Genomic DNA, 144,179 nt, shown 5'->3' with positions numbered 1-144,179 from the left:
GGTTTTCGCCAGTGACCCCCGCAAGAGGGTGTGGATTTCGCTGCTCCTATCCCGCAGGTCGCGGTTCCCTGCATGAATGCTGGCAGAGTAGATGGTGGAGCTTGAAACAGTGAGTTGGTAACGGCCAGTCAGAGAGACACTGGAAACAAGAGCTGGAGAGTCCTTAGTTCAGTGATAGTACAAGTAGGAGCAATACTAAAATATAATAGCTGAGATGTAGATGACATGTCAGGACAACTGCAAATGGATGCTGATACAGTGACGGTTGAAAAAGGGTAATAACGGAGTAGAACTAGCTGATTCGTAGTTGGTAACTCAGAGCAACAGCAGGTGAATCACTGGTACAGCAACAGTTCCAATAGAGGTGACGATGAAATAGAACTAGCTGATCCGCAAGTGGTAACTCAGAGCAACAGCAGGTGAATTACTGGTACAGCAACAATTCCAATAGAAGTGATGATGAAGTAGAACTAGCTGATTCCACAAGTGGTAACTCAGAGCAACAGCCGATGAATTACTGGTACAGCGGCAGTTCAATACAGGCAGTAATGTAGTGAAACGTAGCTGATCCGTAGATGGTAACTCGATGGTATCCGCTAATCATAGTGGTTGCTAGCCAGGGTCCGTGATAGGGAAAACTCTCTCTGCCTGCATACAGCTACATAGACATAACGCCAAGCTACTCACAGCGCGTCTTTCCACCTAGCAGTTATACACCTTAGCATTTAATGCGCTACTTATTTTGTCTCATAGACTCATTGGGACGTTGTTAACCCATGACAACGTATATACTGCAGCACTTAATATGTTATGATATTAATGACACTTAGTGCTGGTACAACTATCAATGTCTTATTGTTATACCCCTTCAAGCAGAGAGACTTTAAGTGAAATTATGTCAATATATTAGTACATTATTTCCTGTATAACAGGCTTATCTAATGAAGGAGTACACAATCATTATTATAAGATTACCCCTTAAAAGGCCAGTACTGCCCCTGACAGGTTACAGCTTGTAGGAATTTGAGGATTTATACAAAGGTTCATTTCACCTTCATCTGATAATTATATTAACAGCAATACAGCAGCAATTATTGCTTTTTAACTGTATTGTTATTATTGGTTTCTCTATCCATTTGCATTTTTTAACAATTTCGCTAATTATGTGGATTCTCAATAAAGATTGTAGTTATATACATTTTTTGTTGTATTTTAATCAATACTAATAAAGATATATTTTATAATTCTTTATAAACTCTTTATCGCATTAACCCTTTGAGTGCCACATAGCGCATACTCTCCCTTCTTTCCTTTTTTTGTTGTTGACACATTACTCTCTGTTACACTCTGATGTTCTTTTATGCATTCTCTTAATGTCTCCATTAATTGGTGAACTAATGTAAGTTTTTTGGTTTAACAAATTCTTGCTCTCTATGTCTGCTACAATCAAACTGCTTTTGTGCTCTTTTTTTCAGTTTCTTTCACTATTTCTCTTTCTTAACAATGCTTCTGTCAGGTCTTCTGCTAAAATAGCCCTTATCTAAAGAGAACTTGCCTGTTTTTGTCATCAGAACTTCTCTCTAATCACCCTGAAATTGCTGTTTAATATCACAGCTCTTTTCCCAAGTGACACAGTCACCTCGCTGCTAAAGACACAAATATTGTTATGTAAAAAAAAATGCCACTTAATCCATATGTGGGATTTATATTGCTGAGATCTGGGTTACAGCTGTGAGGCCTCTGTGTACTTAGCTACAAGCTCAGTTAGCAGGTCAGTGCTTTCCTTTGCATTATAATCCATGTAACCTGATTGTCTTAACAACCTACTACTGCTGATAGGGATTTGCTTGCATCTGCAGACTTTTACCAGGTTCAGCCCTATATAAACAGCATCCTGGAAACAAGCAATAGCCAGTGTATTGCTCCAGCTTCTCTTTCTCTTGAACTCCTGAATCCTTACTATTTGGACTGTTTCACGGTGTATACACTATTTGACTGTGGTTTATAAACCAGCCCTTTGTTGCATTTCAATGTTGTTTGAAGCAAAGATTTTAGTGTAGTGTTACTTGTAAACATGAGGACCTGTGGCGGTTGATTGCAAGCTTAAATGATTTGATCACAATATAAACTAATACCTCATACTTTTTTCTTACTAGATTCATACAGAGTGAGTCAGAAATCATATATTAAGTATGTTTTACAACCATTTTATGGTGGTGCAATTCCTTATAGAATTATATATGATTCTTAATATTTTTGTCCATCATTGGTCAGACCATATTGAACATATTATTCTACTCATTAAATGCCTCGACCTCCTGGCATGGAATGAAAAGCACAAAATCAAAATACTTTAGCAATACGTTTATTATAATTTTGGATGATTTCGAATAAATTTATTATAAATTTGGATGATTTATATATTTCAATATGAATGAGAAAAAATAATCAACATTTTTATTAACAAGTACTGTTAGCTTATATGAACTGTAACTATTTTGCATGATATGAGCTTTATGCAAGATTTCATAAATTCTTGAGGGCTATGGAAGTTGGGAATATCTAAGGTAGACTGTCAGCTGATGAGAAGCCTATGAGGGAATCATCCAGCCAATGGGCACTAATCACACATTCTAAATATTCCCTTTGATAGCAGTAAGGACAATCAAATGCTTATAATCTATGAGATCACTCTCTACTTATCTTTCAAGTACTTTACAAGAAAGAATTACAAATCGTTCATCAGTGAGGGTCTTTCTTATAAAACTTTCATCACAGGTAAACACATGTAGCATTTCTTTACCAGCTTTGTAATATGTGCCATTTAAGCACCCACTTAGAAAAAAGTACCCCCCAGGTTTAATCAGCTTTGCCATTTTTCTCAGGTTTTGGATGTAATCATTTTGGCTGTCACAAATCGCATCCAGCAGCCATGCTGTGAGTAGGCAGTCGGCTTGTGGTAACACCACCGGATCTGTGAGATTTTCTTTATTGAGGTCAAATTTCACAATGCGTTTAATTGAATTATTTAACTTTTCTTCTTTTTCTTGTTTTTGATCCCTAAGTAAAGAACATTATATATTACAGTATGAATAAGTGTTTTATTTTTTTTAACCTCATCCACAAAAAATGTCTTACAATGTACATTCACTTTACTTGTAGCTCCCATTTGCTGAGTTATTATTTAAGTAACATTTTGTTATAGTTTCCCTTTAACTCATCCTCTATGATTTTTTTTGTTTATAACAATGTTTTACCTGATTCCTTGCAGCTGAGTCACAATCTTCGATACATGACCCCAACTAAACGCTCCTGTACGGGTGTTCAGCCATTTGTTGAGTTCCACAATGCAGGTGTCATATAATTTTAGTATAGTAATCTCTTTGAAAAAATCAGAGACTGCATAGAGTTGATGAATGATGGATCCAAGACTGATGTCAATCAAAGTTTGTCCTTTAATATTAGCTGCAGAGAAAGAATCACATAGGAAAAAATGAAATTTATTATAGAATTAAAGTGAGTTAAGGATAGGGGAAGATAATTTGTGTCCCAGCAGTGGTCACATATTGAAACCAATTGCATGATGGATGTTTTCTGGCAATCATTAAGTAAATCACTATTGATATCGATGAAAGGTTTACTCTAACAATCTCTAAAATTTATCTGTTCACACTTTACATAGCTGTGGAACAATGAGGTTATCTCTGCACACTAAATAAGGTTCTCATCTTAGAACCATGCAATATATCTGAGGATAAAATTTATCGTGAATACAAACCTGCTGCCAATGCAATGTGCAACTGCTCCATAATAAATACCAATGATTCCTCTTCAAACACACTGTTTTCCTCAAAATAACTGTGAAGAAACGAGTGTGATAACCCTGTAACCATCCTGTTTCTCACATAATGTGGATTATAGCAAATACTTTTATAGCCCTTGCTTTTGTTCCCCAGCTCAACAGACTACAACTGCATTGTCTAATTACATGTGGAAAAGGGGACATTGTAGCTCATCGTGACGATAATGTTTATTGTATATTGATAATGTGGCAGTGAGGTTATTATTCATTGTCCTTAAAGTGAAGCCAGGGGGGTTATGGGTAGGGATCACGTTGCAAGATGCTGGAGTGGGAAAACTAATTAGTGTCCATTGTTCTCCCCAGACTATTCGAGACAGGCCATCTAGCAGGGTAGGTTCTGTGGAAGGACAACTCATCTTCAATCCCTTCTCCAACCCCCCTTAGTCCAGCACTGACCAATGGTTAAGAAGGATAGACCCAGGGGTTTGCCAAGGAAGGGGAAATGAATGTGGAAATTAGACCCTAGATATAAGAAGCCACTCCATGGGGGGAGGTGGTGGTCATTCTGGGATTTCATTCATTGAAAGTGCAAGATCTGGTTTTGAGTTGTCGCTCTCTACTATATGCAGCTGAGAGTGATCCATGGGTCATCAAGTCAGGACATCCAGGTGAATATAGCTCTTTAAGCTAGTGGGGTAACAAACAGATGATATGGTAAACCTGCCTGGCATTTATTTACTGTGTTTGCATAATAATCTAGTAATTGTTTTTATTACAATAAATGTATTGCTTTACTTTCTAACTGCGTTTGCCTGAGTGACTATACGAATCCTAGATGGTACTGGGTAGACTTCCCTGGCATAGTGCGGCACCCGTGGGTGGCCAGCCAGTGTGTAGTGGGTAGCATTGGGCCAGAAGACCCGGTATCTTCACATTCACATTTAGGGAAGTCCCTGGAATCCATGCTGTGCAGATGATAGAACTTGAGAGGTTTGGGATCCATTCTCTTGTGTTCTGTCACACAGGATGAGCCTCTGAACTGTAACTCCAGCCCTAAAGTAACATGTCTGGCTGTTCTGTTTATATTCATCATGCTCCTCTTTACATTAACTCTCATTAGAATAGTCACAAACACAGCTGACTATAAATTCATCAGTATGTGCTAAAATGTTATCGCACAATGATTAATGATGTTTAAATATTTGACCTACTCAGGTGATACTGTCATGATGCTACAAGCTATGAATCTTTAGTATTTAACTTTTTTTTATAATGTTAATACCAATGTACCAATGGCTCATCTCCAAACACACTTTTATCCTCAAAGTAACATTTAAGGAAGTCCCTGGAATCCATCCCATGCAGATGATAGAACTTGAGAGGTCTGGGATCCATTCTCTTGTCTTCTGTCACACAGCATGAGCCTGTCAACCAGTTTTCCGAAATGTCCCATAATGTATTTTTTATCAAATCGTTGATGGACCACAAATAAAACAGGTAATGTCCATGGAGTTCCAAAACAGATCTTCCCATAAGGCAAAGAGAGAACACGTATAGTTTGTTTTATAGTCATGGATTCCACCATATGAGTATGATCCCATTCTGGAACTTGTGTTTGTTATGCTAATTGCATGTAATTTTCCAAGACTCATGTTATAGCACCCTATGTCTGTAGATCTTGCATTGAAACTGTAATATGATCATGTCCAATGGTCAGGTCATGTTGAATGTTTGGTTTCATATATCTGTATATACAGTGGTTGAAGTAAATATAGAAGTAGCGGTATGGAAAATGTAAGTGAAAGGAATATGATAGTTTTTCAATGACGGCAGTAGCAGAAGTGGTAATATGGTATTATACCATATACCAGCCCACTTCAATCACTGTGTATATGGTATAAATGTATTGTATTATGAAAGTGTCCAGTGGTCAGGTTATTTTGAGTTGCTGAATTGTTTGTATGGAGTGTAATAGAACTGTATTATAATCACGTCCGGTGGTCAGGTCAGGAAGTATAGAGTTCTTTGCCTGTAGAGTGTAATATTATCATTATCACTTATTTATATAGCACCAGTCATATTACGCATTGCTGTACAGAGAATATGTAATCATTCACACCTGTTGGATCCTCTTCAGTCAGGTTTTCGCTCTCAACACTCCACAGAGACTGCACTGATCAATGTTGTCAATGATTTGATCACAGCAAAATATAATAACCATTACTCTCTTCTAATTCTCATGGATCTCTCTGCTGCATTTGACACTGTTGACCACTCTCTCCTCATACAAACACTACAATCCCTAGGTCTTGAAGGCACTGTCCTATCCTGGTTCTCATCCTACCTATCTAATCACTCTTTCAGTGTTAATTTCTCTGGATCCACCTCTGCTCCACTTACTTTATCAGTTGGAGTACCACAAGGCTCATTCCTAGGTCTCTGCTATTCTCTATCTACACCACTTCTCTTGGAAAACTAATAAGCTCCTTTGGATTTCAGTATCATCTCTATGCGGATGATACACAAATTTATCTATCCTCTCCTGATCTTTCACCATCTGTGTTGTCTCGCGTTACTGACTGTCTTTCTGCCATTTCATCTTGGATGTCTTCTCGCCAACTCAAACTCAATCTTTCAAAAAACTGAATTAATAATATTCCCACCCAAAAACAGAAGCTTCCTGCCTGACATTTCAATTTCTGTTGATAACATGACCATAAATCCCACCCCGCAAGCTCGTTGCCTAGGTGTAATCCTTGATTCACAACTGTCATTTATCCCCCACATCAACTCTATATCTAAATCATGTTACATACACCAAAAGAACATTTCCAGAATACGCACATTTCTGACACAAGACACCGCAAAAACATTAATTCATGCACTCATCATCTCCCGCATCGACTATTTCAATTCCCTCCTTACTGATCTTCCCAAAGTCAGACTTGAACCCCTACAATCTATTTTGCATGCAGCGGCTAGATTGATTTTCCTTACTAACCATTTTTCCTCTGCTGAGCCACTCTGTCAGTCTCTACATTGGCTGCCTGTATTTCAACGAATCCAATATAAAATTATTCTACTAACATACAACGACATACATTTCCTCACTGGTCTCTAAATATCTCCCCACTCGACACCTTCGTTCTGCACAAGATCTACGTCTCTCCTCCACTCTCATCACATCCTCCCATTCTGGGTTACAGGATTTTTTCCGGGCTGCACCCACGTTGTGGAATTCGCTCCCTCGCACAGTAAGACTTTCCTCTAGTCTTCAAACCTTCAAGCGTTCACTGAAAACCCACCTCTTCAGACAAGGTTATAATATTCCTCAGCCACCATCTTAATTTCCCTAGATTACCCTATTACCATCCTCTACACAGCTAACGCAAGACAACAACCCTCTGACCAACGCTGCAACAAACCCCCCCCACTCAATACTTTTACCTTTGCGTTCTAGCTGGTCCATTGTGCAATATGATGTAGCACATGCCCTTGTGTTTCTAACTCCCATTGTCCTATAGATTGTAAGCTTGCGAGCAGAGTTCTCTTACCTCTCTGTCTGTATGTATTACCCAGTATTGTTTTATCAATGTTTGTTCCCAATTGTAAAGCGCTACGGAATTTGCTGGCGCTATATAAATAAATGTTTATGATGATGATGATCAGTCCCTGTCTTATTGGAAATTATGTTTTAAAACCCTACCCAACACACACACGCACTAGGGTCCATTTTGTCAGCAGTCAATTAACCTACCATTATGCTTTTGGACTGTGGGAGGAAACCGGAGCACCTGGAGGAAACTCACACAACCTTGGGGGGAACATACAAACTGCACACAGTGCTCTAATCAGAATCGAGCTCATGACTGAAGCTTTGTGAAAGGATTGCATTGTGATCCTGTCAGGAAGTCATGCTGGGGTTTGTAGTGTCATTTGGCTGTATAGAGTCTAATACATTTGCATTATGATCTTGTCAAGTAGTCAAGTCATGTTGGGTTTGCATAGTATTATATATCTGTATAGTGTATGCGAGCTAATGTTACAATATTTTATTCACAATCTCTATTTTTTTCAGTCAAATGATTTTTCTTTTAAACTCTACAAGTCTCACTGATAAAGATTGAATGAAATACTCTATTTCTTCTAACATCAGAATTTGATGGAATATATTTTTCTGTGTACTCTCTGTTACACACTGATGTTACTTTATGCATTCTCTTAATGTCTCCATTAATTGGTGAGCTAATGTAAGTTTTTTGGTTTAACAATTACTTGCTCTCTTTGTCTGCTACAATCAGACTGCTTTTGTGCTCTTCTTTCCGTTTCTTTCACCATTTCTCTTTCTTAACAATGCTTCTGTCTGGCCCCCTGCTAAAATAGCCCTTATCTCAGGAGAACTTGCCTTTATTTGTCATTAGAACTTCTCTCTGATCACCCTGAAACTGTTAAGGATGACAGCTATTTTCCCAAGTGACGCAAACACTTCGTTGTTAAAGACACAAAGATTCTTATGTCCGAAAAAATGATACTTAATCCCTAAGTGGGATTCATATTGCTAAGCTCTGAGTTACCGCAGTGAGGCCTCTGTGCACTGAGCTACAGGCTCAGTTAGCAGCTTACTTCTTTTGTTTGCATTTCTATCCTTGTTACCTGATTGTCTTAACAAACTTCCACTGCTGGTAATGATTTGCTAGCACCTACAGACTTTTACCAGGTTCAGCCCTATATAAACTGCATCCTGGAATCAAGCAATTGCCACTGTGTTGATCCAGCTTCTCTTTCTCTTTAACTCCTGAAACCTTACTATTTGGACTGTTTCACTGTGTATATGTTATTTGACTGTGGTTTATAAACCAGCCCTTTGTTGCATTTCAATGTTGTTTGAAGCATAGATTTTAGATAGTGTTACTTGTTACCATGAGGACCTGTGGCGGTGGGTTGCAAGCTTAACTATTTTGATAACAATATAAAGTAATACCTCCTACTTTTATTTTACTAGATATATACAGAGTGAGTCAGAAATCATATATTAAGTATGTTCTAGAACCATTTTATGGTGGTGCAATTCCGTATAGAATTATATATGCTTCTTAATATTTTTGTCCATTATTGGTCAGACCATATTGTATATATTATTCTACTCATTAAATGCCCCCAACTCCTGGCATGAAATGAAAAACTCAAAATCAAAATACTTTAGCAATATATTTATTTGAATTTTGGATGATTTCAAATTCATTTATTATACGTTTGAATGATTTATATATTTCAATATGAATGAGAAAAAATAATCAACATTTATTGACAATTAATGTTATGTTATCCAAACTGTAACTATTTAGCACGATAAGAGCTTTATGCAAGAGTTAATAAATGCTTGAGGGCTATAGCTAAGGTAAACTGGCAGCTATTGAGAAGCTTTTGAGGGAATCATCCAGCCAATGGGCACTAATCACACATTCTAAACATTCCCTTTGACAGCAGTAAGGACAATCAATTGCTTATAATCTGTGAGACTACTCTCTACTTTACTTTCAAGTACTTTACAGGAAAGAATTACAAATCGTTCATCAGTGAGGGTCTTCCTTATAAAACTTTCATCACAGGTAAACATATGTAGCCTTTCTTTACCAGCTGTGTAATATGTGCCGTTTAAGCACCCAATTAGTATAAAGTACCCCCCAGGTTTAATCAGGTTTGCCATTTTTCTCAGGTTTTTGATGTAATCATTTTGGTTGTGACAAATCGCATCCAGCAACCATGCCGTGAGCAGGCAGTCGGCTTGTGGTAACACCACCGGATCTGTGAGATTTTCTTTATTGAGGTCAAATTTCACAATGCGTTTAATTGCAATTTTTACATTTTCTTCTTTCTCTTCTTCTTGATCCCTAAGTAAATAACATTATACAATACAGTATGTATAAGTGTTTTTTTTTTTTACCTCATCCACAAAATATGTCTTACAAAGTACATTCACTTTATTTGTAGCTCCCATTAACGGAGTAATTTGTTAAGTAAAATTTTGTTTTAGTTTCCTTTTAACTCATCCTCTATGATTTTCTATGTTTATAGCAATATTTTACCTGATTCCTTGCAGCTGAGTCACAACCTTCGATGCATGACCCCAACTAAAAGCTCCTGTACGGGTGTTCAGCCATTTGTTGAGCTCCAAAATGCAGGTCTCATTTAACTTTAGTATAGTAATCTCTTTGAAAAACTCAGAGACTGTATAGAGTTGATGAATGATGGATCCAACACTCATGTCAATCAAAGTTTGTCCTTTAATATTAGCTGCAGAGAAAGGATCACATAAGAAAAAATGCAATTTATTAAAGATTTAAAATGAGTTAATTTATTATTATTATTAATTTTTTATTTATAGGGCGCCACTAGGTATCCGTAGCGCCGTACAGGGACAGACAGAAACAAGATACAGGGTGAGACAGCACGGTACAGTTAACAAGAAGCACAGTAACTCAGAAGCTCAATGTACAGCTAGATGAGAGGTGAGAGCCCCCAGCGGGGTAGAAGGGCAGGAGGACCTCACGGAAGAGACAAGGAGCTGGAGAGCAGAGTTAAGGTGGTGGAGAACAGAGGGAAAGGAGGCCCTGCTTGAAGGAGCGTACAATCTAAGGGGAGGGTAGGACGGACAGGGACGCAAAGGTAGGAGGATAGAATGGGGAGAACGGAGGCTGAGACGGAGAGGGGGGAGAGGAGAAAGAAAAGGAGGGAGGTAAGAGGGGGACAGGAGGGAGGGCAAGAGTAGGAGGGGGTAGGCGGAGACTGGGAGGAGGACAATTAGGTGGGGGACTGGAGGGCTTTAAGGAAAAGGTGGGTTTTTAAGGCCCGTTTGAAGCTGGACAAGTTGGGGGAAGTTCTGATGGAGCGGGGGAGCTGGTTCCAGTGGAGGGGGGCAGCACGGAAGAAGTCTTGGATGCGAGCATGGGAGGAGGTAACCAGGGGGGATTAGAGGTGGCGGTCATTAGCCGAACGCAGAGGGCGGGATGGAGCGTGAATGGAGATAAGGTTGGAGATGTAGGGAGCAGTGGAGTTGGAGAGGGCCTTGAAAGTAAGAGTGAGGAGCTTGAACATGATTATGTAGGGGATGGGGAGCCAGTGGAGGGATTGGTAGAGGGGGGAAACAGAAGAGGAGCGGCAAGATGGAGTTAAGGACAGGGGAAGATAATGTGTGTCCCAGCAGTGGTCACATATTGAACCGATTGCATGATGGATGTTTTCTGGCAATCATTAAGCAAATCACTATTGATATCGATGAAAGGTTTAGTCTAACAACCTCTATAATCTATATTTTCACATTGCACATAGCTGTGGAACAATGAGGTTATCCCTGCACGCTAAATAAAGTACTCATCTTAGAACCATGCAATATATCTGTGGGTAAAATCTATCCTGAATACAAACCTGCTGCCAATGCAATGTGCAACTGCTCCATAATAAATACCAATACTTCCTCTTCAAACACACCGTTTTCCTCAAAATAACATTTAAGGAAGTCTCTGGAATCCATCCCGTGCAGATGATAGAACTTGAGAGGTTTGGGATCCATTCTCTTGTCTTCTGTCACACAGGATGAGCCTCCAATCTTTAACTCCAGCCCTATAATAACATGTCTGGCTGTTCTGTTTATATTCACCATGCTCCTATTTACATTAACTCTCATTAGGATGGTCACAAACGCAGCTGACTAAAAATTCATCATTATGTGCTAAAATCTTGATTAATGATGATGATTAATGATGTTTAAATATTTGACCTACTCAGGTGATACTGTCATGATGCTACAAGCTATGAGTCTTTACTATTTATCTACTTTTTTTTACAATGTTAATATCAATGTACCAATGGCTCATCTCCAAATACACTTTTATCCTCAAAGTAACATTTAAGGAAGTCCCTGGAATCCATCCCATGCAGATGATAGAACTTCAAAGGTCTGAGATCCATTCTCTTGTCTTCTGTCACATAGCATGAGCCTGTCAACCTGTTTTTCTAAATGTCCCTTAATGTATTTTTTATCAAATTGATGATGGACCACAAATTAAACAGGTAACGTCCATGGTGTTCCAAAACAGATGTCTCTTCCCATAAGGCAAAGGGAGAACACGTATAATTTGTTTTACAGTCATGGATTTCACCATATGAGTATGATTCCTTCCTGTAACCTGTGTTTGTTATGCTATTTGCATGTAATTTCCCAAGACTCATGTTATAGCACCCTATGTCTGTAGATCATGCATTTAAACTGTAATATGATCATGTCCAATGGTCAGGTTATGCTGGATGTTTGGCTTAATATATCTGTATATACAGTGGATGACGTAAATATAGAAGTAGCGGTATGGAAAATGTAAGTGTAAGGAATATGATAGTTTTTCAATGAAGACATTAGGAGAAGTGGTGATATGGTATTATACCATATACCAGCCCACTTCAATCACTGTGTATATGGTATAAATGTATTGTATTATGAATGTGTCCACTGGTCAGGTTATTTTGAGTTGCTGAATTGTTTGTATGGAGTGTAATAGAACTGTAATCACGTCCAGTGGTCAGGTCAGGAAGTGTAGAGTTCTTTGCCTGTAGAGTATAATATTATCATTATCACTTATTTATATAGCACCAGTCATATTACACAGCACTGTACAGGGAATCTGTAATCATTCCCATCAGTCCCTGTCTTATTGGAGATTATGTTCTAAATCCCTACCCAACACACACACACACTAGGATCCACTTTGTCAGCAGTCAGTTAATCTACCATTATGCTTTTGGACTGTGGGAGGAAACCGGAGCACCTGGAGGAAACTCACACAACCTTCGGGGAAACATACAAATTCCAAACAGGGCACCAATCAGAATCGAGCTCATGACTGAGTCAGCACGGCTAGCCACTGTTCTGACCAGCATTGTGTCCAGTGGCCAGGTAGTTTTAGGTTGGTGTGTGTTCTTTTTTCGACACACCGGGCGATTGGGCTGCACACCTGATCCCGGACGCTCTTACCTGGTCCCGTAGTCAGATCCCTCCGTCCTGGCCGCCGCCATCTTCATGGGCTGACACAATCTATTTATTCTCACTGTTCCCTTCATATTGGGTAATATATTTTGGCTCAAAAATGTAAAAGGCACCTCCTCCTGAGGTTTAATGCCTGTTGTTTTAGTTACCTCTCAGGTGCTAGACGTGGCCCCATTTTCTCCTACTGTGTTTTCTCCCTTCTGGTGGACTGAATTCCATTTCTACCTGATATTTCAGTGGAAACCTATTGTACCCATAGCTGACATTCTACAGAGAATTCTTCACCATTCCAATGGTAACCTGCAGGCGCAGATTGCATACTTCACAGTGTACTTGCCGCCATTCCAGTGGTAACCTGTTGTTCGCAGAACTGATTCTCTACAGAGTATTTCACTGCCATTCCTTTAGTGGGAACCTGCTAACCTTTACTTCTCCTCTCCTCGTGTTGTCCGCCATTGCTGACCATCTCTGCACATTCCACTAAGGTTTTGCCTAATATTCTTAGTAGGGGCCGCGACCTACAGGACAGAGGCAGCAAGGACTGAATCACTTTGCGGCAGCCCCTGGTGAAAACCGTCTCCCTGTTAGACTCTGCACCTTACTTGAGTAGTGCTAATCTAGGCAAACCAAAGGATTCATTACCAAACCGTGACATATTTGTCTGTGTGTATAGTGTAATAGAATGGTATTATGAACATGTCTAGTGGTCAGGTCAGGTTGGAGGTGTAGTGTGCTACATCTGTAGATGGTTTAATAGAATAGTACTATAATATTGTCCAGAGCCAGAAAATGTTAAGGGTTGTACTGTAGAATGTCTGTTTAAAGGCTAATAACATTTTATTGTGATCATATCCGGTGTCATGAATCCGAATGATATTTAGTGGATCCCTTGTATCTGCCAAAGGGTAGAACTCATTCAGGGGCACGGAGTCTAACGAGTAGGAGGTTTTCGCCAGTGACCCCCGCAAGAGGGTGTGGATTTCGCTGCTCCTATCCCGCAGGTCGCGGTTCCCTGCATGAATGCTGGCAGAGTAGATGGTGGAGCTTGAAACAGTGAGTTGGTAACGGCCAGTCAGAGAGACACTGGAAACAAGAGCTGGAGAGTCCTTAGTTCAGTGATAGTACAAGTAGGAGCAATACTAAAATATAATAGCTGAGATGTAGATGACATGTCAGGACAACTGCAAATGGATGCTGATACAGTGACGGTTGAAAAAGGGTAATAACGGAGTAGAACTAGCTGATTCGTAGTTGGTAACTCAGAGCAACAGCAGGTGAATCACTGGTACAGCAACAGTTCCAATAGAGGTGACGATGAAATAGAACTAGCTGATCCGCAAGTGGTAACTCAGAGCAACAGCAGGTGAATTACTGGTACAGCAACAATTCCAATAGAAGTGATGATGAAGTAGAACTAGCTGATTCCACAAGTGGTAACTCAGAGCAACAGCCGATGAATTACTGGTACAGCGGCAGTTCAATACAGGCAGTAATGTAGTGAAACGTAGCTGATCCGTAGATGGTAACTCGATGGTATCCGCTAATCATAGCGGTTGCTAGCCAGGGTCCGTGATAGGGAAAACTCTCTCTGCCTGCATACAGCTACATAGACATAACGCCAAGCTACTCACAGCGCGTCTTTCCACCTAGCAGTTATACACCTTAGCATTTAATGCGCTACTTATTTTGTCTCATAGACTCATTGGGACGTTGTTAACCCATGACAACGTATATACTGCAGCACTTAATATGTTATGATATTAATGACACTTAGTGCTGGTACAACTATCAATGTCTTATTGTTATACCCCTTCAAGCAGAGAGACTTTAAGTGAAATTATGTCAATATATTAGTACATTATTTCCTGTATAACAGGCTTATCTAATGAAGGAGTACACAATCATTATTATAAGATTACCCCTTAAAAGGCCAGTACTGCCCCTGACAGGTTACAGCTTGTAGGAATTTGAGGATTTATACAAAGGTTCATTTCACCTTCATCTGATAATTATATTAACAGCAATACAGCAGCAATTATTGCTTTTTAACTGTATTGTTATTATTGGTTTCTCTATCCATTTGCATTTTTTAACAATTTCGCTAATTATGTGGATTCTCAATAAAGATTGTAGTTATATACATTTTTTGTTGTATTTTAATCAATACTAATAAAGATATATTTTATAATTCTTTATAAACTCTTTATCGCATTAACCCTTTGAGTGCCACATAGCGCATACTCTCCCTTCTTTCCTTTTTTTGTTGTTGACACATTACTCTCTGTTACACTCTGATGTTCTTTTATGCATTCTCTTAATGTCTCCATTAATTGGTGAACTAATGTAAGTTTTTTGGTTTAACAAATTCTTGCTCTCTATGTCTGCTACAATCAAACTGCTTTTGTGCTCTTTTTTTTCAGTTTCTTTCACTATTTCTCTTTCTTAACAATGCTTCTGTCAGGTCTTCTGCTAAAATAGCCCTTATCTAAGGAGAACTTGCCTGTTTTTGTCATCAGAACTTCTCTCTAATCACCCTGAAACTGCTGTTTAATATCACAGCTCTTTTCCCAAGTGACACAAATATTCTTATGTAAAAAAAAATGCCACTTAATCCATATGTGGGATTTATATTGCTGAGATCTGGGTTACAGCTGTGAGGCCTCTGTGCACTTAGCTACAAGCTCAGTTAGCAGGTAAGTGCATTCCTTTGCATTTCTATCCATGTAACCTGATTGTCTTAGCAACCTACTACTGCTGATAGGGATTTGCTTGCATCTGCAGACTTTTACCAGGTTCAGCCCTATATAAACAGCATCCTGGAAACAAGCAATAGCCAGTGTATTGCTCCAGCTTCTCTTTCTCTTGAACTCCTGAACCCTTACTATTTGGACTGTTTCACAGTGTATACACTATTTGACTGTGGTTTATAAACCAGCCCTTTGTCGCATTTCAATGTGTTTTGAAGCAAAGATTTTAGTGTAGTGTTACTTGTAAACATGAGGACCTGTGGCGGTTGATTGCAAGCTTTAATGATTTGATCACAATATAAACTAATACCTCATACTTTTTTCTTACTAGATTCATACAGAGTGAGTCAGAAATCATATATTAAGTATGTTCTACAACCATTTTATGGTGGTGCAATTCCTTATAGAATTATATATGATTCTTAATATTTTTGTCCATCATTGGTCAGACCATATTGAACATATTATTCTACTCTTTAAATGCCTCGACCTCCTGGCATGGAATGAAAAGCACAAAATCAAAATACTTTAGCAATACGTTTATTATAATTTTGGATGATTTCGAATAAATTTATTATAATTTTGGATGATTTATATATTTCAATATGAATGAGAAAAAATAATCAACATTTTTATTAACAAGTACTGTTAGCTTATATGAACTGTAACTATTTTGCATGATATGAGCTTTATGCAAGATTTCATAAATTCTTGAGGGCTATGGAAGTTGGGAATATCTAAGGTAGACTGTCAGCTGATGAGAAGCCTATGAGGGAATCATCCAGCCAATGGGCACTAATCACACATTCTAAATATTCCCTTTGATAGCAGTAAGGACAATCAATTGCTTATAATCTTTGAGATCACTCTCTACTTATCTTTCAAGTACTTTACAGGAAAGAATTACAAATCGTTCATCAGTGAGGGTCTTTCTTATAAAACTTTCATCACAGGTAAACACATGTAGTCTTTCTTTACCAGCTCTGTAATATGTGCCATTTAAGCACCCACTTAGAAAAAAGTACCCCCCAGGTTTAATCAGCTTTGCCATTTTTCTCAGGTTTTGGATGTAATCATTTTGGCTGTCACAAATCGCATCCAGGAACCATGCTGTGAGCAGGCAGTCGGCTTGTGGTAACACCACCGGATCTGTGAGATTTTCTTTATTGAGGTCAAATTTCACAATGCGTTTAATTGAATTTTTTAACTTTTCTTCTTTTTCTTGTTTTTGATCCCTAAGTAAAGAACATTATATATTACAGTATGAATAAGTGTTTTATTTTTTTTAACCTCATCCACAAAAAATGTCTTACAATGTACATTCACTTTACTTGTAGCTCCCATTTGCTGAGTTATTATTTAAGTAACATTTTGTTATAGTTTCCCTTTAACTCATCCTCTATGATTTTCTATGTTTATAACAATGTTTTACCTGATTCCCTTCAGCTGAGTCACAATCTTCGATACATGACCCCAACTAAACGCTCCTGTACGGGTGTTCAGCCATTTGTTGAGTTCCACAATGCAGGTGTCATTTAGTTTTAGTATAGTAATCTCTTTGAAAAAATCAGAGACTGCATAGAGTTGATGAATGATGGATCCAAGACTGATGTCAATCAAAGTTTGTCCTTTAATATTAGCTGCAGAGAAAGAATCACATAGGAAAAAATGAAATTTATTATAGAATTAAAGTGAGTTAAGGACAGGGAAAGATAATGTGTGTCCCAGCAGTGGTCACATATTGAAACCAATTGCATGATGGATGTTTTCTGGCAATCATTAAGCAAATCACTATTGATATCGATGAAAGGTTTACTCTAACAATCTCTAAAATTTATCTGTTCACATTGCACATAGCTGTGGAACAATGAGGTTATCCCTGCACACTAAATAAGGTACTCATCTTAGAACCATGCAATATATCTGAGGATAAAATCTATCCTGAATACAAACCTTCTGCCAATGCAATGTGCAACTGCTCCATAATAAATACCAATGATTCCTCTTTTAACACAGTTTTCCCCAAAATAACTTTCGAAACGAGTGTGATAACCCTGTAACCATCCTGTTTCTCACATAATGTAGATTATAGCAAATACTTTTATAGCCCTTGCTTTTCTTCCCCAGCTCAACAGACTACAACTGCATTGTCTAATTACATGGGGAAAAGGGGACATTGTAGCTCATCTTATAGATAATGTTTACTGTATATTGATGATGTTGCAGTGAGGTTATTATTCATTGTCCTTAAAGTGAAGCCAGGGGGGTTATGGGTAGGGATCACGTTGCAAGATGCTGGAGTGGGAAAACTAATTAGTGTCCATTGTTCTCACCAGACTATTCGAGACAGGGTAGGTTCTGTGGAAGGACAACTCATCTTCAATCCCTTCTCCAACCCCCCCTTGTTCAGCACTGACCAATGGTTAAGAAGAATAGACCCAGGGGTTTGCCAAGGAAGTGGAAATGAATGTGGAAATTAGACCCTAGATATAAGAAGCCACTCCATGGGGGGAGGTGGTGGTCATTCTGGGATTTCATTCATTGAAAGTGCAAGATCTGGTTTTGAGTTGTCGCTCTCTACTAGATGCAGCTGAGAGTGATCCATGGGTCATCAAGTCAGGACATCCAGGTGAGTATAGCTCCTTAAGCTAGTGGGGTAACAAACAAATGATATGGTAAACCTGCCTGGCATTTATTTACTGTGTGTGCATAGTAATCTAGTAATTGTTTATATTACAATAAATGTATTGCTTTACTTTCTAACTGCATTTGCCTGAGTGACTATACGAATAGACGGTACTGGGTAGACTTCCCTGGCATAGTGAGGCACCCGTGGGTGGCCAGCCAGTGTGTAGTGGGTAGCATTGGGCCAGAAGACCCGGTATCTTCACAATCACATTTAGGGAAGTCCCTGGAATCCATGCTGTGCAGATGATAGAACTTGAGAGGTTTGGGATCCATTCTCTTGTCTTCTGTCACACAGGATGAGCCTCTGAACTGTAACTCCAGCCCTAAAGTAACATGTCTGGCTGTTCTGTTTATATTCATCATGCTCCTCTTTACATTAACTCTCATAAGAATAGTCACAAACACAGCTGACTATAAATTCATCAGTATTTACTAAAATGTTATCGCACAATGATTAATGATGTTTAAATATTTAACCTACTCAGATGATACTCTCATGATGCTACAAGCTATGAATCTTTAGTATTTAACTTTTTTTTATAATGTTAATACCAATGTAGCAATGGCTCATCTCCAAACACACTTTTATCCTCAAAGTAACATTTAAGGAAGTCCCTAGAATCCATCCCATGCAGATGATAGAACTTGAGAGGTCTGGGATCCATTCTCTTGTCCTCTGTCACACAGCATGAGCCTGTCAACCAGTTTTCCTAAATGTCCCTTAATGTATTTTTTATCAAATCATTGATGGACCACAAATAAAACAGGTAATGTCCATGGAGTTCCAAAACAGATCTTCCCATAAGGCAAAGAGAGAACACGTATAGTTTGCTTTATAGTCATGGATTCCACCATATGAGTATGATCCCATTCTGGAACTTGTGTTTGTTATGCTAATTGCATGTAATTTCCCAAGACTCATGTTATAGCACCCTATGTCTGTAGATCTTGCATTGAAACTGTAATATGATCATGTCCAATGGTCAGGTCATGTTGGATGTTTGGTTTCATATATCTGTATATACAGTGGTTGAAGTAAATATAGAAGTGGCAGTATGGAAAATGTAAGGGAAAGGAATATGATAGATTTTCAATGAAGACATTAGGAGAAGTGGTGATATGGTATTATACCATATACCAGCCCGCTTCAATCACTGTGTATATGGTATAAATATATTGTATTATGAATGTGTCCACTGGTTATTTTGAGTTGCTGAAGTGTTTGCATGGAGTGTAATAGAACTGTATCATAATCACGTCCGGTGGTCAGGTCAGGAAGTGTAGAGTCCTTTGCCTGTGACGTGTAATATAATACATTCCCCCTTTTTTCCCATGGGGTGTAGAGTAAGCGTGGATGGCCTTTCGCTGTTCCTCCATCCACTTAAGCATACAAAGGGTGGAATTCCACCTTGTTACCACCTCCTGCTTCAGTTGGTGACAGGGCAAATTGTATTATTGTGGTAGCAGCTGCAATCTCCTTCATGCTGTTGGAGAATGGCAGTAAAGTCCAGAAATTTTTCCAGCCTCAGACAGCATCTCCTGCACGTCCCCGTCATCATCCTCATCAGCAGCAGCTGATTATATAGCGCCAGTAATTGTGCTGCGCTGTACAGAGCAGATGAGAACTAAGCAGAAACCATTATAAGTTATGTTAGTTATGTAGATAGTTATAAGATATAGTTATAAGTTATGTTAGTTATGTAGATAGTTATAAGATATAGTTATAAGTTATGTTAGTTATGTAGATAGTTACAAGATATAGTTATAAGTTATGTTAGTTATGTAGATAGTTACAAGATATAGTTATAAGTTATGTTAGTTATGTAGATAGTTATAAGATATAGTTATAAGTTAGGTTAGTTATGTAGGTAGTTATAAGATATAGTTATAAGTTATGTTAGTTATGTAGATAGTTATAAGATATAGTTATAAGTTAGGTTAGTTATGTAGATAGTTATAAGATATAGTTATAAGTTATGTTAGTTATGTAGATAGTTATAAGATATAGTTATAAGTTAGGTTAGTTATGTAGGTAGTTATAAGATATAGTTATAAGTTATGTTAGTTATGTAGATAGTTATAAGATATAGTTATAAGTTAGGTTAGTTATGTAGATAGTTATAAGATATAGTTATAAGTTATGTTAGCTCACATCAGTCCCTAATCCATTAGGAGCTAACAGTCTAAAATCCTAACATAGACACACACACAAACGCAGCTAGTTAACCGACGAGTATGTTTTAGGACTGTGGAAGAACACCGCTAAGGCACCGTGCTGCAAGGTCTTGCATCGTCATGACTTACAAGAAGATGCCTCAAGTAAAGTTGCAGAACTAGCACTCATACAGAAAGGCCTGACTCTTTCCTTGCCACTGCGTGTGTAATGGTATGTTGGCAATTTAATTTTTTTCTGCAGTTAACTTTGCCTTGATTCCAGGTGTTTTTTTAATTTACCAAATAAAATAGTGTTTTTTTACATTTTGGTTTCCCTCACTTTAAAAACACTATGCACCTCAGTCTTTAACATAGGCTTTAGCAGATGACGTAGAGGCATTCCTGTCATCATGACTGGTGCCAGCAGCTGCTTGAGGCTCCTGGTTTGTTCTCGACTGATGTGAATCCATATCGATGGTACAGTACAATGTCACTACACTTTAAAGAACATTGCCAGGACTATTAATAATGCTATGGCACAATACAAGGTGAGTGGAGACTTTGAAAAATAAATTCAAAGCCGATTACTTCTGTTGAAACACTGAACACTAGCAACTATTTGGGGGTGAGCTATGGCACAATCTTTTGGGCAAAAGCATATGAAAATCATATTGTGACCTGTGAAGTGCTAAAAATTAACTGGAAATGACTGGAAATTAGTGTTATTGAGGTTAATAATAATGTAGGTCCAAAATAATAGATAAATTACGTGATTTTTGCCCAAAAAGTGGCATTTTGTTAAAAAAAAGCAAAACGAAGCCAAAGCCAAAAGACGCAAGGGCGGTTTTGGTACAACCAAAACCAAAACACGAAGGTAATCCAGATCCGATCCAAAACAAAAACCAAAACCAAAACACGGGGGTCAGTGAGCATCTCTAATTTCTTCTCACTGCTCCCTTCATATTGGATTATGTATTTTGGCTCCAAAATGCAAAAGGCACCTCCTCCTGATGTTTGGTGCCTGTTCTTTTAGTTACCTCTCAGGTGCTAGACGTGACTCCATTTCCTCCTACTGTGTTTTCTCCTTTCTGGTGGACTGCATTCCATTTCTAACTGATGTCTGCAGAGCTGACACTCTACAGAGTATTTCACTGCTATTCCTGTGATAACCTGTTGTCCGCAGAGCTGTCATTCTACAGAACAATTTATCGCCATTCTAGTGGTAACCCGCTGACTGCAGAACTGACACTCTACAGATTATTTCGGCGATATTCCTGTGGTAACCTCTTGTCTGCGGAGGTGACAATCTACAGAGAATTCATCTCCATTCCAGTGGTAACCTGTTGTCCGCGGAGCTGACACTGTACATATCAATTCAACGCCATTCCAGTGGTAACCTGCGGGTTGCAGAGTTCGTTACTCACAGTGTACTTGTCGCCATTCCAGTGGTAACCTGTTGTCTGCAGAACTGACGCTCTACAGAGTATTTCACCGCCATTTCTTCAGTGGAAACCTGCTAACCTCTACTTCTCCTCGTGTTGTCCGCCATTGCTGACCATCTCTGCACATTCCACTAAGGTTTCACCTGGTACTCTTAGTAGGGGCTGCAACCTGAGAGACAGACGCAGCAAAGACCAATCCACCTTGCTGAGGTCCATGGTGAAAACCGTCTCCCCGTTAGACTCCGCTCCTTACTTGAGTAGTGCTAATCTAGGCAACCCAAAGGATCCATTACCAAAGCGTGACACCATTGTCTGTGCGTATAGTGTAATAGAATGGTATTATGAATATGTCTAGTGGTCAGGTCAGGTTGGAGGTGTAGTGTGCTACGTCTGTAGATGGTTTCATAGAATAGTACTATAATATTGTCCAGAGACAGGTTAAGGGCTGTACTGTACAATTTCTGTATAAAGGCTAATAACATTTTATTGTGATCATATCCGGTGGTCATATCATGTTAGGATATGTAATCTCTTAGGTCATAATCGAATATAAAATAATGCATTATAATAATATTCAGTGGGCAAGTTTTGTTATATTGGTGTAGTGTACTGTAGTCAGAACTCGATGAGTATATGGAATGTCTAATGTTTTTTACGTAGTATGTAAGGATTGCATTGTGATCCTGTCAGGCAATCATGCTGGGGTTTGTAGTGTCATTTGGCTTTATAGAGTGTAATAGATTTGCATTATGATCTTGTCAAGTGGTCAGGTCATGTTGGGTTAGCATAGTATTATATATCTGTATAGAGTATAAGAGCTAATGTTACAATATTTCATTCACAATCTCTATGTTTTTCAGTCAGATGATTTTTCTTTTAAACTCTACAAGTCTCACTCATAAAGATTGAATGAAAGACTCTCTTTCTTCTAACATCAGAATTTGATGGAATATATTTTTCTGTGTACTCTCTGTTACACACTAATGTTACTTTATGCATTCTCTTAATGTCTCCATTAATTGGTGAACTAATGTAATTTTTTTGGTTTAACAATTACTTGCTCTCTTTGTCTGCTATAATAAGACTGCTTTTGTACTCTTCTTTCCGTTTCTTTCACCATATCTCTTTCTTAACAATACTTCTGTCTGGCCCCCTGCTAAAATAGCCCTTATCTCAGGAGAACTTGCCTGTTTTTGTCATTAGAACTTTTTTCTGATCACCCTGATACAGCTGTTTAGGATGACAGCTATTTTCCCAAGTGACACAATCACGGTGTTAAAGACACAAAAGTTCTTATGTCCGAAAAAATGCTACTTAATCCCTATGTGGGATTCGTATTGCTAAGCTCTGTGTTACCGCAGTGAGGCCTCTGTTTGCATTTCTATCCTTGTAACCTGATTGTCTTAACAACCTACTACTGCTGGTAATGATTTGCAAGCACCTGCAGACTTTTACCATGTTCAGTCCTATATAAACAGCATTCTGCAATCAAGCAATTGCCACTGTGTTGATCCAGCTTCTCTTTCTCTTGCACTCCTGAAACCTTACAATTTGGATTGTTTCACTGTGTATATGTTATTTGACTGTGGTTTATAAAACAGCCCTTTCTTGCATTTCAATGTTGTTTGAAGCATAGATTTTAGTTTAGTGTTACCTGTGGTGGTGGAATGCAAGCTTAACTATTTTGATAACAATATAAAGTAATACCTCCTACTTTTATTTTACTAGATATATACAGAGTGAGTCAGAAATTATATATTAAGTATGTTCTACAATCATTTTATGGTGGTGCAATTCTTTATAGAATTATATATGCTTCTTAATATTTTTGTCCATTATGGTCAGACCATATTAAATATATATTTCTACTCATTAAATGCCCCCAACTCCTGGCATGAAATGGAAAACTCAAAATCAAAATACTTTAGCAATATATTTATTTGAATTTTGGATGATTTCAAATTCATTTATTATAAGTTTGAATGATTTATATATTTCAATATGAATGAGAAAAAAATAATCAATATTTATTGACAATTAATGTTATGTTATCCAAACTGTAACTATTTAGCACGATACAAGCTTTATGCAAGATTAAATAAATGCTTGAGGGCTATAGCTAAGGTAAACTGGCAGCTATTGAGAAGCCTATGAGGGAATCATCCAGCCAATGGGCACTAATCACACATTCTAAACATTCCCTTTGACAGCAGTAAGGACAATCAATTGCTTATAATCTGTGAGACTATTCTCTACTTTACTTTCAAGTACTTTACAGGAAAGAATTACAAATCGTTCATCAGTGAGGGTCTTTCTTATAAAACTTTCATCACAGGTAAACATATGTAGCCTTTCTTTACCAGCTGTGTAATATGTGCCGTTTAAGCACCCAATTAGAATAAAGTACCCCCCAGGTTTAATCAGCTTTGTCATTTTTCTCAGGTTTTTGATGTAATCATTTTGGTTGTGACAAATCGCATCCAGGAACCATGCTGTGAGCAGGCAGTCGGCTTGTGGTAACACCACCGGATCTGTGAGATTTTCTTTATTGAGGTCAAATTTCACAATGCGTTTAATTGCAATTTTTACATTTTCTTCTTTTTCTTGTTCTTGATCCCTAAGTAAATAACATTATATAATACAGTATGTATTAGTGGGTTTTTTTCACCTCATTCACAAAATATGTCTCTCAAAGTACATTCACTTTACTTGTAGCTCCCATTAATGGAGTTATTATCTAAGTAACATTTTGTTATAGTTTCCCTTTAACTGATCGTCTATGATTTTCTATGTTTATAACAATATTTTACCTGATTCCTTGCAGCTGAGTCACAACCTTCGATGCATGACCCCAACTAAACGCTCCTGTACGTGTGTTCAGCCATTTGTTGAATTCCAAAATGCAGGTTTCGCTTAATTTTAGTATAGTAATCTCTTTGAAAAAATCAGAGACTGTATAGAGTTGATGAATGATGGATCCAAGACTGATGTCAATCAAAGTTTGTCCTTTAATATTAGCTGCAGAGAAAGAATCACATAAGAAAAAATGCAATTTATTGTAGAATTAAAGTGAGTTAAGGACAGGGGAAGATAATGTGTGTCCCAGCAGTGGTCACATATTGAAACCGATTGCATGATGGATGTTTTCTGGCAATCATTAAGCAAATTGCTATTGATATCGATGAAAGATTAAGTCTAACAATCTCTATAATCTATCTGTTCACATTGCACATAGCTGTGGAACAATGAGGTTATCCCTGCACGCTAAATAAAGTACTCATCTTAGAACCATGCAATACATGTAAGGATAAAATCTATCCTGAATACAAACCTGCTGCCAATGCAATGTGTAACTCCTCCATAATAAATACCAATGCTTCCTTTTCATACGCACAGTTTTCCTCAAAATAACATTTAAGGAAGTCCCTGGAATCCATCCCGTGCAGATGATAGGACTTCAGAGGTTTGGGATCCATTCTCTTGTCTTCTGTCACACAGGATGAGCCTCTAATCTGTAAACTCCAGTTCTATAGTAACATGTCTGGCTGTTCTGTTTATATTCATCATTCTCCTATTTACATTAACTCTCATTAGAATAGTCACAAACGCAGCTGACTATAAAGTCATCAATATGTGCTAAAAGCTTATTACACAATGATTAATGATGTTTAAATATTTGACCTACTCAGGTGATACTGTCATGAGTTACAAGCTATGAGTCTTTAGTATTTATCTTCTTTTTATAATGTTAATACCAATGTACCAATGGCTCATCTCCAAACACACTTTTATCCTCAAATTAACATTTAAGAAAGTCCCTGGAATCCATCCCATGCAGATGATAGAGCTTGAGAGGTCTGGGATCCATTTTCTGGTGTTCTGTCACACAGCATGAGCCTGTCAACCAGTTTTCCTAAATGTCCCTTAATGTATTTTTTTTTATCAAATTGATGATGGACCACAAATAAAAGAGGTAATGTCCATGGTGTTCCAAAACAGATGTTTCTTACCACAAGGCAAAGAGAGAACACGTATAATTTGTTTTATCGTCATGGATTCCACCATATGAGTATGATATTATCCTATTGCATGTAATTTCCCAAGACTCATGTTATAACACCCTATGTCTGTAGATCTTGCATTTAAACTGTAATATGATCATGTCCAATGTCAGGTCATGTTGGATGTTTAGTTTAATATATCTGTATATACAGTGGTTGAAGTAAATATAGAAGTAGCGGTATGGAAAATGTAAGTGAAAGGAATATGATAGTTTTTCAATGAAGGCAGTAGGAGAAGTGGTGATATGGTATTATACCGTATACCAGCCCGCTTTAATCACTGTGCATATGGTATGAATGTATTGTATTATGAATGTGTCCACTGGTCAGGTTATTTTGAGTTGCTGACGTGTTTGTATGGAGTGTAATAGAACTGTATTATATTCACGTCCGGTGGTCAGGTCAGAAAGTGTAGAGTCCTTTGCCTGTAGAGTATAATATTATCATCATTTATTTATATAGCACCAGTCATATTACGCAGCACTCTACACGGAATATGTAATCATTCCCATCAGTCCCTGTCGTATTGGAGATTATGTTCTAAATCCCTTCCCAACACACACACACACACACACACTAGGGTCCATTTTGTCAGCACTCAGTTAACCTACCATTATGATTTTGTATTGTGGAAGGAAACCGGAGCAACCGGAGCAAACTCACACAACCTTGGAGGAAACATAGAAACTACACACAGATAGGGCTTCAATCAGCAATGCTAACCATTATACTGACCAGCATAGTGTCCAATGGCCAGGTAATTTTAGGTTGGTTTGTGCCCTTTTGTCACACGCCGGGCGTTCGGGCTGCACACCTGATCTCCAGCGCTCTTAACTGGTCCTGACGACTGCTCCTTCCATTCTGGCCTCCTGCAAACTTCATGCACAGACCAGATCTATTTTTTCTTACTGCTCCCTTCATATTGGATTATGTATTTTGGCTTAAAATGCAAAAGGCACCTCCTCCTGATGTTTGGTGCCTGTTCTTTAAGTTACCTCTCAGGTGCTAGACGTGGCTCCATTTTCTCCTACTGTGTTTTCTCCTATCTGTTAGACTGCGTTCCATTTCCACCTGTTTTCTGCAGAGCTGACACTCTACAGAGTATTTTGCCGCTATTCCAGTAGTAACCTGTTCTCCTCAGAGCTGACATTCTACAGAGAGTTCTTCGCCATACCAGTGGTAACCTGCTGACTGTAGAGCTGACACTCTACAGAGAATTTTGCGGCTATTCCAGTGTTAACCTGTTGTCCGCAGAGCTGACAACAGGTTAACATAATCTCTTGATTCTCTTTGAAAAATCAGAGACTGTATAGAGTTAATGAATGATGGATCCAAGACTGATGTCAATCAAAGTTTGTCCTTTAATATTAGCTGCAGAGAAAGAATCACATAGGAAACAAATGCAATATATTATAGAATTAAAGTGAGTTAAGGACAGGGGAAGATAATGTGTGTCCCTGCAGTTGTCACATATTGAAATCAATTGCATGATCAATGTTTCATGGAATTCATTAAGCAAATCACTATTGATATCGATGAAAGGTTTAGTCTAACAATCTCTAAAATCTATCTGTTCACATTGCACATAGCTGTGGAACAATGAGGTTATCCCTACATGATAAATAAGGTACTCATGTTAGAACCATGCGATATACCTGAGGATAAAATCTACCCTGAATACAAACCTGCTGCCAATGCAATGTGCAACTGCTCCATAATAAATATCAATGACTCATCTCCAAACACACTGTTTTCCTCAACATAACCGTGTGATAACCTTGTAACCATCCTGTTTCTCACATAATGTGGATTATAGCAAATACTTTTTATAGCCCTTTAGTTTCCCAGCTCAACAGACTACAACTGCATTGTCTAATTACATGTAGAAAAGTGGATAATGTAGCTCATTATAAATATATTGTTTATTGTATATTGATGATGTGGCAGTGAGGTTATTATTCATTGTCCTTAAAGTGAAGCCAGGGTGGCTTTGGGTAAGGATCAGGTTGCAAGATACTGGAGTGGGAAAACTAATTAGTGTCCATCGTTCTCACCATTCGAGGCCATCTAACAGGGTAGGTTCTGTGGAAGGACAGCTCATCTTTACTCCCCTCTCCAGCCCCCCTAGTCCAGCACTGACGAATGGTTAAGAAAAATAGACCTAGGGGTTTGGCCAGGGAGGGGAAAAGACTGTGAAAATTAGAGGTTAGATATAAGAAACTACTCCAGGGGGGGGGGGGGGGGAGGTGGTGGTCATTTCATTCATAGAAAGTGCAAGATCTGGTTTTAAATTGTCGTTCTCTACTAGAGCCTTCATATGCAGCTGAGAGATATGGGTCTTCAAGTCAGGACATCCAGGTTACTGTACCTCCTTAAGCTAGTGGGGTAAAGGACAGATGATATGGTAAACCTGCCTGGCATTTATTCAGTGTGTGTACATAATAATCTAGTGATTGTTTATATTACAATAAATGTATTGCTTTACTTTCTAACTGCATTTGCCTGAGTGATCATAACAATCCTAGAAGGTACTGGGTAGACTTCCCTGGCATAGTGAAGACCCGGTATCTTCACAATAACGTTAAAGAAGACCCTGGAATCCATGCTGTGCAGATGATAGAACTTGAGAGGTTTGGGATTCATTCTCTTGTGTTCTGTCACACAGGATGAGCCACTGATATGTAACTCCAGCCCTATAGTAACATGTCTGACTGTTCTTTTTATATTCATTATGCTCCTATTTACATTGACTCTCATTAGGATGGTCACAAACTCAGCTGACTATAAATTCATCAGTATGTGCTAGAATCTTATCACACAATGATTAATGATTTTTAAATATTTGACCTACTCAGATGATACTGTCATGATGCTACAAGCTATGAATCTTTAGTATATAATGTTAATACCAATGTACCAATGGCTCATCTCCAAACACACTTTTATCCTCAAAGTAACATTTAAGGAAGTCCCTGGAATCCCATGCAGATGATAGAACTTGAGAGGTCTGGGATCCATTCTCTTGTCTTCTGTCACACAGCATGAGCCTGTCAACCAGTTTTCCTAAATGTCCCTTAATGTATTTTTTATCAAATCGTTGATGGACCACAAATAAAACAGGTAATGTCCATGGTGTTCCAAAACAGATCTTCCCATAAGGCAAAGAGAGAACACGTATAGTTTGTTTTATAGTCATGGATTCCACCATATGAGTATGATCCCATTCTGGAACTTGTGTTTGTTATGCTAATTGCATGTAATTTCCCAAGACTCATGTTATAACACCCTAAGTCTGTAGATCTTGCATTGAAACTGTAATATGATCATGTCCAATGGTCAGGTCATGTTGGATGTTTGGTTTCATATATCTGTATATACAGTGGTTGAAGTAAATATAGAAGTAGCGGTATGGAAAATGTAAGTGAAAGGAATATGATAGTTTTTCAATGAAGGCAGCAGGAGAAGTGGTGATATGGTATTATACCGTATACCAGCCCACTTCAATCACTGTGTATATGGTATAAATGTATTGTATTATGAATGTGTCCACTGGTCAGGTTATTTTGAGTTGCTGACGTGTTTGTATGGAGTGTAATAGAACTGTATTATAATCACGTCCGATGGTCAGGTCAGGAAGTGTAGAGTCCTTTGCCTGTAGAGTATAATATTATCATTATCACTTATTTATATAGCACCAGTCATATTACGCAGCACTGTACAGGGAATATGTAATCATTCACACCTTTTGGATCCTCTTCAGTCAGGTTTTCGCTCTCAACACTCCACAGAGACTGCACTGACCAAGGTTGTCAATGATTTGATCACAGCAAAATATAATAACCATTACTCTCTTCTAATTCTCATGGATCTCTCTGCTGCATTTGACACTGTTGACCACTCTCTCCTCATACAAACACTACAATCCCTAGGTCTTGAAGGCACTGTCCTATCCTGGTTCTCATCCTACCTATCTAATCGCTCTTTCAGTGTTAATTTCTCTGGATCCACCTCTGCTCCGCTTACTTTATCAGTTGGAGTACCACAAGGCTCAGTCCTAGGTCCTCTGCTATTCTCTATCTACACCACTTCTCTTGGAAAACTAATAAGCTCCTGTGGATTTCAGTATCATCTCTATGTGGATGATACACAAATTTATCTATCCTCTCCTGATCTTTCACCATCTGTGTTGTCTCGCGTTACTGACTGTCTTTCTGCCATTTCATCTTGGATGTCTTCTCGCCAACTCAAACTCAATCTTTCAAAAACTGAATTAATAATATTCCCACCCAAAAACAGAAGCTTCCTGCCTGACATTTCAATTTCTGTTGATAACATGACCATAAATCCCACCCCGCAAGCTCGTTGCCTAGGTGTAATCCTTGATTCACAACTGTCATTTATCCCCCACATCAACTCTATATCTAAATCATGTTACATACACCTAAAGAACATTTCCAGAATACGCACATTTCTGACACAAGACACCGCAAAAACATTAATTCATGCACTCATCATCTCATTCCCTCCTTACTGATCTTCCCAAAGTCAGACTTGAACCCCTACAATCTATTTTGCATGCAGCGGCTAGATTGATTTTCCTTACTAACCATTTTTCCTCTGCTGAGCCACTCTGTCAGTCTCTACATTGGCTGCCTGTATTTCAATGAATCCAATATAAAATTCTTCTACTAACATACAACGACATACATTTCCTCACTGGTCTCGAAATATCTCCCCACTCGACACCTTCGTTCTGCACAAGATCTACGTCTCTCCTCCACTCTCATCACATCCTCCCATTCTGGGTTACAGGATTTTTTCCGGGCTGCACCCACATTGTGGAATTCGCTCCCTCGCACAGTAAGACTTTCCTCTAGTCTTCAAACCTTCAAGCGTTCACTGAAAACCCACCTCTTCAGACAAGGTTATGATATTCCTCAGCCACCATCTTAATTTCCCTAGATTACCCTATTACCATCCTCTACACAGCTAACGCAAGACAACAACCCTCTGACCAACGCTGCAACACACCCCCCCAATCAATACTTTTACCTTTGCGTTCTAGCTGGTCCATTGTGCAATATGATGTAGCACATGCCCTTGTGTTTCTAACTCCCATTGTCCTATAGATTGTAAGCTTGCGAGCAGGGTTCTCTTACCTCTCTGTCTGTATGTATTACCCAGTATTGTTTTATCAATGTTTGTTCCCAATTGTAAAGCGCTACGGAATTTGCTGGCGCTATATAAATAAATGTTGATGATGATGATGATCAGTCCCTTTCTTATTGGAGATTATGTTCTAAATCCCTACCCAACACACACACGCACTAGGGTCCATTTTGTCAGCAGTCAATTAACCTACCATTATGCTTTTGGACTGTGGGAGGAAACCGGAGCACCTGGAGGAAACTCACACAACCTTGGGGGGAACATACAAACTGCACACAGTGCTCTAATCAGAATCGAGCTCATGACTGAAGCTTTGTGAGTCAGCAAGGCTAACCACTGTGCTCACCAGCATTGTGTCCAGTGGCCAGGTAATTATAGGTTGGTTTGTACCCTTTGTCTCTGTGTATAGTGTAATAGAATGGTATTATGAACATGTCTAGTGGTCAGGTCAGGTTGGAGGTGCAGTGTGCTATGTCTGTAGATGGTTTAATAGAATAGTACTATAATATTGTCCAGAGACAGATAATGTTAAGGGCTGTACTGTACATTGTCTGATTAAAGTCTAATAACATTTTATTGGGATCATATCTGGTGGTCATATCATGTTAGGATATGTAATCTTTTAAGTCTTAATCGAATTTAAATTAATTGCACTATAATTATATTCAGTGGTTAGGTTTTGTTATATTGGTGTAGTGTACTGTAGTCCGATCATGATGAGTATATGGAATGTCTTATGTAGTTATGTAGCATGAAAGGATTGAATTACATTCCTGTCAGGCAGTCATGTTGGGGCTTGTAGTGTCATTTGGCTGTACAGAGTGTAATAGATTTGCATTATGATTTTGTCAAGTGGTCAGGTCATGTTGGGTTAGCATAGTGTTATATATCTGTATAGAGTATAAGAGCTAATGTTACTATAATTTATTCACAATCTCTATATTTTACAGTCAGATCATTTTTCTTTTAGTCTCTACAAGTCTCACTCATAAAGATTTAATTAAAGACTCTTTCTTCTAACATCAGAATTTGATGCTCTATGTTTTCCTGTGTACTCTCTGTTACACTCTGATGTTCCTGTATGCATTCTCTTAATGTCTCCATTAATTGTTGAACTAATGTAACTTTTTTTATTTAACAATTTCTTGCTCTCTTTGCTACAATGAGATTGCTTTTGTGCTCTTCTTTCAGTTTCTTTCACTATTTCTCTTTCTTAACAATGCTTCTGTCAGGTCCCCTGCTATATTAGCCGTTATCTCAGGAGAACTTGCCTGTTTTTGTAATCAGAACTTCTCTCTAATCACCCTGCTGTTTAGGATCACATCTATTTTCCCAAATGACACAATCACTAATGTTGTATTCGAATGGTATTGATTAAGGTGATGAACAGTCTTTGATGCAATATAGATGTTTATTCGGTACAAGTTACAGCGTGAATGTCATAAAGGTTTTGTAAGGTACAGAGTCTATTTTTAGTATACATATCTTTCATACCAAAAATGACATAATGATCTCCTTAAACCAATTAAGATCCTTCTTAATTACGTATAATGTTTATTTCAGCACTTTTGATAAAATTCCACGTTTTATTTAGATTTTGACCAGGTGTCACGCTATTTCTTTTTCTGGCTTTATTAGACTTATTATGCTGACATTTTCCTATTTATACCCCTTATCCTGTCTATACTCCTTATTCCTGAACTTCAGACCTCATCCTGCTATTCATTTTATGACATTGACCGCATAATTTATTGTTTCGTTTTTTTTTATCAGACTAGGTCACGTAGACCTTGCTAAGATAAGTAAATTATTTCTTTAAGTGCAAGTATTAAAACATAATATTTTCTGTGCTTGTTAGTATGTTAATACATATAATGAATACATTTTGTGATAATATTGTTTATTGTGAATTGTTATTTCCACATTTCGCTGCTAAAGACACAAAGATTATTATGTCTAAAAAAAATGCCACTTAACCCCTATGTGGGATGCGTACTGCTGATCTCTGGGTTACAACAGTGAGGCCTCTGTGCACTGAGCTACAGGCTCCGGTAGCAGCTTGCTGCTTTCCTTGGCATTTCTAACCATGCAACATGGTTGTCTTAACAACCTACTACTGCTGATAGTGATTTGCTAGCACCTGCAGATGTTTACCAGGTTCAGTCCTATGTAACCACATCCTGGAAACAAGCAAATGCCAGTGTATTGCTGCTCCACCTTCTCTTTCTCTTGAACTCCTGAAACCTTACTAACATAGTAACATAGTAACATAGTTGATGAGGTTGAAAAAAGACACCAGTCCATCAAGTTCAACCTATTTTGGATCTCCTGCGATCCTGCACTTATATTTGAAATTAATCCAGAGTAGGCAACCGCCCATCTGTTTCAATTTTGAAAATCCCCCCAGACTCAATATTGCAATCCAATTTTACCCTATATCCACTACTATCCTTTATTTTAAATTAACGGTCGTATCCCTGGATACACCTTTCCGCTAAAAATTTGTCTAACCCTTTCTTAAACATATCTATTGAATCTGCCATCACAACCTTCCCTGGCAATGAATTCCATATCTTGACTGCCCTTACTGTAAAGAACCCCTTCCTTTGCTGGTTGTGAAATTTCCTCTCCTCTAACCTTAGGGGATGACCACGTGTCCTGTGTATGGTCCTTGGGGTAAAAAGTTCCCATGAAAGCTCTCTGTATTGACCCCTAATGTATTTGTACATAGTAATCATATCTCCCCTTAGATGCCTCTTTTCTAAAGTAAACATGCCTAAACTGGCTAACCATTCCTCATAACTTAATGACTCCATACCCTTTATCAATTTTGTCGCCCTTCTCTGAACCCTTTCTAGTTCCAAATTATCTTTTGTATAGAGTGGTGCCCAGAACTGTACTGCATATTCAAGATGAGGTCTTACCAATGATTTATACAGTGGCAAAATTACACTGTCTTCCCTTGCATCTATGCCCCTTTTTATGCATGCCAATACTTTGTTTGCCCTTGCAGCTGCTGCTTGACATTGAGCACTATTGCTAAGTCTACTGTCTACGAGCACTCCCAAATCCTTTTCCATTATAGATTCTCCCAAATTAATTCCATTTAATTTATAGATTGCGTTCTTGTTTTTGATCCCTGAATGCATAACCTTACATTTATCTGTGTTAAACCTCATATTCCATTTAGCCGCCCAATCCTCCAGTTTATTTAAGTCCCTCTGTAGAGAAGCTACATCTTGCTCTGATTTTATTACCTTACAGAGTTTAGTGTCATCTGCAAAAATAGAAACTTTACTCTCTAAACCATCACCAAGGTCATTAATAAATATATTAAAAAGGAGTGGTCCCAGCACGGAACCTTGAGGTACTCCACTTAAGACCTTTGAAGAATTAGAAAATGTTCCATTTATCACAACTCTCTGTTCCCTATTCTCTAACCAGTTTTCGATCCAAGTACAAATTTTGATTTCTAGACCCAGTTCCCTTATTTTGTAAACCAACCTCTTGTGTGGCACTGTATCAAAGGCCTTTGCAAAATCTAAGTAGACCACATCTACTGTCCTGCCCTGGTCTAAGTTCCCACTAACTTCCTCGTAGAAACTAATTAGATTAGTTTGACATGACCTATCCCTCACAAATCCATGTTGATTCCCACTAATAATTTTATTGCGTACCAAGTAATCCTGAATACTGTCCCTTAAAATACCTTCCAGTAGTTTCCCCACTATTGATGTCAGGCTTACAGGTCTATAATTCTCTGGTTGTGATCTCGTCCCCTTTTTAAACAACGGCACCACATCTGCTTGTTCCACTATTTGGACTGTATCACTGTGAATATGCTATTTGACTGTGGTTTATAAACCAGCCCTTTATTGCATTTCAATGTTGTTTAAAGCAGATTTTAGTGTAGTGTTACTTGTATACATGAGAACCTGTGGCAGTGAGTTGCAAGCTTAAATGTTTTGATCAAAATATAAACTAATACCTCATACTTTTTTCTTATTAGATACATACATAGTGAGTCAGAAATCATATATATGTATATTCTACAACTATTTTAATAGGGTGCAATTCCTTATAGAATTATATATGCTTCATAATGTTTTTACCCATCATTGGTCAGACCATGTTGAATTTATTTTTCTACTCATTAAATGCCCCCATCTCCTGACATGGAGTGAAAACCAAAAAATCAAAATATTTTTGCAATGCATTTATTATAATTTTGAATGATTTGGAATTAATTTATTATACTTTTGGATGATTTATATATTTCAATATGAATGAGAAAAAAGATCATCAACATTTATTAACAATTAATGTTAGCTTATCCAATCTGTAACTATTTTGCATTAATAAGAGCTATATGCAAGATTTAATAAATGCTTGAGGGTTATGGATGCTGTGAATATCTACGGTAGACTGTCAGCTATTGAGAAGCTTTTGAGGGAATCATCCAGCCAATGGGCACTAATCACACATTCTAAACATTCCCTTTGACAGCAGTAAGGACCATTAATTGCTTATAATCTGTGAGATCGCTCTCTACTTTTCTTTCAAGTACTTTACAGGAAAGAATTACAAATCGTTCATCAGTGAGGGTCTTTCTTATAAAACTTTCATCACAGGTAAACATATTTAGTCTTTCTTTACCAGCAGTGTAATATGTGCCATTTAAGCATGCAATTAGAATAAAGTACCCCTCAGGTTTAATCAGCTTTGCCATTTTTCTCAGGTTTTTGATATAATCATTTTGGTTGTGACAAACCGCATCCAGCAACCATGCTGAGAGCAGGCAGTCGGCTTGTGGTAACACCACCGGATCTGTGAGATTTTCTTTCTTGAGGTCACATTTCACAATGCGTTTAATTGAATTCTTTACAGTTTCTTCTTTTTCTTGTTCTTGATCCCTAAGTAAATAACATTATATAATACAGTATGTATTAGTGATTTTTTTTCACCTCGTTCACAAAATTGTCTCGCAAAGTATATTCACTTTACTTGTAGCCTCAATTAACGGAGTTATTATTTAAGTGACATTTTGTTATTTTTTCCGTTTAGCTTGTCCTGTATAATTTTCTATGTTTACAACAATATTTTACCTGATTCCTTGCAGCTGAGTCACAACCTTCGATGCATGACCCCAGCTAAAAGCTCCTGTACGGGTGTTCAGCCATTTGTTGAGTTCCAAAATGCAGGTGTCATTTAATTTTAGTATAGTAATCTCTTTGAAAGAATCAGAGACTGTATAGAGTTGATGAATGATGGATCCAAGACTGATGTCAATCAAAGTTTGTCCTTTAATATTAGCTGCAGAGAAAGTTAAGGACAGGGAAAAATAATGTGTGTCACAGTAGTGGTCACATATTGAAACCAATTGCATGATGGATGTTTTCTGACAATCATTAAGCAAATCACTATTGATATTAATAAAAGGTTTAGTCTAACTCTCCCTAAAATTATCTGTTCATATTGTAAATAGCTATGGAACAATGAGGTTATCCCTGCACACTAAATAAGGTACTCATCTTAGAACCATGCAATATATCTGTGGGTAAAATCTATCTTGAATACAAACCTGCTGCCAATGCAATGTGCAACTGCTCCATAATAAATACCAATACTTCCTCTTCAAACACACCGTTTTCCTCAAAATAACATTTAAGGTAGCCCCTGGAATCCATCCCATGCAGGTGATAGGACTTGAGAGGTTTGGGATCCATTCTCTTGTCTTCTGTCACACAGGACGGGCCTCTGATCTGTAACTCCTGCCCTATAGTAACATGTCTGGCTGTTCTGTTTATATTTATCATGCTCCTATTTACATTAACCCTCATTAGAATAGTCACAAATGCAGCTGACTATATATTCATCAATATGTGCTAAAATTTTTATCACACAATGATTAATGATGTTTAAATATTTGACCTACTCAGGTGATACTGTCATGATGCTACAAGCTATGAATCTTTAGTATTTATCTTCTTTTTATAATGTTAAAACCAATGTACCAATGGCTCATCTCCAAACACACTTTTATCCTGAAATTAACATTTAAGAAAGTTCCTGGAATCCATCCCATGCAGATGATAGAACTTGAGAGGTCTGGGATCCATTCTCTGTTGTTCTGTCACACATCAGGAGCCTGTCAACCCGTTTTCCTAAATGTCCCTTAATGTATTTTTTATTAAATTGATTTTGGACCACAAATAGAACAGGTAGCATCCATGGTGTTCCAAAACAGATGTCTCTTCCCATAAGGCAAAGGGAGAGCACGTATAATTTGTTTTATAGTCATGGATTCCACTATATGAGTATGATCTCATCCTGGAACTTGTGTTTGTGATGCTATTTACATGTAATTTCCCAAGATTCATGTTATAGCACCCTATGGGCTAGATTTACTATCAGGCGTGTTTGTAAACCCGCCGACTTTCGGTGGGTTTGGCGTAGGGATGTGCACCGGCGACTTTTGGTGTCTCGTGTTTTGTGTTTTGGATTCGGATTTTCGCGATGTTTTGGGTTCGGATTGGTTTCGCAAAACACCTGCCGAAAGGTTTTGGGTCGGATTTAAGGTTTTGGATTCGTATTTTTTTTGAAAAAAGCATAAAAAGTTCAAAAATCAAGTTTTTGGGCTTATTTTCACTCCTACGTTATTATTAACCTCAATAACATTCATTAACAAGCATTTCCACTAATTTACAGTGTATTCTGAACACCTCACAATATAGTTATTAGTCCAAAACGTTGCAACGAGGTATCTTTCTGGACTGCGTAGTGGAGTGGTCCCCACAATATAATAAGAAAACCATCAACTGGTCTTAATCGCACCAAAAGATGTACCTGGACTGCGTAGAGGAGTGGTCACCACAATATAATTTAAAAACCCTGAACTTGTATGATTCGCACCAATAAATGTATCTGGACTGCGTAGAGGAGTGGATCACCACAATATAATAAGAAAACCATCAACTGGTCTTAAACGCACCAAAAAATGTACCTGGACTGCGTAGAGGAGTGGGTCACCACAATATAATTTAAAAACCCTGAACTTGTATGATTCGCACCAATAAATGTATCTGGACTGCGTAGAGGAGTGGGTCACCACAATATAATAAGAAAACCATCAACTGGTCTTAAACGCACCAAAAAATGTACCTGGACTGCGTAGAGGAGTGGGTCACCACAATATAATTTAAAAACCCTGAACTTGTATGATTCGCACCAATAAATGTATCTGGACTGCCTAGAGGAGTGGGTCACCACAATATAATAAGAAAACCATCAACTGGTCTTAAACGCACCAAAAAATGTAGCTGGACTGCGTAGAGGAGTGGGTCACCACAATATAATTTAAAAACCCTGAACTTGTATGATTCGCACCAATAAATGTATCTGGACTGCGTAGAGGAGTGGGTCACCACAATATAATAAGAAAACCATCAACTGGTCTTAAACGCACCAAAAAATGTAGCTGGACTGCGTAGAGGAGTGGGTCACCACAATATAATTTAAAAACCCTGAACTTGTATGATTCGCACCAATAAATGTATCTGGACTGCGTAGAGGAGTGGGTCACCACAATATAATAAGAAAACCATCAACTGGTCTTAATCGCACCAAAAAATGTACCTGGACTGCGTAGAGGAGTGGGTCACCACAATATAATTTAAAAACCCTGAACTTGTATGATTCGCACCAATAAATGTATCTGGACTGCGTAGAGGAGTGGGTCACCACAATATAATAAGAAAACCATCAACTGGTCTTAAACGCACCAAAAAATGTAGCTGGACTGCGTAGAGGAGTGGGTCACCACAATATAATTTAAAAACCCTGAACTTGTATGATTCGCACCAATAAATGTATCTGGACTGCGTAGAGGAGTGGTCACCACAATATAATTAATAAAAAACCCTCCACGGCTCTGAATTTCCCCAAAAAAAATTCTGGACTGTGTAGTGGGGTGGCCCCGGTACTAAATTTGTTACCGGGGCCACAATACCGCCTCCAAGTTCCAAGTGTAGTGTTTATAACATATTAACACTACACTAATTCTAGCACGTCAAACCCTCTTGTTTTAAATAATGACAGGGCATTTAACTTTTGATAACATTTTTTGAATTTGTTGACATTTTCTTTTACTTTTTGAACATGCCAAACGACTGTTGAATGGTCACATAATGCCCAAAAAATTGTTGCAAGATGGAATTGTCCTTGGGCCCTCCCACCCACCCTTATGTTGTTGAAATAGCACACTTTAACAAACCAATCATTTCAGCGACAGGGCCTACCAAACAACTGTGGCTGAAATGATTGGTTTGTTTGGGCCCCCACACCAAAAAAACAATTCATCTCTCCCTGTACAAACTAAACAGGCTCTACTGAGGAAAGATGTCATCCTCATCCTCAACCTCTGATTCCTCTCCCCCTACAGTGTGTACTTCCTCATCCTCACACATTATCAATTTGTCCCCGCTGGACTCCACAACCACAGGTCCCTCTGTACTATCTGGAGGGCAGTGCTGTACTTCATTGAGGAATTGATTATTCATTTTTATAAACATCATTTTTGCAACTTTGTGAGGAAGCAACCTCCTTCTCCGCTCACTGACCAGGTTCCCCGCTGCACTAAAAACTCTTTCCGAGTACACACTGGAGGGGGGACAACTTAGGTAAAATAGAGCCAGTTTGTACAGGGGCTTCCAAACTGCCTTTTTTTCCTGCCAGTAACAATATGGACTGTCTGAAATGTCTATTTGGATGGTGTCAGCAAAATAATCCTCCACCATTTTTTCAATTGTGACAGTATCCAATGCAGCGACAGTAGACATGTCTGCAATGGTTGGCAGGTCCTTCAGTCCGGACCAGATGTTATCAGCATCCCCGCAAGCGGCTCTTTTAGGAAAACTGAGCTTTTTCCTTGCAGCCATAGATGTGGAAGAAAATGAGGGTGGAGCTGTTGGCATGTCACGGTTCTCTTTGGAGGACAATCTCCTGACCAGCAGGTCTTTGCACCGCTGTAGACTTGTGTCCGCCGGAAACAGAGACACAACGTACGCTTTAAACCGAGGATCGAGCACGGTGGCCCGAATGTATTCCTCTGACTTTAAAAGAGTGACCACCCTCGGATCCTGGCAAAGCATACTAAGGGCTTCATCCACAAGAGCTACATGCTTTGTTGGATCGCAATGTTTTACCAGCTCCTCCCTCACTTTCTCCAGCTGCTTCTGCAACAGCCTGATCAGGGGAATGACCTGACTCAAGCTGGCAGTGTCGGAACTGACTTCTCGTGTGGCAAGTTCAAACGGCTGGAGAACCTTGCACAACACAGAAATCAGTCTCCACTGCGCTTGACTCAGGCGCATCCCCACTCCTTTGCCTATGTCGTAGGTGGCTGTGTAGGCCTGAATGGCCTTTTGCTGCTCCTCCATCCTCTGCAGCATATAGAGGGTGGAGTTCCAGCGCGTCACAACCTCTTGTTTGAGGTAATGGCAGGGCAGGTTCATGCTTTTTTGATGTTCCTTTAGTCTGCTCTAGGCACTGGCTGAATGCCGAAAGTGTCCAGCAATTTTGCGCACCACTGCAAGCATCTCCTGCACACCCCTGTCACTCTTGAGGTAATGCTGCACCACCAAATTAATGGCGTGTGCAAAACATGGGACGTGCTGGAAATTGCCCATATTTAATGCCCGCACAATGTTACTGGCATTGTCTGACACCACAAATCCCCATGAGAGTCTAAATGGGGTAAGCCAGTGGGAGATAATTTCCCTCAGTTTCTCTAATATGTTGTCAGCGTTGTGCCTTTTATTAAAGCCTGTAATACACAATGTTGCCTGCCTTTGCACGAGCAGCCATTTTGTAGATGCTGCTACTGATGCAGCTGTTGCTGTTGCTGCGGAAGGCGATGCATTTACCCAGTGGGCTGTCACAGTCATATAGTCCTTCGTTTGCCCACAACAACTTGTCACATGTCCGTGGTTAAGTGAACAGTGGGTACAACCGCATTTTTCAGAGCACTGAGGACACTTGATCCTACTTCTCTGTACATTTTTGGTATCGCCTGCCTAGTGAAGTGGAATCTCAACGGGATTTGGTACCGGGGACACAATACCTCCATCAACCCTCTAAATCCCACTCCACTGATGGCGGACACCGGGCGCACGTCTAACACCAACATTGCAGTTACAGCCACAGTTATACGCTTTGCAATAGGGTGACTACTATCATATTTTGTGGTCATGGCAAACGACTGTTGGACGGTCAATTGTTTTGTGAAAGACTTAGCGGTCTTACGACTTCCCCTCTGGGAAGATGACCGACTAACAGCAGCAACAGCAGCAGTGGCAGTAGTAGGCGTACCGCTGCAGGATTCCTCGGATGAATCCCGTATTGGAGAGGACTCAGTCTGGCTGCTGACTTGGGCTGCAGGACTCAATGGAGATTGTGGAGGAAGTTGACGAGGAGGGTGTTGCTGGTGTGTATCCAACTGGACCATGGGATTTAGGTGTCCCTGTACCGATGACGGTCCTAGCCCCAGTTCCTGAACTAACCACTGAACTATGAAGGTTATTCAGGTGACGTATAAGGGAGGATGTCCCTAGGTGGGCAAGATCCTTACCCCTGCTTATTTGAGCTTTACATAAGCTACATATGGCCATACTTTGGTTGTCCGGATTTGGATAAAAATATCTCCAGACCGAAGAGGTGCATTTTTTGGTCTTCTGACCAGGCATGACGATGGGCTTTTTCATCCCATGGATATCAGCTGTTTCCCCCCCTGGTGCCTCATTTACAATAACCACATCACCATCCTCATCATCAAGTTCCTCCACAGCGCCAGCTACATCATCAATAGCCTCCTCCCGAGCCACCTCTTCCCGTACAGTGATGGGAAGGTCAGGCTTGACAACCACCAACACCCTTGGACTCGCCTTGGGGATTTGTGATAATTTCTCTTTAGAAGGCAGAGTTGTTTGCTGTTTTGTTGCTGACAGCATAACTTTCTTCAATTTTTTGTAGGGGGGGGGAGGAGGAGGAGGGCTAAGATCCTTGGGTGAAGATGGACCACTAGTCATGAACACGGGCCAGGGCCTAAGCCGTTCCTTGCCACTACGTGTCCTAAATGGCATATTGCCAACTTTACGTTTCTCCTCAGATGATTTTAAGCTTCTCTTTTTGCTTTTTTTTTGAGAACTTGGGCTTTTTGGATTTTACATGCCCTGTACTAGGAGATTGGGCATCGGGCTTGGAAGACGACGTTGATGGCATTTCATCGTCTATGTCATGACTAGTGGCAGCAGCTTCAGCATTAGGAGGAAGTGGGTCTTGATCTTTCCCTACTTTATCCTCCAAATTTTTGCTCTCCATTATATGTAGCACAGGATACTGCAGAATGTGTGAACTTGGTAATATTGCAGTACCAATGTGCTTATACTGCAGGATTGGTTTGGCAAATTTTGTTGTAATTAAAAACATTTTTAATTAGTTTTTTGTATACTTTTTTTATTAACTTTTTTTTAATTTTTTAAACACTTGGGAATAATGGGGAAATAACTATGCCCTTAGAAGCACAGAACACAGGACACAGCACAACTGGACTGAACAGGACACAGCACAGGACCCAGCAGCACCACTGAACTCAAAATTAACAGAGCACAGCACACAGCACCACTGGACTGATACTGCAGAACAGAACACAGCACAGCACAGCACAGAACTGCACAGCACAGCACAGAACAGCACAGCACAGCACAGCACAGCACGAGATCTACCAGAACAGAGGACCACCTAACACACCCTCCCTCTACCCTGATCAATGCCCGAGTGAAGATGGCGGCGACTAGCGGAGAATTTATGGGTTCCGAGTATCGTGAGATCCGACAACGGGATTATGACTCGGAGCCTCTCTTTAAAGTTTTCATTTGGCGCCAATACCCGGATCTGTCTCGGATCCAACTCGGATCGGCAACGTTCGGGTGGGCTCGGATTCAGGAAATCCGAGTGCGCTCATCTCTAGTTTGGCGGCGGTTTAGCCATCGCCGGATTTACTAAGGCTAAACCCGCCGTCCAAACGGCCAGAAATTATGTTTCCAAACCCGCCTCTGTATAAAGTGCCATGACGGTTTCAACAATGTTCAACATACAAACAGCTGGATTTACTATTAGGGGGTTTATAAAGCCGCCGGAAAACCGCCATTCAATAGACCAAAATGAAAGCGCTGCTTGTGAGCGGCGAGATTGCTCAAACAGTGTGCTGTTTGAACTATTATGCCATTTTTAACATAAGAGAAAGAGCCATTTTGTGCAAAGTTTCCTCCTTTAGGATTGTATATGGGCAAACTGTCATGTAATTTGAGGGTACTTTTTTTCACCCAGTATTATTGCATCCTATTTACTGATGTAAAGGTTTTTTTTTTGGTTTTCCAGTTGCAACAAATCCTCAAAAATACTGTTGTTTTTTCAAAATCAGGATGCACAATATGTCATTACATAGTTAACCCTTACTTTAATGCTAATGCAATCCAAAAGTTACAAAATCAAAAAGGTGTTTCTGCCTGAATAAATCACAGTCAATGACAGTCTAGCGGGCAGCAGTTAATCAGGTGTGGGTTTTTTGGAGAATGGCTTTTGCGGCGAATGTGGTGCATTCTGGACAGTGTATGTTTGCAGCTTTTTACCTGATGGAGGCAGAAAGGCGCCTGGAGGAGGATGTACAACAGTTGTCATCTGTTCCGCGGACCCTGCGCAGACCGGCCACTCCGCGTGCATTTAAAGTGCGTTTGAATCTGGAATCTATGGCTGATGTGGACGTAGTACCAATGTTTGTACTCATATAAACCAGGTTCCTAGATAAATTTGGTGGGGTGCTTATGTATGCACCTGTAAAGGTGTCTGATATTATCCTGGCTTGCTGTCTGATACATAATCTAGCTTTACATCAACTTACCCCACCGATTATTGCAGTAGACAGTGAACAAGTAGGGGCCCGTGTCCCATTTGGTGATGTGCAGAGCATAGAGGGGGAGGCAGATTTGAGACCGTCTCATTACAAACTACTTTAAATGTAAGTGCATACTATAAAAAACATATTGTTTTTTTTTTTTATGTCAGTGCAATGGTTTTTTTTATGGAATTTTTAAATAAAATTGGACCCTTTAAACAGAGGATAGTGTGTACTCCGGATATTGTAATTGCGAAAATCCCTGGAAAGTGACAGTCAGAGGTCAATGTGTACGTGAAATAAGTGCATCATTTTAAAGTAAACAGTATCCTCTTGTTTAATGTGTAGAAAAGAAAGACTGATACCAATGAAATATAACTGCATTTATTGCATTACAACACAATAAAAGAAAAAGTATAACGCTTGCACATACATAACAAAACATTACCCAATAATACAATTTTTGCCCTAGCGCCAACTTTTCGCTGGCATATCACTATGTTTTGCCCCACTCTCTACCCTCCCTCGCCCACCCCTGGTGCGAGCACCTCTCCTTGGAGGAGTACTATGTGCCGATCTGCTTGGCGTACTAGCAGTACTGGTGGAGGCCGATGAAAAAGGTGTCGGCAAGCGGGCAATGAGTTCCTGCTGTAGTTGGCCTGCCAGCCGGATAACATTTGCATTCCCCTCGCGAACGGAGGAATGCAAGGCGTCCACAGCCCCAGTCATTTGGGCCAGCTGCACGTTGGTTTGCTCCAAAGCGTTTGCCAGCCGTTTTATTCCAGCAGGGATTTGGCTATTGGAGCGGTGTATCCGCCTCAACTGGGCCGCGATTTGGGACATGTGCCGAGTTTGGCTGTCCATAAACTGACACTGCTGTACCTGAAAATTGGGCCATTTCTCGCCCTGTATCCATCTGAGGAGCTGCAGCTTGTTGCTCGGATGACTGTTCCGCAGGGCCAGGTGCTTGTTCCTGGGGCGTAGACACAGGGACATCTACCATCTCTAAAGTGATGACTGTGTCTCCTTGTGGGTCATCAGTAGGTGACATCTGTGCAGACTGGCGCTGGCCTTGCAGAGATGCTGAGGTTCCTATGGTGAAATAACCAAGGTAAGTATATAGGAAATAACATGTTTGTAAATTGCATTCTGGTCAATGTACCCAAAAAAAAAACATTTAACAACTAAATGGCGGCTTTGAGCATTACATCCCGCCGTTACATCGCCGGCGGCTTCAAATTGAAGCTGAAATGCGCCCATTAGTAAATCCGGCTGTTTGCAATGCAAACCGGCCGGAAAACTGCCGCGATGCACGGCGGCTTCAAGCCGCCATTCATCACGCCTGTTAGTAAATCTAGCCCTATGTCTGTAGATCTTGCATTTAAACTGTAATAGGATAATTTCCAAATGTCAGGTGTTCTTGGATGTTTGGTTTCATATATCTGTATATACAGTGGTTGAAGTAAATATAAAAGTAGCGGTATGGAAAATGTAAGTGAATGGAATATGATAGATTTTCAATGAAGGCAGCAGGAGAAGTGGTGATATGGTATTATACCGTATACCAGCCCACTTCAATCATTGTGTATATGGTATAAATATATTGTATTATGAATGTGTCCACTGGTTATTTTGAGTTGCTGAAGTGTTTGCATGGAGTGTAATAGAACTGTATCATAATCACGTCCGGTGGTCAGGTCAGGAAGTGTAGAGTCCTTTGCCTGTGACGTGTAATATAATACATTCCCCCTTTTTTCCCATGGGGTGTAGAGTAAGCGTGGATGGCCTTTCGCTGTTCCTCCATCCACTTAAGCATACAAAGGGTGGAATTCCACCTTGTTACCACCTCCTGCTTCAGTTGGTGACAGGGCAAATTGTATTATTGTGGTAGCAGCTGCAATCTCCTTCATGCTGTAGGGCAGCACAGTGGCTTAGTGGTTAGCACTTCTGCCTCACAACACTGGGGTCATGAGTTCGATTCCCAACCATGGCCTTATCTGTGTGGAGTTTGTATATTCTCCCTGTGTTTGCGTGGGTTTCCTCCGGGTGCTCCGGTTTCCTCCCACACTCCAAAAACATACTGGTAGGTTAATTGGCTGCTATCAAAATTGACCCTAGTCTGTCTGTCTCCCTCTGTGTCTGTGTGAGTGTGTGTCTATATTACAGAATTTAGACTGTAAGCTCCAATGGGGCAGGGACTGATGTGAATGAGTTCTCTGTACAGCGCTGCGGAATTAGTGGCGCTATATAAATAAATGATGATGATGATGATGATGATGCTGTTGGAGAATGGCAGTAAAGTCCAGAAATTTTTCCAGCCTCAGACAGCATCTCCTGCACGTCCCCGTCATCATCCTCATCAGCAGCAGCTAATTATATAGCGCCAGTAATTGTGCTGCGCTGTACAGAGCAGATGAGAACTAAGCAGAAACCATTATAAGTTATGTTAGTTATGTAGGTAGTTATAAGATATAGTTATAAGTTATGTTAGTTCACATCAGTCCCTAACCCATTCAGAGCTTAGTCTAAAATCCTAACATAGACACACATACAAACCCAGCTAGTTAACCGACGAGTATGTTTTAGGACTGTGGAAGAACACCGCTAAGGCACCGTGCTGCAAGGTCTTGCATCGTCATAACTGAACTTACAAGAAGATGCCTCAAGGAAAGTTGCAGAACTAGCACTCATACAGAAAGGCCTGACTCTTTCCTTGCCACTGCGTGTGTAATGGTATGTTGGCAATTTAATTTTTTTCTGCAGTTAACTTTGCCTTGATTCCAGGTGTTTTTTTAATTTACCAAATAAAATAGTGTTTTTTTACATTTTGGTTTCCCTCACTTTAAAAACACTATGCACCTCAGTCTTTAACATAGGCTTTAGCAATTGGCGTAGAGGCATTCCTGTCATCATGACTGGTGCCAGCAGCTGCTTGGGGCTCCTGGTTTGTTCTCGACTGATGTGAATCCATATCGATGGTACAGTACAATGTCACTACACTTTAAAGAACATTGCCAGGCCTATTAATAATGCTATGGCACAATACAATGTGAGTGGAGACTTTGAAAAATAAATTCAAAGCCGATTACTTCTGTTGAAACACTGAACACTAGCAACTATTTGGGGGTGAGCTATGGCACAATCTTTTGGGCAAAAGCATATGAAAATCATATTGTGACCTGTGAAGTGCTAAAAATTAACTGGAAATGACTGGAAATTAGTGTTATTGAGGTTAATAATAATGTAGGTCCAAAATAATAGATAAATTACGTGATTTTTGCCCAAAAAGTGTTATTTTGTTAAAAAAAAAAGCAAAACGAAACCAAAGCCAAAAGACGCGAGGGCGGTTTTGGTGCAACCAAAACCAAAACACGAAGGTAATCCAGATCCGATCCAAAACAAAAACCAAAACCAAAACACGGGGGTCAGTGAACATCTCTAATTTCTTCTCACTGCTCCCTTCATATTGGATTATGTATTTTGGCTCCAAAATGCAAAAGGCACCTCCTCCTGATGTTTGGTGCCTGTTCTTTTAGTTACCTCTCAGGTGCTAGACGTGACTCCATTTCCTCCTATTGTGTTTTCTCCTTTCTGGTGGACTGCATTCCATTTCTAACTGATGTCTGCAGAGCTGACACTCTACAGAGTATTTCACTGCTATTCCTGTGATAACCTGTTGTCCGCAGAGCTGTCATTCTACAGAACAATTTATCGCCATTCTAGTGGTAACCTGCTGACTGCAGAACTGACATTCTACAGATTATTTCGGCGATATTCCTGTGGTAACCTGTTGTCTGCGGAGCTGACACTGTACAGATCAATTCAACGCCATTCCATTGGTAACCTGCAGGTTGCAGAGTTCGTTACTCACAGTGTACTTGTCGCCATTCCAGTGGTAACCTGTTGTCTGCAGAACTGATGCTCTACATTTCACCGCCATTTCTTCAGTGGAAACCTGTTAACCTCTACTTCTCCTCTCCTCGTGTTGTCCGCCATTGCTGACCATCTCTGCACATTCCACTAAGGTTTCACCTGGTACTCTTAGTAGGGGCTGCAACCTGAGAGACAGACGCAGCAAAGACCAATCCACCTTGCTGAGGTCCATGGTGAAAACCGTCTCCCCGTTAGACTCCGCTCCTTACTTGAGTAGTGCTAATCTAGGCAACCCAAAGGATCCATTACCAAAGCGTGACACCATTGTCTGTGCGTATAGTGTAATAGAATGGTATTATGAATATGTCTAGTGGTCAGGTCAGGTTGGAGGTGTAGTGTGCTATGTCTGTAGATGGTTTCATAGAATAGTACTATAATATTCAATACAAAATTCAGATACTCCGCGCAATCTATCCAATTGCAGCCTTTGAAATCACAGTGCACAATCCCCTCAACGTGCCTATACAAAATAGAATCTAAACAAAATTGTGAACAGAAATGGCGCTATTAGTAAACAATCCAGCTAATATTATAAATGGAATTCAATGTCCATATATTTTCAATTTCTGGTAATTTTCGTATCCTTGGTGTATCCACTCCTCTTTATTCAGTGTGCTCCTCTGTATTTACTCATCAAAGGAATATGTAAAACAAATATAAAACAAACATAGTGCAACCTGTTTTTGCCATATGATTATTAAAGGAATAATACTATCCTTTTAGGCCGTGTGTAGATATAATAATAAAAACACCTCGTGAAAAAGAAGTATTCCTAAAAAACCCCCTTAAGGGTGTACACTTACTAAAACAAATAATTTTTACAGTGGAAAAAGCACAACAGACATCATATTTCCTTGTATGCCCTTGTGATCTAATGATACAATGTAGACACCTCGTGTGAAGAAATGAAAAACAACTCTTCTTTTACCCCTTAAGGGTATACACTCACTAGAACCAAATGATAATCAGACATATCATGAAGTATCTAGATCTTCCTTTCTGATCCCGATATAAACCATCCGATTGTACTTGTCCGTTTATAAAAATAAAAGAAAAGAGCAATGCTCCTTAGTGTAAAATCCTCAGACACTTTATTATAAACACATAAAAACGAGGCCGTCATAAACAAATGACTCCTCACATGTAATCTTCCTTAAAACAAGCTCCTACAACGAGGATAGGTGGCCTCTTACCCCTTTCCGGAAATTAGTGAGCGTGATGTTATATCACTCAGCATGGAGTGTCCCGGGCGAAACCCCTGCAATAACCGACTTCCAGAGGAGTAGAGTCTTCACACTATATATTTATCCAGGATAAAGATTTCTGAATCGAAACGCGTTGGCAGTGAGTGACGTCAGACGCTCCAACGGGGATTCGGATAGTGTGAAGACTCTACTCAAGCTATGGTTGAAGGCTCAAGCTATGGTTGGCTTCATTAGAAAACAAATAAGGAAAGAAAAAAAACATTTCAGATCAAAAACATGAAGACACTAGACATGTAAAAACAAGTATAACTAGTGAGTATATAAGCACCAACTATGCTTAACAGTATTAACAAACAAGCTAACTGAACTATAGTGAGTAAGTTAGTCTCTACAAATTAACTACGAAGAACTCCTCTTAACCAAACTGTTGGATCCGAAAGTACATGCCCAAGTTGCCATAACATGAGGAATATAACCACATCGAATGCCAGGAAATCACAAGAATCTGAGTCCCAGTCTGGGGGGCTGACATATAGATAGTATCCCAGGAGGAAAGAAGCAATGAGATAACTCCATAATTACGAGACCGGATCCGATGCCGCTCGCCCCAAGTTTCCGCAACAGACCTTTACCTTTGATAGGATTCCCTATGTGGGTTGGCGACCACCTGCTCCTACAATTAGGTGAAAAGGGAAGACCCACTTATATTTATATCCATGTAACCGTAGAGTTCTTGTGACTTCCCTCAGTTCTCTACGCTTCAAGATTGTAGAAGGAGCCAGATCCTGAAAAATTTGATTCTTAGAATCTTCAAATAGGATAAAGGGAGAATTCCTGCTCGCTGTTACTATGCTATCCTTGGTTTTAAAAGACAGAAATTTAAGGACAACATCTCTAGGGGGATCGGTATCTTTAGGTCTAGGGCGCAGGGCCCTGTGGGCATGTTCAATAGGTATAACTTGGTCTGAGAGTTTGGAAACTAGAGCTTGAAATAGACAAACCAGATATGGTTCTAGCTGCTGATGGTTCACCGACTTTATGTTACGGATCCGAAGATTGTTCCGATGTTCTCTATTTCCAAGGTCCTCTGCTTTATCTTTAAAGAACATCAGCTCCCTATGAAGATATTCAATATCTTGCGTTGCTTCCTGCAATGTTTTAGAGTTTGAGTCCACTTTGTGTTCAATAGAGGCAGTACGTTTAGTCAGTTGTGCAATTTCGCCATAGAGATCCGCTGCCAATTTTTGAAATTCGACTGCAAATGAGTTCTGAAGAGAAACCATCATAGCGTGTTTGGTAGCCAAAGCATCTGCAGATTCAGATGGATTTACAGATGAGAATTGAGGAGATGGGGAGGAGAGGTGGTATGTGCGGGGGAATCTTGCCTTGTCATATGTTGAAAGATCCCCGTCTATGCCCCCCTCCTGCCTCTAGAACTGTTCTTATGCATAACGGATAATAGAACACCAAACTGGGTTTATTGGTGATCAGGGTGTTTCCGGAAAGGCCGGGCCGGATAGCATTATTTAAGCGGACATAATGGGAAGTGTACATTCCAAACTAGTAAATGGTGTTTAAGACTTGAATGACTATAATAGCACTTGCTTGTATTGAGCTCACAGCTGTTGAAGGAGTGTTACTGTTTAGCCACTAGATTGCGATGTAGACTCACAGACACAATACCAGATTTATGCAGCAGCTCTACACTCAATCCACTGGCAGTGAAGGCAGTAGAGAGGAAGCAGTCCCCTCACAGCCAGAAGAGAAGCCCACCAATGGCAGCGGTATCTTCCTCTATGGCCGGATCTCAACACCAGTTAATCCAGGACCCTTCTCCTGTAGTCCCCACAGGTAAGAGGCATCCACTAGAGAGCCACAAATTCAAGCCTCCAGTGGACCACAGTAGCCAAAAGTGCAGATCAGAGGGCATGGGTCCCGCTGCGCCCACCCGACCACTCCACACACACACAGCCGCTATCTTTGCCAAACGCTTGCCTTTAGGCTACAGGAGGTGAGGAGAGTGTGGAGAAGCCCAGCGCCTCAGGAAGCAAATAATAAGTCAGGGGTAGCTAGCGGAGAGTCCAGCCCGATGTCGATGTTTACAGGGAGGTAGCCACTGCACGCTCCAGAGTGGGAGAGAGGTCCAAACAGTTTATCAAGGCACAGGACACGCCAGGCCAAGGATTACACAGGCAGCAGGCCCAAACCACGACCGAGCGATGTAAACCAGCTCCGGATATAATTTAAACTCCCAAGAAAGCAGGAGAGTTCAGCACAGCTGATAAACGTGTCTGGGGGCCAAAAGTAGGGCTGCAAAACACCATTATCTACCAATAAATGCTCCATTGATGGAGAGCTGGGGAAAGACACGTTCCAGCCCGAATGGTAGCCAAGCCATGCCCCCCTTAATGTATTTTTTATCAAATCGATGATGGACCACAAATAGAACAGGTAATATCTATGGTGTTCCAAAACAGATGTCTCTTCCCAATAGGCAAAGAGAGAACACATATAATTTGTTTTATAGTCATGGATTCCATCATATGAGTATGATCCCATCCTGGAACTTGTTTTTGTAATGCTAATTGCATGTAATTGCCCAAGACTCATGTTATAACACCATATGTCTGTAAAACTTGTATTTAAATTGTAATATGATCAAATCCAATGTATTATAATCATGTCCGGTGGTCAGGTCAGGAAGTGTAGAGTCCTTTGCCTGTAGAGTGTAATATTATCATTATCATTTATTTATATAGCACCAGTCATATTACGCAGCACTGTGCACTGAATATGTAATCATTCACATCAGTCCCTATCTTATTGGAGATTGTGTTCTAAATCCCTACCCAACACACACACGCACTAGGGTCCATTTTGTCAGCAGTCAGTTAACCTACAATTATGGTTTTGGACTATGGGAGGAAAGCAGAGCACATTCAGGAAACTCACACAACCTTGGGGGGAACATAAAAACTCCATACACAGAGGGCCCCGGTTAGAATTGAACTCATGACTAAAGCTTTGTGAGTCAGCAAGGCTAACCACTGTGCTGACCAGCATTGTGTCCAGTGGCCAGGTATTTTAGGTTGGTTTGTGCCCTTTGTCTGTATGTATAGTGTAAAAGAATGGTATTATGAACATGTCTAGTGGTCAGGTCAGGTTGGAGGTGCAGTGTACTATGTCTGTAGATGGTTTAATAGAATAGTACTATATTATTGTCCAGAGACAGGTAATGTTAAGGGCTGTACTGTACAATGTCTGTATAAAGGCTAATAACATTTTATTGTGATCATATCCGGTGGTCATATCAGTTTAGGATATGTAATCTGTTATGTCTTAATCGAATATAAAATAATTGCATTATAATTATATTCAGTGGTCAGGTTTTGTTATATTGGTGTAGTGTACTGTAGTCAGATCATGATGAGTATATTGAATGTCTTATATAATTATGTAATATGAAAGGATTGAAATATAATCCTGTCAGGCAGTCATGCTGGGGTTTATAGTGTCATTTGGCTGTATAGAGTGTAAAAGTATTTGCATTATGTTCTTGTCAAGTGGTCAGGTCATGTTGGGTTAGCATAGTATTATATATCTGTATAGAGTATAAGAGCTAATGTTACAATATTTTATTAACAGTCTCTATGCTTTGCAATCAGATGATTTTTCTTTTAAACTCTACAAGTCTCAATGAGAAAGAATCAATTAAAGACTCTCTTTCTTCTATCATCAGAATTTGATGGGCTATGTTTTCCTGTGTACTCTCTGTTACACTCAAATGTTCCTTTATGCATTCTCTTAATGTCTCCATTAATTGGTGAACTAATGTAAGTTTTTTGATGTAATAATTTCTTGCTCACATTGTCTACTACAATCAAACTGCTTTTGCGCTCTTCTTTCAGTTTCTTTCACTATTTATCTTTCTTAATAATGCTTCTGTCAGCTGCCCTGCTAAAATAGCCTTTATCTCAGGAGAATTTGCCTGTTTTTGTCATCAGAAATTTTCTCTAATCACCCTGAAACCGCTGTTTAGGATCACATCTATTTTCCCAAGTGACACAATCACTTTGCTGCTAAAGACACAAAGATACTTATGTCCAAAGAAAATGCCACTTAACCCCTATGTGGGATTTCTACTGTTTAACTCTGAGTTACAATAGTGAGGCCACTGTGCATTGAGCTACAGGCTCAGTTAACAGCTTACTGCTTTCCTTTGCATTTCTACCCATGCAATCTGATTGTCTTAACAACCTACTACTGCTGGTAATGATTTGCTAGCACCTGAAGGCTTTTACCAGGTTCAGCCCTATATAAACAGCATCCTGGAAACAAGCAATTGTCACTGTGTTGATCCAGCTTCTTTTTCTCTTAAACTGCTGAAAGCTAACTGTTTGGACTGTTTCACTGTGTATACGCTATTTGACTGTGGTTTATAAACCAGAACTTTGTTGCATTTCAATGTTGTTTAAAGCATAGATATTAGTGTAGTGTTACTTGTATACATCAGGACCTGTGGCGGTGGCTTGCAAGTTTAAATTGATCACAATATAAACTAATACCTCCTACTTTTATTTTACTAGATACATACAGAGTGAGTCAGAAATCATATATTAAGTATGTTCTACAACCAATTTACGGTGGTGCTTTCCTTATAGATATATATATGCTTCTTAATATTTTTGTCCATCATTGGTCAGACCATATTGAATATATTATTCTACTCATTAAATGCCCCATCTCCTGGCATGGAATGAAAAACACAAAATCAAAATACTTTAGCAATGTATTTATTATAATTTTGGATGATTTCAAATAAATTTATTATAATTTTGAATGATTTATATTTTACAAGATGAATTAGAAAAAATAATAAACATATTTATTGACAAGTACTGTTATCATGCAAAACAGTTACAGTTTATATAAGCTAAGAGCTTTATGCAAGGTTTAATAAATGCTTGAGGGCTATATTTAAGGTAGACTGGCAGCTATTGAGAAGCTTTTGAGGGAATCATCCAGCCAATGGGCACTAATCACACATTCTAAACATTCCCTTTGACAGCAGTAAGGACAATCAATTGCTTATAATCTATGAGATCACTCTCTACTTTTCTTTTAAGTACTTTACAGGAAAGAATTACAAATCGTTCGTCAGTGAGGGTCTTCCTTATAAACATTTCATCACAGGTAAACATATGTAGCCTTTCTTTACCAGCAGTGTAATATGTGCCATTTAAGCACCCAATTAGAATAAAGTACCCCCCAGGTTTAATCAGCTTTGCCATTTTTCTCAGGTTTTTGATGTAATCATTTTGGTTGTGACAAATCGCATCCAGGAACCATGCTGTGAGCAGGCAGTCGGCTTGTGGTAACACCACCGGATCTGTGAGATTTTCTTTATTGAGGTCAAATTTCACAATGCGTTTAATTGCAATTTTTACATTTTCTTCTTTTTCTTCTTCTTGATCCCTAAGTAAATAACATTATACAATACAGTATGTATAAGTGTTTTTCTTTTTTACCTCATCCACAAACTATGTCTTACAAAGTACATTCACTTTACTTGTAGCTCCCATTAACGGAGTAATTTTTTAAGTAACATTTTGTTTTAGTTTCCTTTTAACTCATCCTCTATGATTTTCTATGTTTATAACAATATTTTACCTGATTCCCTGCAGCTGAGTCACAATCTTTGATGCATGACCCCAACTAAACGCTCCTGTACGGGTGTTCAGCCATTTGTTGAGTTCCAAAATGCAGGTGTCATTTAATTTTAGTATAGTAATCTCTTTGAAAAAATCAGAGACTGTATAGAGTTGATGAATGATGGATCCAAGACTGATGTCAATCAAAGTTTGTCCTTTAATATTAGCTGCAGAGAAAGAATCACATAAGAAAAAATACAATTTATTATAGAATTAAAGTGAGTTAAGGACAGGGGAAGATAATGTGTGTCGCAGCAGTGGTCACATATTGAAACTGATTGCATGATGGATGTTTTCTGGCAATCATTAAGCAAATCACTATTGATATCGATGAAAGGTTTAGTCTAACAATCTCTAAAATCTATCTGTTCACATTGCACATAGCTGTGGAACAATGAGGTTATCCCTGCACGCTAAATAAGGTTCTCATCTTAGAACCATGCAATATATCTGAGGATAAAATCTACCCTGAATACAAACCTTCTGCCAATGCAATGTGCAACTGCTCCATAATAAATACCAATGATTCCTCTTTAAACCCACTATTTTCTTCAAAATAACATTTAAGGAAGTCCCTGGAATCCATCCCATGCAGGTGATAGGACTTGAGAGGTTTGGGATCCATTCTCTTGTCTTCTGTCACACAGGATGAGCCTCTGATCTGTAACTCCTGCCCTATAGTAATATGTCTGGCTGTTCTGTTTATATTCATCATGCTCCTATTTACATTAACTCTCATTAGAATAGTCACAAACGCAGCTGACTATAAAGTCATCAATATGTTCTATAATCTTTTTGCACAATGATTAATGATGTTTAAATATTTGACCTACTCAGGTGATACTGTCATGAGTTACAAGCTATGAGTCTTTAGTATTTATCTTCTTTTTATAATGTTAATACCAATGTACCAATGGCTCATCTCCAAACACACTTTTATCCTCAAAGTAACATTTAAGGAAGTCCCTGGAATCCATCCCATGCAGATGATAGAACTTGAGAGGTCTGGGAACCAATCTCTGGTGTTCTGTCACAAAGCATGAGCCTGTCAACCAGTTTTCCCGTTAATTGTCCCTTTATGTATTTTTTTTTATCAAATCGATGATGGACCCCAAATAGAACAGGTAGCATCCATGATGTTCCAAAACAGATGTCTCTTCCCATAAGCAACGGGAGAACACGCATAATGTGTTATATAGACATGGATTCCACCATTTGAGTATGATCCCATTCTGGAACTTGTGTTTGTTATGCTAATTGCATGTAATTTCCCAAGACTCATGTTATAACACCCTATGTCTGTAGATGTTGCATTTAAACTGTAATATGATCATGTCCAATGTCAGGTCACATTGGATTAGTTTCATATATCTGTATATACAGTGGTTGAAGTAAATATAGAAGTAGCGGTATGGAAATTGTAAGTGAAAGGAATATGATAGTTTTTCAATGAAGGCAGTAGGAGAAGTGGTGATATGGTATTATACCATATACCAGCCCACTTCAATCACTGTGTATATGGTATAAATGTATTGTATTATGAATGTGTCCACTGGTCAGGTTATTTTGAGTTGCTGAAGTGTTAGTATGGAGTGTAATAGAACTGTAATATAATCACGTCCGGTGGTCAGGTCAGGAAGTGTAGAGTCCTTTGCCTGTAGAGTGTAATATTATCATTATCACTTATTTATATAGCACCAGTCATATTATGCAGCACTGTACAGGGAATATGTAATCATTCACATCAGTCCCTGTCTTATTGGAGATTATGTTCTAAATCGCTACCCAACACACACACGCACTAGGGTCCATTTTGCCAGCAGTCAGTTAACCTACCATTATGCTTTTGGACTGTGGGAGGAAACTAGAGCACCTGGAGGAAACTCACACAACCTTGGGGGCAGGGGCAAACGCAGGATTTGTAGAGAGGGGTTTCCACACCACGCCGACAGTGTGCGGGACCGGCGTGCTATAATTTTAGACAGTGCTTGGCTGCTCTCCAACACTTCCTATCCCCATAATATACATGGGCAATGCTATGTGCACTACTGTTAGGTGCACACAGCTCTCCCTTTTCAAGTAAAGCAGTGTGAAGCAGGGGCAGGATTCAGCCACCTAAATTATACAGTGCCTCAGTCTTGTAGGAGGGTTTCCAGGCACTAGGAAACCCCCCCCCCTCGGTTTGCCTATGGGGGGAACATACAAACTCCACACAGATAGAGCTCCAATCAGAATCGAGCTCATGATTGAAGCTTTGTGAGTCAGCAATGCTAACCACTGTGCTGACCAGCATTGTGTCCAATGACCAGGTAATTTTAGGTTGGTTTCTGCACTTTGTCTGTGTGTATAGTTTAATAGAATGGTGTTATGAATATGTCTTGTGCTCAGGTCAGGTTGGAGGTGTAGTGTGCTATGTCTGTAGATGGTTTAATAGAATAGTACTATAATATTGTCCAGAGACAGGTAATGTTATGGGTTGTACTGTACAATGTCTGTATAAAGGTTAATAACATTTTATTGTGATCTTTTCTGGTGGTCATATCATGTTAGGATATGTAATCTCTTATGTCTTAATCGAATATAAAATAATTGCATTTTAATTATATTCAGTGGTCAGGTTTTGTTATATTGGTGTAGTGTACTATGGTCCGATCATGATGAGCATATGGAATGTCTTATGTAATTATTTAGTATGAAAGGATTGTATTGTGATCCTGTCAGGCAGTCATGTTGGGGTTTGAAGTGTTATTTGGCTGTATAGAGTGCAATAGAGTTGCATTATCATGTTGTCAAGTTGTCAGGTCATGTTGGACTAGCATAGTATTATATATCTGTATAGAGCATGTCAGCTATTGTTCCAGTATTTTATTCACAATCTCTATGTTTTACAATCAGATGATTTTTCTTTAAAACTCTACAAGTCTCAGATTCAATGAAAGACTCTCTTTCTTCTAACATCCGAATTTGATGGGCTACGTTTTCCGGTGTACTCTCTGTTACACTCTGATGTTCCTTTATGCATTCTCTTAATGTCTCCATTCATTGGTGAACTAATGTAAGTTTTTTTATTTAACAATTTCTTGCTCTATTTGTCTGCTACAATCAGACTGTTTTTGTGCTCTTCTTTCAGTTTGTTTCACTATTTCTCTTTCTTAACAATGCTTCTGTCAGGTCCCCTGCTATAATATCCCTTATCTCAGGAGATCTTGCCTATTTTTGTCATGAGAACTTCTCTCTAATCACCCTGAACCCGCTGTTTGCTATCACAGCTATTTTCCACAGTGGCACGATCACTTCGCTGCTAAAGACACAAAGATTCTTAAGTCGCAAAAAAATGCCACTTAACCCGTATGTGGGAATCGAATTGCTGAGCTCTGGCTTACAGCAGTGAGGCCTTTGTGCACTGAGCTACAGGCTCAGTTAGGAGCTTGCTGCTTTCCTTTGCATTTCTATCCATGTAACCTGATTGTCTTAGCAACCTACTACTGCTGATAGGGATTTGCTAGCAACTGCAGACTTTTACCAGTTTCAGCCCTATATAAACAGCATTCTGGAAACAAGCAATTGAGAGAGTATTGCTCCAACTCCTCTTTCTCTTGAGCTCCTGAAACCTTACTATTTGGACTTTTTCACTGTGTATATGCTATTTGACTGTGGTTTATAAACCAGCCCTTTGTTGCATTTCAATTTGTTTGAAGCATAGATTTTAGTGCAGTGTTACTTGTAAACATGAGGACCTGTGGTAGCAGGTTGCAAGCTTAAATGTTTTGATCACAATATAACCTAATACTTTCTACTTTTATTTTACTACATACATACAGAGTGAATCAGAAATCATATTTTAAGTATGTTCTACAACCATTTTATGGTGATGCAATTCGTTATATAATTATAAATGCTTTTTATTATTTTTGTCCATCATTGGTCAGACCATATTGAATGTATTATGCTACTCATTAAATGCCCTCTACTCCTGGCATGGAATGAAAAACACAAAATCAAAATACTTTAGCAATATATTTATTAGGATTTTGGATGATTTCAAATTAATTTATTAGAATTTTGGATGATTTATTTTTTTCAAGATGAATTAGAAAAAACAATAAACATTTACTGTACTGTTAGCTTATATAAACTGCAACTATTTTGCATGATAAGAGGTTTATGCAAGATTTAATAAATGCTTGAGGGTTATATCTAGCTGGCAGATATTAAGATGGATTTGAGGGAATCATCCAGCCAATGGGCACTAAACACACATTATAAATATTCCCTTTGACAGCAGTAAGAAAAATTAATTGCTTATAATCTGTGAGATTACTCTCTACTTTTCTTTCAAGTACTTTACAGGAAAGAATTACAAATCGTTCATCAGTGAGGGTCTTTCTTATAAAACTTTCATCACAGGTAAACATATGTAGCCTTTCTTTACCAGCGGTGTAATATGTGCCATTTAAGCCCCCAATTAGGATAAAGTACCCCCCAGGTTTAATCAGCTTTGCCATTTTTCTCAGGTGTTTGATGTAATCATTTTGGTTGTGACAAATCGCATCCAGCAACCATGCCGTGAGTAGGCAGTCGGCTTGGGGTAACACCACCGGATCTGTGAGATTTTATTTACTGAGGGCAAATTTCACAATGCGTTTAATTCAATTCTTTAACTTTTCTTCTTTTTCTTGTTGTTGATCCCTAAGTAAATAACAATTTTTAATACAGTATGTATAAGTCTGTTTTTTTCAACTCATCCACAAAATATGTTTTTTCATGTAGCACACAAATATAAACTTTAAATGTCAGTGTACAAATAAGCTATCAAGTATTTGTGTGCTACATGAAAAAACAGTCAGTATTTAACTTATGTGCAAAACAGAAAACTAATTTGCACCCCTTGCATTGTAACATGGTTTTGTCCAGGAGACTAAAATAAGAAGTTTCTCAAGTTAAGATCCTTAATGAATCAGGCCCCTAGTGATTGTTTTATTACAATTAATGTATTGCTTTACTTTCTAACTGCATTTGCCTGAGTGACTAGAGTGTAAAAGATTTGCATCTTGTCAAGTAGTCAGGTTATGTTGGGTTAGCATAGGATTATATATCTGTATATAGTCGTATAATTGGATGAACGAAAGTATATTGGTTAATATTGTGTCACCGTGCAATTGCGATCAGTATGCCACGTGACACGTGGCATGGCGCGATCACATGGTAAAATACGCACGCACACACTCGCACTCTCACATTTAGTTATTTATATATTTCATATTTTGGTTCCATTCCACAGTGATTTGTGAGCAGATGGTATTTATTTTATATATATATATATATATATATATATATATATATATATATATATATATATATATATATATATGGTAGTATGTACACTTTAGTGATACTTAAGGTTCAGGTTACAGGTAACATGTCATGTTTAGTATCATTTTAATCCCCTATTCATCAGCAGTTGTCCGGTTCATTCACCGAAGGGATCGCACATTGCATACTCTAGTTAGCGATGCTAGGGAATAAATGTTTAAAATGTTACTGACTGTGAATTGTGAATAGACTAGCTTAAACTGGTTTCTGGGTGGGAGAATCATCTGGAATGTTGACCCTCACCCTTGGAGGGGGTTGTTTGAACTGGCCTATGACCTGATTACACTGGACCCTCCTGAAGTCTGGACCTATAGAAGCAAGCCACTTCATCTGTATTGTTTTCTCTGTAACACTGAGTGTATATATACAAGCTCCCTGGGACCAGCTAGGCCAGTCATTCTCTGACCACAGTATTCTGGAGTGAAGTACTGTTCTATCTGGATCCAGCAGAGTGCGCAGCGATCGTGGCGGTATGTATGTATCTTTGGTATCGGCTGTACTGTATTATAATTATGTGTTGAACTGCTAACTTTTGCATCTGCTAAAAAAATTATTTTGTGCTTTGGAAACACAAGAAAATCGCTTTGACAATGCTTATTGGAAACCGATAAAATTCCTTTAATAGAGTATAAAAGCTAATGTTACAATATTTTATTCACAATCTCTATGTTTTACAGTCAGATGATTTTTCTTTTAAACTGTACAAGTCTCACTGATAAAGATTCAATTAAAGACTCTCTTTCTTCTAACATCCGAATTTGATGGGCTATGATTTCCTGTGTACTTTCTGTTACACTCTGATGTTCCTTTATGCATTCTCTAAATGTCTTTATTAATTGGTGAACCAATGTAAGTTTTTTGATTTAACAATTTCTTACTCTCTTTGCTACAATCAGACTGCTTTTGTGCTCTTCTTTCAGTTTCATTCACTATTTCTCTTTCTTGACAATGCTTCTGTCAGGTCCCCTGTTAAAATAGCCATTATCTCAAGAGAACTTGCCTGTTTTTGTCATCAGAACTTCTCTCTAATCACCCTGAAACCGCTGTTTAGGATCAAAGCTATTTTCCCAAGTGACACAATCACTAATGTTGTATTCGAATGGTATTAATTAAGGCAATGAAAAGTCTTTGATGCAATATAGACATTTATTCAGTACAGGTTACAGCGTGACTGTCATAAAGGTGTCATAATCAGCTGAGATTTTATAAGCCTGTTCTTCGTGTTACCTCCTGGTGATTGAAGTGGCTTCCTGTTACTTTCCAGTTATTTACCTCCATTCTGGACTGCAGAGCTGACGCTCATCTTCGGACATCTCCACTACATTTGTCTTCAGAGCTGACGCTCATTCTCCTGAACTTTTACCACATAGTGGTCTGCAGAGCTGACGCTCACTCTACCAAACTCTCCGCCACATAGTGGTCTGCAGAGCGGACGCTCACTCTACGGAACTCTCCGCCACATAGTGGCCTGCAGAGCTGACGCTCATCTCCAGACATCTCCTCTACATTTGTCTTCAGAGCTGACGCTCAATCTCCTGAACTTTAACCACATAGTGGTCTGCAGAGCTGACGCTCACTCTACCAAACTCTCCGCCACATAGTGGCCTGCAGAGCTGACGATTACTCTACGCAAATCTCCGCCACATAGTGGCCTGTAGAGCTGACGCTCACTCTACGGAACTCTCCGCCACATAGTGGTCTGCAGAGCTGACGCTCATCTCCAGACATCTCCTCTACATTTGTCTTCAGAGCTGACGCTCATTCTCCTGAACTTTACACCACATAGTGGCTTACAGAGTTACACCGATCTGCATCATCTTCATTGCCATTACTTATTGTATTGATCATCCTTCCTATGGTACTACTGCCTGTAGTCTTCCCAGGGACTTTCGTACAGTGCTCTAGTACCGCACCCTGTTGGAGTAGTGCCACCCTGTTGGAGTAGTGCCAAACTGTTCGAATCTCCTGGTTTCGCTACATCTGCCGAGTCTCCTCGTAAGAACCGTGACAACAGCATCCTGGAAACATGCAATTGCCAGTGTATTACTCCGGTTTCTCTTTCTCTTGAGCTCCTGAAACCTTACTATTTGGACTGTTTCACTGTGAATATGCTATTTGACTGTAATTTATAAACCACTCCTTTATTGAATTTGTTGTTTGATGTTGTTTGAAGCATAGATTTTAGTGTAGTGTTACTTGTAAACATGAGAACCTGTGGCGGGGGGTTGCAAATTTAAATGTTTTGAAACAAGCAATTACCAATGTATTGCTTCAGCTTCTCTTTCGCTCCTGAGAACTTACTATTTGGACTGTTTCACTGTGAATACACTATATGACTTTGGTTTATAAACCAGACCTTTATTGCATTTCAATGTTGTTTGAAGCATATATTTTAGTGTAGTGTTACTTGTCAACATGAGAACCTGTGGCAGTGGGTTGCAAGCTTAAATGTTTTGATCAAAATATAAACTAATACCTCATACTTTTTTCTTACTAGATTCATACAGAGTGAGTCAGAAAACATATATAAGTATATTCTACAAGCATTTTATGGTGGTGCAATTCCTTATAGAATTATATATGCTTCTTAATATTTCTGTCCATTATTGGTCAGACCATATTGAATTTATTATTCTACTCATTAAATGACCCCAACTCCTGGCATGGAATGAAAACCACAAACTCAAAATACTTTAGCAATGCATTTATTATCATTTTGGATGATTTAGAATTAATTAATTATAATTTTGGATGATTTATTTATTTCAATATGAATGAGAAAAAATAATCAACATTTATTGACAATTAATGTTATCTTATCCAAACTGTAACTATTTTGCATGATAAGAGCTTTATGCAAGGTTTAATAAATGCTTGTGGGCTATGGATGTTGGGAATGTCTAAGGTAAACTGGCAGCTATTGAGATGCCTATGAGGAAATCATCCAGCCAATGGGCACTAATCACACATTCTAATCATTCCCTTTGACAGCAGTAAGGACAATTACTTGCTTATGATCTATGAGATCACTCTCTACTTTTCGCTCAAGTATTTTACAGGAAAGAATTACAAATCGTTCATCAGTGAGGGTCTTTGTTATAAAACTTTCATCACAGGTAAACATATGTAGCCTTTCTGTACCAGCTGTGTAATATGTGCCATGTAAGCACTCAATTAGTATAAAGTATCCCCCAGGTTTAAGCATCTTTGCCATTTTTCTCAGGTTTTTGATATAATCATTTTCATTGTGACAAATCGCATCCAGCAACCATGCTGTGAGCAGGCAGTCGGCTTGTGGTAACACCACTGGATCTGTGAGATTCTTTTTATTTAAGTTAAATTTCACAATGCGTTTAATTGAATTCTTTAACTTTTCTTCTTTTTCTTGCTCTTGACCCCTAAGTAAACAACATTAAATAATACTGTATGTATAAGTGTTTTTTTTTGTTTTTTTTTACCTTATTCACAAAATATGTCTTACAAAGTTATTATTTAAATAACATTTTACTATAGTTTCCCTTTAATTCATCCTCTATGATTTGCTATGTTTATAACAATATTTTACCTGATTCCTTGCAGCTGAGTCACAATCTTCGATGCATGACCCCAACTAAAAGCTCCTGTACGGGTGTTCAGCCATTTATTGAGTTCCAAAATGCAGGTGTCGTTTAATTTTAGTATAGTTATCTCGTTGAAAAATTCAGAGACTGTATAGAGTTGATGAATGATGGATCCAAGACTGATGTCAATCAAAGTTTGTCCTTTAACATTAGCTGCAGAGAAAGAATCACATAAGAAAGCATGCAATATATTAAAGAATTGAAGTGAGTTAAGGACGGGGAAGATAATGTGTGTCCCAGCAGTGGTCAGATATTGAAACCAATTTCATGATCAATGTTTCATGGCAATCATTAAGCACTATTGATATCGATGAAAGGTTTAGTCTAACAATCTGTAAAATCTATCTGTTCACATAGCTGTGGAAAAATGAGGTTATCCCTGCACGCTAAATAAAGTACTCATCTTAGAGCCATGCAATATATCTGAGGGTAAAATCTATGCTGAATACAAACCTGCTGCCAATGCAATGTGCAACTGCTCCATAATCATTACCAATGATTCCTCTGCAAACACATTGTTTTCCTCAAAATAACATTTAAGGAAGTCCCTGGAATCCATCCCATGCAGATGATAGGACTTGAGAGGTTTAGGATCCATTCTCTTGTCTTCTGTCACACAGGATAAGACTCTGATCTGTAACTCCTGCCCTATAGTAACATGTCTGGCTGTTCTGTTTATATTCATCATGCTCCTATTTACATTAACTCTCATTAGAATAATCACAAACGCAGCTGACTATTAATTCATCAATATGTGCTAAAATCTTGATTAATGATGATGATTAATGATGTTTAAATATTTGACCTACTCAGGTGATACTGTTATGACGCTACAAGCTATGAACCTTTAGTATTCAGCTTCTTTTTATAATGTTAATTCCAATGTACCAATGGCTCATCTCCAAACACACTTTTATCCTCAAAGTAACATTTAAGAAAGTCCCTGGAATCCATCCCATGCAGATGATAGAACTTGAGAGGTCTGGGATCCATTCTCTTGTCTTCTGTCACACATCAGGAGCCTGTCAACCAGTTTTCCTAAATGTCCCTTAATGTATTTTTTATCAAATCGATGATGGACCACAAATAGAATAGGTAACGTCCATGGTGTTCCAAATAGATGTTTCTTCCCATAAGGCAAAGGAAGAACACGTATAATTTGTTTTATAGTCATGAATTCCACCATATGAGTATGATCCCATCCTGGAACTATTGTTTGTTATGCTATTTGCATGTAATTTGCCAAGACTCATGTTATAACACCCTATGTTTGTAGATCATGCATATAAACTGTAATATGATCATGTCCAATGGTCAGGTCATGTTGGATGGTTGGTTTAATATATCTGTATATACACTGTTTGAAGTAAATATAGAAGTAGCGGTATGGAAAATGTAAGTGAAAGGAATATGATAGTTTTTCAATGAGGGCAGTAGGAGAATGGTGATATGGTATTATACAGTATACCAGCCCACTTCAATCACTGTGTATATGGTATAAATGTATTGTATTATGAATGTGTCCGCTTATTAGGTTATTTTGAGTTGCTGAAGTGTTAGTATGGAGTTTAATAGAACTGTATTGCAATCTAGTCCTGTGGTAAGGTCAGGAAGTGTAGAGTCCTTTGCCTGTAGAGTGTAATATTATCACAATCATTTTTTTATATAGCACCAATCATATTATGCAGCACTGTACAGGGAATATGTAATTATTTACATCAGTCCCTGTCTTATTGGAGATTATGTTTTAAATCCCTACCCAACACACACATGCACTGGGGTCCATTTTGCCAGCAGTCAGTTAACCTACCATTATGCTTTTGAACTGTGGGAGTGAACAGGAGCACCTGGAGGAAACTCACACAATCTTGGAGGGAACATACAAACGCCACACAGATAGTGCACCAATCAGAATCGAACTCATGACTGAAGCTTTGTCAGTCCGCAATGTTAAGCACTGTGCTGACCAACATTGTGTCCAGTGGCCAGGTAATTTTAGGTTGGTTTGTGCCCTTTTGTCACACGCCGGGCAATCGGGCTGCACACCTGATTCCCAGCGCTCTTACCTGGTCCCGTCGACAGCTCCCTCCGTCCTGTCCGCCACCATCTTCATGCGCAGACCCGATCTATTTATTCTCCCTGCTATCTTAATATTGGATAATGTATTTCGGCTCCAAAATGCAAAAGGCACCTCCTCCTGATGTTTGATGCCTGTTCTTTTAGTTACCTCTCAGGTTATAGACGTGGCTAAAGCTTCAATTAAAGACTCTCTTTCTTCTAACTTTAGAAGTTTATGGGCTATGTTTTCCTGTGTACTCTCTGTTACACTCTGATGTTCCTTTATGCATTCACTTATTGTTTTCATTAATTGGTGAACTAATGTAAGTTATTTGATTTAACAATTTCTTGCTCTCTTTGCTACAGTCAGACTGCTTTTGTGCTCTTCTTTCAGTTTATTTCACTATTTCTCTTTCTTGAGAATGCTTCTGTCAGGTCACCTGTTAAAATAGCCGTTATCTCAAGAGAACTTGCCTGTTTTTGTCATCAAAACTTCTCTCTAATCACCCTGAATCTGCTGTTTAGGATCATATCTATTTTCCCAAGTGGCACAATCACTAATGTTGTATTCGAATGGTATTGATAAGGGCAATTAACAGTCTTTGATGCAATATCGATGTTTATTCGGTACAGGTTACAGCGTGGATGTCATATAGGTGTCAGAATCAGCTGAGATTTTATAAGTTACAGAGTCTATTTTTAGTATACATATCTTTTGTACCCAAAATAACATATTGATCTCCTCAAGATCCTTTTTAATTACATATAATGTTTATTTCAGCACTTTTGATAAATTTCCACGTTTTATTTAAACATTGACGACGTGTCACGCTATTTCTTTATCTGGCTTTATCAGAATTATTATGCTGACATTTTTCTATTTCTACCCCTTTTTCTGTCTATACTCCTTTATTCCTGAACTATGGCCCTTATCCTGCTGTTGATTTTATGACATTGAAGGCGTAATTTAATATTTTGTTTTAATTAGACTAGGTCACGTAGACCTTGCTAAGATAAGTAAATTATTTCTTAAAGTGGAAGAATTAAAACATAATATTTTCTGTGCTTGTTAGTATGTTAATACGTATAATGAATACATTTTGTGATAATATGGATTATTGTGAATAATTATTTCCTTGCTTCGCTGCTAAAGACACAAAGATTCTTATGTCCAAAAAAAATGCACTTAACCCCTATGTGGGATTTGTACTGCTGAACTTACAACAGTGAGGTCTCTGTGCACTGAGCTATGGGCTCAGTTAGCAGCTTGCTGCTTTCCTTTGCATTTATATCCATGTAACATGATTGTCTTAACAACCTACTACTGTTGATAGTGATTTGCCAGCACCTGTAGACTTTTACCAGGGTCAGTCCTATATAAACAGCATCCTGGAAACATGCAATTTCCAGTGTATTACTCCGGTTTCTCTTTCTCTTGAGCTCCTGAAACCTTACTCTTTGGACTGTTTCACTGTGAATATGCTATTTGACTGTAGTTTATAAACCACTCCTTTATTGCATTTGTTGTTTGATGTTGTTTGAAGCATAGATTTTAGTGTAGTGTTACTTGTAAACATGAGAACCTGTGGCGGGGGGTTGCAAATTTAAATATTTTGATCACAATATAACCTAATGCCCTCTACTTTTATTTTACTAGATACATACAGAGTGAATCAGAATTCATATATTAAGTATGTTCTACAACCATTTTATGGTGGAGCAATTCCTTATAGAATTATATATGCTTCATAATGTTTTTATCCATCATTGGTCAGACAATATTGTATTCATTATTCTACTCATTAAATGCACCCAGCTCCTGGCATGGAATGAAAACCACAAAATCAAATTTACTTTAGCAACACATTTATTATAATTTTGAATGATGTAGAATCAATTGAATATAATTTTGGATGACTTATGTTTTTCAAGATGAATTATAAAAAATAATAAACAATTTTATTTTTATAAACATTTTTAAACATTTTTATTGACAAGTACTGTTAGCTTATATAAACTGTAACTATTTAGCATGATAAGAGCTTTATGCAAGATTTAATAAATGTTTGAGAGCTATATCTAATGTAGACTGACAGCTATTGAGAAGCTTTTGAGTGAATAATGAAGCCAATTAGCACTAATCACACATTCTAAACATTCCCTTTGACAGCAGTAAGGACAATTAATTGCTTATGATCTATGAGATTACTCTCTACTTTTCTTTCAAGTATTTTACAGGTAAGAATTACAAATCGTTCGTCAGTGAGGGTCTTCCTTATAAAACGTTCATCACAGGTAAACATATGTAGCTTTTCTTTACTAGCTGTGTAATATGTGCCATTTAAGCCCCCAATTAGAATAAAGTACCCCCCAGGTTTAATCAGCTTTGTCATTTTTCTCAGGTTTCTGATGTAATCATTTTGGCTGTGACAAACCGCATCCAGCAACCATGCTGTGAGCAGGCAGTCGGCTTGTGGTAACACCACCGGATCTGTGAGATTTTCTTTATTGAGGTCAAATTTCACAATGCGTTTAATTGAATTCTTTAACTTTTCATCTTTGTCTTGTTCTTAACCCCTAAGTAAATAACATTATAAAATACAGTATGTATAAGTGTTTTCTGTTGTTACCTCATCCACAAAAATGTCTCACAAAGTACATTCACTTTACTTGTAGCTCCCACAAACAGAGTTATTATCTAAATAACATTTTGTTATAGTTTCCCTTTAACTCATCCTCTATGATTTTCTATGTTTATAACAATATTTTACCTGATTCCATGCAGCTGAGTCACAATTTTCAATGCATGACCCCAACTAAAAGCTCCTGTACGGGTGTTCAGCCATTTGTTGAGTTTCAAAATGCAGGTCTCATTTAATTTTAGTATAGTAATCTCTTTAAAAAATCAGAGACTGTATAGAGTTGATGAATAATGGATCCAACACTGATGTCAATCAAAGTTTGTCCTTTAATATTAGCTGCAGAGAAAGAATCACATAAGAAAAAACGCAAAATATTATAGAATTAAAGTGAGTAAAGGACAAGGAAAGATAATGTGTCTCCAAGCAGAGGTCACATATTGAAACCTATTTCATGATGGATGTTTTATAGCAATCATTAAAGAAATCTATTGATATCGATGAAAGGTTTAATCTAACAATCCTAAAATCTATTTGCTCTTATTGCACATAGCTGTGGATCAATGAGGTTATCCCTGCACTCTAAATAAGGTACTCATCTTAGAACCATGCGATCTATCTAAGGATAAAATCTATCCTGAATACAAACCTGCTGCCAATGCAATGTGCAACTGCTCCATAATAAATACCAATCCTTCCTTTTCAAACACACCGTTTTCCTCAAAATAACATTTAAGGAAGTCCCTGGAATCCATCCCGTGGAGGTGATAGAACTTGAGAGGTTTGGGATCCATTCTCTTGTCTTCTGTCACACAGGATGAGCCTCTGATCTGTAACTCCAGCCCTCTAGTAACATGTCTGGCTGTTCTGTTTATATTCACCATGCTTCTATTTACATTAACTCTCATTTGGATGGTCACAAATGCAGCTGACTATAAATTCATCAATATGTGCTGAAATCTTATTGCACAATGATGTTTAAATATTTGACCTACTCAGGTGATACTGTCATGATGCTACAAGCTATGAATCTTTAGTATCTATCTTCTTTTTATAATGATAATAACAATGTACCAATGGCTCATCTCCAAACACACTTTTATCCTCAAATTAACATTTAAGGAATTTCCTGGAATCCATCCCATGCAGATGATAGAATTGAGAGGTCTGGGATTCCTTCTCTCATCTTCTGTCACACAGGATGAGCCTGTCATCCAGTTTTCCTAACTGTCCCTTAATGTATTTTTTTTATTAAAATCGATGATGGACCACAACTAAAACAGGTAATGTCCATGGTGTTCCAAAACAGTTTCTTGGTTCCAAATACAGCAATGAACCTGATGTGACCAAGATGTTTCCTCCCTTTAAGGCAAAGGGAGAACACGTGTAATTTGTTTTATAGTCATGGATTCCACCATATGAGTATGATTTCATACTGGAAATTGTAGTTGTCATGCTAATGGCAGGTGATTTCCAGAGACTCAAGTTATAACGCTCTATGTCTGCAGATCTTGCATTTAAAGTGTAGTATGATCATGTCCAATGGTCAGGACATGTTGGATGTTTAGTTTCATATATCTCTATATACAGTGGGCGAAGTGTAAATTATGAAGTGGCTATATGGAAAATATAAGTGACTGGAATATGATAGTTTTACAGTGAGGACAATAAGAGAAGCTGAATTATGGTGTAACACCGTATACCAGCCCACTTCGATCATTGAGTATAAATGTATTGTATTATGAATGTGTCCAGTTGTCAGGTTATTTAGAGTCGCTGAAGTATAAAGATTCATAGAATGGTATTATGAACATGTCTAGTGGTCAGGTGAGGCAGGAGGTGTAGTGTGCTACGTTTGTAGATGGTTTAATAGAATAGTACTATAATATTGGGCAGTAGACAGTTATTGTTAAGGAGCGTACTGTACACTGTCTGTTTAAAGGCTAATAACATTTTATTGTGATCATATTTAGTGGTCATATCATGTTGGGATGTGTAATCTCTTATGTCTTAACTGAATATAAAATATTTGCATTATAATTATATTCAGTGGTCAGGTTTTGTTATATTGGTGTAGTGTACTGTAGTCAGATTATGATGAGTATTTGGGATGTCTTATGTATATATGTAGTATGAAAGGATTGCATTATAATCCTGTCAGGCAGTCATGTTGGGGCTTGTAGTGTCATTTGGCTGTATAAAGTGTAATAGATTTGCATTATGTTCTTGTCAAGTGGTCAGGTCATATTTGGTTAGCATAGTATTATATATCTGTATAGAATATATGAGCTAATGTTACAATATTTTATTCACAATCTCTATGTTTTACAGTCAGATGATTTTTCTTTTAAACTTTTCAAGTCTCAAACAAAGATTAAATGAAAGACTATTTCTTCTAACATCAGAATTTGATGGTCTATGTTTTCCTGTGTACTCTCTGTTACACTCTGATGTTACTTTATGCATTCTCTTAATGTCTCCGTTAATTGGTGAACTGATGTTAGTTTTTTTGTTTAATAATTTCTTGCTCTCTTTGTCTGCTCCAATTAGACTGCTTTTGTGCTCTTCTTTCCGTTTCTTTCACTAGTTCTCTTTCTTATCAACGTTTCTGTCAGGTACCCTGCTAAAATAGTCCTTATCTCAGAAGGCTCTTTCCTGTTTTTATCATTAGAACATCCTGAAACAGCTGTTTAGGTTGACAGCTATTCTTTCAAGTGACACAATCGCTTCGCTGCTAAAGACACAAAGATTCTTATGTCCAAAAAATGCCACTTAACCTCTATGTGGGATACGTACTGCTGAGCTCTTGCTTACAGTAGTGATTACTCTGTGCACTGAGCTACAGGCTCAGTTAGCAGCTTGCTGCTTTCCTTTGCATCTCTATTGATGTAACCTGATTGTCTTAACGACATGCTACTGCTGGTAGTGATTTGCTAGCACCTGCAGACTTTTAGCAGGTTCAGTCCTATATAAACAGCATCCTGGAAACGAGAAAATAGCCACTGTGTTGATCCAGCTTCTTTTTCTCTTGAACTCCTGAATCCTTAGTATTTGGACTGTTTCACATTGTATACACTATTTGATGGTGGTTTATAAACCAGCCCTTTGTTGCATTCCAATGTTGTTTGAAGCAAAGATTTTAGTGTAGTGTTATTTGTAAACATGAGTGTTACAACTCACCTGTCCTCGCTCCAGCACCGCGATCCTCTCTTCTTTCGGGTCGCGGCGGCGCTGTCACATGACAGTCGGGGCGGGGAATTCAAATCTGCAAACTACTAAAGCCCTGCTCTGATGCCTGGACAGCGTCAGAGCAACTTCCTATGTACCCTGACTAGGTGCTTCTCGTGTGTCTCCCATGTACCAGATCCTTGCAGGCTTTTCAGACATTAACTCCTCGTGTACCAGACCCAGGCTTGCTGACTACGTATTATCTCCACTCCAAGTGTACCAGACCCAGGCTTGCTGACTACGTATTATCTCCACTCCAAGTGTACCAGACCCAGGCTTGCTGACTACGTATTATCTCCACTCCAAGTGTACCAGACCCAGGCTTGCTGACTACGTATTATCTCCACTCCAAGTGTACCAGACCCAGGCTTGCTGACTACGTATTATCTCCACTCCAAGTGTACCAGACCTCGGCTATCCTGATACTACCTTCCAGTTCCAGTGTTATCGTGGGCTACCTCCTACATCCTTACCTCTAGAGGCAGATCAGTGGACCGCAACCTGCGATCCTCCGCAGCAAAGCCCATCCCGCCTTGCGGCGGTTCTTGGTGAACACCAGGGGGTTCGTTACACTCCGCACCACCGGTCGGCCAGCGCTGATCTGGAGTAAGGCAAGTACGCCATATTCATTAATTACATTGCTACATATTGTTACAATGAGGACCTGTGGTGGTGGGTTGCAAGCTTAAATGTTTTGATCACAATATTAACTAATACCTCCTACTTTTATTTTACTAGATCCATACAGAGTGAGTCAGAAATCATATATAAGTTTAATGTACAACCATCTTATGGTGATGCAATTCCTTATAGAATTATATATGCTTCTTAATTTTTTTTTATCCATCATTGGTCAGACCATATTGAATATATTATTCTACTTATTAAATGCACCCACCTCCTGGAATATTATGAAAAACACAAAATCTAAATACTTTAGAAATACATTTATTATCATTTTGGATGATTTATATTTTTCAAGATGAATGAGAAAAAATAATCAACATTTATTGTCAATTAATGTTATCTTATCCAAACTGTAACTATTGTGCATGATAAGAGCTTTATTCAAGAATTCATAAATGCTTGAGCGCTATATCTAAGGTAGACTGGCAGGTATAGAGAAGCTTTTGAGGAAATCATCCAGCCAATGGACAGTAATCTCACATTCTAAATATTCCCTTTGACAGCAGTGAGGACAATAAATTGCTTATAATCTGTGAAATTACTCTCTACCTTTCTGTCCAATACTTCACAAGAAACAATTACAAATCGCTCACTGGTAAGGGTCTTTCTTACAAAACTTTCATCATAGGTAAATATATAGAGCCTATCATCACCAACTGTGAAATATGTGCCATTTAAGCACCCAATCAGAATAAAGTACCCCCCAGGTTTAAGCATCTTTGCCATACTTCTTAGGTTTCTGATGTAATCATTTTGGTTTTGACTAACCACATCCAGCACCCATGCTGTGAATACACAGTCGACTTGTGGTAACACCACCGGATCTGTGAGATTTTCTTTGTTGAGGTCACATTTCAGAATTCGATTAACTGATCCTTTTAACTTTTCGTCCCTTTCTTGTTCTTGATCACTAACAAAATAAACACTACAGATGTTAAAAAAAATGACTATAGTTTCAAAAATTAATGATTTCAGTTGTACATTTGGAAGAATAAAACTCTTTAATATAATTAATGTGTAGCCCTAAAATCAAATCATTGTTGTCTTGTAAACAGACACAAGTAAATATTTCCAATATCTGGCCAATAGATGGGCTTTCAATCAATCAAATTTTTTTATATTATTTGAAAAATATATGTAATCAAATATATTGAGTATAAAAAGTAATTTATAATGTTTCCCAGCTTGTTTTTCTTTTACTTATTTTATTCTGTTTTATATTCCAATAGTGTTCATATATTTGTTTAAAGACTTTTTTTCCTTGGGATACAGTCTTTATTGATCGTAGATATAGTTTAAAGAAAATACGCTTAAAGATTTTCAAAATGTAATTAATCAATATTTTTCTATTCATTCAAAATATGTTATGAATACACACAACCAGTTCATAAGCTCAAGAAAAGTTTGTTAACATTTCTTTTGCTAGCAAAAAAAATAACTTTCACTATTAGGCTTGCTGTAATACATCAGATTCAATATTCCATCTGGAATATGATTGAAACTAGCAAAAACATATATTTTTAAAATACACCCACAAAACCCTATAATATATGCAGAAGATTCAGCAGCGTAACTCAATTTTTATTTTAATTTTTTGTTTGTTTTTCAATATAGATTGTTTAATTTCTGATATAGGAAATTCTGCTGGTTGGAACCATGAGGTTCTGCAGTGGTGGGTATTCACTTTTTAGGAGGGCAAAGAAAATAAAGCTGGCCCTCTATGGAAAATACTTTTAGAAAGTAACTTTAATAATAATAATAATAATAATAATAATAATAATAATAATATATAATAATAATGGCATGTTTTTGCAGTAGCAATGGGAAAATCATGACTTAAGAGGCCATCCCAGGATAGACTGCGAGCTGATCACATGATTCTCACATCTAGCCCTGGGATGTTCTCTTCACCCCAATGCACCCAACTGCTACTAAATTCCCAGACATCATTGCAATAAATATTGTAATGCTGCTGAAAGGTCTCTTTAAGACCCTGATTGAGAATTCATTGGAACACAAGCACAAGCGTTCTTGCAATTTAGAAAATTGGCACGCAAGTGTATGTGTACGTATGCAGTGTTCAGAGCTGGATATATGTCTAGGTCTGAATGAGTACCAAATGCATCCAGCTTGCTAACATATACAAAACCCTTTTATTTTATATGTTATAAATGCAATTGCTATGAAGCATCATTAACGCTTAAATAACCTAGCAGTACAGCAGGAACAACATCCAATGATGCGTGCAAAAAATATATTTTTTTTTATCTTTGCTACAGCACACTTGACAAATACTAATCTATGGCCGAACGGACACTAGTCTCAATAAGTGTTTACTAATAATTCAGAAACCTCTAAATGCAAGCATTTCCCTAGTCCTTGTGTCTGTATCATCATCATTCGCTACTTGCACCTGCCACTAACCACCCGCAAATGAAATTGCTTTTTCAGGCGTGTCTGTGCCAAATAGTCACAGGTCTGAATAACTGTAATTGCATATGTTCACTTTCTGAGCATGTACAGTGTGATAAAAGCACATTCCAAGGGTTGTACATCTCACTATGAATCAGGCCCTAAGTCTTCTTTATGTGCGAGTTATCTTATTTATTGTTTTAGACTTTGGCATCCATTACGAAAAAAAAAAACAAAGCTTCACTGGACCGCTGCAGACATAATTGGACATTGTTAAGGGGGAGCCACTGTGCACGTGCTCGTATGTGCACGTGAGTGCGCGCACACGCAGTTGCATAGCAGAATCCCCACTGTGTGTGCCGACTCAAGTCGGCACATACACAGTTTGGAGAATTGCCAGGGGTGATGATGTCATCACCCCTGGAGACACAAGCTCCACGTGTGTGTGGTGAATCACCACACACACACGTTGCTGCTGGGGAGGCTGGGAGTTTTCTGCGTCTGGACTATAAAAGCCAGACCCGAGACTTCCCCACCCTCTCTTGCTGCCTGTCTGCCTCCTGGACAATGAGCTTTAGGCAACACACTACACTAGGGACACATTACACTAGGAACACACTATAGGATACACTACACTACAGAACATATATATTATATAAACACACTACACTACAGAACTGAATAAGAGGATAGCGTGCGCATGTGAGGCGCTACCACAGGTCCTTTTACAGACATGATTAATCTGAAGGCATGCCGTTCACCAGATAAAGAATATTCAGTATTATTGTCTAAAATTATGAACCAATCAAAACTGAAATGGAGTTATCCTTTAAATCACATTTTTGTTATAGTTTCCCTTTGACTCATCCTCTATGTTCTTCTATGTTTAGAATGATATTTTACCTGATGCCTTGCAGCTGAGTCACAATCTTCGATGCATGACCCCAACTAAAAGCTCCTGTACGGGCGTTCAGCCATTTGTTGAGTTCCAAAATGCAGGACTCATTCAATTTCAATATAGTAATCTCTTTGAAATATTCAGAGACTGTATAGAGTTGATGAATGATGGATCCAATACTGATGTCAATCAAAGTTTGTCCTCTAACATTAGCTGTAGAGAAAGAACCACATAGGAAAACATGCAATATATCATAGAATTGAAGTGAGTTAAGGACAGGGGAAGATAATGTGTATAAAGCAGTGGTCACATATTGAAACAGATTTCATGATGGATGTATCATGGCAATCATTAAGCATATAACTATTGATATCAATGAAAGTTTAGTCTCTTGATAAGATCGCTCTGTAAACAGAAAAAGTTCCATCGCTTCACATTACTCATAGCTGTGGAACAATGTAGTTATCCCTGCATTCTAATAAAAAATGTACCCATTATAGTTGCTATGTTACTCAGAAGAGCCATGCAATAGATCTGAGGTTATAATCTATCCTGAATACAAACCTGCAGCCAGTGCAATGTGTAGCTTCTCCATAACAAATACCAACGTCTCATTTATAAAGCTACTGTCTTCCGCAAAATAGCTTTTAAGGAAGCTTCTGTCATCCATCCCATTTGTACAATATTGCTTAAGAGGTCTGGGATCCATTGTCTTGGTCTGTGTCACACAGAATGAGCCTCTGATCTATAACTCCAGCCCTACAGTAACATGTCTGGCTGTTCTGTTTATATTCATCATGATTCTATTTGCATTAATTCTTCTTAAAATCACAAAGAACTATAAATTCATCAATATGTGCATAAATCTTATTGCATAATGATTAAATATTTTATCTACTCAGGTGATACTGTCATGATGCGACAATGTCCTATGAATCATCAGCAATTGTCTTCTTTTTATAATGTTCTGTTCATGTTTAAGTCTATGTCCTTCATCTATGTAAGCTTGCAAAGACCCATTAGATGTTTGCCTTTGAATTAAAAAGAAAAACAAAGTGGTTGGTTGCTATGAGTTACAACTCCTTGTTTCCTATGATTTTCTGTGAACCAATTTTCCTACATGTTTCTTAATGTATGTTTTTATCAAATTGATGATGGACCACAATAGAGCAAGCAGCGTCCATGGTGTTCCAAAGCCATTTCTTGGTTCCAAATACTGCACTGCCCTAAGGCAAAGGGAGAACAAGTGTCCTTTGATTTACAGTTATGATTTTCACGATATGAGTATGATGTCATCTTGGAAATTGTGTTTGTCATGCTAATTGCATGTCCTGAAAAAAGGAAGTTGTTACTAAAAAGGGAACGTAAGCCTATAAGGATTGAAATGCTGGTCAGTGCGACAGTATGGTACTGGGTTTGCCTTGTGTTCATTGTCACTATCAACTGTTTATGTTATGAATTTGCCTTGTTGGCCAGGACTGTTTCATGAAGATTCCATCTTAGATTTCATGTCCTGTTTGGGCCTATAAAAGATGCTTCCTGAAGCCTTTGCTTGTGTACTGTGTTTGGATCTGAACTAGATGCATTCACTGAACCTTGCTCCCTTGGGATTAGAATTGCAATTGAGATTTTTACCGGACCTTTCTCTGCCTTTTGATTATTGACTTTACTTGTTAGACACTTTAGATTTGGATTGTAAAATAAATCCTGTTTACCTTTGAGCTACCTGGCTATTGGTCTTTCATCTGTGATACCAGAAGCGTGACAGTGTGATTATATGAATCAAGTTCTGTCTGATAGAATTCTGAGGTGCTTGGAGCAAAAAACAAAAAATAATGGTTGGAGATCCAATACAACAAACCAAAGGTCAAGAGTCAGCGAGGAATAAAATCCTATAAGACAAGCCAAAGGTCGAGACAGGCAGCAGACAGGGAATTTAGTCAATAAACCAACATCATAAGAGGAAGAGAGTAAATATAGTCCATCCACAAAAGTGAAATGAATGGAATTAAATCAATTTTGTGTTTTTAATTTATCTTGTTTAGAATTAAAACAAGGTCAAAGATAAGCTTTGGCCACAGCTGCGGCCCTTGTAGCAGCTGAAACCCCATTCAACTTTGGTACTTCCAGTTTGTTCCACCTGTAATATTCAATACGCTATATACCTCTAATTCACATAAGCCTGCAAGCACTACCTCTCCATGAGCTAAGTGTACCATTGTAAACATTACAATTTTTGGGATCGTGTCCCCCCTCCCCCCAGCAGTATACGCCACCCCAACAGTGTGGCTGTGATCATACCTCCTCACTGAGGCTGAGATCGTGCCCTGCACTGACATGGTGGCTGCGATCACATGCCCCCTTCCAGCAGTGTAGGGCACATTCACATTACATACATGCATCCCATTCGCACACAAAACAAGCAAATGCAAAACATTATCTAGAATAAATGTATGATACTCTGAGAAAAGTAATCAGAGAGCAAAACAGTTATTAAACAATATTGTTTGGCAGTGAATGATTTTCAAGGTAATAAAATGTTGTAGTCCCTCCTTTCACTACCTCCTTGTACGTTTATCTCGTGTGGTGGCAATAACAAAAAATTATAATATTGTCAATTAATTCATGTTGCAGTGACACCGCAGTACACAGATTTAGTGCTGTTTTCAAGAGCCAATCTATTGAGCAGGAACATTTCAGTACTGGCTTTGGCAGTAGAACTACTTCTGCTAGTGAAGGTCATGAAAGAGGAAAGTCTCGAACAGCGATATCCAAAAAGAGCTTGATGAGCTCTGCCAAAACAACAGTTCTTTCAAGTGTTAAAGGAAATCATAATGATAATAATAATTGTGATGAATTAAAGAGAAAAATAAAATAACCAACTACCGTTTTGCCATCCAATTGCCCATCTTGGGCTGTTGTGCCAGCATGTTCCATTTGTGTCCAATACATGGTTTACTAGTAGAAGGAAGTATATCTTTTATAGAAGTGGCATTAATATTTCATCAAGTAAAACATAAACAGCTATAAATTAAAAAAAAGAGAATATTTCACATTTTGAAATGTGCAGAGTGTGCAAGGACACATTGAAATGTGTGATTCTACTTAAAGATGGAAATAAATGGAGTCTTATGCAGCAGTTACAGTGCGGTGAGGAATACAGTACAGTGTTGCACTTAATATTCATGGTGATAGGAATAGTGTTTCTCTCATATGAATGAGTGCTGGGGGCACTGGCATCGTTCCTCATCTCACGCAGGGGTCAATGTACGTTTAGGTGTATATTTACTAAACTGCGGGTTTGAAAAAGTGGAGATGTTGCCTATAGCAACCAATCAGATTTTAGCTGTCATTTTGTAGAATGTACTAAATAAATGATAATTAGAATCTGATTGGTTGCTATAGGCAACATCCCCACTTTTTCAAAACCGCAGTTTAGTAAATTTAGTGTTTCAGCATGGTATGATTACTGGGTAAACAACTTGACAGATCTCACAACATTAATATCATAAGCAGCTGCTCATGATATGTTAACACAGCAAATCTTTATTGCAGGGGAACATCCACATCCATAGAACAATGTAACAATGTGGTTGGATTTCAGGCGGCTGATTTTAGCCAAACAGAGGACTGAAATTCATGGGAAAGCTCGTTTAGTGGACATAGACTGTTACATTGCTGTTCCTTAAGCAACTCCCGAGAAACTGTGTCTCAGTGTTTATGACGTAACTCTGCCACTGTCCCTGTGTGTCTTCACTTCGCTGCTTTCTGTATGGGAGTGTGTTAGGAGTTTTCTGTCCATACGTTCTATGATTTGGCTGCTGACATATATGTAAAGACTAAACAATTTTCAATTAATAAAATATATTGCCAAACGTGGTTCTCAAGGATTTGGGATGAAGTGGTGGTATGTTATTCCGGCACATTTCAGCCCACTTTGACATCCATCCATCCATCAGCTGGGCTGGAGCAAGGACGCACATGCATGCTAATGATGTGGTGCGGTTCTTTCCCATACTCCCTTCTCTCTTAGCATTGCTTCAAAAGGCATCCAATTTAAGTATAGGGCGACTTCTGAATACCATAACTAAACTAAATCACCTGTAAAAAACAGGTTGAGTAGTGGAGAGACAGAGCCTCTGAGACCACCCACTAACCCAGGAACACCCACTGAATGCATTTTATCTACCCTCTCCGCTCACATTAACACCTTGCCTTAAAAACGTAGTCTCATTTTTGCTATAGGAAGCGGATGCATGCACCAGCATTCAGCAAATAAGTTTGACTGGCCCCAACTCATCCAAAATGAAGAAGCAAATTTTGCATCCGCCACAGATTCTGCCATTTCAAAAAGCTGATCCATGTATTTCCCAAGCAAATGCATACATCTAGGCATGCTCGGGGCATGGCTGGCAAATTTTAGTCCAGGGGGCGAGACTTGGCTCAGCAGTCTATTAGGAACATTTTAAAGGAAAAAAAATGCAGGTGGCCCAGTGACCCAGCCCAAGGTAGCCCACTATGGGACCGGCCCATGGGGTAGATGCCCCCCAGCCCAGCCTGCCTCTGTCTAAGCTGTAACAAAATGTAATTTCCTTTGCGAGCCCATGTTTTGTCACTTTAGATAATATTCCTTTATACCATATCTACATATTTGGATGACCCTACAATGGATAAAGAAAATCAATGATGTCAGAAGAAACTGAAGATCTGTAGGTCTTGGTGCCAGACATAATAAATAGAGTGGGTGCTTCTCTGTCCCTCTCTCCTATCCCCCTACTTATTTTTATATTTATCCATATTCACTGCAATAGGAAACACTTGGCTCCTATATCAGGACATGTTTCATTTAGACAGAAATCGTCTGACCGCACCATCTATCCTGTATAATGGGATCCATCCTCCAAGGAATCCTTATTTACATTCTAACCAATTAATTCTGGTCCAGACATTCTGGAACCTGGCTTAGGTTTATCTCAACGTAACTCATTGTAGACCTATTGTCAATCCAATGATCAATTGAGTCACAATATCATCTGGATTTAACAACAGGTCCTTTGTGTCACATAATGGATTTCACTTTTGACACCTAAGATAGTTTAGCAATGACTCTGAAAAGAGCAGAAGGGAATGATATATATGACATTCATGATATATTTATTTATTTAGATATATATTTATTTAGCCATGATGGTGTTGTCATCATCATTGTCGTCATCACCATTATCATCGTCATCATAATCACCACCGCCATCATTATCATCTCCACCACCATCATCATCATCATCATCATAATCATCACCACCACCACCATCATCATAATCATCACCATCATCATCACCACCATCATTATCATCTCCACCATCATCATCATCATCCCCACCACCATCCTAATCATCACCATCATCACCACCACCATCATTATCATTTCCACCATCATCATCACCAGCATCATCATCGTCATCATCATCACCACCATCATCATCACCACCATCATCATCATCGTCATCATCATCACCACCACCACCATCATCATCATCATCTCCACCATCATCATCACCACCACCATCATCATCATAATCATCACCATCATCACCACCACCATCATCATCACCACCACCACCACCATCATCATCACCACCATCATCATCATAATCATCACCATCATCATCATAATCATCACCATCATCACCACCACCATCATCACCACCACCATCACTACCACCATCATCACCACCACCATCATCATCATTACCACCATCATTATGATCATCATCATCATCATGTATCTTTACACCAAACCTTGATTACCAGTAAAAAATGTGCCTCCTTAGAAGTGAATGTGGATATGCGTTTACTTCTTATCAGGTCTCATCTTTAGGATATACACACCCTATCTGTACTCAACTGCACACCCCTACCCACTGAAGAGAAAAACTTCACAAAAGGACATACATTTAACCCAAATATAAAAGTCCACAAATATAAACTTATCCTGCATATTGACTTTAATTAAAGAGCTGTTTTTTTTTTTTATGTTTGTACTAGTGATATTATAATGAGATATTCTTAAATATTTGTTCAATTTTATTAAATATGAAATGGAAAATTGATACCACAGTAATTTATTCTAGGAGTTTATGATACCATCACCTGCATTCTCATGACCATCTTGTGAAGATGATAGAATAAATCATGATGTGATAATATTGATGCTGCTGCTGGTGATGAATATATGTAGCTAAACCTTAGTGACTGTAAATAGAGTTCCTGGACCAGTTTGTTCCATATTAAGAAAATACAGTGAATAATTACTGTATATATTCCCACTGACATACTAATGTATGTGTGAATGGTGTGGCTTGTCGCAGCCTGCATAATCCAGATAGACCAATTCTTCTAAAACTAGCTTCGTCATCATCATCATTTCATCCTCATCATTTATTTATATAGCGCCACTGATTCCGCAGCGCTGTACAGAGGACTCACTCACATCAGTCCCTGCCCCATTGGAGCTTACAGTCTAAATTCCCTACTATAGACACACACAGTCAGAGAGGGAGACAGACAGAGAGGGAGAGACTAGGGTCAATTTTGATTGCAGCCAATTAACCTACCAGTATTTTTTTGTAGCTTCCACCATCTTCCACATTTTGCCCCTGCAGGCTCAGATAATATTGCCCCATGCCATAATACACATGTTAAGTGACCTGAAAACATTCAATTAATGCAACTGTTATTGTGCACTGAGAAGTAAAACTGAAAATAAAGGAACCATTAGATAACGAAAGCAGCCAGATAGGGTCTTGTATGAAATTTTATTAAAAGTGACCTTATCATTATTTAGTGTATCTGTTGCAATTAGAGATGCTCAGGCTGGGTTCCCCGAGAACCAAACATACCCGAACTTAGCAGATCCGAGTACCGAGCCAAGGTGGCTTTGTACTTTCGCTCGCCCTCTGAATTGAAAACGAGGCAAAACATAATTGTTACGTCATCGGATCTCGGGAGCTTTGGATTCTATAAGCACCGCCCTCCACGGCGATCCAGCGCCATTTCACAGAGGGGCACAGAAGGGGTAGCACAGTTCTTGGCAGTCTTTAATGCAGTTGGGCAGCGGCATAGGTAGAATAGAAAGAGGAGGGGTAGCAGTGTTCTTCAAAGTCTCCAGTGAAATTCAGGAGAGCTCCATTGCTCCATTGCTAATTGTCATTGCTGAAATAGAAATAATATGTCTGGCAGGCTTGGTCTAAATATGCAGTCACATTGTACTGTGTTATATCGGTAACATACAAAGAGGAGAGCTCCATTGCTCCATTGCTAATTGTCATTGCTGAAATACATATAATAGGTCTGGCAGGCTTGGTCTTCTAAATCTGCTGTGTATGAAAGTGTATGAAAATAATATTGTGACCTGTGAGGTGGTCAAATGGACTGCAAATGTCTTGAAATTAGTGTTACTGAGGTTATTAATAATGTAGGGAGGGAAAAAAAGCAAAAATATGTGATTTTAGCAAAAAAAAAATAGGGATTTTAGAAAAAAAATCGAGATCCAAAACCAAAACACGCAAGGGCGGTTTTGCCAAAACCAAAACCCAAACATGAAGTTAATCCAGATTCAAAACCAAAACCAAAACCAGAACACGGGGGCCAGTGAACATCTCTAGTTGCAATGAGAGCACATGCAAATTATTTTATTTTATTTATAATAACCCTCTGAATGGTAGGGTACTGTGTCTCTGGATACCACTTCTCTACATGACTTATTAATATTTAAGAACAGTATAAAAGGTGGACCTTTTTTCATTATTTCCTTGGAAGTGCTTGGACCTCTGTTAGGCCCACTGAAGTTGGATTTACTGAAGTTTTTTTTATATAACTGGGGAGATTTTCAGGCCTGAGTCATTAAGGAGAGCAAAACAAAAAAAGGATTAACTTTGCACCTTGGCAAAACCATGTTGCATTAGAGGGGGAAGTAAAGATAAATACTGGGGACAGATTTATAGTTAGAATAGGGCATGTCCTAGATCAACTTTAAATGTCAGTGTAAAAAAAAAAGCTATCACCTATTTGTGTGCTATATGAAAAAGCAGCCAGTATTTTCCTTATGCAAAAAAAAAAAAAAGTTATTTGCACCCCTTGCATTGTAACATGGTCTTTCCAGGATCGAATTTACTCTTGTTTTTTGCCTTGCTCTCATTAGTGACTCAGGTCCATTGTGTTGTTTTTTTTTTGTTTATTTATTAATATTCCTGGATTATGTAACCTGTGATTCTCTAGCTGTTGTGGACTTACTAAGTCATAACCTGCCCTGTCAGCTTTCCCAGTGGGTTGTTTAATATTAGCACTGCTCCAGGTGTCTGAGAAAAGTCTCCCCAAGAAGGAAAAGGGAGGGGGTTAATTTCTTTGCTCTGCAGCAGAGAGGCAGTATGGAAAGCTTGAACATCTAACTTCACCACCCACCCAGACCACATAGACTTCCCACTAGACCACACAGTTACAGTTTTATATACTAATACGTTATTATTTGCATATAAAAAACATCATGGAATGAGTAATGACTGTAAATTTAGAGTAATGAAAATTTAGATTGGTGGTATGAAAAATATAAGTGAATGGAAGGAATTTGGTACTTGAAATATATCTATACCTATATCCATCTAGAAATATATATATATATATATATATATATATATATATATATATATATAAACCATAGATTTATATTTATATTTTATTTTTATAATAATGCTTATATATTTTTAGAACAAATTAGATGACCTCCTAGCCCCCTTCTTTTCCAACTTGAATAAGTTTGATTACTCTATATATCTTTGGTATCAGTCTGGTATATGCTATCACCAGATTATAGTATTAGTTTTGGAGGACTTTCTTCCTCCATAAGATCTGTTGGATATTAATTGGTGATTACCATGATCTATAGTCTACATAGTGTATAGGAATATTGTTATAGCATTCGTTTATTTTGTTAATAGCCGTATACTATGCTCGGGCTTTGTTGTACCATTTAATATGGTTACTTAGTGAGAAGGTTCCCGGAACAATTAAAAGGGACTTTAATAAGTATAAGAATTGTTTAAATATGTTTATGTTGAGTTTTCTATATGGATAAGAAAATAACAACAACTGAACAATGAGCTTTTTAAATAATATATGATGGTAAATGTTTTTTCTATATATACATTTTTTATTGTTAAATTTGTCATTTTTTAAATGAAAATAAGTACTTCATTATATATTGTTTATGCTGTTAGGAGCCACATATTAGTTTGGCTCGCTTGCAATATATAGTACGATTATGTATTCGTTTTATGAATGAACGTAGCTGGCCGTCAAATTAGTTAAAGGGAGATCAGATGAGCGGAAAAATCCTTTGAATACTTATATATATGGTGCTCGATGAAGATAAAATGATTTTAATGATATTTAACTAAGGAGTATTTTAAAACATACTATGTTGAAAGTTCATAATTGTTTTTGATTGTATTCGATTACCACATATCTTTGTATCACCTTGAATTGGAATATGTAACAAACTGCCAAAAGACAGATTAATACTAATGATGTAGCGGAAGTTTAATGAAACAAACCTGTTACAAACTGCTCTATAAAAGGTAACCAGTCGTAGGTTAGATCCACCCCTCCTGACGAAGTTGTTGAAAACAAAACGCGTAGAGGAACTGAGGTGCAGTTTTCCTGAGGACTGCCTTTCACTGCTTACAAGTGTCATTCCGATGATTTACAATTTACATGCTCCTATCTGAAGGATCTCTGGTACGTGTAATACTATGCGTGTTTTTAACCAATAAATGATGATAATGCACTATGGAAGCGCCCTCGTCTATTTGATCATATATATATATATATATATATATATATATATATGTATGTATATATATTTATATATGTATGTATATATATATATATATATATATATATATAAAATATATAAATATGTATATAATATACATCATGACTATTAATGTATGTGTGTAACAAATGCATTTTGTTTAAGATTGTAGAGTGCATATTGTTTTTTAGACTTAACCATATCTGGACAGTATCTTGCATTTCTAAGTTATTTGAATTGTTTCTGGCAGGTTTGGGGTTTACAGTGGTCTTTTTGTAAAAGCAGCATATTTCTGTCTCTTTGGTTAGTTACTGTTAGATCTGCCCAAAATTGTCAATTTGTGATATTTATCATAGAAATATTTTATTTAGGTACATTAAGCTGCTTTTGCTTGGTTTCTTTTAATGCCAATGACTTTAAAGAGCTGATATAATTTGTATTTGTACTACATATTTTTGAATTTGTGCTAAAAATATTCTATTGAAATATATTTAAATAATTTTATTAAATAGAAAATAGGAAAGTGGATATTATAATTTATTCCACATTGGGAGCCTATGACACCATCACCTGCATTCCCATGACCGATCACGTACATAAATTATCATGTTATAACACTGAAGTTCTTGTTGCTGGTTTATTTATACAGCTTGATGTCACAGAAAATAAACAGAAGTCCTTGCGAGTCAGCCTGTCTGTAATACAATATTGTAAGATAGATAATAGCTCCTGTAAGTTCTACCATGAAGATAGATTTGATTCTCGAGCGTTTCTGGATACTTATTTTTTTGGTAAAACAGAAATGGTCTTTAGAGACGAATCCTTGAAATTCCCCATGGCTGCACTTCACCATGTTTTCAAAGCAGGTGTGTATACTATACTTTATCTTACTACTAAGATTACATTATTTCTTTATCATGGCACATATCTAAATGGAGAGAATGCACTGAATCATTACCACTGACATACAAGCGTTTGTGAGAATGGTGTGAATTCTGCTGTGTGATCAGAACTAATTGCATCATGCGATGGACCATATGACAAGATCAATCCTTTTATCAATAACCAGCTGACCCCAACTTGCACATATTGCTCAGACAGACTCATATAACATTGACGCATTCCATAGTGCACACATTGCTAGACACACAAGTCTGAGAAATGCATGTATTAGTTCTTTTATGCACTCGGGAAAGAAGCAACAATTAGAAAAGGAAATCCGCCATATTGGGTCTCAGTAAATTGATTATGGAAATTTAGTAAAGGCGACTGTTTTTCCATGTAGCACACAAATATCAACTTTAAATTTCAGTGTACAAATAAGATATCAAGTATTTGTGTGCTCCATGAAAAAACAGTCAGTATTTAACTTATGTACAAAACAGAAAACTAATTTTCACCCCTTGCATTGTATAAGGGCATTCAGAGTTTGCACTGAAGGACCCACACATTTAGACGCTCGTAAAAGACCTCTATTGTGTTTATATTTTTCAGTGACCAATGTGAGGACAAAGATAGGAGATTGAAGACAGCAACAAAAGAGGTTGCGAAATGTGACAATGAAATGGAAAATCTCACCGACTCGGTGGTCCTACCACAAGCCGACTGTGTAATCAGTGGAGGAATACTAGAGGCCAGCAGCAAAGACCAAGCTGATTTCATCAGAAATCTGAGGAAAATGATTGCGCTACTAAAACTTCGTGGATGCTTGATATTAGTTGGGATTTTAAAGGCAACTTATTACATGAATGGGAAGGACAGGTTTAATTTTTTCAAATATGTTGAGAAGTTTTTAGGAAACTTTCTCGCTGGAGAAGGGTTTATTATTGATCACTGTGATGTTCTCGGAAGAAAGGCAGTGAGTGATCTCACTGATTATGATTCTGTTATAGTTATCGCAGCTCACAGAAAGAAGTAGGTCTGGGAAGAAAATGAATCTTAGAAATATAGCAAATCAATTAAATTTCCCATTGTTCATCCTATTTATAATTGTAGTAGATGTGGGCTACTTTATAGTTCCATGGATGTAGATGTTAGGAGTGTGTTATAAGAAATGAATTGATATCATGTGCCCAACTCATATCTCTTGTGTTATGCGCATGAGCTCTGAAGTAAACGGTTCAGCGGCCGCTGTTCCTAATCTATTTACGTGCGTAGCGTGTTTAATCAAAACTACACATTCTACTGCTGGCAGCAAAGATAAAACTGCATTCATCACTGCTCACAAAATGCCAGGACACCACCGATGAATTGTGTAAGGTGGGATCTAGTGTAAGAAATAGGACTTCACATTGTGTCCAATCTGCAACCAGGACACCTGAGTTAAATCAGCCATTGCTGAAGTGTACACTGAATACAGCAGCCCCCCCCCAATTGCTAAAAGTTTACAAAAGTGTCAGGATACATTGGCACGGTGTCACCCTGTGATGGCACTATAGGAGATTGAGCCACATACAGGGGCGGGCTGGGCCGGGGGGCAGGGGGGCATCAGCCGCTCAGTCTAACTGCCCCCCCCGATGCAATATTGCTTGATTATTACCGGCAATGACGCCCCCGCATCGCGTGTCATGTGATGCGGCAGCCTGTGCTCCCCCCGGGCTGAAATCTGCCAGACCGCGCCGGGCCAAATATGTAGTAAGAGTAGAGCTTTATTGTGATGCAAATAATGTTAGTGGCGAAAAGAAAGTGTCAGTCCTACTATGTATATTGGGGGTAAATACATGTAGTTTGCTGCACAGTTTGTTAACAACAATAAAACCCACCAGAAAAGTGTTTCAGGAAATTGTTAATGTTCTAATGAACCATTTGAACCCCAAAGCACTAGCAATTGCTTAAACATTTGTGTTCATAAAATAAATTAATTTAAAGGTGAAAGAATTTCCTCCTATGTCACAGAGTTGAGACGGTTATCTGCACACACAATTTGGAGTGGGTCTCTCAGATGAAATAAGAGACAGGCTGGTGTGTGCTATGGAATGGAGTGTTGTTGTTGCACTGTCCTCTGACAGTGAATATGATGGCAATTTTTGGCAAAGGTTTTGTTCATGGGTTAATATGAAGGACGAATACATTATGTTAATATAAAGAAATTGTATAAAAGTTCATAGCTTGATCAGTAGCAGGTACATAACAATCACTGCTACATCCTACATAAAGAAAATATTAGACTGTAGAGGTAACATCAAAGTGGTTGGCGGACACAGGTCATTTCCAATTGTGGCACAGATCTAACTTTTACTTATACAATGAAACTTGCTGTCTAAAATCACAAGTACCATATTTACAAACACTACTTTGACCTGATAATATGATAATGGGGACACACATACTTTGCGCTCAAAGCTGAATTGATTGAGGCTGCGGTCACTGGCGTATGGTCCGGTTCAGAGTGATTTTGCAGATAATACACAAAAAATCACTGTTCATGTCCCTTTATGAATTAGGCCCATTGTGAAATGTGAGAAAAGGAAAATCTCACAGACCCGATGGTGCTACCACAAGCAGACTATGTAATCAGTGCCTGGAAGCTGGATGTCATCAGCAAAGACTAAGAATATTGCATCAGAATTCTGAGGAAAGTCAGGAAAGTCGCACAATTGCTAAAACTGGGAGGACACCTGATATTATTTGGAGCTTTAAGTGCAACTTACTTGATAATTGGGCAGGACAAGTTCCATGCTTTTGAATATGATGAGAACTATGTAAGAGAATGTCTCACTAAAGAAGGATTTATGATTGATTACTGTAATGTTCTGAGGGATCTTCTTGATTATATATTTAACAGCTCATAAAGAGAAGTAGGTCTGTGAAAAAATTAAACTGATAAATATAACAGATCTTCATATTAATTTGCAGATGTTACATCTTAACAAAATTACTTCATAGTATGACTGTGGATTTCTAGTGAACTTACATTATTGATGGTTATACATCCAGATAACTTTGCTCTCTGTCAGTCCATCAATTACTATTACTGTTATTTACTCAGCTAACTTATAGTTTCTACTATATCCCTGAAATATACCTCCCAAAATGATTGAGACAAATTTGTTAACCACTCCTTAAAAACCACTCCCTGACCCACCTAGACCACATTTACTTCCCACAAGACCACTCCTCCTTGTGGTTGGCCACACCCCTTTTAGCTGCTGGAAATCAGAACTAAAATTTTTGGTTGGCCACATCCCTTTTAGCTGCTGGAAATCAGAACTAAAATTGGGCTGTTGGGGGAGTATGCTGTTACCTTTTTGTTGGTTGTCATTTTACCATTTATTGCCATCATTTATTGCCATTCAGTAGTCATTAAAAAAAGTGTTGATCGATAAACTATGATATAATGGGGAATGGTCTATGTCTGCCATATCAGCAATACCCAGATTATGAAAAAAAAAGCCACATAGATTCAGGTACGTATGAACAGGTGGCTCTCTTCTCATGTCACATCCGTGTTTTTACATTTTAATATACTAATAGGTATTATTTACATACAAAAATATCATGAACACTAATCCATAGAATGAATAATGACTGGATAATTTGTACCGAACCATGTCCTGGTTGATATTTCTGTAAACTTTTGCGCAGAGAATGTGAAAATATTGAAGGTGAATTGATGAAGCCTTGGGGTAGGCATGTCCAAGTGTCCTGAATTCCCTTATACTTGAAAGCAAAAAGGCCCATTGATTCTCTATGAATTGGTATTGAAAAGAAAGCACTGTACAGGTCAAATACAGAAAAATGCATTGTGTCAGCTGGTATCTGCTTTAGAATAGTGGCGGGGTTTGACACAACTGGGAGTTGTGATTTCACTAATTTATTTAGAGCCTTTTAGCCTTGTACCAAGCGCCAGCTTTTCTTACGCTTAGATTCTAGAGAAATTGGAGTGTTGGCAGAACTCCTACATTTTATCAAAACACCTTGTTTAAGTAATGATTGTATAACTGTGTATATTCCCATTTCAGCCTCTGGTTTCTATGGATATTGTGGCATTCAAGGTGGGTATTTCCCTGTTTGTAATTCAGTGTAAATTGGTTATATGTTATGCATTTGTCCTATATCATTACCTTCCTGTGTCCACAGGCAATCCGTTATATCGTTTAGCATTTCAATGACAAGATTAGACATTTGTACTGATAATATCTTTTTAGATATATGCAATTGGTCTAAGCAGTACTGGACTTTTTGTTCATGCAATTGTGGAACATCAAGTTACACCCCATCTGGTGTACAATAAATTATACAATTAATTTTGCATAATAAATCCTAGCCTAACAGATTCATGAATGTATTGTCCAAAAATAATTTTTAGTACTTAATGAACCAATTGCAAATTTTTGACTTGCAGAAACAGGCGAAGTTTCTATTTCCCCTGAGACCCAGTTATCCTCAACTGTCCCGGATGTTTTTGGTATATGAGATGTGTCCTGTAACACGGATCTGGCCGCCCCTGTATCAACTAAGAATGGATAGGATTTTTCACCTATCTGGACACTTATGGTTGGTTCAATATACTGTCCCACACTGGCACACAAGACTTCTGGCTACCCACAGGCTAGCAAGGCCAACACCAGACAACAAAGGGTTTACTCTTCACAACTCCAGACTGTTACACAAATGTACATGCAAGCACACACTAAGCTTGTTAATCAAATGTATCAACAAATCACACACTGGCATTCAAAGGGTTAACTTGGTCGAGCTTTATTCTTCCTAACAGGCTAATGGATTTGTTAGAGTATCAAGGACGCAACTTACTAAATTTATAGATTTAATATACAAAGGTACAGGGCATTCAGATATAAAAAAACCAATTAATAAACAATTGAAATAACATACACAAACAAAGCAGTTTAAAATAAAAGGGGTTACATTCAGAGTATCACTTAAATGAGTTGTATATTCTGTGTCATGGAAACTGGCTAGGAAGATGGACAGCTTATCAATGTGGATTGATTTTCCCAAAAACTGACAATTTGCCCCTTCTCAACACAGGTTTTTTAAGCACAATGAAATGGCACGGTCTTCACAGGGATAGTGTTAAATGCTAATAGGGGGCAGGGATGTCCACTGGGTGTCACTATAGTTTGCTCACAAATATTCCAATAGTTTGACCTTTGGTAATTTTTCACAGATCACCATGTGCGATGACAAGGAGACCAGGCAGCAAAGGCTAAATATGAAGACGGGCATGAGCCCCCACATTGTAAAATAGAGTTTCATAGAAAAGTTCTTGTTCAAATGATTTTAAGTTTTATTCAGCAAAAGTCAGAACCCTTATCTGAGATGAAGCTCAGGGTTGAAGTGCAACAACTCAAACGCCACACCTAAAATGACTCAACTTATACTTTTTACAAAAACAGGATTTACTTGCGTCACACTATATATATAAGCTCCGTATACGTTTTCTTACTAGGATGTTCTTTAGAGAAAAACAAGTCTATATGTGGTATACAATGAATTTGGTCTGCAGCTGTATCATTTGATGCTTCCTGTTTTTCGTTTCGTACGTCCACGACAATGCAATTGACCCACTTTTAAATAATAGCTGTTAGTATTAGAGATGCTCACTGACCCCCGTGAAGTGGTTTTGGTTTGGGTTTTGAATCTAGATTAGCTTCGTGTTTTGGTTTTGGCAAAACTGCCCTCGTGTGTTTTGGTTTTGTAGTTTTTTTTAAATATCCTAAAATATGCTAAAATCACATAATTTTGTTCTTTTTTTTGTTCCTACATTATTATTAACCTCAATAACACTAATTTCAAGTCATTTGCAGTCAATTTAGACCACCTCACAGGTCACAATATTATTATCATACACTTTCGAGCAAATACTGCAGCGACCTGGCTGGATGGTAAGCGACAGAGCAATGACACAAACACACAGCAGTTCCTGGCACATCTAGGACACATTGGCACACAGCAGTGGCAGAAAAGACAAATGGGGGTCTGCCCTCCCTCCCACCCCTCGCTATGTTGGATTTTAAAAAGGAATTCAAAACTAGCAAGATCCGACGACATCACAATGACGTTTTGCCTCTTTTTCAATTCCGAGGGCACAAGACAGTAACAAGCCGGCTCGGCTCGGTACTCGGATCCCCTAAGTTCGGGTATGTTCAGTTCTCGGGGAACCGAGCCTAAGCATCTCTAGTTAGTATTATATGTATTTGCAAGTTATGATTATAAAAACATAATACATAAGCAATGTGCTAACTGTAGTAATTTCCATTAATATTACTTTTACATGGTTTTAGCAACTTTGCGACTTTCCTCAGATATCTGATGTAATCATCTTGGTGTTTGCTGATGACGTCCAGCAGCCAAGCACTGATTACACAGTCTGCTTGTGGTAGCACCACCGGGTCTGTGAGATTTTCCTTTTCTCATATTTCACAATGGGCCTGATTCATCAAGGGGCATAAACGTGACTTTGCATGTATCATCTGCTTATGCTGAGAACCGGACCATACCCCAGTGAACGCAGCCACGTGCAAATGCAAAGTTTTTGTGCCCCCATTATCATTTTATCAGGTCAAACTAGTGCTTGTAAAATGGAACTTAGGCAGCAAGTTTCATTGTAGAAGTTAAAGTTAGATCTGTGCCACAAATGTAAATGAACTGTGCCTGCCAACCGATTGGATGTTCTCTCTACAGTCTACTATTATGTCTATGTAGGATATGTAACAATAATTATTATTTTGATGCAAACAGGAGGAAGTCACAGAAAAATATTTGTTTTCTTCTGCGGGTGACAACCATAGCACAGCAGAAGGCAATATAACAGGTAATATCTTAAGATTTTCTATAGAGAATTGTCATTATAATTGTTGCCAATAAATGTAAATAATACAAATGGATTTTTATTGTTAGTCCTAAAACGTCTCTAGAACTTTCACAAATGTATTATTTTACTTAACAACTCTGCTGGTGATAATTGAGGTGGATCTGTAGACACGTAAAAGTGTCATTCTGACCTTGGTAAACATGGATCCTGAAGAGTAACCAACCAGCTGAGGAAGAACTTGTGTGCAATCCATTGTGACAACCATGGGGACATCAGCCGGCCTTCCATCTTAGAGGAAAGACTGTCAGAAATTTGCAAGTGCACCTGTCAATTTAATGACCAGTAATCCGCGCACCACACTCATCACTGCCACAGGTGCCATTGGTTCCACAATTCTCACTTGTGCACCCTCACAAGAGGATTTTGTATTAACAAAAATGAAAAAACATTTAAACATTGGTCTTCAACATCAACATGGTGACAATGACTGGCTTATCTTCATAGTGATGAAACTCTTAATAGACTATCAGCATGCTTTAAGCATTCACACACAATTATGTGTATATGCTGAGTCACATATTTTTTAAGATCCTGGAAATTCATTTTTAATTTGACTCCTGCCCTTTTAGATGGTCTGCTGCCATTATACTTTGGAATTCAAGACAGTATAAATCTTTTTCTCTTTCCTGAATAACAGCTGAGTCTGACTCTTTTTCTGCTACTGTGAAGGTTTTTTTTTTAGTTTCTTTTGAGTTTGCTGTTTATTGATCATATTGTATATTTTTCCTGTCCTGCATACTTTTTCAATATGTCTCTTTTTATCACATTACTGCATTCTTTACCCGTAAACCAACCGTGGCTGGCGTCATGAGAGATTGTTACGATCTGGCTCCGACTGCACTGCAACACCCTCCATGGGGATGGTGATTTGCCTTCCGCAGCTCCTGCCTACAAAGGACTTTGCCATTTTATGAAACGTACACCTTCAGTACCTCTGTACCACCAATGGGACCACTGTTCTACTTGGACTATTCTCCTACCTGAAGTTAAGCTTATTACTCCTGGATGCTTATCTCCTGTCTCTGGCCTTTAAAAAATTGCCCCTCCAAGCAATCTTGGCCAGTTCAACTATTGTCTTAGCTGCTGCTAGTTGTTCTGTGTGCTCCTGTGTATGGATCCTGATTGATTCCCTGATATAGACTCCTGCTTGTCCTTTTCTCATGACCCTGGCTTCACTTTGACTTTGCTCCTGCTTTTTCCCTGGCACCATCGTGACATCATCATGGACCTACTGGCTTCTAACCCATCCTTCTTTTGTCTGTGCCTGCAGACTGTTTCATTACCTGTTTTCCTGTTCCAAAGCTACACCTCCTCTGGACCTCTGTGTACTTCCACCTGCAGACCGGTACATCTCCTCTGATCCAGCCTCCTAACTACCAGCTTACCTGGACCTCTGTGTACTTCCACCTGCAGACCGGTACATCTCCTCTGATCCAGTCTTCTAACTGCCAGCTTACCTGGACCTCCGTGTATTACTACCTGCAGACCGGTACATCTCCTCTGATCCAGCCTCCTAACTTCCAGCTTACCTGGACCTCCGTGTATTACCATCTGCAGACCATTCACTCCGGTTCAGATAATAATTTCTTTTGAATACTTTCACTGTGCTTAACACACACCAGCCTGTCTCTTATTGCATCAGACCCACTCCAAAATGTGTGTTCAGATAACCAACTCAACTCTGTTACATATGCAGAAATACTTTCACCTTTAAATTTACTTATTTTATGAAAACAAATGTTTAAGCAATTGCTAGGGCTTTAGGGTTCGAAAGGTTCATTAGAAAATTAACAAATTCCTGAAACATTTTCCCGGTGTGTTTTACTGGTGTTAATAAGCCATGTAGCAAACTATCTGCCTTCACCCCCATTACACTTAGTAGGACTGATAGTTTCTTTTTGCCACTAACATTATTTTCATCACAATAAGGCTCCAATCTTTCTACATATGTGGCCTAATCTTCTATAGTGCCATCGAAGGCTGACACTGTGCCAATATAGCCCGACACTTATGACCTTTTAGCCATTGGGGAGAGGGGGGGGGGGGTGCTGCATTCAATGTACACTTGAGATATGGCTTATTTACGTCAGGTGTCCCGCTTGCGTACTGGGTCTGTATGACACAATGTGAAGTCCCATTTCTTACACTGGTTTCCACTTTACACGATTCACCGGTAGTGTCCTGGCGCTTTGTGAGCAGTGATTAATGTGGTTTTAAATAAACACGCTGACTACTTAAATAGATTTGGAACAGCAGCCGCTGAACCTTTTACTTCAGAGCTCATGCACATAGCACAAAAGATGACACTTGGGCACATGATATAAATGCATTTCTTATAACACACTCCTAATATCTACATCCGTGGAACTATAAAGTAGCCCACATCTACTACAACTTTTATTAGGATTAACAGTGGGAAATTTAATTGAAGATCTGTTATATTTCTACGTTTCATTTTCTTCCCAGACCTACTTCTCTCTGTGAGCTGCGATAACTATAATGGAATCATAGTCAGTGAGATCACTCACTGCCTTTCTTCTGAGAACGTCACAGTGATCAATAATAAACCCTTCTCCAGCGAGAACGTTTCTTAAAAAGTTCTCATCATATTTGAAAAGATTAAACCTGTCCTTCCCATTCACGTAATAAGTTGCATTTAAAATCCCAACTAGTATCAAGCATCCACAAGGTTTTAGCAGCGCAATAATTTTCCTCAGACTTCTGATGTAATCATCTTGGTCTTTGCTGCTGGCCTCTAGTATAGTTGCACTAATTACACAGTCTGCTTGTGGTAGCACCACCGAGTCGGTGAGATTTTTCTTTTCCATGTCACATTTCACAATCTTTGTTATTGCTGTCTTCAATCTCATATCTTTGTCCTCACATTGGTCACTGAAAAATACAAACACAATAAAGGTCTTTTGCGAACGTGTAAAAATGTGGGTCCTTTGTGCAAACTCTGTATGCACTTAGGGCCTTAAGCTAAATACTGTTAAATTTAAATACTGACTGTTTTTTCATGTAGCACACAAATATCAACTTTAAATGTCAGTGTACAAATAAGCTATCAAGTATTTGTGTGCTACATGAAATAACAGTCAGTATTTAACTTATGTGCAAAACAGAAAACTAGTTTGCACCCTTTGCATTGTAACATGGTTTTGTCCAGGAGACTGAAATAAGATACCTCTCCATTTAAGATCCTTAATGAATCAGGCCCTTTTGCAAAAAGGAGTGATTAAAGGACCGATGCTCAGGACACAGACTAGACAGAGAACAAGAGGAGGGGGGAGGAGTGAGAGAAATAAAGTGAATGAAGCTTATCCACCCGCTGCCTAATGACAAAGTGTGAGGGTATGTCAAGCCCTTTACAGTACTTAAGCAATCAAAAATAGGGAAAATCTGGTACTGCTGCAGCCTTAAAGATTAATAGTGCAAATGATGACAAAGTGTATATAACAAAGTAGGATGTGTCTGGAGCTGAACAACTTGGAATCATAGTCACCATAACAAGATAATTGACTATCCTCTGTGTGATCTAATATTACTGAGTCCAATGATGTATGAAAGCTGTAATGTAACAGGGGCTGAAACTGTGTTTCCAATGACCGCACTATTGCAGTTAATAGTGTAACTAAATCTGATGCACAATGGATCAAATGTAGTCCAGTCTGTTATACAATGAATGCAATGCAAACTTGTTGACATTTTCCGACCGAACATAAAATTTCCCATGTCTGTGTGATCAAATCCCTCCATGTTCAAATCAGTGTTTCTCTTAGAAAAGTTCTATCAAAAAATAATGTTTTTTTTATTCCCTAAAAAATATATCCTTTTTTTTAGCTTCATCTTTCACCTAGCAGTTCTATTTAGGGCATAACAACTCCCAAAGAATATTGAAATGTATATAAATAAAATTTTGTGGACAGATATCTGTTAATCTTATGTCTTAACCCTCAGGTTATATATATACTGGTGTAAACACTTCATTTCTCCCATAAAAATGGGGATCATAGATCACTGCACTAATCATACTGTCCATACTCACAGATACTTTTCCAAGTGCTTCACACCATGATGGCCTATGATTATTCATTTGATTGTAAATAATTTGGAAAAGGGTCTATGTGTACTGACTGTGGGGTTACCCTTAGATACAGAAAAATGTTTGAACAGATATTTCACCTGTTTCCTTCTAAATTTGCAGCATATTCTGTTGCGTGGTTCCACTCAAACGCTCCTGTGCGTGTGTTCAGCCATCGGTTCAGTTCTATAATGCATTCCTCATTGAACCTCAGTAAATAGATTTTTTTGAAAAATTCACAAGCTGAATAGAGATGGTGAACTACGGGACCAGTAGTGATGTCAATCAAAATTTCTCCCTTAATTTGAACTGCAGGGATAGATTCCAATGATTACAAAGTGCAATATGTTATGTAACATTCTGTTCTGCTCATCATACCGTAATGTGATGTTATGGATACACAACAGCATCACAACACTTCTGTTACTACTTAAATGTATGAGCACAGCTAGATTTATATCACATGTAGCCTTAAAAGGGGTTTTTTGGGACCAACTCTTCCGTGGAAACATACAAGCAATGATTTACAGTCCCCAGTAGCAAATATAATAGGAATATGTACAATAGGAACCCTCATAAATCATGTCAAATAAAAAATCATGATTGATCACAATGGTGCTTTTAAAATCTAATCTAATATATAAAAGCCCAGCGGTATGTGTTAGTGTGTGTGTGTGTGTGGAAAAAATACTGGGTGACAGAGTGCTCAAGCTGCAGCTCCACCTGCTGGGCAGAGTTATATACTATACTGACCTACTAAATTCTTAGCATTATCTTCTAATCTAATATATAAAAGCCTAGCGGCGTGTGTTAGTGTGTGTGTGTGTGTGTGTGTGTGTGTGTGTGTGTAAAAAACTATTTTCTCAGAAAGGGCTCATCCAATTGACCTGAAATTTGGTATACTGACATTATTTGACAAAAAAATCATAATAGTGAAGTCAGTTAACTTCCATCATCCCCCCTTCCCCCCGTGGGAGGGGTAGTAAAGGCTAAATTTACGAGTTGAGGGCTCAAACTCATTTTCGTGAGGTAATTTTACCTCATGAACACACATGCTGTGTTAGTGTGTGTGTGTGTGGAAAAAACTACCGGGTGACAGAGTGCTCAAGCTGCAGCGCCACCTGCTGGGCGGAGTTATATACTACACTGACCTACTAAATTCTTAGCATTATCTAATATATAAAAGCCTAGCGGCGTGTGTGTGTGTGGCGATGAAGATGACAAAAACCTTTTTAACACCTTAAGTAGCTTGATTTGACTAGAATGCATGAGTATCATGCACGGGTTAACTTGTATTAAATAATACAGTAACTAATTATATTACATTACACATGTAAATAAGTCTGCCAACAGCATGCAGATGACAAAAATCTATAGTTAAAAACTAAATCAATGATAATGATACAGATGGATGTGGTGTAGAGTCAGAGGTTAACATATAACCCTTTCTGTCTGAGTTCACCTTTTAATGTTGATTTTAAAAGTTACATGTAATCTGGAGAAGTGGTATCCAAACACACAGTACCTAATCATTTAGGGGATTATTGGGAAGATAGTTTATACTGCTCTCCATGTGATCTGTAACATATTAAGGGGATGAGATAATTGACATGCTTTTTCATAAGTATTCAGAAATTGTTCAAATAATGATAAGGTCGCCTTTACTAAACTTACATATTTAATGTACTGAGACCCAACCGGGATGCTTTCCTTTTCTAATGGTTGCTTCTTTGACATGGATTGCTCAGTTTTGTGTGTCTAGCAATGTGTGCAGTATGGAATGGGTCAATGTATGCTGAGGCTGTCTGATCAAATGGTCCATCCTACAGTGGATCTGATTACACAGCATAATACAAGCTACACCATTCTCACAAACACTTGCATGTCAATGAGCAGATCTACAGTAATGATTCAGTGCATTCTCTTCATTTAGATGAGTACCCTATTAAAGAAATAATGTAATCTGAGTAGTAAGATAAGGCAGGGTTTCCCAAACCCAGTCCTCAGGGCTCCCTAACAGTGCAAGTTTTCTGGATCACATGTGACATAATTAGGACCACCTGTGGATCTGTTACAATGTGTCAGTCAGTAATGAATACACCTGTGCTCCAGCAAGGAGATATGGAAAACCTCTACTGTTAGGGAGCCCTGAGGACTGGGTTTGGGAAACCCAGAGATAAGGTATAGTATACACACCTGCGTTGAAAAAACGGTGAAGTGCCTCCATAGGAAATTTCACGGATTCATCTGCAAAGTCCTTTTCTGTTTTGCTAGAAAAATAAGTATCCAGAAAATCTCTTGAATCAAATTTATCTTCATGGTAGCATCTATGGGAGCTACAATCCATCTTGTAATATTGTATTACAGATAACGGTTGACTCACAAGGACTTCTGTTTATATTCAGTACCATCAAGCTATTTAAATAATAGATAATAAATAATTAATAAATAAGCAACAGGAACTTCAGTGTTATCACATGATAATTTATGTACGTGATCGGTCATGGGAATGCAGGTGCTGGTGTCACCATCTCTTAATGTGGAATAAATTATCATAATATCCACTTTTCTATTTTCTATTTAATTAAATGGAAAATTATTTAATTATATATCAATATAATATTTTTGGTATAAATACAACAATATATAGTACAAATACAAATTATATCAGCTCTTTAAAGTCATTGGTGCTCAAAGAAACCAAGCAAAAGCAGCTTAATGTGCCTAAAAAAAAAATTCTATGATAAATATCACAAATTAACTATTTCGGGCAGATCCAACAGTAACTAACCAAGGAGACAGAAATAAGCTACTTCTATAAACAGACCACTGTAAACCTCATACTTGCCAAAAAGAATGAGTCTTAGAAAGGCAAGCTAGTGTCTAGATAGTGGTTAGATCTAAACCCCAATACACACCCTATTCAACCTTAAATTAAATACATTTGCCACACACATACATCAATCATCATATGATATATACAGTATATATAAATATATATATATATATATATATATATATATATATATATATATATATATATATACACTTTTACACTTTCTATTTCACAACATGGAAAATTATTTAAATATACTTCAATATAATATTTTTAGTACAAATACAAATTGTGTCAGCTGTTTAAAGTGAATACACTCGAAAAGAACATTTGGCACTAAAGAGAAAGAAATAAGCTGCTTCTACAAAAAGACCACTGTAAATCCAAAATCCTGGGGTCATAAAAGTTCAAGATACTGTCTAGATAGTGGTTAAATCTAAAATGCAATATACAGGCTCTTAATCTTAACTGAGATACATACATACATACATACATTTATTACGGACATACATTAAACATTATTTTTATATATATATATATATATATATATATATATATATATATATATATATATCTATAATATAAAAGCCTAGTGGCGTGTGTTAGTCTCTGTGTGTGTGTGTGTGTGAAAAAAAACAAAACAAGCTGCAGCGCCACCTGCTGGGCGGAGTTATACACTGACCTACTAAATTCTTAGTGTGTGTGGGGAAAAAAACTCAGAAAGGGCTGAAATTTGGTATACTAAGATGTTTTTAATTTGTTAATTTAATTTGTTAATTGTTAAAAGTGTTTATAAAGATTTTAAAAAAATATATATATATTTCTTGAAGGAGAAGTGACAGTTGGGATTGGTTGGTGGTTGCCGGGGGTGACATCTGGGAGTGGTTGGTGGTGCCGGGGGTGAGAGAGCGAGAGGAGTGTGATACTCAGGACCGCTGAGAGAGATCACTGTGTCAAAGATGTGAGAGTCTGCCGTTTTGTGAAAAAATATTACAAGATGGATTGTAGAGTCCATAAGATCTATCATGTGGATGGGTTTGATTCTAGAATATTTCTGGAAATGTATTTTTCCGATAAACCAAATATGGGGGTAAATGTATTAACTGACAATTTTTTTCAACTCGCCGCTATTCAGCGAGTTTGCAGTGAAATTTTAATGTGACAATGACTTTAAAGGCAAAGCAATGCCTTGATCTCACACTTGAAAACATATACATAGACACACTGAAAGGACCTCTGTGTATAACACTTCCATAACATTATTTCTATTTTATCTCACTTTTCCACACTCACATAATCATACATACATGTACATATATAGTAAAGAAACCATGGACCTTATATACTTAATAAATTAATATACCACGGTAATTACTGGAGACAAACAGGATCTTACCTCTGACAATGACGTAATCAGCGTCGGACTGGCCTGCCGGGAAACCGGGTGATCCTCCGGTAGGCCCCGACGCTGGTTAGCCACGCCCCCGCCCAGGTCCGTTCTTCGGTTGACAGGCAGGTCAGGTGACACTGACAGCACTGCACTGTCTTTTAAGAGCAGAGAGCCCAGACGGGACTGTGGCTCTCTGCACATGCGCCATGCAGACAATCATTGGTAGATGAGTCACATGACTCATCTTGGAAGAAGACCCGCCCACGTTGGAGACATCCTGCCGCCCAGAGGAACTACAAGAAGAATGCAGGAGCCATTGATAATAAGGTTAGTAAAGCGCGCAGCGTTGCAGCAGCGAGCAGCAGCGAGCAGCCTGTCATTTTGGGGGAGAGGGACATGAGAGATGAGTGGCTGTAAGGGCATGAGAGAGGGGCAATAAGGGCATGTAAGATGAGGGTCAATAAGTGCATGTAAGATGAGGGTCAATAAGGGCATGAGAGAGAGGTGCAATAAGGGCATGTAAGATGAGGGGCAGTAAGGGCATGTAAGATGAGGGTCAATAAGGGCATGTAAGATGAGGGTAATAAGGGGATGAGAGAGAGGTGCAATAAGGGCATGTAAGATGAGGGGCAGTAAGGGCATGTAAGATGAGGGTCAATAAGGGCATGAGAGAGAGGTGCAATAAGGGCATGTAAGATGAGGGGCAGTAAGGGCATGTAAGATGAGGGGCAGTAAGGGCATGTAAGATGAGGGTAATAAGGGGATGAGAGAGAGGTGCAATAAGGGCATGTAAGATGAGGGGCAGTAAGGGCATGTAAGATGAGGGTCAATAAGGGCATGAGAGAGAGGTGCAATAAGGCCATGAGAGATGAGGCATAAGGGCATGTGAACTACCATGGCAGAGTGTGAAGAGGGGCAAAAGCAGCATGGCAGTGTGTGAAGGGAGGGCCAAAGCAGCATGCACAGGGTGAAGAGGGGTAAAAGCAACATGGCAGAGTGTGAAGGGGGGCCAGGTCAGCATGGCACAGGGTGATGAAAGGGGGCCAGGAGATGGGGCGGAGCAAAAGCAGCATGGTGGGCGCAGTGTGATCATAAGGAGGCACTGCATGGTGATTAAGGGGAACTAGTGTGTGTCTGATGTCACAGTGGGCTTGTGGCAATGTAATGTTTGTGTGGTAGGTGGTGGCTAAGTATTAATTGTGGGTCCTATTGATTTAACGCCGGGGCTGGTTGAAATTTTCTAAATGTACCCATTATTTTTTCCAAATAGGGCCGCCAACATTCCTGGATCCAGACAAGCCGCAAATAAAGAAACCAGCAGCCACAGGTGGTAGAAGTGACAAGAACAGGTAGGCCAGTCTGTCTAGTGCAGGCTTGGCTAACCTGTGGCACTCCAGGTGTTGTGAAACTACAAGTCCCAGCATACCCTTCCAGCAATAGGCTGCTATATATTGGCATAGCATGCTGGGGCTTGTAGCTTTACAACACCTGGAGTGCCACAGGTTAGCCAAGCCTGGTCTAGTGGGACAATCCCGATTTTTGGTGACTGTTCTGCCCAATCTAAGGGGCAGGTCAAGACTGTGTACTCTTTATATACACACTACATTCTTTATATACAACACTATGGTGCTAGCTGTCTTTTGTGGGCTGACCACTCCCCCTCTAGTGTCTGGTCTCGCTTCTATGATGGCTGGCCACACCCCCTCTGGTGGGCCCCTAGCGTTGCAGTCCCCCGGTGGGCTCTTCATGCCCCAGTCCGACACTGGACGTAATAGTATTGTATGATCCTGTCATCTCTTGAATTACACCACATTATGTGTATTGTATACAAGAAAGGGTTTATATGAACTGTTTATAACTCAGTCATATGTGAAGTAAAAGAATTTGATTTTATATATATATATATATATATATAGAAGTTTATAGAAATGGTTAAGTTAAGGACAAGGCTGGTGTCGGTATAAGTGATATTAAACGCGTATGCAGGTTATCTTGACGGGTTTAGCAAGCGTATGTGATAATTAAGCAACGGCCTAGTCAATATTGGAAGTTACATAAGTAGCTCTTACGGACTTCTGGTTGTGATGCATTAATGTATCACAACCAGGACTAGTCTGTCTATGGTTGGTCATGTACAAGACAATTGTTTTAGGAAGGTTGCATAGAGATGCCATTTAATAACATTGGAGATGGCATGGGTAACACACTGGTAGACATCGACAAATGGCTAGGTCATAGGTGACTAAGCATTAGATGTTGACTAAAAGGGCTATAAAGATTGCGAATACAGTGTGTGTGTATATATATATATATATATATATATATATATATATATATAAATATTTATTTCACAGACGACTGAGTTATAAACAGTTCATATAAACCCTTTCTTGTATACAATACACATAATCCGTAGTTAATGAGATTGGTTAGTAACATATTTACCACACCATTACACCCTCAGTGCTAACAGAGAGAAATAGCAGACTCTCAGGAAATAGCACAGTAAATAGCACCCTCCTTAGTGTCGAATTATTTACCATTTTACACATTAATTAGAGATGAGCGCACTCGGATTTATGAAATCCGAGCCCACCCGAACGTTGCCGATCCGAGTCGGATCCGAGACAGATCCGGGTATTGGCGCCAAATTCAAATCTGAAACTGAGGCTCTGACTCATAATCCCGTTGTCGGATCTCGCGATACTCGGATCCTATAAATTCCCCGCTAGTCGTCGCCATCTTCACTCGGGCATTGATCAGAGTAGAGGGAGGGTGTGTTAGGTGGTCCTCTGTCCTGCTATATCTCGTGCTGTTCAGTTAAGTTCTGTGCTGTTCAGTTAAGTTCTGTGCTGTGCTGTGCTCAGTCCAGTAGTGCTGTGTCCTGTGCTCTGTCCTTCTGAGGTCAGTGGTGCTGCTGGGTCCTGTGCTGTGTCCTGTTCAGTCCAGTGGTGCTGTGTCCTGTGCTCTGTGCTTCTAAGGGCATAGTTATTTCCCCAATATTCCAAAGTGTTTAAAAAAATAAAAAAAAGTTATTTAAAAAAAATACAAAAAACTAATTACATTTTTTTTTAATTACAACAAAATTTGCACAACCAATCCTGCAGTATAAGCCCATTGGTACTGCAATATTACCAAGTTCACACATTCAGCAGTAAAAGTCCAGTGGTTCTGCAATATTACAAAGTTCACACATTCTGCAGTATCAGTCCAGTGGTGCTGTGTCCTGTGCTCTGTCCTGCTGAGTTCAGTAGTGCTGCTGGGTCCTGTGCTGTGTCCTGTTCAGTCCAGTGGTGCTGTGTCCTGTGCTCTGTGCTTCTAAGGGCATAGTTATTTCCCCATTATTCCCAAGTTTTTAAAAAATAAAAAAAAAGTTATAAAAAAAATTAAAATTAAAAATTAAAAAAAATAATAATTATAACCAAATTTGCAAAGCCAATCCAGCAGTATATAGGCCAATTGGTACTGCAATATTACCAAGTTCACACATTCAGCAGTAAAAGTCCAGTGGTACTACTATTACAAAGTTCACTGATTCAGCAGTGTATAAGTTCAGTGGTACGGCTATTACAAAGTTCACTGATTCAGCAGTGTATAAGTCCAGTGGTACTGCTATTACAAAGTTCACTGATTCAGCAGTGTATAAGTTCAGTGGTACGGCTATTACAAAGTTCACTGATTCAGCAGTGTATAAGTCCAGTGGTACTGCTATTACAAAGTTCACTGATTCAGCAGTGTATAAGTTCAGTGGTACTGCTATTACAAAGTTCACTGATTCAGCAGTATAAGTCCAGTGCTACTCTCCTGTGCCGCATATAATTTTTAAAGGCTTTGCCGAGTGTGTGTGGCTTGGGGGTGCGAATCATACAAGTTCAGGGTTTTTAATTTATATTGTGGTGACCCACTCCTCTACGCAGTCCAGGTACATTATTGGTGCGAATCATACAAGTTCAGGGTTTTTAATTTATATTGTGGTGACCCACTCCTCTATGCAGTCCAGGTACATTAATGGTGCGAATCATACAAGTTCAGGGTTTTTAATTTATATTGTGGTGACCCACTCCTCTACGCAGTCTAGGTACATTATTGGTGCGAATCATACAAGTTCAGGGTTTTTAATTTATATTGTGGTGACCCACTCCTCTACGCAGTCCAGGTACATTATTGGTGCGAATCATACAAGTTCAGGGTTTTTAATTTATATTGTGGTGACCCACTCCTCTACGCAGTCCAGGTACATGTTTTGGTGCGAATCATACAAGTTCAGGGTTTTTAATTTATATTGTGGTGACCCACTCCTCTACGCAGTCCAGGTACATTATTGGTGCGAATCATACAAGTTCAGGGTTTTTAATTTATATTGCGGTGACCCCCTCCTCTACGCAGTCCAGGTACATTATTGGTGCGAATCATACAAGTTCAGGGTTTTTAATTTATATTGTGGTGACCCACTCCTCTACGCAGTCCAGGTACATTATTGGTGCGAATCATACAAGTTCAGGGTTTTTAATTTATATTGTGGTGACCCACTCCTCTACGCAGTCCAGGTACATGTTTTGGTGCGATTAAGACCAGTTGATGGTTTTCTTATTATATATATTAATTCTGACCTGTTGAAGGTTTTCTATATATTTTTTATTGTGGTGCCCAGTGCCCACTACTCTACGCAGTCCAGATACTATTTTTGGGTGTAATTCAGACCTGTTGAAGGTTTTCTATATATTTTTTATTGTGGTACCCAGTGCCCACTCCTCTACACAGTCCAGGTACATTTATTGGTGCGAATCATACAAGTTCAGGGTTTTTAATATATATTGTGGTGACCCACTCCTCTACGCAGTCCAGGTACATTTATTGGTGCGAATCATACAAGTTCAGGGTTTTTAATATATATCGTGGTGACCCACTCCTCTACGCAGTCCAGGTACATGTTTTGGTGCGATTAAGACCAGTTGATGGTTTTCTTATTATATTGTGGGGACCACTCCACTACGCAGTCCAGAAAGATAGCTCGTTGCAACGTTTTGGACTAATAACTATATTGTGAGGTGTTCAGAATACACGGTAAATTAGTGGAAATGCTTGTTATTGAATGTTATTGAGGTCAATAATAGCGTAGGAGTGAAAATAAGCCCAAGACTTGATTTTTTAACTTTTTATGCTTTTTTCAAAAAAAATCCGAATCCAAAACCTTAAATCCGAACCAAAACCTTTCGGCAGGTGTTTTGCGAAAAACAAATCCGAACCCAAAACATCGAGAAAATCCGGATCCAAAACACAAAACACGAGACCTCAAAAGTCGCCCGTGCACATCCCTAACATTAATATCAATATATATCCAACTCGTAACACAGCAGTATTTTGACATCAGATCTACGTCAGGTGTACACAATATAATGTAACAAATTCTCATATCTACAAGGGAGAATACTGTCTTCACACTATTAAAGCAACTTGTATTTTCAATAAAGAATGTAATTATATATAAACACCCACACATCCGTCTTTTACCGCTTTATAAATACAATTCCTACATTAGTCCAAAAAGAAATGACAAATAATCAATTTTGAATAGACTTCCACAACTTAACATAATATAGCCGCAGTGCTAATGAATGAAGTACTCTCATTAGGAGGTGCCTATACACAAACAGCAACGTAGAAGCGGCTAGATAGTGCTGCTGGTGCCATCATCATCTTTATGGGTATTTTGCACCAGGCCCCTGGTCCCCGCAAAAGTCACACCTCTTAAGAAGCATATCTGGAGATCGCATCCACCAGGTGGCGATCTACCCTTATATGTATAGGTCCTTATTGTGCTCAATTACATACCCCTGCCCACTGAAAAGAAAGTCTTCACAAAAACACGCACATGTAATCCAAATATAAAAGTCCACAAACATTAACTTCACTTTTAACTTAACTTTAATTAAAAATCTGATATTATTTGTTATGTATTTGTACTAGAGACATCATAATGTAAGATACATAAATATTTGTTACTTTTTTTACATATAAATTGGAAAAGAGGGTAATTTATTCCGCATTAGGAGCTTGTGATACCATCACATGTATTCCCATGAACAACTCGGGAAGAAAATAAATCATTATGTACAAACAATCATGTTATTCCTGATGATGAATCATAGCTGGATCCTTGTGAATATAAACAGAACTCATGGACCAGTCAAGTGCAATAGAGACAAAGACGTGAGAGTCAGTCTGTCTGTGATACAATACTACAAGATGGATTGTACATCCCATAAGTTCTATCATGAAGACGAGTTTGATTCTAGAATGTGTGTGGACATGTATTTTTCAGATAAACCAGACATGGTCTTTGCAGATGATTCATTGAAATTTCCCATGAAGAAACTTCACCAGGTTTTCAGTGCAGGTATGTACACTATACTTTATCTTACTACTAAGATTATATTATTTCTTTGTTAGGGACATTTATTTAAAGTAAAAAACAGCTTTTGCATTAGCTACTTCCAGTTGGCAATTAAGAAACACAACTTCTATTCCACACTTGTCTCACATGTTTAGTTTTGAGATTGAAGCAATGCCTATGATAGTGTCAATGAAGACAGAACATGATAGTGTAAATATAGAGGGATTTGGACCTTTCCCATATTAAGGAAATATGCTAAATCATTACTGTAGATCTTCCCACTCACATGCAGGCATATGTGAGAATGGTGTGGCATGAAGTAGCCTGCATCATCCGGATTGATCGATCCATCGAAAACTAGCTTCTCCCTTCTTCCACATGTTGCCCAAGAAAGCACAGTAAATATACCCCCATGACATGATGCACACTTTATGTGATTTGAAATACTGTGATACTGAGACATTCATGCAGCAATTATTGTGCAGTTATTGTGCACTGAATTGTAAAACTTTGAAAGTAAAGTGACCATTACATAATGAATGTAGCCAGAGGGGTCTCAAAATATTAAATATTTAATAGTTGTGAAGAGAGCACAAGTAAACTATTTGTATATTATTTCTAATAACCCTCTGAATGGTGAAGTACTGTAAGTCTGAAAAGTGGTTCTCTACATGGCTTAAAATTTTGTAAGAACAATTTATATGGAAGACCCTAGTTTAATGGTTTCCTTTGGGACAAGGGGACTAACCTGTATCCACTGTGGATTACACCTAAAGTTAGTTTGTTTATTTTCAATATAACTGGAGAGATTTATTTTTATTTTATTTATTTTTTTCTAATTTACGCGACTCTCTAGCTGTTATTATTAGGTAATACCGTGCTACTGTCAGCCTTCCAAGTTAGTTGTTTAATATTAGCACAAACCCGCGCTACTGCAGGTGTCTCTAGGAAAATCCTTTCCAGGCAGGGAGGGGAAGGAAGGATTATACTTTAAGTTCTGACCCCACGCCACATTCATTTGTAACCATTACTGTCTTCACTATGATTGACATCCCAATATTTTGTTTGTATCACAATCATTGTTTTACTTTTTAAGTATAGTTTTCTTGTATTTGCAATAACAAGGTGTTGGCAGGCTTATTTTCATTTAATATATATATATATATATATATATATATATATATATATATATATATATCTATACAGCAGTGTTTTACTTAAATTATCAAAAGAACCACTGTGATAATTGATAATATTACATCTCACATATTATATGAGAGTACATTTTGTTCATACACCCTTTATATTTACTACTGTTGAATGTAAATCAATGTTTTGGTGCAATAGGTTTTCCCAGATGCCACATATAAGGTTTCACGTGGTATATATCTGGCTGTGCGGATAACAGTTTACATTCCTCATACATTTAAGCAGTAACAGGAGCATTGTGATGCTGTTGTGTATTCACAACATCACCTTACACAATGATTTGTAGAACAGATGTTACATAACGTATTGCACTTACTAATCATTGGAATTTTTTCCCTGCAGGTGAAATTAAAGGAGACACTTTGATTGATATCAGTTTTGGTACCTTAATTCACCATCTCTATTCAGCCTGTGATTTTTTTAAAGATATCTATTCATTAAAATTCAGTGAGAGATGCATTATGGAACTGACCCGATGGCTGAACACATGCACAGGAGCGCTTGATTGGAGTCACACATTATCATATGCTACAGCGTTAGAAGGAAACAGGTGAAGTATCTGCAGAAACATCTCTCTGTCTAAGGGTAACCCCACTGTCAGTACACACTGACCTATTTTCCAAGTGCTTTACACTCCAAAAATAAAACAATGAGTGAAACAATTGGAAATGTATCTTGGCGTATGGACAGTTGGTTTTTATATATTTTTTTAAATAATTATATATTTTATTTTATTTCTAGAAAATGTGCAATAGTAGTTTTTCTTTAATTCTTTATTATTTTATGCAGTAATCCAAATGGATAAAAAAAAGCAAAAAAAGAAACAGAACAAAATGGCACTGCTTGCTCCTTAGGCAGCCACAATGAAAATGAATAAACTTAAGTTATACAGCCAATCAGAGTGGTTATCCCACGCTCCTGCCAACAAAACACACAGTGTTGTGACTGACTGGTCATGTATTGATCCTATCATCAGCATGAATCTTTACACCAGTTTTCCTTACATATAAATATAATTCAATCCAGAAACATCATATCCATAATACAGAAATTTGTCTGGACAGTAATTAATCACTACGAAAGTCCTTTTCTCCATTTAAAGAAATATTTAATACTATCACAAATGCTTTCCTATTAAAAATCATGTAGAAATCTTCTTTCTTTCATTAGTCCAAATGGAATTGTCAATTAACGAAGTGCCAACTTCATGTAATATATAAGCAATGCTAATGATTAAAGTCAGCTGGTAGGATAAATATGCAATCAGCCAATCAGAAGTGAATAGCTAGCGCTGCTGATCTTCATCGTTGCGTATCGTTACACCTAACCTTCAGTATGTAAAAGGTGAATGTGGGAATGCATCCATTGTTAATCGTGTTGCTTTTATGTGAACTACTGTAGTGAGCCAACACTTGCCTGCCACTTTTTTACACTAGGGGTTAACAACCTCTGGCACGCATGCCACACGCCTCACTCAGACCACTTCTCTCATGCAGCTGTCGAACTAAAGAAACTGAAGATGGGTAAAATGGAGCTGCTGCACATGCGCAGCAGATCTGTTTCAGTCCACTTCGCCTGCTTTAGAAAAGCAGCTCCTGTGGAATAAAAGATGCTGACTCCAGAGGTAAGTATGAAGGACAACAGGAACAGGGGGCACAAGCATGAGGGACAACAGGAACTGGGGGCACAATTAGGAAGGACAAAATGAACTGTGGGGCACAATTATGAGGGACAACAGGAACTGGAGGGACAAGTATGAGGGACAACAGGTACTGGGGGCACAAGTATGAGGGACAACAGGAACAGGAGGCACAAGTATGAAGGAAAACAGGAACAGGGGGCACAATTATAAGGGACAACAGGAACTGGGGGCACAATTAGGAAGGACAACAGGAACTGTGGGGCACAATTATGAGGGACAACAGGAACTGGAGGCACAAGTATGAGGGACAACAGGAACTGGAGGCACAAGTATGATGGACAACAGGAACTGGACCACAAGTATGAAGGACAACAGGAACTGGGGGCAAAAGTATGAGGGACAACAGGAATTGGGGGCAAAAGTATGAGGGACAACAGGAATTGGGGGCATAAGTATGAGGGACAACAGTAACTGGACCACAAGTTTGAGGGACAACAGGAACTGGAGGCACAAGTATGAAGGAAAACAGGAACTGGGGGCAAAAGTATGAGGGACAACAGGAACTGGAGGCATAAGTATGAGGGACAACGGGAACTGGAATCACAAGAATGAGGGACAACAGGAACTGGGGGCACAAATAAGAGGGACAACAGGAACTGGAATCTTAAGAATGAGGGACAACAGGAACAGGAGGAACAAGTATGAGTGACAACAGGAACTAAGAGCACTAGGATGAGGGATAGCAGGAACTGGGGGCACAACTATAAGGCATAACATGAATTGGTTGCACAACTTCTTATCCTTATATTACTAAAGATACCAATGTGGTTTAATATAGACATAACAGGTGCACTTTAGCAGGATATTAACTAAATTCTACATTATAACATATGGTCTATATTTTTGTTTTATTCTTATATTCAATAATATAAAATGTGGCCATTTTTGTAAACTGGCGCTAACATTTGGAATTTGCACATTATTTTCCTTCCCATCAATTGTATTAAACATTAAGGGTAAAATTCAAACATCACTTCTTGTTTTATCTGTTCAAATGTACCTGCTTGTCTGGTTTCAAGGTTCCACGTCTCTCTTCTTGGAACTGCCCCTGTTAAAGGAAGTTCCACCTACTTTCCAGGTCTGAGCATTTACCTAAGTAAAAGCACCAATTCAAAGTTCAACTTACTAACACTTTTACAAAATATATGGTTTAAATGAAACATGACTGAGGAGACAAAGGGATTTTCTTAATTACATGTGTAGCTACTGTACATTTGGTTGAAGTGCACTTAAAGTGATCTAAGCCCATATAAGTGAAAATAAAAAGTGTAGAAGGCATCCCATTGAATGTATAGAGTGAGGGCCGGTCTCTGACAATTTGGAAACCAAGTTATTTTACAGTGACAAACTCATTTAAATAATCCTGTCACACAAAACAAAATATTTTGCCTGCATGAAGTTGCTGATGTATCCCAGTCTACACTCAGCAAGAAGTCTCCCAAACCACACAACTGTGCTGTCAGAAGAAGCACAATTTGGCCTGTCCACAGATGCTTATATATTTACAAATGAAAAACATTGCTCAAAAATAGGTGCAAATGTTATTTGCAAATAAACCGTATTGTGTTTGTATTTTACAGTGACCAAAGTGAGGCCAAAGCAATAAGGTTGAAGACGGCGATAAAGCAGATTGTGCAATGTGACACTGAGAAGGAAAATCTCACCGACCCGGTGGTGCTACCACAAGCAGATTGTGTGATCAGTGGATTGTTGCTGGAGCACATCAGCAAAAACCAAGATGATTACATCAGATATCTGAAGAAAATTGTAAAGTGTCTAAAACCTGGAGGAGACCTGATATTATTTGCAGTTTTAAATGCAACTTATTTCACGGTTGGGCAGGACAGGTTCCATGTTTTGAATTGTGATGAGAACTTTGTAAGGAAAGTTCTCACTGGAGAAGGGCTTATTGTTAATCACTGTGAAATTCAGAAAAGTACATCATTGACTGACCTTGCTGATTATAAGTCAGTTTTATTTATCACAGCTCACAAACAAGAATAAGTCTGGGCAGAGGCGGAACTAGTGATATCTGGGCCCCGGTGCAATTATCTCCATAGGCCCCTGTGCACGGCACCTGTCGCACCAATGGTAGTTCCGCCACTGAGTCTGGGGAAAAATGTAACAAATATAACAGGTCTTCTTATCAATTTGCAGATGTTAAAGCTTAATAAAGTTATTTCAGAATATACCTGTAAATTTGTATAGAACTAACTTTATTGACACTAATTAGTTGTCTGTGGGTGGTGCTGGCAGCCTATCAAGAATCATTGCTGCCATTCAATCCGTAAACTGATAGTTGCTACTGTAACCATATTACATCATTCTAATTAGAGAAATCTCTTGATTTATTAACAAAATGAGAAATTAGGATTTCAGTTCGGACTGTGATAAAGAAGCTAAATGTCCAGATATCGATAAAGCATTGTTCATTTATTGCTATAGAGCCAGACATCAATATAGATAGCATAGCTCCAGATACACAAACGTACGACAAAGATATATCATGTGTTCATGTGCCATATAAGGAACAAACAATTCACTGACCAATGTTAGCACAGTCCAAGGAGAGTTTGTAGATCTAAAAACAGATGTCTCTCTCTCAGAGTTACATTACAGACAGATAACAGATTAACAGATTCCACAACTACGGCATACTTATTTCTAAGCCAGTTAACCCTTAATCTGCCTCCTCATTCCCATCTTTTGTCATAATTTTCATTAATGACAACAATAAGAAATATTAGCAATAGAATGTTTAATTTAAGAAGTTTCAGGAAAAGCAGCAAGGAGAAAATGTCATGTCTGTACTAATCATACAGGAGAAGATGTCCCTTTTAGAGACTAATATCAAGCAGGTCTGTGACCTTTCCATCTGAGCATGTAATGTTTCATGCTGCCCTTCACCATCACAAGACCCTACACTTCTTGCAAAGCTTTTCTCAGTTTAAATATTTCAGTGTTAGTAGAAATTCTATTTCTGCCTATGGACTTTGCCAAATTTAGCAACACACATAATCACTAACTTAATGATAAGGATACCCCTATATATATTTCCTTCTAGGACTTTAAACCTATTATAATTAATATTTTTCTATTTATTTAACCAATACGCCCTAACCATCCAAATATAGACCAACATTCAGTGTTCTTTAAACCTATTTGTATATACTCCATTATCTTTAATATTGAATTCCCTCATGGGAGTCTAATATGTAAGCTCAACACTCTTAATCTTTTAAAGTAAAAACACTTCTCTTTGAAGTTAACACAAATCGAATAATTTTCTAATTTGTAAGGTTACATCTTTTACCTGCCTTAATTCTTCATTCAAAAAACCGTATGTCCTAATATGTTTTATTATCTACTTTATCAAGAATTTTTATTTTGCTAACTTATTATTCTTTTGAGGAATAAGTATTGTGCCTACCATAGGGAAAATACCAATAATTTAATTTCTTATCATTTCTATAATCACCCTCTGGAATCTCAGTTAATATCCTTATTTCTGGAATCTTAATACCCACAGTACAATTTCCTAGATATCTCTAATAATTCACTTATAGACCCTCTAGTCTAACAAATAATACATTCCATCAAGAAAATGCTGTGGAAGTAATAATTAACAAAAACCCTGTATAACCAATTGGTTCAAAAGAATGAACTAATGAACTTGAATTTTATGTGTCTGTGCTTTTAAGAGGAAAAGTATTGACCTTTCTCCTACATATTACACAATAGACATAAACAACAAGAAATAGATTTTTAGTAAAATTCCATTATTTCACAATAGCCGGGCAAGGCCAAGAACATTACTGCTCCAAATAAGGTCAAGAAGACCTTTCCAAAAGGCCCCTCCAAGAACATGTCACTTTAATGAAGATTAATGATGGAGACTTAGGGCTAGATTTACTAAGCTGGGGGTTTGAAAAAGTGGGGATGTTGCCTATAGCAACCAATCAGATTCTAGCTGTTATTTTGTAGAAGGTACTAAATAAATGAAAGCTAGAATCTGATTGGTTGCTATAGGCAACATCCCCACTTTTTCAAACCCGCAGCTTAGTAAGCTGGAAAGGTGTGGTTTTGGCAATGATAAGTAACATTTTCAATAAAAGAACAACTTAGACTAATATAGATTGTCAATTGGCATTTGACACCCTAGGCGTATGTCTGCTTCGTCCAGTATGCCTATATATATGCATAATATCTTTTAAAAAAGAAAATAAATATTACATTTTGGAAACCTGCTCATCTCAATTATTATTGACTTACGCCCAGGGTCTCAAATGCCAATTGAGCCCCTATATCTGAATAACTTATTCTTTTATAGGATATGTAACTCCTTCTTACTTTAAAACACACCTTCCCAGCTAACATCACTGCTGGCACTCTATCATTAAAAAAACATGTTCTATTGGACGGTCATTTATATGGACATATCCGGAGATTATTGCTTAATCATATGACCATGATCTAATCTGTTTTTCTCATGAAGTGTGCAGTACTGGAAAATTAGTAAAAACCTGTGTCTCATTAGTAATATTACATAAGTTGTTTTTCAGCTAAAACTAGGGTAAAGTAGATCAGTATAAACAGGTGGTCGAGAGTATTCTATTCAGGCCAATGGTCCAGAATTGACACTGTACAATGTATGTTACATGTTGTCCATGTGGTATGTGCAATACACTTCATATCAATAAACAAAAGACATAATAATCTCAGCATGTACATTATATCAGGAAAGTTGCTGTATGTTTATTACTTTGATCGTCTTCCCACAGGAAGATTCTAAATCCCATCTTGGGTAGGATAAGAGGGGGTGTAATTATCACCGATAACTCTCTAGGACCTACTCCAGAGAGCCATCTCTTCCCTCAGTCCTTGATCCAGTGGTTGGTGGTGACATTGTTACAGGGAGAGAGACCATTTTAGTTGCTGTTAATTTAAGTGCTCTGGTTGTCTCTGCAGATTCCGCTCGCTAACATTGAGACACTTAAATCCATGCTACAACTCAGTTTATCAGCTGTAGGTATGGCGAGCAGTACCTAGTATGGGTCTTTCCACTTGAGAGACAGGAAGTTATTTTTTTGATTAACTATGATTAAGACCAGATCACCTTCCACCTTTCCATGTGTGGCTTCTCGCACCTGTATGTGGATATGAAAGCAAAGTCTTGCAAGATATTAACAATAGGAGATCAAGAAGTCATTATTAAATTGCAAGCCCACCTGTGCAGGGAGAAATTTTGCTGGCATGGAGCTTCCAAACAATAATTCATACAGAGGCAGTTAACTTTTACCAGTTGGTGCATTAGTGATTAACATCAGGCAAGTGGTAGTGCATTTGGTTGTTTCAGTCCAGTTTTGGCACATATTTTAGGCAATTTTGTTTTTAAGTGTACCATTCCTTCTTTATACTTTCTTGGAACTCTTAATGATCCAGGAGCAGTTTGTGCCCAGCTGATGTGAAGGAATGGGTTGTGGATCATGACCCTACATTATCTACGAAAGCAGCTAGACCATCAAATAATTATATGGTCACTCGGGCACCTGCAGCTAAAAGAGGGTCCTTTGTGCCAGAATGGCCTGCCTGAAAAGGGGGGCGGTCAGGAGGAACAACGCCATCCCCCTAAACACCATCTCCCACTGTTTCATCATCATTTGGGAGGGTGAGGGCAAAGCCTGTTTTGAGAGACTCCTGCTGATGTTTTGTAGGCAACCAGGTGGTGCACATCAGTACCACCTGCCCAGAAAAGAACAACAATTCAACCTTCCCTGCATTCTTCTCCAGCTAGACTTTGTGTTGCTGGACCCCCAAAGGAGTAGAAAGGACAACATGCAACATGTCACTGTTGGTGACAAGTTAACTGTAGTGATAAGAGACACGGGTGCTGATGTTACACTGCGCTTTCAGAACAGGTGAGGTTAGAGGACTTCATTCCGGTAAAATGTATTTATGTGCAAGGGGTTGGTGGAATTCACCCTGCCGTGTCTATGGCAAAGGTTTATCTTGATTGGGGTGCTGGAAGAGGTCTAAGACTGATTGAGGCAGGATGCTATCTCAATATGTCTCTAATGATGATGTAAGTGATTCTGCTGAGAATACCCATGTTTTTTCCGCAGGTTTATTGATTGACAGTGAAAAGGTTTGTTAAGTTATACCTGAAATGTGTAAACTTGGATGTGATAGGGGAAGTGTATGTTCTGTTGAACCATGTGACTCATCTCAGGTAGCATGTGATAAGGCTGAATCTTGCAATGATGTGACTTTGTGTAAAGAACCTGAAATGCTCTGTGATCAATTTGCATCTTGCAATGTGAAAGAGATATGTGAAGTAGATAGGGACCAGTGTTAACTAGTGCAATGATGTGGATTTATGCTATTTACCTGAGGTAATAAGGAATAATTTGGAAACCCCTAATAATAGTGACATATGTAATGATGTTAAGGTCACACATGTTACTGTGGTAGAAACTAAACCTGTTTTTCCACTATATCTTGTCCTGAGGTAGGGACAGGTGATAATGTTCCTACAAATGTTATAATTGACACGGATGTGGATAATATGACAGCTGCAAGTGGGGTAGAGGATACTGTGGTTAATTCTGTTTGGTTAAGTAATACCAATAGTTATACTCAGGTAATGTGTTTAGAAGTTAGGGTACAGTGTAAATGGGAGGAAGGGCAGAGGGAAACTGTGTGTTCCTCTGTGCCATAACCAGCAGTACCCGGGTTTTATTGAATGTGGGTGAGGCACATAGACATGACCAACGGGAAGTAGTGGGTGGGAATAGTTCTTGTATTAAAATTGAGACCTGTAGTCTGAATGTTCCCCACCCAAATCTCAGTTTGAGTTCTGAACATTCACTTGAAATGTATGTGGAGAAAGGAAGGTCATTTGCTAACCCAACTTCTCTTAGTCAACCGTCTAACGGCTTAGAGGAAGTAGCTGAGGGGCCTAAAAGTCCTGTTACACTTCATCCCCACATAGATGAGTCCAAGGGGCAGGACAATGTTCGGGCCAGTAGCCCCCGATGAAACTTATATAGTGTTACCAGTGACTGGTCCCCAGGAGCATGACACCAATGTCACCCCTGCACAGACCATTGGAAATTTGGAGGGGGATGTGTGTCCCTATTAAAAAGGAAGTTTCAAACTGGGAGGTAAGGCAGATAGAAAACATGGATTCTGTAGTGCCGGAATCAAAGAGTTCCTACATAGAAGTCTAAGGGGGAGGGAAGGGTTCTTCCAGGAAGCCCCAACAAGGAGATCCAGTTAGGCAGTGACACACAAAGTATAGCCAAGGAACCCAGCAACCTTTTTAATTTTTATCCCATCATAAAAACACAGAGTTGACAGGAAACAATTACAGGTAATAGCAGCGCCTCGCTGCATCCTCTTCTACCTATAGCACAAGCGGTGGGTAATGTTCCTTTTCCCTGGAGAACTGTAAAGACAACACACTCTGGTATAGAGGTTAGGGACCCAGGTCTACCTGTATGTGTGGATCAGGGAGATTGTTTCACAGAACCCCTTAGATCACAGATCCCCCTGCTGAGCCATAGACAAGTCTGCACCCCCCATTTTGCTTCTGTTCCAAGCTGCTGAATTAGAGGTGACATGCTCTGCAGATAATCCAATCTCTAGGCTAACAAAAGGGAGAGGTCTAGTAGACAAGCCTTGAAATGAACTTCACAAAGAGGACTATCACAGTAACTGGCATTGGAGACCGGGCCAAACTGAGAAAATAATGCTTAAATCAAAACATGCGGTGCCTGAATTTATAAGTCTTGTGCCAGGTGGGAGCAAAAGCTTTCTTGCAACAGACAGATTTCTTGTCACCTTCTTAAAAGGGAGAGGTGTCATGAAAAGGGAGGAATTACAGTTCTAAGGATTAACCCATAACAAAACTGTGGTGAGTAAAGAAAAATCATAAGGGACCACATTGTAAATACTGAATATCAAATTAATTCATTTAGTAAGTTATAGGGTAATGCAAATGACTTCAATGCTCTCACAGGGTCAATGACATAACTCAATGTGTAAAATGTGAGGCCGGAAATATTGGCCTGTGTTTATTCTGTGGCTCTGCAGACCCAAGGACTACAAGACAACACTGTCATCTTTAGGGGGAAATGAACAGCTACTGAGACCATGGGGTAAATGTATCAAGCTGAGATTGAAAGTAGATATGTTGCCTATAGCAACCGATCAAATTCTAGCTATCATTTTGTATAATGTACTAAATAAATGATAGCTAGAATCTGATTGGTTTTTCAAACCCACCGGAAACTCTCAGCTTGATACATTTACCAGCATATGTGCTGAGCTATGTCCTGATACTGTAGTGGTTTTTGGCACCTGAAAAAAACTTTACGGAATCAACCTAGCAGAGGGTCTTACACCAGGAGACGGGGGCTGTGACTACCTGAAGGCTTGTTATATTTTATAAAGGCAAATATAATTCTATTTCCAAAATACCACTTACAATTAATATAATTAGTAATCACCACATGTTCATAAATAGTATGATGAAGGGCAGCCAATACGTCAAAGAAAGCTGTCTGTCAGACAGGGATTGAGAGGAAATGAGTATCAGCTCAATTAATACACTTGACCTTATTCTTTTTGGAATCTGTAAATTGGTATTTATTAATAATAAAATTGTGTATGTGTGACACTTCCCAGAAAAGATGTTACATTTTAGAATTGGGGATTATATAGGGAAGATGTAAATTCTGATTGTAAAATTGTGTAACAGGCCTCCCCTAGAGACCAACCTCTGTAGGAGGGGAAAGGTGGAAAAAATGTCTTTAAAAGAGGAGAAAACTTAGAAGATATTGTAAGACTTTTGGGAAATCAATCATCCTGGATAAACTCTCCATCTTCCAAGCCATTTTTCCTTGGCGCAGAAAGATGAAGGATTTATATGAACTGTTTATAACTCAGTCATCTGAGAAGTAAAATAATTTGATTATATATATATATATATATATATATATATATATATATATATATATATATATATATATATATATAGTAGTTTATAGAAATGGTTAAGTTAAGGATAAGGCTGGCTTCGGGATAAGTGATGTTAAACACGTAAGCAAGTTACCTTAATGGGTTTGTAAGGCATGTGTGATAGTTAGTCAAGGGCCTAGTCAATATTGGAGGTTACATAAGTAGCACTTATAGTCTTCTGGTTGAGATGCACTATTGTATCACAACTGGGACTAGTCTGTCTATGCTTGGTCATGTACAAGACGATAGTTTTAGGAAGGTTGCCTAGAGATGTCATTTAATAACATTGGATATGTCATGGACAATACATTGCTAGATATTGACAAATAGCTAAGTCATGGGTGACCAAGTGTTAGATGTTGACTAAAAGGGCTATGAATGATTGCAAATGGTATTATCCATAGTTAATGAGATTAGTTAGTAACATATTTACCACATCATTACACCCTCAGTGCTAACAGAGAGAAATAGCAGACTCTCAGGGAAACAGCACAGTAAATAGAAACCTCATTAGGGTCGAATTATTTACCCTTTTACACATTAATACAAAGATATATCCAACTCGTAGCACAGCAGTATTTCAACCTATGATGTACGTCAGGTGTACACCTTATATTGTAACAAATTCTCATATCTACAAGGGAGAATACTGTCTTCACAGTATTAATGCAACTTGTATTTTCAATAAAGAATGTAATTATATATAAACACCCACACATCCGTCTTTTACCGCTTTATAAATGCAATTCCCACATTAGTCCAAAAAGTAATGACAAATAACGAATTTCGAATAGACTTCTGCCTCTTAACATAATATAGCCGCAGTGCTCATGAATGAAGTACTATCATTAGGAGGTGCCTATACACAAACAGCAATTTTGAAGCGGCTAGATAGTGCTGCTGGTGCCATCATCATCTTAATGTTTTTTTGCACCAGGTCCCTGGTCCCCGCAAATGTCACACCTCTTAAGAAGCATATCTGGAGATCGCATCCACCAGGTGGCGATCTACCCTTATATGTATAGGTCCTTATTGTGCTCAATTACATACCCCTGCCCACTGAAAAGAAAGTCTTCACAAAAACACGCACATGTAATCCAAATATAAAAGTCCACAAACATTAACTTCACCTTTAACTTAACTTTAATTAAAAATCTGATATTATTTGTTATGTATACTAGAGACATCATAATGTAAGATACATAATATTTTTTACTTTTTTTACATATAAATTGGAAAAGAGGGTAATTTATTCCGCATTAGGAGCTTGTGATACCATCACATGTATTCCCATGAACAACTCGGGAAGAAAATAAATCATTATGTACAAACAATCATGTTATTCCTGATGATGAATCATAGCTGGATCCTTGTGAATATAAACAGACTGACTCTCACGTCTTTGTCTCTATTGCACTTGACTGGTCCATGAGTTCTGTCTGTGATACAATACTACAAGATGGATTGTACATCCCATAAGTTCTATCATGAAGGCGAGTTTGATTCTAGAATGTGTGTGGACATGTATTTTTCAGATAAACCAGACATGGTCTTTGCAGATGATGTATTGAAATTTCCCATGGAGAAACTTCACCAGACTTTCAGTGAAGGTATGTACACTATACTTTCTCCTGCTACTAAAATTATATTATTTATTTGTTAGGTACATTTATTTAAAGTAAGAAACAGCTTTTTCATTTGCTACTTCCAGTTGGCAATTAAAAAACACAACTTCTATTCCACACTTGTCTCACATGTTTAGTTTTGAGATTGAAGCAATGCCTATGATAGTGTCAATGAAGACAGAACATGTTAGTGTAAATATAGAGGGATTTTAAACTTTCCCGTATTAAGGAAATACGCAAAATCAGTACTGTAGATCTTCCCACTCACATGCAGGCATATGTGAGAATGGTGTGGCATGAAGTAGCCTGCATCATCCGGATTGATCGATCTATCGAAAACTAGCTTCTCCCATCTTCCACATGTTGCCCAAGAAAGCACAGTAAATATACCCCCATGACATGATGCATACTTTATGTGATTTGAAATACTGTGATACTGAGACATTCATGCAGCAATTATTGTGCAGTTATTGTGCACTGAATTGTAAAACTTTGAAAGTAAAGCGACCATTACAGAGGGGTCTCAAAATGTTAAATATTTAATAGTTGGGAAGAGAGCACAAGTAAACTATTTGTATATTATTTCTAATAACCCTCTGAATGGTGAAGTACTGTAAGTCTGGAAAGTGGTTCTCTATATGGCTTAAAATGTTGTAAGAGCAATTTAAATGGTAGACCCTAGTTTCATGGTTTCCTTTGGGACAAGGGACTAACCTGGATCCACTGTGGATTACACCTACAGTTAGTTTGTTTATTCTCATTATAATTGAAGAGATTTTTTTTTAATTTGTTGTTTTTGTTTCTAATTTACGTGGCTTTCTAGCTGTTATTATTAGGTAATAACGTGCCCTGTCAGCTTTCCTAGTTGGTTATTTAATAATAGCACAAACCCGCACTACTGCCGGTGTGTCTAGGAAAATCCTTCCCAGGCAGGGAGGGGGAAGGTGGATTACACTATAAGTTCTGACCCCACGCCACATTCATTTGTATCAATTACTGTCTTCACAATGATTGACATCCCAATTTTTTAATTGTATCACGATAATAGTTTTAGTTTTTAAGTATAATTTTCTAGTATTTATCATTACAAGGTGTTGGCAGGCTTATTTTCATTTAATATATATATATACAGCACTGTTTTATTTAATTTATGAAAAGAACCACTGTGATAATTGATAATATTACATTTCACATGTTTTATGAGGGTACATTTCATTCCTACACCGTTATATTTACTACTGTTGACTGTCAATCAATGTTTGCATGTTTTGGTGGAAGAGGTTTTCCCAGATACCACATGTAAGGTTTGATGTGGTATAAATCTGGCTGTGCGGATAACAGTTTACATTCCTCATACATTTAAGCAGTAACAGGAGCATTGTGATGCTGTTGTGTATCCATAACATATCACATTACAGAATGATGTGTAGAACAGATGTTACATAACGTATTGCACTTACTAATCATTGGAATCTTTCCCTGAAGGTGAAATTAAAGGAAACACTTTGATTGATATCAGTTTTGGAGCCTTTATTCACCATCTCCATTCAGCATGTGATTTTTTTAAAGATATCTATTCATTAAAATTCAGTGAGAAATGCATTATGGAACTGAGCCGATGGCTGAACACATGCACAGGAGCGCTTGATTGGAATCACACATTATCATACGCTACAGCGTTAGAAGGAAACAGGTGAAGTATCTGCACAAACATCTCTCTGTCTAAAGGTAAACCCACTTTCAGTACAAACTGACCTATCATCCAAGTGCTTTACACTCCAGAAATAAAACAATGAGCATTCACAGAGTGAAACAATTGGAAACGTATCTTGTAGTATGGACAGTTGGTTTTTATATATATTTTTAAATATTTATATATTTTCTTTTATTTCTAGAAAATGTGCAATAGTAGTTTTTCTTTAATTATTTGTTCATAAATGTTGTTCTTTATTATTTTATGAAGTAGTCCAAAGAGATAAAATCAAGCAAAAAAAAAAAAAAGGGAACAAAATGGCACTGCTTGCTGCTTTGGGAGCGGAAATGAAAATGAATAAACTTAAATTATACAGCCAATCAGAGTGGTTATCCCACGCTCCAGCCAATAAAACACACAGTGTTGTGACTGGCTGGTTATATATTGATCCTATCATCAGCATGTATCTTTAAACCAGTTTTCCTAACATCTAAAACTAATTCCATCCAGAAGCATCATATACACAAGACAGAAAATTGTCCGGACAGTTATTAATCAATACGAAAGTCCTTTTCTCCATTTAAAATGTTATTTAATAATATCACAAATACTTTCATGTTAAAAACTAAGTAGAAATCTTCTTTCTTTCAGTAGTCCAAATGAAATGTCAACTAACACAGCACCAACTTCTTATAATATAACTGGAACGCTAATGATTAAAGTCAGCTGGTAGGATTAATTTGCAATCAGCCTATCAGCTGCTGATCTTTATCGCTGCGTATCCTTACACCTGCCATCGTTGCACCTAACCTTCAGTATCTAAAAGGTGAATGTGCGGATGGATCCATTGTTAATCGTGTTTATTTTACGTGAACTACTGTACTGAGCCAACACTTGCCTGCCACATCCTACACTAGGGGTCAGCAACCTCTGACACGTTTCTCAGACGTGTCACTCAGACCACTACTCTCTGGCATGCTGAGCTTCGCAGCTGTCAAACTAAAGAAACTGAAGATGGGTGAAATGGAGCTGCTGCACATGCGCAGCAGATTTGTTTCAGTCAACTTCACCTGCTTTAGAGAAACAGCTCCCATGCAATGAAAGATGCTGACTCCAGAGGTAAGTATGAGGGATATCAGGAACTGGGGGCACAAGTATAAAGGGAAACAGGAACTGGAGGCACAAGTATGAAGGACAACAGGAAAAAGGGACACAGGTATGAAGGAAAAAAGGAACAGGGGGCACCAGTATGAGGGACAACTGGAACTGGGGCACAATTATGAAGGACAACAGGAACTGGGGGCACAAGTATGAGGCACAACAGGAACTGGAGGCACAAGTATGATGGACAACAGTAACTGGGGGCACAAGTATGAGGAACAACAGGAACTGGAGGCACAAGTATGAGGAACAACAGGAACGGGGGGCACAATTATGAGGGACAACAGAAACTGGGGTACAAGTATGAGGGACAACAGGAACTGGGGGCACAATTATGAGGACAACTGGAACTGGGGGCACAAGTATGAGGAACAACAGGAACTGGAGGCAAAATTATGAGGAACAACAGGAACTGGGGGCACAAGTATGAGGGACAACAGTAACTGGGGGCACAAGTATGAGGGACAACAGTAACTGGGGGCACAAGTATGAGGAACAACAGGAACTAGAGGCACAAGTATGAGGGACAACAGGAACTGGCGTCACAATTATAAAGACAACAGGAACTGGGGGCACAAGTATGAGGGACAACAGGAACTGGAGGCACAAGTATGAGGGACAACTGGAACTGGGGGCACAAGTATGAAGGACAACAGTAACTGGGGGCACAATTATGATGGACAACAGGATCTCAGGGCACAAGTATGAGGAACAACAGGAACTAGAGGCACAAGTATGAGGGACAACAGGAACTGGAGTCACAATTATAAGGGACAACAGAACCTGGGGCACAAGTATGAGGGACAACAGGAACTGGGGGCACAATTATGAGGACAACTGGAACTGGGGGCACAAGTATGAGGACAACAGGAATTGGAGGCACAAGTATGAGGGACAACAGGAACTGGGGGCACAAGTATGAGGGACAACAGTAACTGGGGGCACAATTATGAGGAACAACAGGATCTGGGATCACAAGTTTGAAGGACAATAGGAACTGGAGGCACAAGTATGAAGGACAACAGGAAAAAGGGACACAGGTATGAAGGAAAAAAGGAACAGGGGGCACCAGTATGAGGGACAACTGGAACTGGGGCACAATTATGAAGGACAACAGGAACTGGGGGCACAAGTATGAGGCACAACAGGAACTGGAGGCACAAGTATGATGGACAACAGTAACTGGGGGCACAAGTATGAGGAACAACAGGAACTGGAGGCACAAGTATGAGGAACAACAGGAACGGGGGGCACAATTATGAGGGACAACAGAAACTGGGGTACAAGTATGAGGGACAACAGGAACTGGGGGCACAATTATGAGGACAACTGGAACTGGGGGCACAAGTATGAGGAACAACAGGAACTGGAGGCAAAATTATGAGGAACAACAGGAACTGGGGGCACAAGTATGAGGGACAACAGTAACTGGGGGCACAAGTATGAGGGACAACAGTAACTGGGGGCACAAGTATGAGGAACAACAGGAACTAGAGGCACAAGTATGAGGGACAACAGGAACTGGCGTCACAATTATAAAGACAACAGGAACTGGGGGCACAAGTATGAGGGACAACAGGAACTGGAGGCACAAGTATGAGGGACAACTGGAACTGGGGGCACAAGTATGAAGGACAACAGTAACTGGGGGCACAATTATGATGGACAACAGGATCTCAGGGCACAAGTATGAGGAACAACAGGAACTAGAGGCACAAGTATGAGGGACAACAGGAACTGGAGTCACAATTATAAGGGACAACAGAACCTGGGGCACAAGTATGAGGGACAACAGGAACTGGGGGCACAATTATGAGGACAACTGGAACTGGGGGCACAAGTATGAGGACAACAGGAATTGGAGGCACAAGTATGAGGGACAACAGGAACTGGGGGCACAAGTATGAGGGACAACAGTAACTGGGGGCACAATTATGAGGAACAACAGGATCTGGGATCACAAGTTTGAAGGACAATAGGAACTGGGGGCACAAGTATGAAGGACAACAGGAACTGGGATCACAAGTATGAGGGGCAACAGGAACTGGGGGCACAAGTATGAAGGACAACAGGAACTGGAATCACAAATATGAGAGGCAACAGGAACTGGGGGCACAAGTATGAAGGACAGCAGGAACCGGGGGCACAAATATGAGGGACAACATGAACTTGGGGGCACAATTATGATAAACAACAGGAATTAGGGGCACACTTTTAAGGGACAAAAGGAACTGGGGGCACAAGTATGAAGGACAATAAAAAATGGGAGCATAATTATGAGGGGAAAAAGGAACTGGGGGCACAGGTATGAGGGACAACAGGAACTGGAGGCACAAGTATGAGGGACAACAGGAACTGAGGGCACAATTATGAGGGACAACAGGATCTGGGATCACAAGTATGAAGGACAACAGGAACTGGGGGCACAAGTATGAAGGACAAAATTAACTGGGATCACAAGTATGAGGGACAACAGGAACTGGGGGCACAGGTATAAGAGACAACAGGAACCTGAGGCAAAAGTATGAGGGACAACAGGAACTGGGGGTACAATTATGAGGGACAACAGGAACTGGGGGCACAATTATGAGGGACAACAGGAACTGGGGGCACAAATATGAGGGATAGCAGGAACTTTAGGCACAACTATAAGGCATAACATGAATTGGTTGCACAACTTCTTATCCTTATATTATTAAAGACACCAATGTGGTTTAATGTAGAGATAACAGGTGCACTTTAGCAGGATAGTAACTAAATTCTACATTATAACATATGGTCTATATTTTTGTTTTATTCTAATATTCACTAATATAAAAGGTGGCCATTTTTGTAAACTGGCGCTAACGTTTGCACCTTGTTTTCCTGCCCATCTATTCTATTAAACATTAAGGGTAAATTTCAAACTTCACTTCTTCTTTTATCTGTTCAAATGTGCCTGCTTGTTTGGTTTGAAGGAAGGTGGTTGTCCACGTCTCTCTTCTTGGAACTGCCTCTGTTAAAGGAAGTTCCACCTACTTTCCAGGTCTGAGCATTTACCTGAGTAAATGCACCAATTCAAAGTGCAACTTACTAACACTTTTACAAAATGTGTGGCTTACATGAAACATGAGACTGAGGAGACAAAAGGATTTTCTTAATTACATGTGTCACTACTGTACATTTGGTTGAAGTGCACTTAAAGTGATCTAAGCCCTTATAAGTGAAAATGAAAAGTGTAGAAGGCATCCCATTGAATGTATAGAGCGCGGGCTGGTCTCTGACACTTTTGAGGATGTCGGAAAACCAAGTTATTTTACAGGGACAAAAGTGTTGTAGACTCTCCTGGAAAACATGAAACCTCTTCACTCATTGAGGCTCATTTAAATAATCCTCTCACACAAAACAAAATAATTTGCCTGCATGTAGGTGCTTATCTAGCCCAGTCTACACTCAGCAAGAAGTCTCCCAAACAACACAACTCTGCTGTCAGAAGAGGAACAAATGAAAAACATTGCTCAAAAATAGGTGCAAATGTCATTTGCAAATAAACCGTATTGTGTTTGTATTTTTCAGTGACCAAAGTGAGGACAAAGCAATAATGTTGAAGACGGCGATAAAGCAGATTGTGCAATGTCACATTGAAAAGGAAAATATCACGGACCCTGTGGTGCTACCACAAGCAGACTGTGTAATCAGTGCATGGGTGCTGGAGCATATCAGCAAAGACCAAGATGATTACATCAGATATCTGAAGAAAATTGTAAAGTTGCTAAAACTTGGAGGACACCTGATATTATTTGCAGTTATAAATGCAACTTATTTCATGGTTGGGCAGGACAGGTTCCATGTTTTGAATTATGATGAGAACTTTGTAAGGAAAGTTCTCAATGGAGAAGGGCTTATTGTTGATCACTGTGAAAATCACAAAAGAACATCATTGAGTGACCTTAATGATTATAAGTCAATTTTATTTATCACAGCTCACAAACAGGAATAAGTCTGGGCAGAGGCGGAACTAGTAAACTGTGGGCCTTGGTGCAGTTATATCCATAGGCCCTGTGCACGGCACCTGACGCACCAATGGTAGTTCCGCCACTGAGTCTGGGGGAAAATGTAACAAATATAACAGATCTTCTTATCAATTTGCAGATGTTAAACCTTAATAAAGTTATTTTAGAATATACCTTTAAATTTGTATTGAACTAACTTTATTGATACTAATTTGTTGTCTGTGGGTGGTGCTGGCAGCCTATCAAGAATCATTGCTGCCATTCAATTAGTAAACTGATAGTTGCTACTGTAACCATATTACATCATTCTAATTAGAGAAATCTCTTGATTTATTGACAAAATGAGAAATAAGGGTTTCAGTTCGGACTAAACTAAATGTCCAGATATCGATAAAGCATTGTTCATTTATTGCTATAGAGCCAGACACCAATATAGATAGCACGGCTCCAGATACACAAACGTACGACAAAGATATATCATGTGTTAATGTGCCATATAAGCAACAAACAATTCACTGACCAATGTTAACACAGTCCAAGGAGAGTTTGTAGATCTAAAAACAGATGTCTCTCTCTCAGAGTTACATTATAGACAGATAACAGATTATCAGATTCCACAACTACTGCAAACTTATTTCTAAGCCAGTTAACCCTTAATCTGCCTCCTCATTCCCATCTTTTGTCATAATTTTCATTAATGACAACAATAACAAATATTAGCAATAGAATGTTTACTTTAAGAAGTTTCAGGAAAAGCAGCAAGGAGAAAATGTCATGTCTGTACTAATCATACAGGAGAAGATGTCCCTTTTAGAGACTAATATCAAGCAGGTCTGTGACCTTTCCATCTGAACATGTAATGTTTCATGCTGCCCTTCACCATCACAAGACCCTACACTTCTTGTAAAGCTTTTCTCAGTTTAAACATTTCAGTGTTAGTATAAATTCTATTTCTACCTATGGACTTTACCCAATTTAGCAACACATATAGGACATCATTTAGAGTTGGACGCAAAGTCTGTTTTAGGCGCAAGTGTCCAAGATGCAGGCGGATTTAGTGCTTTCTACACCTGCATGATAGTGTTTTTTTGTTGGATGCGACTAAAACGGACTTTGCCTCCGACTCTAAATGAAGTCCATAATCACTAGCTTAATGAATACCCCTCTCTATATCTCCTTCTAGGACTATTAACCTATTATAATTAATATTCTTCTATTTATTTTACCAATACTTCTTAGCCATCCAATTATAGAGCAACATTCAGTGTTCTCTAATCCTGTTTGCATATTCTCCATTATCTTTATTATTGAATTCCCTCATGGGAGTCTAATATGTAAGCGCAACACTCTTAATCTATTAAAGCAAAAACACTTCTCTTTGACGTTAACACAAATCTTATATTTTTCTAATTTGTAAGGTTACATCTTTTACCTGCCTTAGTTCTTCATTCAAGAAACCGTATGTCCTAAGATGTTTTATTACCTACTTTATAAAGAATTTTTATTTTCCTAACTTATTATTCTTTTGAGGAAAAACTATTATAGTGCCTAACATAGGGAAAATACCAAATATTTAATTTCTTATAATTTCTATAATCACCCTCTGGAATCCCAGTTAATATCCTTATTACTGGAATCACAATACCCACAGTACATTTTCCTAGATATCTCTATTAATTCCACTTATAGACCCTATAGTCTCACAAATAATACATTCCCTCAAGTAAATGTATAACCCATCTTAGGTTATTCTGTCCCCTTGCCTATACCTTGTTGTGTCCTAGTCAATTATGTTCTCCTTTCACAAACCGCAGTAACATTATCACAATAAGAACCATTATAAAACTGAGTATTATTAGATAAATCAACTCCCCACCCAAACCCCTCTATGTCTATTCTGTCTGAATGGTACAAGTAACATGAGTCAGGGATGGGTTCATGGATTCAAAAGCAAATCATGCATATAGTTTGTAATATCAATTTCCGTTTACAATGCTAAAAGAAAAAACTTTCAGTAGATCAGTATTTACAGGTGGTCAAGATTATTCTTGTTCAGGCCAATGCTCCAGAAGTGACACTGTACAACGTATGTTACATGTTGTCCATGTGGTATGTACAATGAATGTTACATGTGACGAAGTATAAATGATTCAAAAATTGTAAGTGTGTAAAAGAAAAGTTCTCTTTATTCCTTCAATATTGCATAGGCAATGGCCTGTATTCAAAGTTTGAAACATGCAGCCTTCTCCGTGCAAGATCACAGGTTTATATTCAAGTAACCCCATCCCTCTTCCATACGTTACTAATCACTTCACATACTTTAAAAGAATATACCTTATAAGGACAAAGTCAGTTGTATATGATTTTTACAATCACTTCATTGCATAAAGAATTGAATGTCTGAAAGGTCAAGAGGCATATGTGACCTCTTACATCCTTGGTTCTTTGTCCACATAACATCACATCTAGCATCAATTTTAACATCCTATGAAAAAGAGGCCCATCAAAAGGTATAACATACAAGAAGAATTTAACCCATTGCACAGAATACAGAAAGAGACCATTGACCAACAGATTTTAAACACATATATACACATTAATATTATTTTATCCAACATATATTTGTACCATAATTTATTCCATTACATTCCCCTCTTTGTGAAACCCATTCAAACACTATAACCTTTAACTAAAAAAACATTTCAACTACAAAAAATCTAAACAAAGAAGAGATATTAATATCCTCTACTATAAAAACTAACTATCAAAAGAGAAATGTTCATTTAAGCTGTGGGTCAAATATTCTATTCTCCTTGACATTCTTCAATGCAATTGAGACATTCCTTGTGAATCTGAGACCACATTTATTTGTAAAGCATATGTCCCAACCTTGCACAACTTTCCTAACATTCCTGGAACACATTTTAAAAGAAGATACATGAATGCACATATTATTAAAAAAAATAATAGCATATTTTCCTAATGTTCAAAATAGTTCTTTCTACCACCCTGATATTCCTGAGAATATACCTGTAAACCAAGTAGAAGGATTCCACCAGGAACTCTCCCACCAGTCATCATTTTCTGTATCATTATTATCGTGACTTGTTCTGAATTCATTTTTTAATTTTGAAATATGTAACATATATTTATCTATTTCTTCCTCTGGGTTTGACGTATCATTCAAAAGGTAGGTACAGCAATGCACCCAATAAACAGTTTCCAAAGTGTGACAATATCCAATACTTTGTGCAGTTAAATAATCCAATATTAATCTATGTTGGATTAATTCAGTTTTATATGCTTAAAGCTCTTTGGAAACATATCAAAAAGTGTCATCATAAATTTCTGTAATGAAATCCAACAAATCAGCTAATTGTTCAATTGCCTCAATATTATTTAAATATCCTACCTGTCCATGGGTGAAAAAAATTCAAAACCTACCCTTACTTTGACTGAATGTTCTATTTTAAAAAGATGTTTATATTTAGTACTTACAGTTTTTACAGATCTCCTCGTTCTGCGGTTTAAGTTCTGAGTGATCATGTCAACCAGATCTTGATGTTCCATAATAATTGTACTAGGAATTAATTCTCCAATACAAGATATACCTTCAGAATTTGAAGGTAGCCATTTATATGCTCGCCTTCCACATATGAAATACAAATTCTCAGGAAGTGTATGTGGGATATCAGACATTAAACTATGAGCTGCCTCATAGCCCAATTCACAAGTGGTCCGATTAACAGAATGTATCGTCCACCTAGTTATATTCACACTCAATGTTATATTAATCAATTCTTCAATTTTTTTCAAAGGATTAAACTGTACAATCTCAAACATTCCTTTATTGTTCCTAAATATATTTTTGGTACATTATAATTCACTCCTTTCTGTTGAACCGTAGGATTCGCAGTTTTGTTATAACATGTTATATTTTCATGTATCACATTATAATACTTTATCAATTTTATATGTGGTGGCATTGTAGTACTATACTCTCCTTTTGTTTTATTACCACATTTATTTTCACCTAATTTACTCTCATTTATAGGAAATGGTTTAAGATCAACATTATGATGTCTACTAGGTACTTGTGTACAAACCCAACACTCACTAGTATTAAGTTTCTTTCCTACTAACTGATGAAATACATCTATTGGATGTTGATTACTAAAATAATTTGGATCATCTAAGAACCATTGTATGCATTGTTTTTCCATATGACGCACACAATATTTACAAATACATGCTAGTGTTGGAGATAAATCCTTACAATGGTCCTGTGATGTATCTCGTTTACCTCTCTTTTCCAAAACCGTTACATTATTGTTCTGTTGTCAATTTACAGGGCTGTTAACATGCAGATCAAGAAAAATACCAATTGCAAACATGATTAATGTTAAAACAAATAGCAATGTCCATAATTTCAAATTTGGTTGTGGACCAGTTAACTCTGAATATCAGTTTATTTCCGCTTCTTGTCTTCTCCTCTTCACAAGATTTTCATCCCCTGACTTCATCAAGAGGAGAGCATCTTGCCTTTGTAAGGGCTGAGACATTATTATGGTCTCAGAAGTATCCCTTACTTGTAGAATAAAGGTGATAATTATCTTCTCACTTGTTCAGGATCGACTGCTTTTTTACAATGGGAAGCGTGTATCCAAGTGCTTTTTTCTTTTACCTTTATTGCTGTTGGCGTTGTCAGTAGCACGAGATATGGACCCACCCACCGATCAGTCAACGATCCGGATCTTAAGAAACTTCTTATCATCACCCAATCTCCCGAATTCAAATTATAAGAGGCTCCGTCAATCGGAATCGGCTGTGTGCCTATCACAGCAGCTTGAATCTGTCTCAACTGTTTAGTAAACGATAGAATGTTGTTATCAGTCACATCATTAACTTGGCTTCGACTGGTATTGCAGTTCAGAGTTAAATTAGGATTTTTTCCAAACAGAATCTCATATGGTGATAAATTGAGTGGACCTCGAGGGGTTAATCTGATCGCATGTAAAACTATTGGCAATGCATCAGGCCATAGCATCCCCGTTTCCTTGAATACTTTAGACAGTTTATTTTTAATAATTCCATTGTATCTTTCAACCTTCCCACTACTTTGTGGATGGTACGGTATATGAAGCTGTTGTTTTATACCTAGCAATTCACACATTTGCTTAAAAACAGATCCAATAAAATGAGGACCTCGATCAGAAGAAAGTACCTGTGGTATGCCATATCTACATACAAATTCTTGTACAATCTTTTTAGCTGTAACATTAGCAGTGGCTTTTGCAACTGCGTAACCTTCAACCCAACCAGAAAATTGATCAATACACACTAATACATATTCTAACATCCTACACTTAGGAAGTTGGATAAAATCAATTTGAATTATTTGAAACTGGCCGTCAGTTGGTGGCAGGTGATTAGGTATTGTTTTTACTGCCTTCCCTGCATTGCTTTGGAGACAAATAATGCATGAACCACAGTACCTGGCAGCTATGGCTGCAAATCCAGGTGCATACCAATACATATGGAATATATTTTTCATAGCAGTTTTACCTGCATGGGTTAATCCATGACTCATTTGTGCCAGTGCTGGCAAGAGTGCTTTGGGAGCTACAGGCTTACTTCCCTTTCCACGTCACAGTCCATCTTTACCAATTTGACATCCTGCCATTTCCCATCGGGCCTTTTCCTGTGAAACACAACCTTTTTGCATCTCAATTAGTTCAATTTGATCAGGCATTACAACATTTAGAATTTCAGTATTTTCAACAATCTGTGCAATGTCTCTTTCTGCTGATTTCTTAGCAGCTAAGTCAGCTCTATGATTTCCTTTGGTTACTTCATCATGTCCTGTCATATGCGCTTGATATTTAATAACTGCTACCTGTTTTGGTAACTGAATAGCATTCAATAATTCATTCAAAATGTCATTAAGAGCGACTGGTGTACCATTAGCTGTGATGAAATTTCTTTGTCGCCATATTTCAGCATAATCATGAACAACACCGAACCCATATTTACTATCAGTGTAAATATCTACTGTTTTATCCTCTGCTAATTGACAAGCTTTAATTAATGCTTTTAATTCGGCTATCTGAGCAGAATGTGGAGATGATAAGCTTTCAGAATATACAGTCACATTATCATACACTACAATTATCTACTACATTATCATCCTGACCGCAATGCTCCTGTATCATTTCTCCTATGACAACTACCATCTACATAGAAAATCAAATCAGGATTTTGCAATGGTATTTCTTTTAAATCTGGTCGTGATGCAGTAGTTTGCTGCATGTATACAACACAATCATGTGGTTCATGAGCAAAGTGTTTAAAATTCTGACGTTCACTTTTGTTTCTATTCTCCTCATCTGATTCACTTAATGCCAAATCATTATCATCTGTATTTAAATATACCTTCCCCTCCTTTTGAATCTGATAAGATTCAATATCAGAAGCAATGGGCAACAGAGTAGCAGGGTTTAAAACATTACATCTGACAAGTGTAGTATTTGGAGCCATGAGAAGAATCAACTCCCATTTTGTTAGTCTGGCATTTGTAACATGTCTAGTCATATGACAATTTAAAAGCATTGCCACAGCATGTGGCACTTGAACAGTAAGTGGATTTCCCAAAACTATATCAGCAAATTTGTCTACCAACATAGCTGTGGCTGCAACAGATTTTAAACAATTTGGTAGCCCTCTAGCCACGGGATCAAGTTGCTTACTGTAGTATGCAACAGGTCTGGGAATATTCCCATGGGGCTGTGTCAAAACACCAGCTGCATGACCTGAATATTCATGACAAAACAAAGTAAAGGATAACTCATAATTTGGTATACCTAATGCAGGGGCCATTAAGAACTCTTGTTTAATCTGCTCAAAACAACTTTTGGTAATATCGGTATGAATGAGAGGTTCTTTAACACCATCAGTTGTAAGTTCATACAAAGGGGCAGTTAAACTTAAATAGTTTGATATAAAATTACGACAGAATCCCGGACAGCTGAGAAAGCCACGTAGCTTCCTTTTATTCAATGGCAAAGTTAAATCATGAATAGCTTGTATGCGATCTGGGGATTGATGTCTTTTCCCTTTAGTTAAACAGTGTCCTATGTACAGGACCTGTGGACTGCACATCTGCATTTTACCCTTTGAGACGTTGTGTCCTGAATATGCCAAATGAGTTAACAATTCACCAGTGTCTGTAACCGATGCTTCAAAAGATTCAGAACATAACAACAAATCATCAACATACTGCACAAGCGTACTATGTTGTGTAAATCTCAAAGTCTTTAAATCAGCTGCTAAGGCTTGGCTGAATATAGTACCACTGTTTACAAAACCCTGGGGAATTCTAGTCCAAGTATACTGTTCACCCTGATAAGTAAATGCGAACAGATATTGACTATCTTCATGTTATGGCTAACAGTGCGGCATAAACACATAGAACAGGTAGACAAAGTCTTCACCTTTAGCAGCCGCCTTTCCCGTAGAGACTGGTTATGCTCACAGGTACTCAGATGCCCCCAGGTCTTATGCTCAGAGTAGTATGTGTTTATGCTTACACGGTAGCGCACAGGTATAGGAGGTTGCACCCGGAGTAGCGACAGGCCAGATGTCAGCGGACTGGGCAGGGCACCAGAGGATATGTCAGGTATAGGCAGAAAAATCAAGGTCACAGGTACAGGTTTAGGATCCAGGGACAGGCGTAAGATCAGGGTCACTAGCAGAGGTTCAGAGTCCAGGAACAGGCAAAGGTCATACACGGGTAATCAGTTTCAGGTTAAACACCAAACACAGGAACAAATAGCAGGCAGCAGTACTGGAGACAGGACGCTATAACTGGCAGTGAGGCCCAGATCTCACTGCCTTAAATAGTACTAAGAGCCAATCAGGGCAGAGGAGGATAGGGCTGACAATCAGCCTCAGGAGGCAGCTAATTAATTACTAGCTAGAACTAGCATAGGTAATAATATAACCAGGAAGCATGTATAAAAATATAAGTGAACCAGTTTAAATCATATGAGAGCTCCCCCTGGTGTTGGAGGATGTCCCTACACCCTCTAACATCTATGCCACAAGGATAATAACAGAGCAGAGAAACTAAAGCACACGCCCGGCTGCTAGTTCACGCAGCTCGTGACACTTCATGGATGGGAATAGAAAAGTAAGCAGAACATAAATCAATCAATGAAAAACCTGGGCTTCTGCTGGTATTTGCATAAGAATAGTTACAGGATTTTGAACAACTGGATGTAGGGATTCAACTATCGCATTAATAGCCCGTAGGTCCTGAACTAGCCTAAAACTATACCTGCCGTGCTTCTTTATCGGATAAATCGGACTGTTACAAGAACTCTGTGTTTTAATCAAAACTCCTTGCTGTAATAACGATTGTATTACAGGAAAAATATCTTGTTCAGCTTCTGGCCTCAATGGGTATTGATGTATTGAGGGAAGTCTTACATTTGGTTTTAATTGAACAGAGATTGGACTAATCTTCATTTTCCCAGTCTCATTTAAATCTGTAGTCCACAACTGACTAGGTACATTTTATAGCATGTCTTCTACCATTTTATTTAGCCCTGGTTGGTAGCACCATACAGGCTGAATGTCATATGTACTGTGATAAGGCATATTAGCATCCATGTCTATTTCAGGTATGTCTAAAAACACTCCATCCGGAGTACAATATATTAAACACCCTAATTTACACAACAAATCTCTACCCAATAAATTAGAAGGAGCATTTGCTGCCAATAAAAAAGAATGTTTATCTGTGATAGGACCTAAAGTGACTTTAACTGGCTCTGTTTCTTTTAAAGAAATTACATGACCAGCGACTCCTATAGCATTTACAATTCTGTCAGTAATTGGCAATGAAATTTCATTTTTTGATACTGATCTTGCAGCTCCCGTATCAATCAGAAAGTCATGCTTATTACCATTAACTGTCATGTTTAGAATGTGGTCCTTTACATTGGTTCTTAATACTGGACAGATGTGCACAGGAGCTGCTGGAGACCGTCAATCAATATTATCTTGAGAAGTGGTTATTTGCTCTGGTCTTACCTGATTATCTCTTTGCTTTCTAGGCTTTCTGCAATACTTGGTAAAATTTGCCCCTCTCCTGGCAATTATAGCAAATCACTTGTGATCTGTTACTTCTGTCGGTATATACATTAACCCTTGCTTTAGGTTAAATTTCTTTAATCGTGGCTTTAGCCGCATGCATTTGCAAATTCACCAATTTTGTTTCTGCTTGCATTTTTTTAATTACCATATTATCCTCATGATGTGCAGCAATTGTAGCTAAAGCATCAATATCTTTTATAGCCCAGAAAGGGGCATGAATTTGCACTCTGACTTTTAAATTATTTTTCAACCCTTCCACAAAAGCACTAGTCAAAATACTTTTAAAATCCGCTTTTGCAAACACATCAGATACACCTGAATAATTTATAACTTCCCTACTGAATCTAGCATTATATTCTCTTACCCCTTCAGTTGCACCCTGTTTAATAAAAAAAACTTTGGACCAATCTACTTTCAGGGGAAACATTTCTTTAAATTTCGCCATAGCAAAATCCAACTGAACATCAATTTCAGCTATTGCTAGGGGCTTGAAAATTAGCCTCATTCCACTTACACTGGATATTTAAAGTAGTAAGCTCATCTGAGGTTAATAAAGCATGAAACAATTGCAGTATATCTGAAAATGTGGGACTATGCGTTTTGTATAATCTCTGCAATTTAATCATTAACTCTGCAGGTTTAGTTCTATAATCTTTACATTCCGTAACAATTGAATTCAATTCAGTTCATGTCCAAGGAACATGAGCTACCCACTGTTCTCCCTGGTTTGTAGTTATAGTCCTTCAAGGAAGCATGCGGACCTCAGAGGATTTTCCATGTCTTGGAATACTGGAAATGTTATCTGTAAATATATTTGCATAATCTTTACCCATAACATTTTTATTTAACCTCTGTAGCCAGACCTCCTACTGCTCCCCTTAATTCTTCCTCGCTATCCTCATCTAATTTTTGATGCTCATCAGACCTTACAACAATTTCATCATCCCTTTTTGTTTTATCCACAATTTTATCTCCCTGTGATATATCTATTTGATGATTCACATGGAGAGGCACTTGTGGATACAACTTTCTTTGTGCTCCCATTACAATAGGTAACAAATCAGATATTGGGTCATCTTGCTCTCCTGGTGCACTAGGAGTTTTAACTGGCATATATTGATCAATATATGGAGGCGGAATCGTAGCCTCATTTAACCATAACTGCAAAACTTGCATTTCTTTACTTTTAGAAACACCCTTTCTTGTTTCTCCTAAGACATTTAAATCAAAATTTCCTTTTTTCTGTAAATTCAGGACAACTTGTTAACCATTTATGCACATATTGAACAGACATTTTTTCCATATTTAGGGAACATAACAGCTACTGGAGAACCAGGGGAAATATCCAGCCTATTATTATTAGGCTTTTCCTATGTGGTTGCATATGCTCCCATGACACAGCTTATCGTTTTTATACTCCAGTCAATCTGCGTTATGGTAATAGGGTTACAACCACTATTAATATGCAACTCCCTTTTTACCGGCTTCGACCGTTATTAGGTGTACCACACTTTATCTCGTCAGATAAATCCTGGTCTTATCACACACACGTTACACGCACTGCTATCTAAGGCCTTATAGTGGGTTTTTTTGTGTTTCACAGTAAGTGACTTGGGACTATTCTTTGCCTCCTTCAAGCGTTAACCAGAAGTGATACTTTGAATTTGGCAACTGACCTGGATTCTGGCCTTGCCGAGAAAGCCCATTCACACTCACATACATGCAACCATTCATACTATGGTTAACAAGGTAAACTAGTCTCTGAGCAATGAACAGAAGATGGAAATTATAATTGGTTACAAATCTATGCTTATACATCTATACAAATATATAAAACATATAGACAAACAATTAAAGATACGTTTGCAATTTCACACTTACAGAGATAACTATAAATACCTTTTCAGCAAACCCAGAGAGTGGGAGACAGAAATATGTAATCATAAGAAAAAAATATATTACCTTTGTGGCCACAGTTGAGTATATCATTTCGTCTCCCCTCTTCCAGAAGTGTTGGCTGATCGCTATTTATAGATGAATCTTGGTGCGACCTCCAAAAATTGACAAAGTATAAATGATTCAAAAATTGTAAGTGTGTAAAAGCAAAGTTCTCTTTATTCCTTTAATATTGCATATATAATGGCCGGTATTCAAAGTTTGAAACAGGCAGCCTTTTCCACGCAAGATCACAGGTTTATATTCAAGTGACCCCACCCCTCTTACATACGTCACTAATCACTTCACATACTTTAAAAGAATATACCTTATAAGGACAAAGTCAGTTGTATATGCTTTTTACAATCACTTCATTGCATAAAGAATTTTATGTCTGAAAGGTCAAGAGGCATATGTGACCTCTTACATCCTTGGTTCTTTGTCCACATAACATCACATCTAGCATCAATTTTAACATCCTATAAAAAAGAGGCCCATCATAAGGTATAACATACAAGAAGAATTTAACCCATTGCACAGAAAACAGAAAGAGACAATTGACCAACAGATTTTAAACACATATATACACATTAATATTATTTTATCCAACTTATATTTGTTCCATAATTTATTCCATTACACATGTTGTCCATGTGGTATGTGCAAACATTCTCAACAGAGTTAGTCAAAAAGTTTCAGCCACCAATTGCTGTTCTCTGATGAAAAGATTGTCAGCATGTTAAACATGGTTACCAAGCAATTGTAACAAACTTCATACCAATAAACAAAAGGCATAATAATCTCAGCATGTACATTATATCAGAAAAGTTGCTGTATGTTTATTACTTTGATCTTCTTCGAACAGCGAGACTCTAAATCCCATCTTGGGTAGGATAAGAGGGGGTGTAATTATCCCTGATCACTCTCTAGGACCTGCTCCAGAGAGCTACCTCATCCTCGGTCCTTGATCCCGTGGTTGGTGGTGACATTGTTACAGGGAGTGAGACCATTTTAGTTGCTGTTAATTGAAGTGCTCTGGTTGTCTCTGCAGACTCTGCTCACTTACATTGAGATACTTGAATCTATGCTATAACTCAGCTTTTCAGCTGTAGGTATCACGAGCAGTACCTGCTATGGGTCCTACCACTTGAGAGACAGGTAGTTATTTTTCTGATGAACTTTGATTAAGACCAGATCACCTTCCACTTTACAATGTTGGGCCTCTCGCACCTGTATGTGGATATGAAAGCAAAGTCTTGCAAGATATTGACAATAGGAGATCAAGAAGTCATTATTCAATTGCAAGCCCAACTGTGCAGGGAGTAATGCTGCTGGCATGGAGCTTCCAAACAATTATTCATACAGAGGCAGTTTACTCTTACCAGTTGGTACATTGGTGATTAACATCAGGGTAAGTGGTAGTACATTTGGCCATTTCAGTCCAGTTTAGGCACATCTTTTGTGATAATTTTATTTTTTAAAAGTACCATTCATTCTTTCTTGGAGATCTTATTGATCCAGCAGCAGTTTCTCACTTTGTGCCCAGCTCATGTGAAGAAATGGGTTGTTGATCGTGACCCTACATCATCTACGATGACCATCAAATAATTATATGGTCACTTGGGCACCTGCAGCTAAAAGAGGGTCCTTTGGGCCAGGATGGCCTGACTGGAGAGGGGGGTGGTCAGGAGGAACAACGCCACCCCCCTCAACACCATAACCCACTGTTTTGAGAGACTCCTGTCAATGTTCTGTATGCAATCAAGTGGGGCAAATCACTACCACCTGCTCAGAAAAGAACAACCCTTCAACCCTCCTCTGGGGGAGTACCTTCCCTGCATTCTTCTCCAGCTAGACTCTGTGTTGCTGGAACCCAAAGGCAGGGGCGCACGGAGGATTGTTGGGGGGGGGGGTTTCTCCCCGCCAACCTAAAAAAAAACCAAAAAACAGCTCCGTTTCGCCAGCGCTGTACTATACAGCAGCCACGGGGCTGTCTAAGAAGCGTCTGCGGTGGTGCTGTATACAATACAGCACCACCGCGGACACTTCTTTGACAGCGCCGAGGCTGCTGTATAGGACAGTGGCCAATTAGTTAGCGCAGGGGGGGGTTTCTAGAGACTCAGAAACCCCCCCTGTGTGCGCCACTGAAAGAAGTAAAAAGGAGAACATGATTGTAAAATTGTGTAACAGGCCTCCCCTAGAGACCAACCTCTGTAGGAGGGGAAAGGTGGAAAAAGTGTCTTTAAAAGAGGAGACAACTTGCAAGATATTGTAAGACTTTTGGGAAATCAATCATTCTTGATAAGCTCTCCATCTTCCAAGCCCTTATTCCTTGGCGCAGAAAGATGAAGGATTTATATGAACTGTTTATAATTCAGTCATCTGAGAAGCAAAAACAATTGATAATATATATATATATATATATTTATTTATATATAGTAGTTCATAGAAATGTTTAAGTTAAGGATAAGGCTGGCTTCGGGATAAGCGATATTAAACACGTAAGCAAGATACCTTGACGGGTTTGTAAGGCATGTGTGATAGTTGGTCAAGGGCCTAGTCAATATTGGAAGTTACATAAGTAGCACTTATAGTCTTCTGGTTGAGATGCATTAATGTATCACAACTGGCACTAGTCTGTCTATGGTTAGTCATGTACAAGACGATAATTTTAGGAAGGCTACATAGAAATGCCATTTAATAACTTTGGAGATGTCATGGACAACACATCGCTAGATACTGACAAATAACTAGGTCACGGATGACCAAGTGTTAGATGTTGACTAAAAGGGCTATGAAAGATTGCAAATGGTATTATCCATAGTTAATGCGATTAGTTAGTAACATATTTACCACACCATTACACCCTCAGTGCTAACAGAGAGAAATAGCAGACTCTCAGGGAAACAGCACAGTAAATAGAAACCTCCTTAGGGTCAAATTATCTACAATTTTACACATTAATACCAAGATATATCCAGCTCATAACACAGCAGTATTTCAACATCAGATGTACGTTACAATATATTGTAACAAATTCTCATAACTACAAGGGAGAATACTGTCTTCACATTATTAATGCAACTTGTATTTTCAATAAAGAATCTTATTATATATAAACACCCACACATCCGTCTTTTACTGCTTTATAAATATAATTCCTACATTAGTCCAAAAAGAAATGACAAATAATCAATTCCGAATATAAAAGACAACAAACATTAAGATTGAATTAAGTGCTCTTATTAGGAGGAGCCTATACACAAACAGCAATTTATAAGGGGCTAAATAGTGCTGCTGGTGCAATCTTCATCTTTATGGTTTTTTTTGCACCAGGTATCTGGTCCCAAAAGACACACCTCTTAAGAGGCATATCTGGAGATTGCATCCACCAGGTGGCGATCTACTCTTATATGTATAGGTCCTTATTGTGCTCAATTACATACCCCTGCCCACTGAAGAGAAATTCTTTACAAAAAATTCACATTTAATCCAAATATAAAAGTCCACAAACATTAACTTCACCTTTACCTTAACTTTAATTAAAGAAATGAAATTATTTGTTATGTATTTGTAGACTATTTCTATATTATTTCTAATAACCCTCTGAATGGTGAATTACTGTAAGTCTGGAAAGTGGTTCTCTACATGGCTTAAAATTTTGTAAGAGCAATTTAAATGGTAGACCCAAGTTTTATGGTTTCTTTATCAACAGGGGACTAACCTGGATCTACTGTGGATTACACCTAAAGTTAGTTTGCTTATTTTCATTATAACTTTTTTGAATTTGTTGTTTTTAAAAATTTTTACATGACTCTCTAGCTGTTATTATTAAGTCATAATGTGCCCTGTCAGCCTTCCCAGTTGGTTGTTTAATATTAGCACAAACCTGCACTACAGCCGGTGTGTCTAGAAAAAGTCCACAAACATTAACTTCACCTTTATCTTAACTTTAATTAAAGAGCTGATATTATTTGTTATGTATTTGTACTAGAGACATCATAATGTAAGGTACATAAATATTTGTTCCATTTTATTACATATAAATTGTAAAAGAGGATAATTTATTCCGCATTACTAGCTTGTGATACCATCACATGTATTCCCATGAACAACTCGGGAAGATAATAAATCATTATGTACAAACAATCATGTTATTCCTGATGATGAATCATAGCTGGATCCTTGTGTATATAAACAGAACTCATGGACCAGTCAAGTGCAATAGAGTCAAAGACGTGAGAGTCAGTCTGTCTGTGATACAATACTACAAAATGGATTGTACATCCCATAAGTTCTATCTTGAAGACGAGTTTGATTCTAGAATGTTTGTGGACATGTATTTTTCAGATAAACCAGATATGGTCTTTGCAGATGATGCATTGAAATTTCCCATGAAGAAACTTCACCAGACATTCAGTGCAGGTATGTACACTATACTTTATCTTGCTGCTAAGATTATA

General features: G+C 38.3%; 8 protein-coding genes across 10 annotated transcripts in view; 3 read left to right on the top strand and 5 right to left on the bottom strand.

The window, feature by feature from the left end:
- Positions 1-23,790: 23,790 nt before the first annotated feature.
- Positions 23,791-25,387, bottom strand: LOC142107825 (nicotinamide N-methyltransferase-like). Its single transcript, XM_075191448.1, has 3 exons — positions 25,202-25,387; positions 24,681-24,888; positions 23,791-24,487 (listed from the first exon to the last, which is right to left on the bottom strand). The coding sequence occupies exons 1-3, from the start codon at positions 25,344-25,346 to the stop codon at positions 24,061-24,063; spliced, it is 780 nt and encodes a 259-aa protein (XP_075047549.1). The 5' UTR covers positions 25,347-25,387; the 3' UTR covers positions 23,791-24,060.
- Positions 25,388-35,303: 9,916 nt separating this feature from the next.
- On the bottom strand, positions 35,304-36,863 carry LOC142107824 (nicotinamide N-methyltransferase-like). The gene is made up of 3 exons (XM_075191447.1): positions 36,682-36,863; positions 36,206-36,413; positions 35,304-36,013 (listed from the first exon to the last, which is right to left on the bottom strand). Exons 1-3 carry the CDS (start codon positions 36,824-36,826, stop codon positions 35,587-35,589), a joined length of 780 nt encoding a protein of 259 aa, XP_075047548.1. The 5' UTR covers positions 36,827-36,863; the 3' UTR covers positions 35,304-35,586.
- Positions 36,864-54,001: 17,138 nt separating this feature from the next.
- On the bottom strand, positions 54,002-64,526 carry LOC142107822 (nicotinamide N-methyltransferase-like). 3 transcript variants are annotated; one of them, XM_075191446.1, is made up of 3 exons: positions 64,345-64,526; positions 63,837-64,044; positions 54,002-54,662 (listed from the first exon to the last, which is right to left on the bottom strand). In XM_075191446.1, the coding sequence occupies exons 1-3, from the start codon at positions 64,487-64,489 to the stop codon at positions 54,236-54,238; spliced, it is 780 nt and encodes a 259-aa protein (XP_075047547.1). In that variant the 5' UTR covers positions 64,490-64,526; the 3' UTR covers positions 54,002-54,235. The 3 variants fall into 3 exon arrangements, with proteins under 3 accessions (XP_075047547.1, XP_075047545.1, XP_075047546.1); XM_075191444.1 differs by lacking the exons at positions 63,837-64,044; positions 64,345-64,526 and adding exons at positions 54,858-55,065; positions 55,379-55,563 and having other exon boundaries at positions 54,006-54,662; XM_075191445.1 differs by lacking the exon at positions 54,002-54,662 and adding an exon at positions 63,116-63,669.
- Positions 64,527-72,870: 8,344 nt separating this feature from the next.
- On the bottom strand, positions 72,871-76,557 carry LOC142107821 (indolethylamine N-methyltransferase-like). Its single transcript, XM_075191443.1, has 3 exons — positions 76,378-76,557; positions 75,819-76,026; positions 72,871-73,413 (listed from the first exon to the last, which is right to left on the bottom strand). Exons 1-3 carry the CDS (start codon positions 76,520-76,522, stop codon positions 72,987-72,989), a joined length of 780 nt encoding a protein of 259 aa, XP_075047544.1. The 5' UTR covers positions 76,523-76,557; the 3' UTR covers positions 72,871-72,986.
- Positions 76,558-95,855: 19,298 nt separating this feature from the next.
- Positions 95,856-99,949, bottom strand: LOC142107819 (nicotinamide N-methyltransferase-like). Its single transcript, XM_075191440.1, has 3 exons — positions 99,799-99,949; positions 97,704-97,911; positions 95,856-96,410 (listed from the first exon to the last, which is right to left on the bottom strand). The coding sequence occupies exons 1-3, from the start codon at positions 99,947-99,949 to the stop codon at positions 95,987-95,989; spliced, it is 783 nt and encodes a 260-aa protein (XP_075047541.1). The 3' UTR covers positions 95,856-95,986.
- An 8,071-nt stretch (positions 99,950-108,020) lies between these two features.
- LOC142107818 (indolethylamine N-methyltransferase-like) lies at positions 108,021-113,310 on the top strand. Its single transcript, XM_075191439.1, has 3 exons — positions 108,021-108,225; positions 109,774-109,981; positions 112,714-113,310. The coding sequence occupies exons 1-3, from the start codon at positions 108,075-108,077 to the stop codon at positions 113,135-113,137; spliced, it is 783 nt and encodes a 260-aa protein (XP_075047540.1). The 5' UTR covers positions 108,021-108,074; the 3' UTR covers positions 113,138-113,310.
- An 8,289-nt stretch (positions 113,311-121,599) lies between these two features.
- LOC142107817 (indolethylamine N-methyltransferase-like) lies at positions 121,600-128,638 on the top strand. The gene is made up of 3 exons (XM_075191438.1): positions 121,600-121,764; positions 123,265-123,472; positions 128,189-128,638. The coding sequence occupies exons 1-3, from the start codon at positions 121,614-121,616 to the stop codon at positions 128,610-128,612; spliced, it is 783 nt and encodes a 260-aa protein (XP_075047539.1). The 5' UTR covers positions 121,600-121,613; the 3' UTR covers positions 128,613-128,638.
- A 15,322-nt stretch (positions 128,639-143,960) lies between these two features.
- Positions 143,961-144,179, top strand: part of LOC142107815 (indolethylamine N-methyltransferase-like) — a 7,035-nt gene continuing 6,816 nt past the window's right edge. Inside the window, exon 1 of the mRNA XM_075191436.1 lies at positions 143,961-144,141. Within this exon, the coding sequence (XP_075047537.1) occupies positions 143,991-144,141 (151 nt within the window). The 5' untranslated portion in view covers positions 143,961-143,990. The remainder of the gene's footprint in view (positions 144,142-144,179) is intronic.

The sequence above is a fragment of the Mixophyes fleayi genome, chromosome 11 (assembly GCF_038048845.1).
Source record: "Mixophyes fleayi isolate aMixFle1 chromosome 11, aMixFle1.hap1, whole genome shotgun sequence".
NCBI classification, from domain to species: domain Eukaryota; kingdom Metazoa; phylum Chordata; class Amphibia; order Anura; family Limnodynastidae; genus Mixophyes; species Mixophyes fleayi.
This window is presented reverse-complemented; position numbering and strand designations above follow the sequence as displayed.

Bases quoted from the DNA above. Each gene is read 5' to 3' on its own strand.
- LOC142107817 (XM_075191438.1), top strand. From the start codon at position 121,614: ATGGATTGTACATCCCATAAGTTCTATCATGAAGGCGAGTTTGATTCT. The intron at 121,765-123,264 runs GTATGTACACTA...CTTTCCCTGAAG, and splicing joins TCACCAGACTTTCAGTGAAG to GTGAAATTAAAGGAAACACT. The intron at 123,473-128,188 runs GTGAAGTATCTG...TGTATTTTTCAG, and splicing joins ACAGCGTTAGAAGGAAACAG to TGACCAAAGTGAGGACAAAG.
- LOC142107825 (XM_075191448.1), bottom strand. From the start codon at position 25,346: ATGGATCCCAAACCTCTGAAGTCCTATCATCTGCACGGGATGGATTCC. The intron at 24,889-25,201 runs GTTTGTATTCAG...CTTTCTCTGCAG, and splicing joins ACACATTGCATTGGCAGCAG to CTAATATTAAAGGACAAACT. The intron at 24,488-24,680 runs GTAAAATATTGT...TTATTTACTTAG, and splicing joins ACTCAGCTGCAAGGAATCAG to GGATCAAGAACAAGAAAAAG.
- LOC142107822 (XM_075191446.1), bottom strand. From the start codon at position 64,489: ATGGATCCTAAACCTCTCAAGTCCTATCATCTGCATGGGATGGATTCC. The intron at 64,045-64,344 runs GTTTGTATTCAG...CTTTCTCTGCAG, and splicing joins GCACATTGCATTGGCAGCAG to CTAATGTTAAAGGACAAACT. The intron at 54,663-63,836 runs GTAAAATATTGT...TTATTTACTTAG, and splicing joins ACTCAGCTGCAAGGAATCAG to GGATCAAGAAGAAGAAAAAG.
- LOC142107818 (XM_075191439.1), top strand. From the start codon at position 108,075: ATGGATTGTACATCCCATAAGTTCTATCATGAAGACGAGTTTGATTCT. The intron at 108,226-109,773 runs GTATGTACACTA...TTTTCCCTGCAG, and splicing joins TCACCAGGTTTTCAGTGCAG to GTGAAATTAAAGGAGACACT. The intron at 109,982-112,713 runs GTGAAGTATCTG...TGTATTTTACAG, and splicing joins ACAGCGTTAGAAGGAAACAG to TGACCAAAGTGAGGCCAAAG.
- LOC142107821 (XM_075191443.1), bottom strand. From the start codon at position 76,522: ATGGATCCCAGACCTCTTAAGCAATATTGTACAAATGGGATGGATGAC. The intron at 76,027-76,377 runs GTTTGTATTCAG...CTTTCTCTACAG, and splicing joins ACACATTGCACTGGCTGCAG to CTAATGTTAGAGGACAAACT. The intron at 73,414-75,818 runs GTAAAATATCAT...TTATTTTGTTAG, and splicing joins ACTCAGCTGCAAGGCATCAG to TGATCAAGAACAAGAAAGGG.
- LOC142107824 (XM_075191447.1), bottom strand. From the start codon at position 36,826: ATGGATCCCAAACCTCTCAAGTCCTATCACCTGCATGGGATGGATTCC. The intron at 36,414-36,681 runs GTTTGTATTCAA...CTTTCTCTGCAG, and splicing joins GCACATTGCATTGGCAGCAG to CTAATATTAAAGGACAAACT. The intron at 36,014-36,205 runs GTAAAATATTGT...TTATTTACTTAG, and splicing joins ACTCAGCTGCAAGGAATCAG to GGATCAAGAACAAGAAAAAG.
- LOC142107819 (XM_075191440.1), bottom strand. From the start codon at position 99,949: ATGGATTGTAGCTCCCATAGATGCTACCATGAAGATAAATTTGATTCA. The intron at 97,912-99,798 runs GTGTGTATACTA...CTATCCCTGCAG, and splicing joins TCACCGTTTTTTCAACGCAG to TTCAAATTAAGGGAGAAATT. The intron at 96,411-97,703 runs GTGAAATATCTG...TGTATTTTTCAG, and splicing joins GCAAATTTAGAAGGAAACAG to TGACCAATGTGAGGACAAAG.